Genomic DNA, 102,893 nt, shown 5'->3' with positions numbered 1-102,893 from the left:
ACACTAATTCAACTAAGGACCAACCAAACAATATTAACAACATATAAGCTTAATTAAGGGCAAACCGATCAACATATAGGCAATACAACATACTTTAGCTACGTACTTCAAGTGGGCGTTACAAAGAGAGATGATTTCTTGACCTTATCAGATTAAGTTTAATAGCTTAAATAAGATTTGGAATCTTAATAGGACACTAAGAATTATTTTGGGACATAATCCCTATTGTGAAAGAGATATGATTTCTTGACCTTATCAGATTAAGTTTGATAGTTTGAGTAAGATTTGGAATCTTAGTAGGACACTAAGTCTTATTTTGAGAAATAATTCCTATCATGAAAGAAATATGATTTCTTGACTTTATCAGATTAAGTTTGATAGTTTGAGTAAGATTTGGAATCTTAGTAGAAGAGGAAATAGCATGGGATTCTGATTTCCTATTTATAGACTGTTGTAGGCTAATGGGTTGAAACCCAATTTAGCTTAATTTATAAGATAGTCCAACTCATAGAGTGGGTAGTTTACAAGGTGATTTTAAGCGTCGGCCCAATCGGGATTGGGTTGAGGCCTTGGGCAGTGACATGTTTATTTTGTTATTGGGCCTTCTTAAGCCCAAAATGATTTTTGGCCCTAACAGTTAGCCCCCCACTCTTTAAGTTAAAAAGTATTTAGCTTAGAGAGTTGATTTAATCAAATGAGTGCAAAATGAGCGGATTAGTGATAGCAGCTCATTAGGTCGGATAGATCATTGTGTAGATTGGGTCGATGACTTGTCGATTTGAGATGCAAGTCCTTCAATTGGTCTGGGCCGATTGAATGTGTAAATCTATAACTCGGTTTAGGCTGATCGAAGGTGTCTACTTATGAATTGGTCTGGGCCGATCGAAGGTGTAAACTTGTGAATCAGTTTGGGATTGAAAGTGTAAACTTATGAATCTGTCTAGGCCAATCAAAAGTGTAAACTCATGAATCGGTCTGAGTTGATCGTAGGTGTAAACTCATCAATCGGTTCGGGTCGATTAAAGGTGTAAACTCATGAATCGGTTTGAGCCGATTGAAGGTGTAAACTTATGAATCGGTTTGGGCCGATTGAAGGTGTAAACTCATGAGCCGGTCTGGGCTAATCGAAGGTGTAAACTCATGAATTGGTCTACACCGATCGAAGGTGTAAACTCATGAATTGGTCTGTGTCGATCAAAGGTGTAAACTCATGAATCGATCTGGGCCGATCGAAGGTGTAAACTCATGAATCGATTTGAACCGATCGAAGGTGAAAACTCATGAATCAGTCCGGGCCGATCGAATGAATTGGTCTGAGCCAATCAAAGGTGTAAACTCATGAATCAGTCTGGGTTGATCGAAGGTGTAAACTTATGAATCGGTCTGAGCCGATTGAAGGTGTAAACTCATGAATTGGTCTGCGCCAATTGAAAGTGTAAGCTCATGAATTGGTCTGAGCCGATCGAAGGTGTAAACTCATGAATTGGTCTGGCCGATCGAAGGTGTAAACTCATGAATCGGTTTGAGCCGATCGAAGGTATATGCCAAGTGGATCTTGTATGGAGCTTACAGTCGAGTCGGCGTAACTGACTTTGTAGTTGAAAACATTTGATTGAAGCTGGAGCAGTGACATGCATGTTTTAAGCAAATAGCCGAATGGAGAGTCAATATGCATGATGTGCATGTGTTATGGACTGAATGAAGAGTGAGCTAAATGGAAAAATGGGCTGCATGTATTTAAGTAATGGGTCGAATAGAGAAAAATTTAACCAAATAGAGTGGTAGTTAAAAGGAGATAATGACACACACCTTTCTCCTTCAAGTACTGCCGCCCATGCTTATTGGACCGAGTGGAGAGAGGGGTGTTACTTTCTATGTCGGAGTTGAACCAGTTGAAGTTGAGTGGGCACATGATTCACTTTTGGGCTTAACCGAATGGGCACATTGATATTGTATGTGCAGACCCAAATATCATTGAGTGGACTATTCGTGTTGTTTAGTGGTGCTGAGTTGCAGTGGGGAGTGGAAAGTTTGCAAATAATAGGGAGCGTGAGGGCTTTTGTGATAGGTGTGCTGGAGATTGTGATGTGAAGGTGGTTTGAGTTGATATGTATTGGTTGGGAAGAGGTGATGGTTCGAGTTTGGAGTTTTGTAATACGGTGGGGTAAGGAGATTACGTGAGAGTGGGGTGGCGTCACTTAAGCAGGTTTTGTTTGGGGGGTTTCTCTTTGTGTTTAGTAGATGACTTTGGGTGTTTTGAGAGGATTACTGCTGTGTTTTTAGGATTTAACTGTGTGATTAGAGAAGTTGTTAGGGCGATTTTAGGAGAACAGGTGGACCGGTTTTGGGTTTCAAAGTGGTGGAAAATCTTCGTGAAGTTGAATTGGGATTGGATCAAGGTTGGTCGAGTTTGAGTTACCTTCTAATGGAGTGGAGGTCCTGGAGATGTTGGCGTATTGCGACATCTCTTGAATGAACAAATTGACTGGTTTTATGGCGGTTGATGCATTGCAAAGCTCTGATGACGATGGTGAACTACCTGGTGGTTTGATGATTGAAGTGAAAAGGCGCGTGTAGAGAGATTAGAGACAGAAGCTATTGCCTTATCTAAATAGAGTATTAGAGAAGAGAGATTGTTGAATCAAAGTCAATAAATCAAGTGGTTTAGGAACACCACTTTAAACTCTGACACATTATTATTCTATTATTAATTTAGAACAATAATATGAGCTTCAAGGTCTTATACTACTCGCTGAATGGATATAATATAAAATAACTTACGATATGTCGAATAGATATAATATGGCATGTGAATAGATAAAACAAACGAAGAAAAAAAAAGAAAAAAAAATTCTTATCGAGATGGGATTTTCTGATTAACATTGTCAGTCAAAAAGAGTCCCGTGTTGCCTCCAATGTTGTAAGTCATCGTTGGCAGATGATTGTCAGGGCCCCACGGTGGGCGCCGAACTGTAGATGCAAAAAATCTACCGTCATGAAAATAGGGTCTGATCCCGTGAGGTTGAGGCCACTAACAATCCACTAGACCTGCACACATGAAAGGATAGGCGTGAAGCTTCCAGAAAACACGGGGGTGGTGTTTGCTGTAGGCACTCCGACGCTCAAGTCAGCAAGGTTGAAAGAGATTATTTGATAAAAATTAAGGAGATGAAGAATTACCAAGAGTCTTGTTAGGAGCTAGGACTACGGTAGAGGCGTCGGGTTCTTGGGAACAAGAACTTTAAAGGCAAATAGATGGTTTTGAGTAGTGTAGATTGATTATGGGAGATTATATACTTAATGAGAGGGCAAATCTCTGTTTTTATAGTGAACTCAAGGGGTTGGAATCTTAGTAGGACATCGAGTCCTCTTTTTTAGGAGATAATCCATATCAAGAAAGAAATATGATTTCTTGACCTTATCAGATTAAGTTTAATAGTTTAAATAAGATTTGGAATCTTAGTAGGACACTAAGTCCTATTTTGAGAGATAATCCCTATCATGAAAGAGAGATGGTTTCTTGACCTTATCAGATTAAGTTTAATAGTTTAAATAAGATTTGGAATCTTAGTAGGATACTAAAAACTATTTTGGGAGATAATCCATATTATGAAAGAGATATGATTTCTTGACCTTATCAGATCAAGTTTGATAGTTTGAGTAAGATTTTGAATCTTAGTAGAAGAGGAAATATAATGAGATTCTGATTTCCTATTTATAGATTGTTGTAGGCTAATGGGCTGAAACACAGTTAGCTTAACTTATAGGATAGCCTATCTCATAGAGTGGGTAGTTCACAAGATGATTTTAAGCATAGGCCCAATCAGATTGGGTTGAAGCCTTGGGCCGTGACATGTTTCTTTCATTATTGGGTCTCGTCAAGTCCAAGACCATTTTTGGCCCTAACACAAGATACATAGGAAACAATAAATGAATAAATGAAAATGTGATAGAAATGACTCATGAAAAGCTATACACATACTATGTAATTGACTTTCGAGTCAATGAAGAGGAAACTATCAGAATTTTGTGGATGTAAGAATTGAGAGAACACCATTTAATTAGGAGTATAGCAAGGAACGTGGTAAAATTATTGTTAAGAAACATTGTAGGGATGTCTAAAGGGTACCTTTGAAATTATATGGTTAACTAAACTTTAGAAACTATTAAGTTGAACCATTCTCTTTAGTTTTTGCATAAAATTTGGAGTAACTGATTTATTTTTTTCTTTTGTAAAGTCTGAGAATTAATTAATTTTGACTACTATAATTATAAATCGAACCATAATTATATTTCATTTTTTAAAGACGTAACCAAGATTAAGTTACAATCGATAATATAGTTGTCAATGAAATTTAAACAGCAATATATTATATTGGGTTAAGAACGTTAAACATGGTTAAGAACCCCAATTCAAAATGGAAAATGAGAGATCGTTCGCAATTCAGGAGAAATGAAAACCCAAAACCCAAAAAAACATCAATTACGAAGAAAGCCTAAAAAATTCAATAAAAAATCAAAAGAATAAGAGAGAAAATGTGATGCAATTGGAAGAAGGGAATGATACCCAATTCCTGAAATTACAGAAAAAGATTAAAAAAGAATGAAACTTACCAACCAAAACAAAGGATCTTGATTGATTGATAGTTGACACAGACCCTTTAATTGAATAAGACAGAGTAGAGTAGGTTCCAAGGAATAAACCCAAATTGATCTTCCTGCAGATAAAGTTTTATCATTTTTTTAATGATAATAAGAACACGAAGTGAAAAAGGAGGTCATGGCACGTTGTTTTCAGGAAAGGATCCCAAAACCACTAAACTCAATACCACTTTTCGCGCTACAGCCTACAAGTACAAATATAACAAAGCGGTTTTCAGACGAGGCATAGAGACTTTAGAAAGTCAACAGAAGTACTTCGTCAGTCGGTGGACTGTTTTGCCCTCTACATTTTTGTTTATTGTAAATTAATATTATTAATAGGATTTCCTTTTTTTTTTCTTTTTTCTTTTTATGTCAATTTTAAAACGAAGTTTTTAAATTATTGGTAGTAGGGGTGAGCACGGGTAGCAGGTAGAACCGAAACCTGCGGGTAGAACCAGAACTGGAACCTATCTGAAACTGACACGTTGCGGGTAGGTTTCGGTCCCATTTTATTGGAACCGATACGGTGCAATTCCAGCTCCGGTTCCTACAGGTTTCGAAACCGAAACTGGAACTTGAGAAAAGAACCTAAAGCGGGCACTTGGCTTGGAACCTGCTTGAAACTTGTTTGCATTTTGGTTTTGATTGAGAAATTCTATGTGAATTGTGATGAATTGATTGAATTAAAGTGTTGCCTGGAGATTAGAGGATTTCTGAGTCACATTGGACACAAATGAATGAGTAATCAAAAGTTGAAAACTACTAAATGTAGGTTTTCTTAATTTGTTAGGGGTGTATTTGTAAAATTTTAAGGTATTTTTATCATTTTTTTAACTAATAGGGGGTAATCGATTTTTTACAAGGTACTTGGGTAAGGAACCAGAACCTGCATTTTAGGTTTTGATTCCTTTTTTTGGGAACCTACACTATGCGATTTCGATTTTAGTTTCCTCAAAAAATGCAGGATACCCAGAATCACTCACCCCTAATTGGTATTGGATAAAGATCAATTTATTTTTATCCAAATTTGTTTTTATATCTTTTATCAATAGCTAAGATATAATATAAGATTCTTTAAGATCTTTTTATATTTTATATTTTTGGGTATTTTATTTTTGTGCATTTATTATTATTAATATCATATTATATTTGGACCAACTTACACGCAACTAATTCTCGGGGGAGATGCAAAAGAAGTAGATAACTAGCACTTGTCTTACCACACTCGAACTATCCATCGCTAACATATATGTATACAACTAAATGAAAAATATAAAATGATAATTAAATATGTAATATACACTATCATAGTCTAACAATTTCACGACATAGGACAAATGTAAATTCTAATACCCCCTTGTCGTAACGTGAAGCGTAATGCGAGATAAATGCCAATTCTCTCTCATGTATAGCGCGCAGAAAATTAAACATGTCAATCATGTGTTACATATTGGGTTAAAGTCTAAACCTAATATGTCTTGCATCTAACATTATGCGTAAAATTCACTCTTAAAAACTAAAAAAAAAAAAAATCCCTGTATATTCAAATAAAAGATATACACCGTATATAAGACAAAAGCAAATTTCTACGATAGTTATATTTAATATGATTCATTCCTTCGAAGTTCATTTAACTCTTGTGTAGAGTTCAGTACCCAAGAAACATAATGTGCCTGCAAAAACTCTGATGAATGTACACTGTTTCACTAATACAGTTAAACTTCTCCGTAATCATAATGGTAAAACTAACTAATTTTATTACTACAAAAAAGTTATAACTTAATAGAGGTGTAGTTAAAAATATTTATTATTTCAAAATTCATGTTTTAGTGGTACAATATTAAGATTTTAATTCATGTTTGAATAATATTAGAGTTTCAATTCAACGCTTCAATTGCCTACTTTTGAAACGGATAGAAGATCGTATTTTGAAACCAACAAAGATAATTGTCTTTGATAGAATTGTAAATACAATTACTGTATGACAACTGATGTGAGTCATAAACAATTGTCAATTATTTTAAGCATTACAAAATTAAGACCCCCAATGTCGATGAATTGCAAGTTATAAATGAAGTGGATGAAGAAAATCAAAGAGTCATTGTAAAATTGAGTGATCAGATTCGATAACTTCACTACACTAATTGAATTAATAGTAATATCTTCCTTAATCATCCAAATGAGTAACAAATTACGTATGTTTTAACAAAAGAAAAAATCATTTCTATAATTAAACAAGAAGAGAAATGAAATAATTACGAGAATAATAGTACGAAAATACAAATAATTTCATATCAAGAAGCTCTAAACATGCTTAAGAAGTTAAGACATATTTTGGCTTTAACAAAAAAATGTTCATTCTAGATAATATACCCGCAAGTTAAAAGATGTAATAACAACTCTAAAATATAAATTATTGTCTCAAACAACTTCAGATAAATATTTTATTTCATCTTAAACTTTTAATGTAACATACTATATATTTTTTTATAATATACATATAATTATTACTATGTGGAGGTAATTTTCCTTAAGATGAAAATTAGAAAAATTATAACTTATTATAATATAGAGTTTATTCTTATTTATAATTATCTCAAATTAGGAATGTAATTTTTTATAAGTTTATTCCTATATAGAGTAAGGTTTTACTCCTTTGCAGCGTTTTAACGAGGTGGGATTATGGGAATGACATCACTCAAAAGGTCACTGCCTGATCCATAAGATGAAAAATATTGATCCCTCGTCATGAACGATGAAGAAGCTGATGCGGATGCTGATTTGCTGCTAGAATGCATGGAGGTGGATTCAGAAAATGTGGCATCAGTTTCTGGTATCATCTTCAGTATGGTTTCTAGCTCCCTCACTACATCTGACATGGATGGCCGTCGTTCTGTCTTGTCATGGCAACAATTGAGGGCCAAAGCTAAAAACCTCTGGATGCATTCAGATGGGCAAGACCCCATTCTATTGTCTATGATGGAGAGCATCAAGCCCGATTCACGAGCTACATTCACCTGGATATAGGTTTCGTTTTCTCGTAAGAAAGGTATGCAACAGGGAATAGATATTCAGGAAAGAGTTCTCTGTGTTAGAAAGTACCTCGCGAACTATGTTTTTTCCATCTGATATTGGTTGCATACCCGTCAAGANGTCAATGATAATTTGGCATTAACAGAACATTTACTTCCAACAAAAGAGTGAGCATTTGAACCCCAGAAGAACATTTGGCTGTAGGAAGCATGTTAAAGGGGAAGGTGAACAATCAACTCAAGTTTCCTATCAGAATGCTAAGTCTTATAGAATTACTTAGCTATCATTAATTGACTTTTCTTCTTCCTAAGTGCAAAATAAAGATCATTCTAGCCAAACATGAATCAACCTTGATGCTTGAAGCCAAAACTCAATCAACTGAAGCCAAGGGGTCCTTGGGTGTTAAAAGCTGAAAGCAAATTAACACAAACCGAGCCAAAAAAGTTTCTGATAAAATGTTGTTGTCATGTATATCATCATAGATTTTCGTGAACTGAGGAAAAAAATGGTTTCTGGAAGGCACAGTCGTCACGAATATGTTCTCTGTCGCATATTTTTTATGAAGAAAACAGAGAGTTTTTTTTTACTGCTACAATGGATGTGGACTTTTTATAAGTTTACCTGCTACACAAACCACAAGAACATAAATTATTATGAAAAGAGGAGAGTGACGTATGGCGCGTGCTCTGAACGTGAATCATGAGTGGATCGTACTTTCATTATTTCAGACATTGAATGTCGAAAGTACAAGTGTTGGGGCCACGTGGGGAGACAATTAACTTTTGTCTCAACGAGTCCAAATTACTGAATTGGCCTTCTTTTATATTGGAGGAATAAAGCAAGAATTTTCTAACTTTACTGTGATTTTTGCCATGTAATGGAGGAATAACAACTAATTCATTTTATAGCTAGAAAGATATGTTGTTACGACAACTGGCAATAATTAGACAATCGACCACAGTGGGATTGAGTAGTATGTGTGTATAATTATAAATATTCAGTTACGAAAGAATTGATGAATCTGTAATGCAAGAACACGAAAGATTTTTAAAATGGTTCGGTGGATTAGAACCAAAACTATGTCTACTATTATATTATTGCTTATGTTTGTTGTATACCCAAAGTGATTATAAGAAGGAAACATGTAATAACGAGCTAAGATTCTCTCTCGGTGATTTCCTATGCTTGTATGAATAATAATCGATCGATCCCCTAAAACGGAGGTGAGACTTCCCTTTATATATACTGTCTGATAATGGTTGGAGGTTGATATTATGGGGTGGATTACATGCATAATCCCCTATAATCAAGATTTGAATCAATTTCTGTTCATACTTAAGTCTGAACACATATACTTAGTATTGTTGAGCTTGTTGGAGAAGTCATCTGCTATAGGAGCGACACGCAGGATGATTCTGACCGCTAGATTTCGGTAGGGTTTATAAATAGTTGTCATGAATCTAGCTATTGGAAAATCTTGCACAACAAGATAAATGTTTGAAAATTGTAATTATTTTAGATGAAGATAAATAACATGATGAGATGAAGATAGTAACATGTTAGAGACCAATTCCAATACATATGAAGTATTGATATCGATACATGTGAAGTATTGATATCAAAATGATAACAACTTTCTTGAGAAAATATCACCTACCAATTTAGATTAAATCTAATAAACATATTTTAAGTGAAGAATGATTCCATGAAACTTAATAAATCAGTATGGGATCAGATTGTTTTGTTCGCAGCAAATTTTTTTCTTAGTCCATGATAGTAACCCTTCTATAATCACCATTGGATGACCTGATGATAAAAGAATAAAGAGGTCTAATATGAGTTTTTGAGTTTAAGTCTCTCTAGATACTAACAGGGATGACCATTGAAGGGATTTACCTGGTCATTCATTTCAAGGTTCCGAAGAATTAGTTAAGCCGTGCGTAAGCTGGTCTGAACACCCAGATCATTAAAAAAAAAAAAAAAAATCATTCTATGGTGGATACTGGTGCAAAGACTCCTTCCATATTGTTGGAAAAGCCACTAATTCACTTAATAACTGCATTGATAAACGTTTAGACCTTGTGATTATTTTAGATGAAGATTAACAAGACCGGCACCTATAAATTTAAGTTCTATTATTGAAAACTGAGGACTTTTACCAAACTGATGTCACAGTTTGATGAATTTATTTTTTAATGGGTGAAAATGAGAGATAACTAGGAACTGTCAATGAAGTGCCTTCTACGAATTCATATGCAGCTATTTAGATATAAATTGACAATTTCCTTTCATAATTTATGCATATCCATTAATTATACATGTACCCAGTTGGCCAGTTCTTAAAACCTCCTGTTCTTGGTGCACATAGAGTCAAGTCTACAGATTTTATGGCCACTCAAATGGTGGCCATTTATGGTGTAACCTTTCTGAAAAATGGTACTATAAAAATATTAATGTGCAATTAGCTTATTAATTTTTAATTACTTTTAGACCTCTTAAGTTTATTAATTTCATAAATACCTTAAAAAAATTTAAAAATTAACAAAAACACTCTCACCGACCCATACTTGTCAGATTCTGACAACCATCGTCGGTGGTAGTCGGAATCTGTCATAACGGCCTATACCACGGCCGAAACTGACCGGTAATTCACTGATCTGACCTTTTTCGGCCAAATCCACAGTAGATCTGGCCGGAAAATGCCAGATTTGGTCGTCAATGATGGCCATATCTTTGGCCATTGCTGACGGGCAAAGATAGGCTTTTACGGCTGTCGACGGCCACATCTAGTTGTAGATTTGGTCGGAAAAGGCCATATCGACGCCATACCTGCCAAATTCGACCAGTATGTGTCGTTACGCAATTTTTCGACTAGATTCCGACGGTGGTAGCCAGAATTTGGCATTGCGGGTGGTGGGATGTTTTTGTCATTTCACAAAATTTTTATATATTAAGGTGTTTAGATAAATTAGCAAATCTAGGAGTTTTTTTATTTTATAAATTTTTAAATTTTACCTCGTAATACTCCTCTATTCAACCACCCAATATTATTCCTAAAATCCTATCCAAAATAATAAAATAAACAGACCCTCAATATTTTATATCCTACGAATAAATTAATTCACAAGTATTTTTTTAATCATGACTTTATTCTTTTATTTTTTCAAAAATGGTGTGGATTGAGGATTTTTGTAGAGCACCTTTGCCATTTCAGTGTCATTCAAATTGTCAAGGGATACTGTTATCATTTCATGTACAAGATATATAGGAAACAATAAATGAAAATGTGATAGAAATTACTCATGATAAGTTGTACACATACTATGTAATTGACTTCGGAGTCAATGAAGAGGAAGCTGTAAGAATTATGTGGGTGTAAGAATTGAGAGAACACCATTTAATTAGGAGTAATGATATTATTTTTTATTATATTACTATATTCTTTGTAAATAATATGTTTATAATAATATTTAAGGAACGTAAAACATGGTTAAGATAGTTCACAAATAAACACTTTATTTAGCTAACACAAAAAGTAAAGTATTTTTTAAATTAGACCATAACATAAATCCAACGAAATAAATATCTCAATGTTTTGTACTCTACAAAATAAATTAGTTCACAAGTATTTTTTTTAATTACCTGTGTTTTTGTTTATTGAAGAATCTTCATTAATTTGTCCATGGTTGATGGTTATGTTGTTCGTGAGATGCGGTGATTTTCTTTTGATTATTTAAGCTTGGATTTTTTGTTATTGCATAGTTATGTTGGTTTACTGTTGGTATAGTGTCATTAAATTGATGAGAAATTGAGTTGTTTTCAATTACGAAGAAAGCCTAAAAAATTCAATAAAGAATCAAAAGAATACGAGAGAAAATGTGATGCGATTAGAAGGTGGGAATGATACCCCATTCCTGAAGTTACAGAAAAAGATTAAAAAAAAGAATGAAACCTACCAACCATAACAATTGATCTTGATTGATTGATATTTGACATAAGAGTAATGCTATGCGTACTCACGGATTGTACTAATCATCTTACTAACCTTTGTTAAAATTACTTATGGTATCTTTACTATGCGTATGATACCCGTACTATGCTTTAAGTTAGTACGCTGGTTAGTAAAATTCTTTAGTATGCAAAGTATTATCGTTGACACAAACCCTTTAATTGAATAAGACAGATTAGAGTAGGTTCCAAGGAATAAACCCAAATTGATCTTCTTGTTGGAGATAAGATTTTATAATTTTTTTAATGATAATAAGAACCCCAACTACCACGGACGGTAGTGATCAAAATCTGATAAGTATGGGTCGGTAGAAATATTTTTATTAATTTTTAAATTTTTTTTAAAAGTATTTATGAAATTAATAAACTCAAAGGATTTAAAAATAATTAAAAAAATATAATAATAGTTTTTAAATAATGTGTCAAATAATATTTGAGAAGTGAGTAGGAGAGGTGAATAAGGCTAGCATTACTCGGATAAATAATAGGACAGCAATGAATTTCATTTTGACAGAAGAAAAAGAAGAAGACAAACAACCTTTATAATTTCATTGACCGACCATGTTCCTTGCTGAATTAAAGAGACGATAGAATTCAGGAGCTGCCAAGAAACCAGTGTTGTCAATAATTTGAAGTGTTCAATGTGCAAAAGGGTCAAGGTCTTGAGATATTTTCTTTTTAATTATCAAAATTTTATGACTGTTGATAGCACGTTCAATGGATAAAAAGTTTACTTATTATATATTATTAAAATTCATAATAAATCCTACCAATAAATATCTCAGGATGCGCTTGGATCTATATCCTTACTCATATTCTCCATCCTACTCCCCAGATATTGTTTGGCACATTATTTGAGAAATATTATTATTTTTAGATCCCTTAAGTTTATTAATTTCATAAATACCACTAAAAAAAGTTTAAAAATTAACAAAAACACCCCCACCAACCCATACTTGCCAGATTCTGGCAACCACCGTTGGTGGTAGTCGGAATATGTCACAACGGCATATACCACGAACGAAATTGGCCATTAATTCACCGATCTGGTCTTTTCCGACTAGATCCACAGTGGATCTAGCAAAAAAAGGCCAGATATGGCTGTCGTTGACGGTCAACGACGGTCAAATCTTGGCCATTGTTAACTGACAACGACAGCCAAAGATGGACTTTTGTGGCTGTCGACGGCCACATCTAGCCAGAAAAGGCCATATCAACACCATACCTGCCAAATCCGACCGGTATGTCTCGTTATGCAATTTTTCGACCAGATTTCGGCAATGGTGGCCGAAATCTGGCACTACAGGTGGTTGGGGTGTTTTTGTCATTTTACAAAATTTTTATATAGTGGAGTGTTTAGTTAAATTAGCAAACCTAGATTATTTATTTATAAATTTATAAATTTTACCTCGTAATACTCTCCCATTCAACTACCTAATATTATTCCCAAAATCTTTTCCAAAATAATAAAACAAACGGACCCTCAATGTCTTATATCCTACGAATAAATTAATTCACAAATCTTTTTTTAATCATGACTTTAATCTTTTATTTATTTAAAAATGGTGTGGATTGAGGATTTTTGTAGAGCGCCTTTGCCATTTCAATGTCAATCAAATTGTCAAGGGATACTGTTGTCATTTCATATACAGGATGTAGATGCAAAAAAATCTATCGTCATGAAAATAGGGTCTGATCTCGTGAGGTTGAGGCCACTAACAATCTGCTAGAACTACACACATGAAAGGATAGACGTGAAGCTTCCGGAAAACATTGGGGTGGTGTTTGTCGTAGGCACTCCGACGCTCAAGTTAGCAAGGCTGAAAGAGATTATTTGATAAGAATTAAGGAAATAAAGAGTTACCAAGAGTCTTGTCAGGCGCGAGGATTACGGCAGAGGCATCAGGTTCTTGGGAGCAAGAACTTTAGGGGTAAATAGATGATTTTGAGTAGTGTAGATTAACTATGGGAGATTACATACTTAATGAGAGGGCAAGCCTTTGTTTTTATAGTGAACCCAAAGGGTTGGAATCCTAGTAGGACAATGAGTCCTCTTTTTTGGGAGATAATCCATATCAAGAAAGAAATATGATTTCTTGACCTTATCAGATTAAGTTTAATAGTTTAAATAAGATTTAGAATCTTAGTAGGATACTAAGTCCTATTTTGGGAGATAATCCTTAGCATGAAAGAGTGTAATAACTTCTTTCTACTCAAATGCTCATAAAAATACACTTAATAAAAATATATATATATTAACAAAAAGTAGTTGGGCCCAAATTTTTTTTTACAAATGGTATACATTCTTTACATAATACAAAATATCATGTACAAAACTATCAAAATGGTGGACAGTGTAACCATTTCTCTCTGCTTGCAGACGTCCATCTGACCACATCCTCACCTATTTCCTGCAAAAACATAGAAAACAACGGGATGAGCATAAACAATGCTCAGTAAGTAAATTATCTACTTCGCTATCCCTGTGCTTCATTTCTTAGTTCTTTCCTTACTTTACTCTTTTTCTCCTTTCTCTTTCTCTCTTTGTTCTTTCTATTTTCTTTCTCTTCTTATTCTTTCTATTTTCTTTCTCTGTCTCTCTTTTTTTCACAACTCTCTTCTACTAATTCTCTCTCTCTGTTCTTTCTTTCTTTCTTTCTAATTCTTTCTTTCTCTCTTCTACTAATTCTCATAACTCATGATACAAATCATGATAACATGCATAAATGCAATGCACATGCAAAGATGCATAGATATGCATTTTCTTTCTTTTCTTCTGTTTTCTTATTCTATTTTCTTATTCTGTTTTCTATGCTTGCTTTTTATGGATTTCTTTTCTTTCTATTCTCTTCTTTTTCTTTTCTTTCTCATGCTTTCTCTTTTTTCTCATTCTTTCTCATTCTTATTCTTTCTCTTTCTATGCCGATTGGACTCGGTTATGCATGAATTCGGAACCCTTGGCCATGTGAGTGTATTCTCTCTCTAGGATATAGCCCTTATCCGCAAGCACTCTTACAGGCTATACCAATTCTTCTTCTTACTCTCAGGCCACTCACTGAAGGCAGCGTGCATGCGGGGAGAATTCTGCTCATCACTTAGGGGTTCCCCATCGCACAACATATTCTTTTCTCTTCTTTAGCACTTTTCTTTCTTTTATTCTCTAGTGCTTATTCTTTCTTTCTCTTTACTCTTAGAGTGCTTTATTCTTTCTTTCTTTAATCTTTCTCAAGTTATTGCATATATGCAAATATATGCATGTGGATGGCTCATGCTTATAATTCTTTCTTAGATGCACTCATGAAATGCAAATATGCAATGTTGCATGAAATTAAAGTTCTCTACTCATACTCATGCTTCTTTTAGGCATTTCATCAAACAATAAATATGCATACATAAACTCTACTTCTCTCTTTAACCATCCAAAATGGGAGTAGAACTCCCTTGTATCATCAAAATCCCTGTCAAGGAAAACCACTCCCAAAAGTTTACTCAAACTCTTCCAACTCCAACCAAACTTCAATCCATCATCATACAATCAAAAGCACTTCTCATAACTCAAATATATCCAACATCAAGCATAAGGAAGCACCCATCTCATCTCAATTTCTCAACAATCATAACATATACATACATAAAGAAATCTCTACTCAATTGATTTCTTAAACCTTAACTTGGGTTGGATTTACTACCTTATGCTTGAATAGTCCTCACTAAGGCTCTCTACACTTGTTGGACTCAAACTTTCTCTTTATTTCCTAAGCATAAACTTAGTAAGCATTCAACTCTTACACAAATAAATTTCATATCTAGAGCAAGGATTCTTACCTCTCATTGCTTAGGATCAACTCCTTATTAATTTCCAACCAAAACCCTTAAAAAATCCTTGGAAGGTTGAGTGAAGAGTTGAGAGAAAATGAAGGATGGAAGAGGCGGTGGAAGAAGAGAAATGAAGGGGTTTATAAGACTAAACCCTTATTATCTTATATTATAAGCACTCTTTCCCATTTTACCCTTACACTTTCTTGGAAATTCCATCTTTGACCTTTAATTCTTTGCACTCACACCCTCAACTCCAATGTATTCTCCATGAAATTTTCTTACATTTCACTCCCCACTTTTCCTGCTAATTAGGGGTAGAATGGTCACTTTGCCCCTATGAAAAATTCTCTAGAAACTTCGCCAAACATTTTAGTCGGCTCTTCGAAAAATTCTAGAACCTGCGGCGCCACGGCGAAGATTCTTCTTCGCCTCGGCGAATTCTGTAACTCAAAATTTCGCCAACTTTTTACCAATTTCAGGGCAACCACTCAACCTAACCAAAACACTAATTCAACTAAGGACCAACCAAACAATATTAACAACATATAAGCTTAATTAAGGGCAAATCGATCAACATATAGGCAATACAACATACTTTAGCTACATACTTTAAGTGGGCGTTACAAAGAGAGATGATTTCTTGACCTTATCAGATTAAGTTTAATAGCTTAAATAAGATTTGGAATCTTAATAGCACACTAAGAATTATTTTGGGACATAATCCCTATTGTAAAAGAGATATGATTTCTTGACCTTATCAGATCAAGTTTGATAGTTTGAGTAAGATTTGGAATCTTAGTAGAAGAGGAAATAGCATGGGATTCTGATTTCCTATTTATAGACTGTTGTAGGCTAATGGGCTGAAACCCAATTTAGCTTAACTTATAGGATAGTCCAACTCATAGAGTGGGTAGTTTACAAGGTGATTTTAAGCGTCGGCCCAGTCGGGATTGGGTTGAGGCCTTGGGCAGTAACATGTTTATTTTGTTATTGGGCCTCCTTAAGCCCAAGACGATTTTTGGCCCTAACAGTTAGCCCCCAACTCTCTAAGTTAAAAAGTATTTAGCTTAGAGAGTTGATTTAATCGAATGAGTGCAGACTGAGCGGATTAGTGATAGCAGCTCATTAGGTCGGATGGATCATTGTGTGGATTGGGTTGATGACTTGTCGATTTGAGATGCAAGTCCTTCAATCGGTCTGGGCCGATTGAATGTGTAAATCTATAAATCGGTTTGGGTTGATCGAAGGTGTCTACTTATGAATCGGTCTGGGCCAATCGAAGGTGTAAACTTGTGAATCAGTTTGGGATCGAAAGTGTAAACTTATGAATCTGTCTAGGCCGATCGAAGGTGTAAACTCATGAATCGGTCTGAGTTGATCGTAGGTGTAAACTCATGAATCGGTCCGGGTCGATTGAAGGTGTAAACTCATGAATCGGTCCGGGTCGATTGAAGGTGTAAACTTATGAATGGGTCTGAGCCGATTGAAGGTGTAAACTTATGAATCGGTCTTGGCCGATTGAAGGTGTAAACTTATGAATCGGTCTTGGCCGATTGAAGGTGTAAACTCATGAGCCGGTCTGGGCCGATTGAAGGTGTAAACTCATGAATTGGTCTACACCGATCGAAGGTGTAAACTCATGAATTTGTCTGTGCCGATCAAAGGTGTAAACTCATGAATCGGTCTAGGCCGATCGGAGGTGTAAACTCATGAATCGGTTTGAACCGATCGAAGGTGAAAACTCATGAATCAGTCCGGGCCGATCGAATGAATCGGTTTGAGCCAATCAAAGGTATAAACTCATGAATCGGTCTGGGCTGCTCGTAGGTGTAAACTTATGAATCGGTCTGAGCCGATTGAAGGTGTAAACTCATGAATTGGTCTGCGCCAATTGAAGGTGTAAGCTCATGAATTGGTCTGAGCTGATCGAAGGTGTAAACTCATGAATTGGTCTGGCCGATCGAAGATGTAAACTCATGAATCGGTCTGAGCCGATCGAAGGTATATGCCAAGTGGAGCTTGTATGGAGTTACAGTCGAGCCGGCGAAACCGACTTTGTAGTTGAAAACATTTGATTGAAGCTGGAGCAGTGACATGCATGTTTTAAGCAAATAGCCGAATGGAGAGTTAATATGCATGATATGCATGTGTTATGGACTGAATGAAGAGTGAGCTAAATGAAAAAATGGGCTACATGTATTTAAGTAATGGGTCGAATAGAGAAAGATTTAACCAAATAGAGTGGTAGTTAAAAGGAGATAATGACACATACCTTTTCCCTTCAAGTGCTGCCGCCCATGCTTGTTGGACCGAGTGGAGAGAGGGGTGTTACTTTCTATGTCGGAGTTGAACCAGTTGAAGTTGAGTGGGCACATGATTCACTTTTGGGCTGAACCGAATGGGCACATTGATATTGTATGTGCAGACCCAAATATCATTGAGTTGACTATTCGTGTTGTTTAGTGGTGCTGAGTTGCAGTGGGGAGTGGAAAGTTTGCAAATAATAGGGAGCGTGAGGGCTTTTGTGATAAGTGTGCTAGAGATTGTGATGTGAAGGTGGTTTGAGTTGATATGTATTGGTTGGGAAGGGGTGATGGTTCGAGTTTGGAATTTTGTAATACGTTGGGATAAGGAGATTACGTGAGAGTGGGGTGGCGTCACTTAAGCAGGTTTTGTTTGGGGGGTTTCTCTTCGTGTTTAGTAGATGACTTTAGGTGTTTTGAGAGGATTACTGCTGTGTTTTTAGGATTTAACTGTGTGATTAGAGAAGTTGTTAGGGCGATTTTAGGAGAACAGGTGGACGGGTTTTGGGTTTCAAAGTGGTGGAAAATCTCTGTGAAGTTGAATTGGGATTGGATCAAGGTTGGTCGAGTTTGAGTTACCTTCTAATGGAGTGAAGGTCTTGGAGATGCTGGCGTATTGCGGCATCTCTTGAATGAAAAAATTGACTGGTTTTATGGCGGGTGATGCATTGCAAAGCTCTGATGACGATGGCGGACCACCTGGTGGTTTGATGATTGAAGTGAAAAGGCGCGTGTAGAGAGATTAGAGACATAAGCTATTGCCTTATCTAAACAGAGTATTAGAGAAGAGAGATTGTTGAATCAAAGTCAATAAATCAAGTGGTTTAGGAACACCACTTTAAACTCTGACACATTATTATTCTATTATTAATTTAGAACAATAATATGAGCTTCAAGGTCTTATACTACTCGCTGAATGGATATAATATAAAATAACTTACGATATGTCGAATAGATATAATATGACATGTGAATAGATAAAACAAACGAAGAAAAATAAAGAAAAAAAAAATTCTTATCGAGATGGGATTTTCTGATTAACATTGTCAGTCAAAAAGAGTCCCGTGTTGCCTCCCATGTTGTAAGTCGTCGTTGGCAGATGATTGTCAGGGCCCCATGGTGGGCGCCGAACTGTAGATGCAAAAAATCTACTGTCATGAAAATAGGGTCTGATCTCGTGAGGTTGAGGCCACTAACAATCCGCTAGACCTGCACACATGAAAGGATAGGCGTGAAGCTTCCAGAAAACACTGGGGTGGTGTTTGCTGTAGACACTCCGACGCTCAAGTCAGCAAGGCTGAAAGAGATTATTTGATAAAAATTAAGGAGATGAAAAATTACCAAGAGTCTTGTCAGGAGCTAGGACTACGGTAGAGGCATCGGGTTCTTGGGAACAAGAACTTTAAAGGCAAATAGATGGTTTTGAGTAGTGTAGATTGATTATGGGAGATTATATACTTAATGAGAGGGCAAATATCTGTTTTTATAGTGAACTCAAGGGATTTGAATCCTAGTAGGACATCGAGTCCTCTTTTTTAGGAGATAACCCATATCAAGAAAGAAATATGATTTATTGACCTTATCAGATTAAGTTTAATAGTTTAAATAAGATTTGGAATCTTAGTAGGACACTAAGTCCTATTTGAGAGATAATCCCTATCATGAAAGAGAGATGGTTTCTTGACCTTATCAGATTAAGTTTAATAGTTTAAATAAGATTTGGAATCTTAGTAGGATACTAAGAACTATTTTGGGAGATAATCCATAATATGAAAGAGATATGATTTCTTGACCTTATCAGATACAGTTTGATAGTTTGAGTAAGATTTTGAATCTTAGTAGAAGAGGAAATAGAATAGGATTCTGATTTCCTATTTATAGACTGTTGTAGGCTAATGGGCTGAAACCCAGTTACCTTAACTTATAGGATAGCCCATCTCATAGAGTGGGTAGTTCACAAGATGATTTTAAGCGTAGGCCCAATCAGATTGGGTTGAGGCCTTGGGCCGTGACATGTTTATTTCGTTATTGGGTCTCGTCAAGTCCAAGACCATTTTTGGCCCTAACACAAGATACATAGGAAACAATAAATGAAAATGTGATAGAAATGACTCATGAAGAGCTGTACACATACTGTGTAATTGACTTCCGAGTCAATGAAGAGGAAGCTGTCAGAATTATGTGGATGTAAGAATTGAGAGAACACCATTTAATTAGGAGTATAGCAAGGAACGTGGTAAAATTATTGTTCAGAAACATTGTAGGGATGTCTAAAGGGTACCTTTGAAATTATATGGTTAACTAAACTTTAGAAACTACTAAGTTGAACCATTCTCTTTAGTTTTGGCATAAAATTTGGAGTAACTGATTTATTTTTTTCTTTTGTAAAGTCTGAGAATTAATTAATTTTGACTACTATAATTATAAATCGAACCATAATTATATTTTATTTTTTAAAGACGTAGCCAAGATTAAGTTACAATCGATAATATAGTTGTCAATGAAATTTAAACAGCAATATATTATATTGGGTTAAGAACGTAAAACATGGTTAAGAACCCCAATTCAAAATCGAAAGTGAGAGATCGTTCGCAATTCAGGAGAAATGAAAACCCAAAAAAACATCAATTACGAAGAAAGCCTAAAAAATTCAATAAAAAATCAAAAGAATACGAGAGAAAATGTGATGCAATTGGAAGAGGGAATGATACCCAATTCCTGAAATTACAGAAAAAGATTAAAAAAGAATGAAACTTACCAACCAAAACAAAGGATCTTGATTGATTGATAGTTGACACAGACCCTTTAATTGAATAAGACAGAGTAGAGTAGGTTCCAAGGAATAAACGCAAATTGATCTCCCTGCAGATAAAGTTTTATCATTTTTTTAATGATAATAAGAATACGAAGTGAAAAAGGGAGTAGAATTAATTAAAAAAAAATTAATAATATGATAAATCATGGCACGTTGTTTTCAGGAAAGGATCCCAAAACCACTAAACTCAATACCACTTTTCGCGCTACAGCCTACAAGTACAAATATAACAAAGCGGTTTTCAGACGAGGCATAGAGACTTTAGAAAGTCAACAGAAGTACTTCGTCAGTCGGTGGACTGTTTTGCCCTCTACATTTTTGTTTATTGTAAATTAATATTATTAATAGGATTTCCTTTTTTTTTTCTTTTTTCTTTTTATGTCAATTTTAAAACGAAGTTTTTAAATTATTGGTAGTAGGGGTAAGCACGGGTAGCAGGTAGAACCGAAACCTGCAGGTAGAACCAGAACTGGAACCTGTCCGAAACCGACACGGTGCACGTAGGTTTCGATTCCATTTTATTGGAACCGATAAGGTGCAATTCCAGCTCCGGTTCCTACAGGTTTCGAAACCAAAATTGGAACTTGAGAAAAGAACCTAAAGCGGGCCCCTGGCTTGGAACCTGCTTGAAACTTGTTTGCATTTTGGTTTTGATTGAGAAATTCTATGTGAATTGTAATGAATTGATTGAATTAAAGTGTTGCCTGGAGATTAGAGAATTTATGAGTCATATTGGACACAAATGAATGAGTAATCAAAAGTTGAAAACTACTAAATGTAGGTTTTCTTAATTTGTTAGGGGTGTATTTGTAAAATTTTAAGGTATTTTTATCATTTTTTAAACTAATAGGGGGTAATCGATTTTTTACAAGGTACTTGGGTAAGGAACCAGAACCTGCATTTTAGGTTCTGATTCCTTTTTTTGGGAACCTACACTGTGCAATTTCGATTTTAGTTTCCTCGAAAAATGTAGGATACCCAGAATCACTCACCCCTAATTGGTATTGGATAAAGATCAATTTATTTTTATCCAAATTTGTTTTTATATCTTTTATCAATAGCTAAGATATAATATAAGATTCTTTAAGATCTTTTTATATTTTATATTTTTGTGCATTTATTATTATTAATATCATATTATATTTGGACCAACTTACACGCAACTAATTCTCGGGGGAGATGCAAAAGAAGTAGATAACTAGCACTTGTCCTACCACACTCGAACTATCCATCGCTAACATATATGTATACAACTAAATGAAAAATATAAAATGATAATTAAATATGTAATATACACTATCATAGTCTAACAATTTCACGACATAGGACAAATGTAAATTCTAATACCCCCTTGTCGTAACGTGAAGCATAATGAGAGATAAATGCCAATTCTCTCTCATGTATAGCATGCAGAAAATTAAACATGTCAATCACATGTTATATATTGGGTTAAAGTCTAAACCTAATATGTCTTGCATCTAATATTATGCGTAAAATTCACTCTTAAAAACTAAAAAAAAAAAAAAACCGAGTATTCAAATAAAAGATATACACCATATATAAGACAAAAACAAATTTCTACGATAGTTATATTTAATATGATTCATTCCTTCGAAGTTCATTTAACTCTTGTGTAGAGTTCGTACCCAAGAAACATAATGTGCCTGCAAAAATTCTGACAAATGTATACTATTTCACTAATACAGTCAAACTTCTCCATAATCATAACAAGGGACTAACTAATTTTATTACTATAAAAAGGTTATAACTTAATAGAGGTATAGCTAAATATATTTATTATTTCAAAATTCATGTTTTAGTAGTACAATATTAAGATTTCAATTCATGTTTTAATAATATTAGGGTTTCAATTCAGTATTTCAATTGCCTATTTTTGAAACGGATAGAAGATCATATTTTGAAACCAACAAAGATAATTGTCCTTAATAGAATTGTAAATACAGTTACTATATGACAACTAACGTGAGTCATAGACAATTGTTAATTGTTTTAAGCATTACAAAATTAGGACCTCCAATATCGATGAATTGCAAGTTACAAATGCAGTGCAAGTTACTATGTGCAGGTAATTTTCCTTAAGATAAAAATTAGAAAAATTATAACTTATTATAATGTAGAGTTTATTCTTATTTATAATTATCTCAAATTAGGAATGTAATTTTTTATAAGTTTATTCCTATATAGAGCAAGGTTTTACTCCTTTGCAGGGTTTTAACGAGGTGGGATTATGGGAATGACATCACTCAAAAGGTCACTGCCTGATCCATAAGATGAAAAATATTGATCCCTCGTCATGAACGATGAAGAAGCTGATGCTGATTTTGATTTGCTGCTAGAATGCATGGAGGTGGATTCAGAAAATGTGGCATCAGTTTCTGGTATCATCTTCAGTATGGTTTCTAGCTCCCTCACTACATCTGACATGGATGGCCGTCGTTCTGTCTTGTCATGGCAACAATTGAGGGCCAAAGCTANGAAAACTTACCTTGTATATATCTTCGATCGGATTTTAAAGTATTCTAACAAATGCGCGTGAAAACTACTTTTATCATTGGACAAAATTATGGTGGAGACAGCAATGAATAATTGATTGAAATAATAAAGCAGATAACGTGTTCAATGTGCAAAAGGGTCAAGGTCTTGAGATATTTTCTTTTTGATTATCAAATTTTATGAATGTTGATAGCGTGTTCAATGGATAAAAAGTTTTCTTATTATATATTATTAAAATTCATAATAAATCCTATGAATAAATATCTCAATGTTTTATATCCTACGAATAAATTAATTAGGGGTATAGCAAGGAACGTGGTAAAATTGATGGTGAAATGGATGAGCATGTTTGTTTTGGGTTAGATGGGTTTTTTGTGTTGGGTGGTATCAACAATTTATGATGCTGCTATAGAGGAAGGTGATAGATCTTCGAGTATGGGTTTAGTGGTTGATGAATTTGGAGATTGAAGAAAGTGTTATTAATATGAATATGAATTAGATTGAAGAAAGTGTTATTAATATGAATTAGATTGTTTGAATTGAATTAGTATGGGTTTACTGTTGGTATAGTGTTATTAAATTGATGAGAAATTGAGTTGTTGTCAACTTCTGTGGTGAATTTAATTAAATTTTGAGTAATTGATTTGATTGTGGGGGTGTAACTGTAAAATATTAAAACTTCAAAAATTGTGGGGGTGTCATTGGAAGAACTGAAAATTGGAATGAAAAGTACCGGTACACACGGGTCCATCCATACCCGCATAGGGGAGAGTGCAGGTCCAATATTTTGGGCTTGTTTAGATCAACCTGTTTTGGGCTCGTACCTGTTTGGACCAGACCCATACCCAGTCCACTCCCCATTTTGCCTAAATCATAAGTTGTCATACTATAATATAATGTTATAATTAATTACATTTTTAATCGGTTGATTTCACTTGGCAGAGAGACAATTTCATACACATGAATCCCTAAAAGAATGCCCTCATAAGCAAATTTTGATGCAGAATCACGAACCCCAAAAAACATGAATTATGCAACTGCACATGATCTACAAGAAACACACCATTTATCTTCTAAAACAAACTACCAGAAAAATCAGGCGAAATCCCAAAAATATAAAGAATTTCGTTAACCCACTAAAAATCAGTGTGTGATGATTTCTCGAAATTGACAAAACACATTACAGCCACAACCCCAATTCAAAATCGAAAATGAGAGATCGTTCGCAATTCAGGAGAAATGAAAACCCAAAACCCAAAAAACCATCAATTACGAAGAAAGCCTAAAAAATTCAATAAAAAATCAAAAGAATAAGAGAGAAAATGTGATGCAATTGGAAGAAGGGGATGATACCCAATTCCTGAAATTACAGAAAAAGATTAAAAAAGAATGAAACTTACCAACCAAAACAAAGGATCTTGATTGATTGACAGTTGACACAGACCCTTTAATTGAATAAGACAGAGTAGAGTAGGTTCGAAGGAATAAACCCAAATTGATCTTCCTGCAGATAAAGTTTTATCATTTTTTTAATGATAATAAGAAGACGAAGTTAAAAAGGGAGTGGAATTAATTAAAAAAAAATTAATAATATGATAAATCATGGCACGTTGTTTTCAGGAAAGGATCCCGAAACCACCAAACTCAATACCACTTTTCGCGCTACAGCCTACAAGCACAAATATAACAAAGCGGTTTTTAGACAAGGCATAGAGACTTTAGAAAGTCAACAGAAGTACTTCGTCAGTCGGTGGACCGTTTTGCCCTCTACATTTTTGTTTATTGTAAATTAATATTATTAATAGGATTTCCTTTTTTTTTTTTTTTTTTTTTACTCTCAATTTTAAAACGAAGTTTTTAAATTATTGGTATTAGGGGTGGGCACGGGTAGCGAGTAGAACTATAACTTGTGGGTAAAATCAGAATCGGAATTGACACCTACCCGAAACCGACCCGGTGCAGGTAGGTTTCGATTCCATTTTATTGGAATCGACATTATGCGGTTCCAATTCCTATAGGTTTTGGAATTGGAACCTGAGAAAAGAATCTGAAGCAGGGACCCGGCTTGGAACCTGCTTGGAACTTGTTTGCGTTTTGGTTTTGATTGAGAAATTTTATGTGAATTGTGATGAATTGATTAAATTAAAGTATTGCCTAAAGATTAGAGGATTTATGAGTTACATTGGACACAAATGAATGAGTCATCAAAAGTTGAAAACTATTAAATGTAGGTTTTCTTAATTTGTTAGGGGTGTATTTGTAAACTTTTAATGTATTTTTATCATTTTTTAAACTAATAGGGGGTAATTGATTTTTTACAAGGTACCTGGGTAGGAACAAAACCTGCATTTTAGGTTTCGGTTCCTTGAATTTAAAAACTGAAACCGACAGGTTCCGGTTTCAGTTCCTTTTTTTGGGAACATGTATTGTGCGGTTTTGGTTTCGGTTCCCTGAAAAATGCAAGATACATAGAACTGCTCACCCCTAATTGGTATTGGATAAAGATCAATTTATTTTTGTCCAAATTTGTTTTTATATCTTTTATCAATAGCTAAGATATAATATAAGATTCTTTAAGATCTTTTTATATTTTATATTTTTGGGTATTTTATTTTATTTTTGTGTATTTATTATTATTAATATCATATTATATTTGGACCAACTTACACGCGACTAATTCTCGGGGGAGATGCAAAAGGAGTAGATATCCAGCACTTGGCCTACCACATTTGAACTATCTATCACTAATATATATATATAACTAAATGTAAAATATAAAATGATAATTAAATATGTAATATACACTATCTTAGTCTAACAATTTCACGACATAGCACGAATGTAAATTCTAATACCCCCTTGTCGTAACGTGAAGCGTAATGCAAAAGAAATGCTAATTCTCTCTCATGTATAGTGTTCAGAAAATTAAACATGTCAATCACGTGTTATATATTGGGTTAAAGTCTAAACCTAATATATCTTGCATCCAATATTATGCGTAGAACTCACTCTTAAAAAAAAAAAAAAAAAAAAAAAAAAAAAAAAAAGGGAAAACCGAGTATTCAAATAAAAAATATACACCATATATAAGACAAAAGCAATTTTCTTCGATAGTTAAATTTAATATGATTCATTCCTTGGAAGTTCATTTAACTCGTGTAGAGTTCAGTACTCAAGAAACATAATGAGCCTGCAAAAACAATAATGAATGTACACTGTTTCACTAATATATATAACTATTTCTTTCACAGGGTGGAATTTTAATGAAGGACAATATCCATGTTACGTATTCCTCATACTATAACTACTACTGCACATGAAACCATATTAAAACTCCTTTGGAGGGTGTTAACGAGGTGGGATAATGGGAATGACATCACTCAAAAGGTCACTGCCTGATACATAAGATGGAAAATATTGATCCCTCGTCATGAACGATGAAGAAGCTGATGCCGATGTTGATTTGATGCCGGAATGCATGGAGGTGGATTCAGAAAATGTGGCATCAGTTTCTGGCATCATCTTCAGTATGGTTTCTAGCTCCCTCACTACATCTGACATGGATGGCCGTCGTTCTGTCTTGTCATGGCAACAATTGAGGGCCAAAGCTACAAACCTCTCGATGCATTCAGATGGGTAAGACCCCATTCTATTGTCTATGACGGAGAACATCAAGCCTGATTCACGAGCTACATTCACCTGGATATAGGGTTCGTTTCCTCGTAAGAAAGGTATGCAACAGGGAATAGATATTCAGCAAAGAGTTCTCTGTGTTAGAAAGTACCTCGCGAACTATGTTTTTTCCATGCGATATTGGTGGCATACCTGTCAAGAGCTCCAGGAGTACAACTCCGAGGCTATAAACATCACTTTTATCTGTCAACTTGTGAGTTAGAAAATATTCTGGATCGAGGTAGCCCTGCATGTATAAGATTATTAAATATCTAACTTGAGGCAGGAATAAAAAATTGGCCAAGACTTACAATGAAGTTGGATATTTGTTGAGAAAGATTAATTTCGAAAAGCTTTATGATCCTTGAACATGTGAATGAACAATGTTAACAGATTCAAACTTACTGGTGTTCCCTTGACAATTGTGGAAACATGAGTTGGCATGGTTCCTTCATCATCTAGGACCGGAGCAAGTCGTGAGAGTCCAAAATCAGCAACTTTAGCAATAAACTTGGAGTCAAGAAGTATGTTGCTGGCTTTGATATCTCGGTGGATCACAGGTGGGTTTGCTTCAGTATGGAGGTAAAGAATCCCCTTAGCTGAATCTAATGCAATGCGGACCCTCATACCAAAATTATGGAGTGCTTTATCTTTACCTGCATTTGATATTCAAAAATCAAATTTTGAGCCCGGAAAATAACAAGAGAAGGGGTTAATAACCATGGATTCTGAAATTTTTCATACCCGAAAGCCAGTCTCTCAATGTGCCATTAGGCATGAACTCATACACCAGCATCTGCAGAAGTACCAAGAACACAAGCAGGTAGTTCATATGTGTGATTTAACAAATTTTTATAGACCTAATTTTTTCTTGGGTAAAACATCCATAAATCAGATATGTCTTGGCATCTAGAGAACATACCTGCTCCTCGTCTTCATCACAGTAGCCCAACAAAGAAACCAGGTTCCGATGATGTAACCTTGACAATAATTTTATCTCAGTCAAGAATTCATTTTGGCCCTGTAAAGATCCTTCTTCTGCTCGTTTTATGGCGACTACTGTATTGTCAGATAAAATGCCTTTGTAAACCTTTCCATAACCTCCTTGACCAACTTGAGTTGAGCGGTTAAAGTTGTCAGTTGCCGATGCCAATTCTTTGAACTTGAAGCCCTTCACTCCATCAATTTTCATTGAAACCTTTGTGGCTGCAAAGCATAAGGAACTTCACACTTCTTTCCCAATAGTATGTTAATATTGAAGAAATTGCAGAAATCAATATAGGTAGTTGTATTAGAAAACTCACACATGCGCCTTCTTGACAGGGAGCGCTGATTTCTGGCATGTCTTCTTGTCATCAGAAATGTTACAGCTGCAGATATTACCACAGCACTGTCAATTGCTGCTACTACAATTGCTGCCAAATCACCTTTACTAATACCTGTCCTTTGAGTCTCAGGATTTACTGTAGCAGTGAAGAAATCATAAGTATAAATTAAGACAGCATTTATCATTGCAACATGCAGAAAGGCAATTAAATATAAACAGAACTACTAAATCTATCAATTCCAAGCTCAGTGTATCCATGGTGCAACTTTGCCAGACATAATCCGATAAAGTCTACTTAAGGCTAAATTTTTTTTAGAACAGATTAAAGAGCAATGGCAGGCTTAGATACATACTACTGGCATAAGGTCCCAGGAGAGTGAAGTTGAGCAGCTCATAAGGTCCAAATAGGTCATCACCAGGAAATCTCCAGGATGTAAATATTTCTCTAATTCGCAGCACCTCACTTGTATTAAACATAGTTGAGTTGGCATGAGGAAACAGCTTCAAATACATCCTTAGACGAGGTCCTTTCTCCCAAGCAATTGAATCAACTGATAGTTGATAAATGCTTAAGTTGAGAGAACGAGTCTCGTATGCTTCAAAAAGGTTGGCATATGGACCGAAATAAGAGAAACTAGGACTTTTCAGCCGGTATCCAATTCTCAGAGGTGCTGCACAGCTACATAAATCACCAGATGCTGGGACATATTCGTAGAAAATATCTGTAGGACATGCCTCAATAGGACATTTTGAATTGGTGGATTTTGTAATTGTCTCATCGTCTTCTGCTTCAGAATCACAGAATTGGTCTATGTTTGGTATGTTTGCACTTGTGCAGATAGGATTGCCGCTGAGCCTAAAAATAAACCGCTAATATGGTAAGAAATGAGTGGCAAAATTAAGGACCAATATGCAGTATAGCTTTTCCATTAATAAAGTATTTGTAGTTTTCATGATGACCAGAATAACTGGAAAAAAAGTAGAAGATTAAACAGTAAAAAGGACAAAAATCAAAAAACAAATACACTAATTTTCTCCATGCATTTGCATGCCGTTTCCAGGACATTGAATAAAAAGAAATTATACCGGACTTTGAAAAGGAATACTTGCATGGTTCATTATTTGCCAGGGGCAAGCAAAAGCTTACAGCTATTTCTTAGTCAAGCAATAGTTATCTTGTCGCTACATCATACAATACTCAAACATTAGAAAAGCTAGTTGTATCATTTCCATCTCCATCGAGATATGCTTGTTTGCCTGTCCTATAGCAGGTCATTATGAGCAACAAATCTAACCACTATACAGAGGCATAAGTTTATAAATTTATCTATTTAAGCAGATTTTATATTAGATTATTAGTAGACAAACTGAGTCCTTGATTGTCGCACATGCAATGCATCAAGATAAAATCACTCAAGCTCAGAATCTTGAAATTGCCATATCATTAGTCTGGTTTTTATGAAAATGTCATACCTGCAAAGTCCAAGATGTCCAACCATGCAAAATCCTCATTCATGCAGTGTAATTAACTAGCAGAACATATAATGATGTATATAATAAGAAAGCAGCATACCTTAGTGTGACATTGTTTGGAGGATCTAGATCTCCTAAAACGCTTGAGAAATTATTGTTCCTCAGATCACTGCATTTTGAATGTACAAAGATAAATGATTGGCATGAGATATGGTTTACAGAGCCAGACTTTTAAAACCGATGAAGCTCACTCCAAAAATTAACAAATAAGAAAACTTAATTCAATTTCAGAATAATGGGTTGTCAATGAGCCGTTGTAAATCAGCAGGGAAACAGTGAAGCATAACAGCAAATAATAACTCAAAGTTTCTTTTTCGAGATCTTACAGTGACAGTATAGCACTTGAACTCAAGGACATGTTCTGCCATATGCTAGCCGGGATAGAACCATCCAAAAAATTGTTATCAAGTGACCTGAAGTAGAACATAATTTGAAAATCATATTTAGATTAGATAACTCAATCATCATTAAGAAATGGTCTAAATAATAATTCATAACTGTAATTCCAAAACAGGAAATGACAAGGAATAATTAGAAGTAAATATATTCTCACAGTCTCTGAAGAGAAGGAAGATCTGAGAAACTTGCTGGGATGGATCCATTAAGACTGTTTTCTGAAAGATCACTGCAATGACAAAGGTAAAATTACTCTGACATCCTCTCCATTTTACTTATCTATTTTGAACAAAATGAGTGACAAGTTTACGATGCCATTACATACATGGTTGTCATATTATCAGAAAGCTTATTTGATGGTATGGGTCCAGTAAGCTGATTCCCGCTAAGATCCCTGTCACATGAGCCCCGTAACAATTAAATATAAGTTAAATTTGGTAGTTATCTAGAATGGAAATAAATAAATCAAAACTCAAGAGTTAATGCATCCTACTGAAAGTGAAATACAAAAAAATCTGCAACAAAATTTGAACAATACTCAAACTTACAGATAGTATAGCGTTGGAATCCTGCTAAGATCAGTAACGGCTCCCTGCAAGCTGCAATGTCTTAGACTTCTGCCAATTTTGGGAGAGAAAAGTGAAGCAGCATCAGCATAGCATATTTTTTATGTATGGCAGAAACAAATTATCATTTTGATGCTGACAACAATAGTGACCAAGCAGTGCTAATTGCAACCTCAAGCATCAAGGTTCTCAAATATCAACCAGGGCCAATATTTGAGCATTGCAGAGGTACTTCGGGTTTCAAACTCAGACTGAAGTTAACTTTTAGTAGATCCTGCTTTTATAATCAATTCATAGAATGTCTTCTTTTGGAGTCCTTACAGGTTACAGTTGCGACCTCTACCAAATCAAGTTGAATTATTGATTCCTGTAACATTTCTAGGTATACTAAAGATTACCAATTAAAGAGACAAAAAGGAATAGAATTTAAAGTAAATATGTGGACCTAACATTCTGATGTTTCATGAAAACATTCTTTAAAGAGAGTCTCTGAACAAATGGCCGTATTTCCACAAGCTAATTTTCATTATCCGATAGATAAATCAAACAACAACTAAAGCAAGGTGATTGTATGTGCATTCAAAATTAACAATCAAAAATTTTTAAAAAGTTGGTTTGGACATCTGATTTATTCAAAATCAAGTTCGTAACTGTCTACAATCCTTCATCAAATAGCCAAAGATATTGCAACCTCAACGAGGTGAGTGTATCTGTCTTTCCTTCCAAGACTAATTCCTAGTACTGTTTTCTTTCTAAATCCAAGTAAGAGGTCTTTTAAAAAACATTAAATCTAAAGGCCAAACAACATGCATAATTATCTGTATATTAATGTAAAAACAGTGCGAAAGGTGAACAGTATTCAGTAGCACTTACAATTTAACTAAGCTGGAAAAGTTTCCATAAGTGGCTGGAATTTCTGTCCCACTAAAGTTATTGTTATCAAGTTGACTGCAGAGAGAAAAAAAGAAGAATAATGTCGTAAATAAAATAATTTTCAATATGATAAACCATGTTGCCTGTACACCTAACCCCATTAAGCGTGCCCTTAATGGGGTTAAAAATTCCTTCCATCAACGAAGCAAATACAATCAAGCCGATATAGTTTTAATCAATCGACCAAGGTGAATGGGGGTGGGGTGAGATGGATTTTGGTCAGGCTGAGGAGAGTATTTTTGTGGTGATGGGGAGGGTTGTTGACGCCGGCGGTTGTGAGGTCTGGCTGAAATCGATCTACGCTGGCGTTGGTTAGATCTGGCCAAAATCAGTTGATTTCGGCCAGATCTTGGATAGATTTTCTAGGGCATGGCTCAAGGGATGATTGAGATTGCATTCAGTGTGTCGGCATCGCCAACCAGTCGACGATCAATTGGTATTTGGGGTGTGTTTGCTAAGTTTTAAACCTGTAGGGACATATCATATTGGCAGGGGTGTATTTGCTAAATTTTAAAATTTTTGACACTTGGTTTGATGGGCCAGTTAAACCGGTCAACCCGGACCTGACAACTTTTATGGGTTTCTCCCCATGTTGGTTATTAAAACATTGCCTATGATAATACCTCCCTGTGTATGATAAGTTTTGGGCCCTTACTACAAACCCAGTTAATTAAGACGACAAGACAGCCTACCAAATTGCAGTTATGAATAGCAGGGCAGAGGAACATACAGTATGCGCAATGTTGGCAACTCTGAGTATTCTGGTGGGAGAGATCCAGTCAAGTTATTATTATCCACAAGCCTGCAAGCATGTGTTAATCAACTACAAAAAGTCCGAACAAGAAAATGTTACAGCAGAGAATATATAATAAAAGCAAAATCTGTATGAACTCACAAGTGAATAAGTCTGGATAAATTGAAAAGCTCAGGTGGAAGTTGACCAACAATTGAATTGTTGTTCAAGTGACTGCAATATTCAGATATATCAGTAGAACAAATATAACTGCCTTGCCGAATGGAACTAGCCTATGGATTGATGATCCACTTACAAGTGTCTCATACTGGTCATGTTAGCGAATGATTTTGGTATAGTGCCCGAGATATTGTTCTCGTCTACTTGGAGTCTGTTCAAGTTTGAAAGCTTGCCTAGCTCTTCCGGTAAAGATCCTGATAATCTGTTTCCATTCAAGAGTCGGCACACACATGTACATCAGTAATATTAAACCAACACAAAGTATATTGTTTCAAATAGTATCATATTGGACGTAAATAATTTAATAAACACCTGCATCTATAACTTACAAGAGTAGTAAGATGATATATTCCCTATCTCCTTTGGTATGCTTCCTGTCAGATCATTCCACATGAATTCCTGCCAGCGGCACAAATCGAGAAAAGCATTGCAACATTGCATTGATTAACTTGGAAGATACAAGATATAATTCAGTTTTCTCAAGATATCAACTTATGTAATTTTTGCCTCACAATATTCGAAGACGAGATAGCTGGCCAAGCTCAGGCGCTAAACTTCCCGAAAGATTCATGTTCAGGAGATGCCTGTATCGAAAATAGTGTTCATTATCATTAATTGTCACATCTTAGAATTAAAGATTTGAAAAATCATTGAAAGCAAGATAGCAAGCATGAAAAATGGTGAAAAGAGGTATGGAAAGGACATACAGATCCTGAACATGCAAGTAACCATCAGTCTCATTAATTGTGTCAAAACATAAAACTCCGCCAATTTGATAGGCATGGATCTCCCTCTTCCAGTTTCCGAGATGGTTCATAGATCAATTAATCTGCTCATGACTGCCACCAATGCGCTGACTGCAAATGGACATGAGCAATATAAAAATCATGGGATAAGGCATCTTCTAAATTCATACAGCCCAACTCCTAAATTCAATTCTCTTTTCATAAATGATTATCCTTGAATAAGATGTCACACTCACATACACTACTTATAGCAGTATGCCATCTTCTCGGACAAAACATTGAACTTCAATAAGACACTTAACACTATTTTACATATTTTCAATAACATTGAACTTCTTTGATGAGAAAAACTAGACAAAACTTAGTAGTGGGAGACATTGAAGAAAACTGAAAAGAAAACTATAAACTTGCAGTAAGATCCACCTTCTGAAGGATCTGTAATCTGAGCAACTGCAAAAAGCACCAAGTAACCATACAACCCCGCATAAACAAGTCCCAAAATCTCTTCCCCATCATCTTGATAATCTACAAAAGCAAGTGACCCAAAAAGCAGAAATAGCAAATGGTCAATGATAATTTGGCATTAACAGAACATTTACTTCCAACAAAAGAGTGAGCATTTGAACCCCAGAAGAACATTTGGCTGTAGGAAGCATGTTAAAGGGGAAAGTGAACAATCAACTCAAGTTTCCTATCAGAATGCTAAGTCTTATAGAATTACTTAGCTATCAGTAGTTGACTTGTCTTCTTCCTGAGTGCAAGATAAAGATAATTCTGGCCAAACATGAATCAATCAACTGGAAGATAATATCTTACTTGAGAAAGAGTCAATTAAAATATGTGAATCCGAAACCTTGAAGCATGAAGCCAAAACTCAATCAACTGAAGTCAAGGGATCCCGTGGGTGTTAAATGCTGAAAGCAAATTAACACATACCGAGCCACAAAAGTTTCTGGTAAAAATTTTTCGTCATGTATATCATCATAGACTTTTCTAAACTGAGGAAAAAAATGGTTTCTGGAAGGCACAGTCGTCATGGTTAGTTCATCTAAAAACCCCAAAAGATATTAAAACTCTCTGTTTTCTTCATCAAAAATATGCGACAGAGAAATTGGTCCTTTTGTTTTCATATTCGTGTGAGAAACGAGAAGCTTTTGCTTCAGTTTTTTTTTTACTGCTACAATGGATATGGACTTTATAAGTTTACGTGCTACACAAACCACAAGAACATAAATTATTATGAAAGAGGAGAGGGACGTATGGCGCGTGCTCTGAACGTGAATCATGAGTGGATCGTACTTTCATTCTTTCAGACATTGGATGTTGAAAGTACAAGTGTTGGGGCCACGTGGGGAGACAATTAACTTTTGTCTCAACGAGACCAAATTACTGAATTGGCCTTCCTAGCGGCCATATGATACAACCATGAAACATGATTAGCCCTCAAGTGATCAAGGTTGTATTTTTTTATCAGGGTTTTCAATGGAGTAAGTTTACTGTGATTTTTTCCGTGTAATGGTGGATATGGGTGTAAAGACTTCTTTAATATTGGAGGAATAACAACTATTTCATTTTATAGCTAGAAAGATATGTTGTTACGGAAACTAGCAATAATTAGACAATCAACCACAGTGGAATTGGATAGTATATGTTCATAATTATAAATAATCAGTTAGGAAAAAATTGGTGAATCCGTAATGCAAGAACACAAAAGACTTTTAAAATGGTTCGGCTGATTAGAACCAAGACTACGTCCACTATTATGTTATTGCATATGTTTGTTGTATACCCAAAGTGATTATAAGGAGGAAACACATAATAACGAGTTAAGATTTTCTCTCGGTTATTTCCTATGCTTGTATGAATAATAATCGATTGATCCCCTAAAACAGAGGTGAGACCTCCCTTTTATATACACTGTCTGACAATAGTTGGAGGTTGGTATTATGGGGTGGATTACATGTATAATCCCCTATAATCAAGATCTGAATCAATTCCAGCTCATGCTTAAGTCTAAACACCTATACTTAGTACTGTTGAGCTTGTTGGAGACGTCATCTGCTATAGGAGTGACACGCGGGACGATTCTGACCGCTAGATCTCTGTAGGGTTTATAAATGTTGGCATGAATTTGGCTCTTGGAAAATCATGCACAACAAGATAAATGTTTGAAAATTGTAATTGTTTTATATGAAGATAAATAACATGATGAGATGAAGATTAGTAACATGATAGAGACCAATTCCAATGCATGTGAAGCATTGATATCGAAATGATAACGACTTTCTTGAGAAAATATCATGTACCAATCTAGATTAGATCTAATAAACGTATTTTAAGTGAAGAACGATTCCATGAAACTTAATAAATCTGTATGGGATCGGATTGTTTTGTTCACAACAAATTTTTTTCTTAGTCCATGATAGTAACCCTTCTATAATCACCATTGGATGACCTGATGATAAAAGAATAAAAAGGTCCAATATGAGTTTCTGAGTTTAAGTCTCTCTAAACACTAATAGGGATGACCATTGAAGGGATTTACCTGGTCGTTCATTTCAAGGCCTCGAGGAATTAGTTAAGCCGTGCGTAAGCTAGCCCGGACACTCAGATCACCAAAAAAAAAAAAAAAAAACATTCTATGGTGGATACTAGTGCAAAGACTCCTTCCATATTGTTGGAAAAGCAACTAATTCGGTTAATAACTGAATTGATAAACGTTTAGACCTTGTGATTATTTTAGATGAAGATTCCGTATTAATAGTAATTTAATTTTCCAAATTAATATATTTTTCCAACAAATGATCAATTAATGCATTTTGAAAGAACATGGTGAGCCTCCATACCCTTGATTTGTCTACGATGAGCTCTAGTTTTTTTCCAATATTTTGATGATCTCAGAGGATTCAAAACTAATTTACCGGAATACTAAATTGTTATTTTAGTTTATGTTGTATTTTCTTTTAATTTTAGTGTTTTTAAATTAATATTAATTTTTATTTTGAGTTATTGTAGTTTAATATTTGCATTGAATAAAGTTTTGTTTTAATTTTTCATCATTTTTTGAATTAACATAAATAATAATCAAATTAACATAAATATAAATTAAAAAAATAAAATATATTTTATAATAGATAAATAGTATTACACCAAATCGGTGTGAATGAAAAATAATTATATGAAAACTTACCTTGTATATATCTTCGATCGGATTTTAAAGTATTCTAACAAATGCGCGTGAAAACTACTTTTATCATTGGACAAAATTATGGTGGAGACAGCAATGAATAATTGATTGAAATAATAAAGCAGATAACGTGTTCAATGTGCAAAAGGGTCAAGGTCTTGAGATATTTTCTTTTTGATTATCAAATTTTATGAATGTTGATAGCGTGTTCAATGGATAAAAAGTTTTCTTATTATATATTATTAAAATTCATAATAAATCCTATGAATAAATATCTCAATGTTTTATATCCTACGAATAAATTAATTAGGGGTATAGCAAGGAACGTGGTAAAATTGATGGTGAAATGGATGAGCATGTTTGTTTTGGGTTAGATGGGTTTTTTGTGTTGGGTGGTATCAACAATTTATGATGCTGCTATAGAGGAAGGTGATAGATCTTCGAGTATGGGTTTAGTGGTTGATGAATTTGGAGATTGAAGAAAGTGTTATTAATATGAATATGAATTAGATTGAAGAAAGTGTTATTAATATGAATTAGATTGTTTGAATTGAATTAGTATGGGTTTACTGTTGGTATAGTGTTATTAAATTGATGAGAAATTGAGTTGTTGTCAACTTCTGTGGTGAATTTAATTAAATTTTGAGTAATTGATTTGATTGTGGGGGTGTAACTGTAAAATATTAAAACTTCAAAAATTGTGGGGGTGTCATTGGAAGAACTGAAAATTGGAATGAAAAGTACCGGTACACACGGGTCCATCCATACCCGCATAGGGGAGAGTGCAGGTCCAATATTTTGGGCTTGTTTAGATCAACCTGTTTTGGGCTCGTACCTGTTTGGACCAGACCCATACCCAGTCCACTCCCCATTTTGCCTAAATCATAAGTTGTCATACTATAATATAATGTTATAATTAATTACATTTTTAATCGGTTGATTTCACTTGGCAGAGAGACAATTTCATACACATGAATCCCTAAAAGAATGCCCTCATAAGCAAATTTTGATGCAGAATCACGAACCCCAAAAAACATGAATTATGCAACTGCACATGATCTACAAGAAACACACCATTTATCTTCTAAAACAAACTACCAGAAAAATCAGGCGAAATCCCAAAAATATAAAGAATTTCGTTAACCCAATAAAAATCAGTGCGTGATGATTTCTCGAAATTGACGAAAAACATTATAGCCACAACCCCAATTCAACATCGAAAATGAGAGATCGTTCGCAATTCAGGAGAAATGAAAACCCAAAAAAACATCAATTACGAAGAAAGCCTAAAAAATTCAATAAAAAATCAAAAGAATAAGAGAGAAAATGTCAATCACGTGTTACAAAAGTCTAAACCTAATATGTCTTGCATCCAATATTATCTCTTAAAAGCTTTAAAAAAAAAAAAAAAAAAAACCCGAGTATTCAAATAAAAAATATACTGCATATATAAGACAAAAGCAAATTTCTACTATAGTTAAATTTAATATGATTCATTCCTTCGAAGTTCTTTCAACTCTTGTGCAGAGTTCAGTACTCAAGAAACATAATGAGCCTGCAAGAACTCTAATGAATGTACACTGTTTCACTAATATATATAACTATTTCATTCACAGGATGGAATTTTAAACAAGGACAAGATCCGTATTACATATTCCTCATGGTACAACTACTACTGCACATGAAAAACCATATTAAAACTCCTTTTCAGGGTGTTAACGAGGTGAAATGGTGGGAATGACACCACTCACGAGGTCACTGCCCAGTACATTACATGAAAAATATTGATCCCTCGTCATGAACGATGAAGAAGCTGCTGCTGATGTTGATTTGCTGCCAGAATGCATGGAGGTGGATTCAGAAAATGTGGCATCGGTCTCTGGTATCATCTTCAGTATGGTTTCTAGCTCCCTCACTACATCTGACATGGATGGCCGTCGTTCTGTCTTGTCATGGCAACAATTGAGGGCCAAAGCCACAAACCTCTCGATGCATTCAGATGGGCAAGACTCCATTCTATTGTCTATGACGGAGAACATCAAGCTCGATTCACGAGCTACATTCACCTGGATATAGATTTCGTTTTCTCGTAAGAAAGGTATGTATTGGATTATTAGCATAATCAGTTAATTAGTTTAGTTAGCTAGTTAATCTGTTAATCTGTTAATTAGTTAGTAATCTGTTAGTTAGTTGTTAATTAGTTGTTATGGTTAATTAATTGTGGTTGACTAACTATGGTTACTTGTATATATAAGCTTCTCTGCTTGTAAACTAATCCCTTAAGCTAAATAAAAATTCTTGTCTCTCAAATGCGAGATTTGTTCATGGTATCATAGCAGTGTTTTTCAACTGCAAAATTAGTAGCCTCAATTAAAGATTCAAGTTAGAATCAACTCTAGAATCAACTCTGTTTTTCCCTTTTCTTCTTCATCTCTCTAAAATCAGAATAAGTTCATCCAGCTGTTAGCTAAAATCTGTTGATTAATTCAACTGAATTTCTGCACAAAACTAAAACAAATTCATCTCAAAATGTCAAATGTTATTGACTCAAGTGCACCTCTCTACATACATCCATCAGATACGCCTGGTTCAGTCCTTGTTTCAGAGCAACTTACGGGAATGGAAAATTATGGGATTTGGAGTCGTGCAATGATTGTTTCTTTAAGAGCAAAAAACAAATTAGGGTTTGTTGATGGATCTTGTGAGAAGGTAAATTTCAATCAATCTTTGCATGCATAGTGGGAACGTTGTAATTCCTTGGTGTTAGCTTGGATTTTCAACACTGTTTCAAAGGAAATATTCAACAGTATTGTATACTCTAGTAGTGCGCGACAGGTTTGGCAAGATCTTCAAGAACAATTCCACAAGGTCAATGGCACAAGAGTCTTTGGTATCCACAGAGAGATAGTTAACATGATGCAAGGAACTCACTCGGTTGCAATATATTACAACAAGCTGAAAACTCTATGGGATGAACTCAGCTCATTGGTGAGTTTGCCACCACCTGACAGTGAATCAGCTAAAGCATATTTGGCACATCTTAACCAACAAAAACTTCTACAATTCCTTATAGGACTTAATGACTCATATGCATTGGTGCGAAGTCAAATCCTGTTAATGGTTCCCCTACCTTCTGTCAAACAGGCTTATTCAATTGTAAGTCAAGATGAAAGCCAAAAGGTCTTGACTGGATTTAATCAGAACACTGAAGTTAATACGGCTCTTTACTCACAAGGGAATCAAAGAAACCAGACTTAGAGCTCAAAATATAAAGGAAAAAAACCCTATGTTAAATGTGATTACTGCCACATAGCAGGACACAAGAAGGATAATTGTTACAAATTGCATGGATATCCGACAGATTTTCAGTTTACCAAGAATAAGTCAGGATCAAAAGCTAAAGCCAATCAAGTTCACTCAAGTCAAGAATCAGATTCACAAATTGAATCAACAACTGACAACAACAAAGGAGTTAGCTTAGGCAATGTTTTAACTCCACAGTAGTATACTCAATTGATTCAGTTACTAGGCAAGGAGAACTTGAGAACACCATCAGCTAACCTGGCAGGTAATATTGTTTCCCTATTTTCAAATTGTGGTGTTATTGATGATTGGATTCTTGACTCGGGAGCCACTGATCATATGACTCATAGTTTACTTATTATATATTATTAAAATTCATAATAAATCCTACGAATAAATATCTCAATGTTTTATATCCTACGAATAAATTAATTAACAAGTATATTTTTTTTTAATCATGACTTTAATCTTTTATTTATTCAAAAATGGTGTGGATTGAGGATTTCTGTTGAACGCCTTTGCCATTTCAATGTCAATCAAATTGTCAAGGGATACTATTGTCATTTCATGTACAAAATATATAGGAAACACTAAATGAAAATGTGATAGAAATGACTCATAATGAGTTGTAATTGACTTGTACACATACTCTGTAATTGACTTCTAAGTCAATGAAGAGGAAGTTGTCAGAATTATGTGGATGTAAGAATTGAGGGAACACTGTTTAATTAGGAGTATAGCAAGGAATGTGGTAAAATTGATTGTGAAATGGATGAGCATGTTTGATTTCCTATGCTTGTATGAATAATAATTGATCAATCCCCTAGGTGAGACCTTCCTTTTATATACACTGTTTGACAATGGTTGGAGGTTGGTATAATGGAGTGGATTACATGCATAATCTCTTATAATTAAGATCTGAATCAATTCTCGCTCATGCTTAAGTTTGAACACCTATACTTAGTACTATTAAGCTTGTTAGAGAAGTCATCTACTATAATAACGACACGTAGGATGATTCTGATTTTTTGAAAGTTGTAATTATTTTAGATGAAGATAAATAACATGATGAGATGAAGATTAGTAACATGATAGAGACCAATTCCAATACATGTGAAGTATTGATATCGACTTTCTTGGGAAAATATCACGCAGCAATTTAGATAAATGTTTGATTGATTGATAGTTGACAGAGACCCTTTAATTGAATAAGACAGAGTAGAGTAGGTTCCAAGGAATAAACCCAAATTTATCTTCTTGTAGATAAAGTTTCATCATTTTTTTTTTAAGGAAAATCACCATGAAGATGAAGATTGTGTATCAAATTTGTGTACTGAATAATGTGATAAAATCAATTAATATTAATTGATAATAAATCAATGATTAAAATTTTGTCACATTATTTAATATACAAATTTGATACACAATCTTCGATACCTCCAACATTACTCTTTTTTGAATGATAATAAGAACACAAAGGGAAAAAGAGTGTAGAATTAATTAAAAAAAGTTAATAATATGATAAATCATGGCACGCTGTTTTCAGGAAAGGATCCCAAAACCACCAAACTCAATACCACTTCTCGTGCTACAGCCTACAAGTACAAATATAACAAAGCGGTTTTCAGACAAGGCATAGAGACTTTGGAATGTCAACAGAAGTACTTCGTCAGTCGGTGGACCGTTTTGCCCTCTACATTTTTGTTTATTGTAAATTAATATTATAAATAGGATTTCCTTTTTCCTTTTTTTCTTTTTATCTCAATTTTAAAAAGATGTTTTTAAATTATTGGTATTTAGGGGTGAGCACGGGTAGTGGGTATAACTAGAACCTGCAAGTAGAACCAGAATCGGAACCTACCCGAAACCGACTCAATGTGGGTAGGTTCTGATTCCATTTTATTGGAACCGATACTATACGATCCCGGTTCTTGTTCCTATAGGTTTCGAAACCAAAACTGGAACCTGAGAAAAGAACCTGAAGCAGACACCCGACTTAGAACATGCTTGGAACCTGTTTGCGTTTTGGTTTTGATTAAAAAAATTTATGTGAATTGTGATGAATTGATTGAATTAAAGTGTTGTCTAGAGATTAGAGGATTTAGGAGTCACATTGGACACAAATGAATGAGTAATCAAAAGTTGAAAAACCACTAAATGTAAGTTTTCTTAATTTGTTAGGGGTGTATTTGTAAACTTTTAAGGTATTTTTTTTATTTTTTAAACTAATAAGGGGTAATTAATTTTTTACAGGGTACCTGGGTAAGGAACCGGAACCTGTATTTTAGGTTCCGATTCCTTTTTTTTGGGAACCTGTACCATGCGGTTTTGATTTTGGTTCCCCCGAAAAATGTAGGATACCCAGACTCACTCACCCCTAATTGGTATTGGATAAAGATCAATTTATTTTTATCCAAATTTGTTTTTATATCTTTCATCAATAGCTAAGATATAATATAAGATTCTTTAAGATCTTTTTATATTTTATATTTTTGGGTATTTTATTTTATTTTTGTGTATTTATTATTATTAATATCATATTATATTTGGACCAACTTACACGCGACTAATTCTCAGGGGAGATGCGAAAGAAGTAGATAACTAGCACTTGTCCTACCACACTCGAACTATCCATCGCTAATATATATGTATACAACTAAATAAAAAATAAAAAATGATAATGTATATGTAATTACACATCATGTCTAACAATTCACGACATAGGACAAATGTAAATTCTATACCCCCTTGTCGTAACGTGAAGCATATGAGAGAGAAATGCCAATTCCTCTCATGATAGCATGCAGAAAATTAAACATGTAATCAATCACATGTTATATTGGTTAAAGTCTAAACCTAATATGTCTTGCATCTAATATTATGCGTAAAATTCACTCTTAAAAACTAAAAAAAAAAAAAAACCGAGTATTCAAATAAAAGATATACACCATATATAAGACAAAAACAAATTTCACGATAGTTATATTTAATATGATCATTCTTCGAAGTTCATTAACTCTTGTGTAGAGTTCGTACCCAAGAACATAATGTGCCTGCAAAAATCATTGACAAATGTATCACTATTTCACAATACAGTCAAACTTCTACCATAATCATAACAAGGGACTAACTAATTTTTTACTATAAAAGTTATAACTTAATAGAGGTAAGCTAATTATTTATTTCAAAATTCATGTTTTAGTAGTACAATATTAAGATTCATTCATGTTTATAATATTAGGGTTTCAATTCAGTATTTCAATTGCCTATTTTTGAAACGGATAGAAGATCATATTTTAAACCAACAAAGATAATTGTCCTTAATAGAATTGTAAATACAGTTACTATATGACAACTAACGTGAGTCATAGACAATTGTTAATTGTTTAAGCATTACAAAATTAGGACCTCCAATATCGATGAATTGCAAGTTACAAATTCATGCAAGTTACTATGTGCAGGTAATTTTCCTTAAGATAAAAATTAGAAAAATTATAACTTATTATAATGTAGAGTTATTCTTATTTATAATTATCTCAATTAGGAATGTATTTTTTATAAGTTTATTCCTATATAGAGCAAGGTTTTACAACTCCTTTGCAGGGTTTTAACGAGGTGGGATATGGGAATGACATCACTCAAAGGTCACTGCCTGACCATAAGATGAAAAATATTGATCCCGTCATGAACGATGAAGAAGCTGATGCGATGTGATTTGCTGCAGAATGCATGGAGGTGGATTCAGAAAATGTGGCATCAGTTTCTGGTATCATCTTCAGTATGGTTTCTAGCTCCCTCACTACATCTGACATGGATGGCCGTCGTTCTGTCTTGTCATGGCAACAATTGAGGGCCAAAGCTAAAACCTCTGGATCATTCAGATGGGCAAACCCCATTCTATTGTCTAGTGGAGAGCATCAAGCCCGATTCACGAGCTACATTCACCTGGATATAGTTTCGTTTTCTCGTAAGAAAGGTATGCAACAGGGAATAGATATTCAGGAAAGAGTTCTCTGTGTTAAAAGTACCTCGCGAACTATGTTTTTTCCATCTGATATTGGTGTGCATACCCGTCAAGAGCTCCAGGAGTACAACTCCGAGGCTATAACATCACTTTTATCTGTCAACTTGTGAGTTAGAAAATATTCGGATCGGGTACCCTGCATGTACAAGATCATAAATATGTACTTGAGGCGGAATAAAAATTGCCAGACTTACAATGAAGTTGGATATTTGTTGAGAAAGATTAATTTCGAAAAGCTTTTGATCCTTGAACATGGTGAATGAACAATTGAACAGATTCAACATACTGGTGTTCCCTTGACAATTGTGGAAACATGAGTTGGCATGGTTCCTTCATCACCTAGGACCGAGCAAGTCGTGAGAGTCCAAAATCAGCACTTATCAATAAACTGGAGTCAAGAAGTATGTTGCTGGTTTGATATCTCGGTGGAACAAGTGGGTTTGCTTCAGTATGGAGGAAAGAATCCCCTTAGCTGTCTATGCAATGCGGACCCTCATACCAAAATTTGGGTGCTTAGCTTTACCTGCATTTGATATTCAAAAATCAAATTTTGAGCCCGGAAAATAAAATAGAAGGGGTTAATAACCGGATTCTGAATTTTTCATACCCGAAAGCCAGTCTCTCAAGTGCCATTAGGCATGAACTCATCACCCAGCATCTGCAGAATACCAAGACACAAAGCAGTGTGATTTACAAATTTTTATAGACCTAATTTTTTCTTGGGTAAAACATCCATAAATCAGATATGTCTGGCATCTAGAGAACATACCTGCTCCTCTTCTTCATCACAGTGCCCAACAAAGAACCAGGTTCCGATGATGTAACCTTGACAATAATTTTATCTCAGTCAAGAATTCTTTTTGGCCCTGTAAAGACCTTCTTCTTCTGCTCGTTTTATGGCGACTACGTATTGTCAGATAAAATCCTTTATAAACCTTTCCATAACCTCCTTGACCAACTGAGTTGAGCGTTAAAGTTGTCAGTTGCCGATGCCAATTCTTTGAACTTGAAGCCCTTCACTCCATCATTTTCATTGAAACCTTTGTGGCTGCAAACATAAGGAACTTCACACTCTTTCCCAGTATGTTGTTATATTGAGGATTTGCAGAAATCAATATAGGTAGTTGTATTAGAAAACTCACACATCGCCGCCTTCTGGGCAGGAGTGCTGTTTTCTGGCATGTCTTCTTGTCATCAGAAATGTTACGGCTGCAGATATTACCACAGCACTGGCATGGCTGTACTACAATTGCTGCCAAACACCTTTACAATACCTGCCTTTGAGTCTCAGGATTTACTGTAGCAGTGAGAAATCATAAGTATAAATTAAGACAGCATTATCATTGCAACATGCAGAAAGGCATTAAATATAAACAGAACTACTATATCTATCAATTCCAAGCTCAGTGTATCCGTAGTGCTTTGCCGACATAATCCTAAGTCTACTTAAGGCTAAATTTTTTTTAGAACAGATTAAAGAGCAATGGCAGGCTTAGATACATCACTCGCATAAGGTCCCAGGAAGTGAAGTTGAGCAGCTCATAAGGTCCAAATAGGTCTCCCCAGGAAATCTCCAGGATGTATATTTCTCTAATTCGCAGCCCCTCACTTGTATTAAACACAGTTAGTGGCATGAAAGGACAGCTTCAAATACATCCTTAGACGAGTCCTTTTCCCCAGCAATTGATCAACTGATAGTTGATAAATGCTTAAGTTGAGAGAACGAGTCCGTATGCTTCAAAAAGGTTGGCATATGGACCGAAATAAGAAAAACTAGGATTTTCAGCCGGTATCCAATTCTCAGAGGTGCTGCACAGCTACATAAACACCAGATGCTGGGACATATTCGTAAAATCTGTAGACATGCCTCAATAGGACATTTTGAATTGGTGGAATTTGTAATTGTCTCATCGTCTTCTGTTTTAGAATAACAGAATTGGTCTATGTTTGGTATGTTTGCACTTGTGCAGACAGGATTGCCGCGAGCCTAAAAAAAACCGCTAATATGGTAGAAATGAGTGGCAAAATTAAGGACCAATATGCAGTTAGCTTTTCCATTAATAAATATTTGTAGTTTTCATGATGACCAGAATAACTGGAAAGAAAGTAGAAGATTACACAGTAAAAGGACAAAAATCAATAAAAAATACACTAAAATTTTCTCCATGCTTTGCATGCCGTTTCTAGGACATTGAATAAAAAGAAATTATACCGGACTTTGAAAGGAATACTTGCATGGTTCATTATTTGCCGGGGCAAGCAAAGCTTACAGCTATTTCTTAGTCAAGCAATAGTTATCTTGACGCTACATCATACAATACAACATTAGAAAAGCTAGTTGTATCATTTCCATCTCCATAGAATATGCTTGTTGGCCTGTCCTATAGCAGGACATTATGAGCAACAATCTAACCACTATACAGAGGCATAAGTTTATAAATTTATTATTTAAGCAGATTTTATATTAGATATAGTTGACAAACTGAGTCCTTGATTGTCGTACATGATGCATCAAGATAAATCACTCAAGTTCAGAATCTTGAAATTGCCATATCATCATTCTGGTTTTTATGAAAATGTCATACCTGCAAAGTCAAAGATGTCCAACCATGCAAAATCCTCATTCATGCAGTGTAATTACTAGCAAACAATAATGATGTATATAATAAGAAAGCAGCATACCTTAGTGTGACATTGTTTGGAGGATTTAGATCTCCTAAAACGCTTGAGAAATTATTGTTCTCAGATCACTGCATTTTGAATGTACAAAGATAAATGATTGGCATGAGATATGGTTTACAGAGCCAGACTTTTAAAACCGATGAAGCTCACTCCAAAAATTAACAAATAAGAAAACTAATTCAATTTCAGAATAATGGGTTGTCAATGAGCCGTGTAAATCAGCAGGGAATCAGTGAAGCATAAAGCAAATAATAACTCAAAGTTTCTTTTTCGGATCTTACAGTGACAGTATAGCACTTGAACTCCAGGACAGTGTCTGCCATATGCTAGCCGGGATAGAACCATCCAAAAAATTGTTATCAAGTGACTGAATAGAACATAATTTGAAAATCATATTAGATTAGATAATCAATCATCATTAAGAAATGGTCTAAATAATAATTCATAACTGTAATTCCAAAACAGGAAATGACAAGGAATAATTAGAAGTAAATATATTCTCACAGTCTCTGAAGAGAAGGAAGATCTGAGAACTTGCTGGGATGATCCATTAAGACTGTTTCTGAAAGTCACTGCAATGACAAGGTAAAATTACTCTGACATCCCTCCATTTTACTTATCTATTTGAACAAAATGAGTGACATTTACGATGCCATTATACATGGTTTCATATTATCAGAAAGCTTATTTGATGGTATGGGTCCAGTAAGCTGATTCCCGCTAAGATCCCTGTCACATGACCCCGTAACAATTAATATAAGTTAAATTTGGTAGTTATCTAGAATGGAAATAAATAAATCAAAACTCAAGAGTTAATGCATCCTACTGAAAGTGATAAAAAAAAATCTGCAACAAAATTTGAACAATACTCAAACTTACAGAAGTATAGCGTGGAATCCTGCTAAGATCAGAACGGCTCCCTGCAGCTGCAATGTCTTAGACTTCTGCCAATTTTGGAGAGAAAATGTAGCAGCATCAGCATAGCATATTTTTTATGTAGGCAGAAACAAATTATCATTTTGATGCTGACAACAATATGACCAGCAGTCTATTGCAACCTCAACATCAAGGTTCTCAATATCAACCAGGCCATATTTGAGCATTGCAGAGGTACTTCAGGTTTCAAACTCAGACTGAAGTTAACTTTTAGTAGATCCTGCTTTTATAATCAATCATAAATGTCTTCTTTTGGAGTCCTTAGAAGTTACAGTTGCGACCTCTACCAAATCATTGAATTATTGATTCCTGAAACATTTCTAGGAATACTAAAGATGACCAATTAAAGAGACAAAAAGGAATAGAATTTAAAGATATATGTGGACCTACATTCTGATGTTTCATAAAACATTCTTAAAAAGAGAGTCTCTGAACAACAACTAAAGCAAGGTGATTGTATGTGCATTCAAAATTAACAATCAAAATTTTTAAAAAGTTGGTTTCGACATCTGATTTATTCAAAATCAAGTTCGAACTAAGTATACTGATCTACAATCCTCATCAAATAGCCAAAGATATTGCAACCTCAACGAGGTGAGTGTATCTGTCTTTCCTTCCAAGACTAATTCCTAGTACTGTTTTCTTTCAAATGCAAGGAGGTCTTTTAAAAAATATTAATCTAAAGGCCAAACACATGCAAATTATCTGTATATTAATGAAAACAGTGCGAAAAGTGAACAGTTTCAGTAGCACTTACAATTTAACTAAGCTGGAAAAGTTTCCATAAGTGGCGGATTCTGTCCCACTAAAGTTATGTTATCAGTTACTGCAGAGAGAAAAAAGAAGAATTGTCGTAAATAAAATAATTTTCAATATGATAAACCATGTTGCCTGTACACCTAACCCCATTAGCGTGCCCTTAATGGGGTTTAAATTCCTTCCATCAACGAAGCAAATACAATCAAGCCATATAGTTTTAATCAATCGACCAAGGTGAAGGGGGTGGGGTGAGATGGATTTGGTCAGGCTGAGGAGAGTATTTTCGTGGTGATGGGGAGGGTTGTTGACGCCCGGGCTGAAATCGATCTACGCTGGCGTTGGTTAGATCTGGCCAAAATCAGTTGATTTCGGCCAGATCTTGGATAGATTTTCTAGGGCATGGCTCAAGGGAGGATTGAGATTGCATTCAGGGTGTCGGCATCGCCAACCAGTCGACGATCAATTGTATTTGGGGTGTGTTTGCTAAGTTTTAAACCTGTAGGGACATATCATATTGGCAGGGGTGTATTGCTAAATTTTAAAAGTTTTGACACTTGGTTTGATGGCCAGTTAAACCGGTCAACCCGGACCTGACAACTTTTATGGGTTTCTCCTCCATGTAGTTATCAAAACATTGCCTATGATAATACCTCCCTGTGTATGATAAGTTTTGGGCCCTGCTACAAACCCAGTTAATTAAGACGACAAGACAGCCTACCAAATTGCAGTTATGAATAGCAGGGCAGAGGAAAATACAGTATGCGCAATGTTGGCAACTCTGAGTATTCTGGTGGAGAGATCCAGTCAAGTTATTTACCACAAGCCTGCAAGCATGTGTTAATGAACTACAAATCTCTCTGATCAGATAACAGCTTTAACCAGAAAAATCGTCCAACAAGAAATGTTACAGCAGAGAATAACAATAAAAGCAAATCTGTATGAACTCACAAGTGATAAGTCTGGATAAATTGAAAAGCTCAGGTGGAAGTTGACCAACAATTGAATTGTTGTTCAAGTGACTGCAATATTCAGATATATCATAGAACAAAATAACTGCCTTGCCGAATGGAACTAGCCTATGGATTGATGATCCACTTACAATTGTCTCATACTGCATGTTAGCGAATGATTTTGGTATAGTGCCCGAGATATTGTTCTCGTCTACTTGGAGTCTGTTCAAGTTTGAAAGCTTGCCTAGCTCTTCCGGTAAAGATCCTGATAATCTGTTTCCATTCAAGAGTCTGCACACGCATGTACATCACGTAATATTAAACCAACACAAATATATTGTTTCAAATAGTATCATATTTGATGTAAATAATTAATAAACACCTGCATCTATAACTTACAAGAGTAGTAAAGATGATATATTCCCTATCTCCTTTGGTATGCTTCCTGCAGATCATTCCACATGAAATTCCTGCCAGCGGACAAAATCGAGAAAAGCATTAGCAACACTGCATTGATTAACTTGGAAGATACAATATAATTCAGTTTTCTCAAGATATCAACTTATGTAAATTTTGCCTCACAATATTCGAAGACGAGATAGCTGGCCAAGCTCAGGCGCTAAACTTCCCGAAAGATTCATGTCAGAGAATGCCTGTATCGAAAATGTTCAGTATCATTAATTGTCACATCTTTAGAATTTAAAGATTGAAAAATCATTGACAGCAAGATAGCAAGCATGAAATGGTGAAAAGGGTATGGAAAGGACATACAGATTCTGAACATGCAAGTAACCTCAGTCTCATCAATTGTGTCAACATAAAACTCCGGTCCAATTTGATAGGCATGGATCTCCCTCGTTCCAGTTTCCGAGATGGTTCATAGGATCAATTAATCTGCTCAGACTGCTCCCAATGCGCTGACTGCAAATGGACATGAGCAAATATAAATCATGGGATAAGGCAACTTCTAAATTCATACAGCCCAACTCCTAAATTCATTCTCTTTTCATAATTGATTATCCTTGAATAAGATGTCACACTCACATACACTAGTTAAGCAGTATGCCATCTTCTCGGAGCAAAACATTGAACTTCAATAAGACACTTAACACTATTACATATTTTCAATAACATTGAACTTCTTTAGATGAGAAAACTAGATATCAAAACTTAGTAGTGGGAGACATTGAAGAAAACTGAAAAGAAAAAACTATAAACTTGCAGTAAGATTCACCTTCGAAGGATCGTAATCTGAGCAACTGCAAAAAGCACCAAGTAACCATACACCACGCATAAACAAGTCCACAAAATCTCTTCCCCATCACTTGATAATCTACAAAAGTGACCAAGCAAAAAGCAAATGCAAGTGACAATATATTTGGATTACAGACATTTACTTCCAACAAAAGAGTGAGCATTTGAACCCCAGAAGTGTAGGAAGCCTGGAAAGGGGAAAGTGAACAATCAACTCAAGTTTCCTATCAGAATGCTAAGTCTTATAGAATTACTTAGCTATCATTAGTTGACTTGTCTCCTTCCTGAGTGCAAGATAAAGATAATTCTGGCCAAACATGAATCAGTCAACTGGAAGATAATATCTTACTTGAGAAAGAGTCAATTAAAATATGTGAATCCGAAACCTTGAAGCATGAAGCCAAAACTCAATCAACTGAAGTCAAAATGTTTCTTAATGTTATAAATAATATTTAATCATTTTAAAATGCATCAGTTTCTATTAAAAGAATTATTCATTTATATACTTTTAAAATGTTCGTTTCTTTTTTCTTTACTTTTTTAATTTCTAGTTAAAGTTCTTAATTATTATTTGGTACAAGTTTTAATTTTAATTCAATATTCTAAACATATTAAATATAAAACAATATGATTTTATGTAATAAACAAAAGACAATATTAGTTTATATTTAGTGCAGTATTATCTCATTATCTCGTTAAATTGTAAATTTATATTAACGTGTGATAAATCCTTCCAATGATGTGAGTTTATTTGAATGATAAAAGCAGATAATAAAGCAGATAACGTGTTCAATGTGCAAATGGGTCAAGGTCTTGAGATATTTTCTTTTTGATTATCAAATTTTATGAATGTTGATAGCGTGTTCAATGGATAAAAAGTTTTCTTATTATATATTATTAAAATTCATAATAAATCCTATGAATAAATATCTCAATGTTTTATATCCTACAAATAAATTAATTCACAAGTATTTTTTTTTTTAATCATGACTTTAATCTTTTATTTATTCAAAAATGGTGTGGATTGAGGATTTTCCTAGAACGCTTTTGTCATTTCAATGTCAATCAAATTGTCAAGGGATACTGTTGTCATTTCATGTACAAGATATATATGAAACACTAAATGAAAATGTGATAAAAATAACTCATAATGAGCTGTATGCATACTCTGTAATTGACTTCTAAGTCAATGAAGAACACTAAATGAAAATGTGATAAAAAAGACCTATAATGAGCTGTATATATACTCTGTAATTGACTTCTAAGTCAATAAAGAGGAAGCTGTTAGAATTATGTGGATGTAAGAATTAAGAGAACACCGTATAATTAGGAGTATAGCAAGGAACGTGGTAAAATTGATGGTGAAATGGACAAGCATGTGAAGATTAGTAACGTGATAGAGACCAATTCCAATACATGTGAAGCATTGATATCGACTTTCTTGAGAAAATATCACGTACCAATTTAGATAAATGTTTGATTGATTGACAGTTGACACAGACCTTTCAATTGAACGAGACAGAGTGGAGTAGGTTCCAAGGAATAAACCCAAATTGATCTTTCTGCAGATAAAGTTTTTATCATTTTTGTAAGGAAAATCATAAAGCCATCGAAAGGTTATGTACTAAATCTGTATATCGAATGACATAGTAAATAGATTAATATTAGTTGATAATAAATTAATAATCAGAATTTTATCATCTTATTTAATGTACAAATTCAATGTATAATCTTTGATAACTATAACATTACTCTTTTTTTAATAATAATAAGAACGTGAAGTGAAAAAGAGTGTAGAATTAATTAAAAAAAATTAATATTATGATAAATCATGGAATGCTGTTTTCAGGAAAGGATCCCAAAACCACCAAACTCAATACCACTTCTCGTGCTACAGTCTATAAGTACAAATGAGTAATGTTATGTACACTAACTAAATTGTACTAATCCAAGTACTAACAATTGAAATTTTGAAATTTTTTATTTTTATTTTTGGGGGGAACTGACGTGGCAATAAAGAGGTATGTCAAGTCAGTTAGTACTTGGGTTGTATGGTTTTTTGTTAGTGCACATAACATTATCCAGTACAAACATAACAAAGCGGTTTTCAGACAAGGCATAGAGACTTTAGAAAGTCAACAGAAGTACTTCGTCATTTGGTTAATCGGTGGACCGTTTTGCCCTCTACATTTTTGTTTATTGTAAATTAATATTATTAATAGGATTTCCTTTTTTTTTTTTTTTTTCTTTTTATGTCAATTTTAAAACGAAGTTTTTAAATTATTGGTAATAGGGGTGAGCACGGGTAGTGGGTATAACTGGAACCTGCGAGTAGAACCAGAATTGGAACCTACCCGAAACCGACTCAATGCGGGTAGGTTCCGATTCCATTTTATTAGAACCGATACTGTGCGATCCCGGTTCTGATTCCTATAGGTTTCGAAACCAAAACTGGAACCTGAGAAAAGAACCTGAAGCGGGCACCCGACTTGGAACCTGTTTGCGTTTTGGTTTTGATTAAGAAATTTTATGTGAATTGTGATGAATTGATTGAATTAAAGTATTATCTAGAGATTAGAGGATTTATGAGTCACATTGGACACAAATGAATGAGTAATCAAAAGTTGAAAAACTACTAAATGTAGGTTTTCTTAATTTGTTAGGGGTGTATTTGTAAACTTTTAAGGTGTTTTTTTTCATTTTTTAAACTAATAGGGGGTAATTAATTTTTTACAGGGTACTTGGGTAAGGATTCGAAACCTGTATTTTAGGTTCTGATTCATTTTTTTGGGGAACCTGTACTGTGCGGTTTCGATTTTGGTTCCCCTGAAAAATGTAAGATACCTAGACTCACTTACCCCTAATTGGTATTGTATAAGATCAATTTATTTTTATCCAAATTTGTTTTTCATCTTTTATCAATAGCTAAGATATAATATAAGATTCTTTAAGGTCTTTTTATATTTTATATTTTTTGGTATTTTATTTTATTTTTGTGTATTTATTATTATTAATATCATATTATATTTAGACCAACTTACACGCGACTAATTATCAAGATAAATGCCCCCTTGTCATAACGTAAAGTATAATGCGAGATAAATGCGACATATTAGGTTAAAGTCTAAACCTAATATGTCTTGCATCCAATATTATGGAGAGAACTCACTCTTAAAAGCTAAAAAAAAATCGAGTATTCAAATAAAAAATATACACCATATATAAGACAAAAGCAAATTTCTACGATAGTAAAATTTAATATGATTCATTCCTTCGAAGTTCATTTAACTCTTGTGTGGAGTTCAGTACTCAGGAAACATAATGAGCCTGCAAAAACTCTAATGAATATACACTGTTTCACTAATATATATAACTATTTCAGAATGGAATTTTAAACAAGGGCAAGATCCAAGTTACATATTCCTCATGCTAAAACTACTACTGCACATGAAAAACCATATTAAAACTCCTTTTCAGGGTGTTAACGAGGTGAAATGGTGGGAATGACACCACTCACAAGGTCACTGCCTAGTACATTAGATGAAAAATATTGATCCCTCGTCATGAACGATGAAGAAGCTGATGCTGATGTTGATTTGCTGCCAGAATGCATTGAGGTGGATTCAGAAAATGTGGCATCAGTTTCTGGTATCATCTTCAGTATGGTTTCTAGCTCCCTCACTACATCTGACATGGATGGCCGTCGTTCTGTCTTGTCATGGCAACAATTGAGGGCCAAAGCTAAAAACCTCTGGATGCATTCAGATGGGCAAGACCCCATTCTATTGTCTATGATGGAGAGCATCAAGCCCGATTCACGAGCTACATTCACCTGGATATAGGTTTCGTTTTCTCGTAAGAAAGGTATGCAACAGGGAATAGATATTCAGGAAAGAGTTCTCTGTGTTAGAAAGTACCTCGCGAACTATGTTTTTTCCATGTGATATTGGTTGCATACCCGTCAAGAGCTCCAGGAGTACAACTCCGAGGCTATAAACATCACTTTTATCTGTCAACTTGTGAGTTAGAAAATATTCTGGATCGAGGTAGCCCTGCATGTACAAGATCAATAAATATGTAACTTGAGGCAGGAATAAAAATTGGCCAAGACTTACAATGAAGTTGGATATTTGTTGAGAAAGATTAATTTCGAAAAGCTTTATGATCCTTGAACATGTGAATGAACAATGTTAACAGATTCAAACTTACTGGTGTTCCCTTGACAATTGTGGAAACATGAGTTGGCATGGTTCCTTCATCATCTAGGACCGGAGCAAGTCGTGAGAGTCCAAAATCAGCAACTTTAGCAATAAACTTGGAGTCAAGAAGTATGTTGCTGGCTTTGATATCTCGGTGGAACACAGGCGGGTTTGCTTCAGTATGGAGGTAAAGAATCCCCTTAGCTGAATCTAATGCAGTGCGGACCCTCATACCAAAATTAAGGCATGCTTTAGCTTTACCTGCATTTGATCTTCAACATCAAATTTTGAGCCCGGAAAATAAAAATAGAAGGGGTTAATAACCACAGATCCTGAAAATTTTCATACCAGAAAGCCAGTCTCTCAAGGTGCCATTAGGCATGAACTCATACACCAGCATCTGCAGAAGTACCAAGAACACAAGCAGGTAGTTCATATCTGTGATTTAACAAATTTTTATAGACCTAATTTTTTCTTGGGTAAAACATCCATAAATCAGATATGTCTTGGCATCTAGAAGAACATACCTGCTCCTCTTCTTCATCACAGTAGCCCAACAAAGAAACCAGGTTCCGATGATGTAACCTTGACAATAATTTTATCTCAGTCAAGAATTCTTTTTGGCCCTGTAAAGATCCTTCTTCTGCTCGTTTTATGGCGACTACTGTATTGTCAGATAAAATGCCTTTATAAACCTTTCCATAACCTCCTTGACCAACTTGAGTTGAGCGGTTAAAGTTGTCAGTTGCCGATGCCAATTCTTTGAACTTGAAGCCCTTCACTCCATCAATTTTCATTGAAACCTTTGTGGCTGCAAAGCATAAGGAACTTCACACTTCTTTCCCAATAGTATGTTAATATTGAAGGAGTTGCAGAAATCAATATAGGTAGTTGTATTAGAAAACTCACACATCCGCCTTCTTGACAGGGAGCGCTGATTTCTGGCATGTCTTCTTGTCATCAGAAATGTTACGGCTGCAGATATTACCACAGCACTGGCAATGGCTGCTACTACAATTGCTGCCAAAACACCTTTACTAATACCTGTCCTTTGAGTCTCAGGATTTACTGTAGCAGTGAAGAAATCATAAGTATAAATTAAGACAGCATTTATCATTGCAACATGCAGAAAGGCAATTAAATATAAACAGAACTACTAAATCTATCAATTCCAAGCTCAGTGTATCCATAGTAAAGTCTACTTAAGGCTAAAGTTTTTTTTAGAACAAATTAAAGAGCAATGGCAGGCTTAGATACATACTACTGGCATAAGGTCCCAGGAGAGTGAAGTTGAGCAGCTCATAAGGTCCAAATAGGTCATCACCAGGAAATTTCCAGGATGTAAATATGTCTCTAATTCGCTGCACCTCACTTGTATTAAACGTACTTGAGTTGGCATGAGGAAACAGCTTCAAATACATCCTTAGACGAGGTCCTTTCTCCCAAGCAATTGAATCAACTGATAGTTGATAAATGCTTAAGTTGAGAGAACTAGTCACGTATGCTTCAAAAAGGTTGGCATATGGATCGAAATAAGAGAAACTAGGACTTTTCAGCCGGTATTCAATTCTCAGAGGTGCTGCACAGGTACATAAATCACCAGATGCTGGGACATATTCGTAGAAAATATCTGTAGGACATGCCTCAATAGGACATTTTGAATTGGTGGAATTTGTAATTGTCTCATCGTCTTCTGCTTCAGAATCACAGAATTGGTCTATGTTTGGTATGTTTGCACTTGTGCAGATAGGATTGCCGCCGAGCCTAAAAATAAACCGCTAATATGGTGAGAAATGAGTGGCAAAATTAAGGACCAATATGCAGTATAGCTTTTCCATTAATAAAGTATTTGTAGTTTTCATGATGACCAGAATAACTGGAAAGAAAATAGAAGATTAAACAGTAAAAAGGACAAAAATCAATAAACAAATACACTATAAATTTTCTCCATGCATTTGCATGCCGTTTCTAGGACATTGAATAGAAAGAAATTATGCCGGACTTTGAAAAGGAATACTTGCATGGTTCATTATTTGCCAGGGGCAAGCAAAAGCTGATAGCTATTTCTTAGTCAAGCAATAGTTATCTTGTCGATACATCATACAATATTCAAACATTAGAAAAGCTAGTTGTATCATTTCCATCTCCATAGAGATATGCTTGTTGGCCTGTCCTATAGCAGGTCATTATGAGCAACAAATCTAACCACTATACAGAGGCATAAGTTTATAAATTTATCTATTTAAGCAGATTTTATATTAGATTGTTAGTAGACAAACTGAGTCCTTGATTGTCGCACATGCAATGCATCAAGATAAAATCACTCAAGTTCAGAATCTTGAAATTGCCATATCATTAGTCTGGTTTTTATGAAAATGTCATACCTGCAAAGTCCAAGATGTCCAACCATGCAAAATCCTCATTCATGCAGTGTAATTAACTAGCAGAACATATAATGATGTATATAATAAGAAAGCAGCATACCTTAGTGTGACATTGTTTGGAGGATTTAGATCTCCTAAAACGCTTGAGAAATTATTGTTCCTCAGATCACTGCATTTTGAATGTACAAAGATAAATGATTGGCATGAGATATGGTTTACAGAGCCAGACTTTTAAAACCGATGAAGCTCACTCCAAAAATTAACAAATAAGAAAACTTAATTCAATTTCAGAATAATGGGTTGTCAATGAGCCGTTGTAAATCAGCAGGGAATCAGTGAAGCATAACAGCAAATAATAACTCAAAGTTTCTTTTTGGAGATCTTACAGTGACAGTCTAGCACTTGAACTCACGGACATGTTCTGCCATATGCTAGCCGGGATAGAACCATCCAAAAAATTGTTATCAAGTGACCTGAAGTAGAAGATAATTTGAAAATCATATTTAGATTAGATAATTCAATCATCATTAAGAAATGGTCTAAATAATAATTCATAATTGTAATTCCAAAACAGGAAATGACAAGGAATAATTAGAAGTAAATATATTCTCACAGTCTCTGAAGAGAAGGAAGATCTGAGAAACTTGCTGGGATTGATCCATTAAGACTGTTTTCTGACAGATCACTGCAATGACAAAGGTAAAATTACTCTGACATCCTCTCCATTTTACTTATCTATTTTGAACAAAATGAGTGATAAATTTATGATGCCATTACATACATGGTTGTTATATCATCAGAAAGCTTATTTGATGGTATGGGTCCAGTAAGCTGATTCCTGCTAAGATCCCTGTCACATGAGCCCCGTAACAATTGAATATAAGTTAAATTTTGTAGTTATCTAGAATGGAAATAAATAAATCAAAACTCAAGAGTTAATGCATCCTACTGAAAGTGAAATACTCAAACTTACAGATAGTAAAGCCTTGGAATCCTGCTAAGATCAGGAACGGCTCCCTGCAAGCTGCAATTTCTTAGACTTCTGCCAATTTTGGGAGAGAAAAGTGAAGCAGCATCAGCATAGCATATTTTTTATGTATGGCAGAAACAAATTATCATTTTGATGCTGACAACAATAGTGACCAAGCAGTGCTAATTGCAACCTCAGGCGTCAAGGTTCTCAAATATTGTTGATACTTGATTTTGACACCGACTAAACGCACATGGGAAATGCTAAGTTGACTTAGAAAACACATGTGTATGGGAGATTGAAATGAGTAAAAGATGAAGAAACAATATTTAAAGTGGTTCGGATGCTTAAATAAGCGAATCCTATGTCCACTAGTATTGTATTAATATATGAGGTCAGGTCACGCTCGGTGAGCTGACTAACAAGTGATTACAAAAGAGAGAGAGAGAGAGAGAGAGAGAGAGAGAGAGAGAGAGAACATGTATGCTATTCCAGAGAGAAATTAGCTAATCCCACAAACGGGAGAGGAGCCCTCTATTTATAGTGGGATGAATCAAGGTGATGATTACTGGATCTGGGAGTGGGTTAGGCTGCTGTGCAAATCCTTTCTTGTGTCTCGTTGCTCACCTGTTCAAGTGATTTACTCAACATGTGCAAGGATTAGACACGTGGAGCACCTCCAGCCTTTCGTTATTCTGGCGCACACCCGCTGCACTGGTAGGAGCATGTTGCTCATGTCAGCACGCAATGTGACTGCGTTTGAATGGCTACAAGATTTACCTAAGCTCTGACTGCTTATGTTGACAGGGCTCTGTGTCAGCCCTACTTTTTCAAGCATAACAGAAGTCCTCCAGTTTTTAAGGTTTGAGAATCGAACCTTGGAAACTACGTAATTATGCCTTGATCTGATGTGTCGAAGAGATGCTGGTCGATCCGACCTGGTTGCAAAGAGATTGAGAAAACATTTTCATGCAGGTGACCTGGAATGATCTTTACTCAAGCGTCAACGACCTGCTTTTTAGACCTTATCCAGTGCCATAATGGTGATTTCGACCTAAGCCGAAGTTCAAGACCTGTTTACACTAGCAGGATTTTTATTGATGGCAAAGGATCACGTTGCTTTGCAATTGATATATGTCGAGTCACGTCACCTTGTGATTGATGCAAGACGAGATCGAAGAGTCACGTCGCCTCTCGACTGACATGAGACGAGATCGAAAAATCACGTTGCTTCGCGACTGACACGAGATGAGGTCGAAGAATCACGTCGCTTCACGACCGATACGAGATGAGTTCGAAGAATCACGTTGCTTCGCGACTGACATAAGGTGAAGAGTGTTTTATGTAACGACCTCTTCAGATATTATCCGTTGCACTTTTGTAACTGATGCATTGATGGAACACCTTTTGTTTTGACAGACGTGTCTTGTGCGCAATAAGTGCCAATCATGTGCATTAAATGCGAGCCATGCTGAAACGACATTCCCTATCAGCCCATTAAATGCGGTCATGGGCGCATTTAATGTGGAGGAGGGAAACGAGCCATCGCTTGAGTGTTTCAATGAAAGAGAATGACGATTTGGTTTTTCGAAGTGTGACGGTCACTCTTCTTTGCTTATTCGTGACACGTGGTCGCGATCAATGGTCAGATGCGTTTTCTACCCAAACGTCATCTGACTTCGGGAAACCAAAGCGCCACTTCCTTCACTATAAAACCCTAAGCTCACTTCAGGCAATGTCACAATACTCACCTTCTCAGAGAGAGCAAGAAACTTTCATGAGCCTTGGTTCTTTGTCTTTTAGAATGGTGCGCTTTTGATATTCGAAGCAGGAGGATTAATGTTCTCATTTCAAGAGGCAAGGATGGTCCCTTTGCCACTTTTACTATTATTTCGTGTTTTTAATAGTTGCCATGCGATGACAGGTTACCGGTAGTTGATCGTAGATGAAACATTCTCCTTGGGTTTGAGCCATTGATGGTGGCTCTAAAATATTCTGTTAGGGTTTTTTTTCTAGGGTTTAAAGGAGGAAGCTTTTATTTTTTCCTCCACGTCATCATACGAAAAAGTGTACGACGACTGAGTGATTCCTGCATGTCGCTTTTTTCAGACCATAGAGGAATGGACTCCCCAATGACCAGAACCGAGGAGGGAACCAGCTCGCCTATGCAAGATGCTCTAGCAGGCGCCCCTCAAGAGATTTTCTCAATGATTAATGCTGAGGAGATTCAAAAGGTGGTAGACCAATACGCTTTCAGCTTGGAGGTCTTCCATCATAGGTCATACACAGCTTGGAACCCGCCAAAAGGAATGGCGATGATCTCCGAGAATATCTTTAAGAGTGGAGGGTTGATCCATTTCTACCCTTTTGTCAAGTCAGTCTTTGATCATTTTGGGATCACACCGCTGTAGCTCACGCCAAACGCGTACATGATAGTCGTGGCTATGTACATCTCGTGTGGCAAAAACAGATTAGGCAAGCTAACCGCGTTGGAGCTTGGTTGCTCGTACACCTTGAAGAAAAGTAAGGACATAGACTCCTTTTACCTTTCCAAGCATCCTACGATGGAAGCCGGAATACATAGTTACCCGAGCAACGTAGGATCGTACGAGACGAAGTTCTTTTTCTTTTGATACGTGTCATTTCCCATTTTCGGGAGCCGAGTAGGTTGTCCTTCCTTTTTGAGTTTGCGAACTTACTTTTGTTCTTCGCTAACGAGCTCTTTGTTTCTTCGTAGTTAACAAGATGACTAGGTTATCGATCCTCGAGGATCTAGACAGAATCACTACCTTTGGTTTTTCTGCCCGAAGAGAGTCGCGATGCAAGGCTGCTCGTGACAACCGCAAATTTGTGGAAGTATAGTTTCTTCAAACCCAAAGTGACCTTAGAGACCACATCGAGTAAGCTTCTTAACCTTAGCCTGTTTTTTGATTCTTCACACAGTAAACTGTTTTGCTAACGATGTTCGCATGTAACAACCATGCCTCCCAAGATGCCCAGATCGCAGCAACCAAGGCAGTTCTCGTTCCCCCGACTAGCATCACCGGATTGGTTGGAGCAGCTCCCTGTGGTCCCCCCATTGGAGGGACACCGATGGGTTCTCCTATTTGACCTGCAGGCACTTCCCAGCTTTCGGTTGCTCGCTCGAAGTAGAAGACAACGACCCAAAGGCCCGAGAAGATGAGGCAACTTTAGATCGAGGAGTCGGAATTCGAAACCGAGGGTCTGGGCATCCAGCTCGAGAGGTCATAGCCTTACCAAGCGTTCCACTTGGGAGGGCCATCCAAGGGCACAACCGGCATCTCTATTGCCCCTAAGGGTCCGCGATCAAGGCAAAGGGAGGCCGTAGGTCCAGGAAGGAAGTCGGGCAAGGAGCCCGAGGGGGAGACTCTACCTGCTGCAGGCATGGGTACGCCCATGTTAGACTCGATGGGCTAACTTTCATAACACCTACAGCTGGTAGTTTTCACACTGCTGGAGTGTGGTGCAACACCCCACTTGAGGTACGTAGCTAAGTTATGGTGTATTTCTATGAGTATCCTAGTATGAAGCAGTTATTACATTATATAGAATATATATTATATATATATATATATATATATATATATATATAATATATATATATATAATATATATATATATTATATATATATATATAATATATATATATATATATATATATATATATATATATATATATTATATATATATAATATTATATAATATATATGTATGTATATATATACATATACATATGTATATATATATATGTATATATATATATATATGTATATATATGTTTATGATTTTGAGAATTTTTGATGAAATTGATGAATTATTGATGAGTTTGATGATTATTGATGAATAGAATTTAGCCATGAGAAGTGGTTTTGGTTGTATGATGATTAATTGAAGTTTGGTTAAAGTTATTTTGAGAAAAATGTAATAACTGCTTCATACTAGGATACTCATAGAAATACACCATAACTTAGCTACGTACCTCAAGTGGGGCGTTACATGTGGGCTCGCGGAGGCATTCGAGCAGTTCGTGGCCTCCAACCCCATAGACCTGATATCCACATCCTTCCAGCACCTAAGCCAGGTAAAACGAGCTGTCCTCAGCGAGGACTTATATTTGCTTTTTCAGTAGAAAATAAACTAACTCTTTATTCTTTTCGTTGTGCAGCCTACTCTCTATGCACTTGTCCTTGCAGAAAGTCCAGTTGGGGGGCTGCGGAGGGACTAATCGAGTTGCAGGAAGAGAATGTGCGGCTCACGTAGGAATTAGAAGCCGTATGAGCAGAGAGGGACTCGTCGACCGTTCAGGCGAACCAGTATTTTTCTGAAAAGAACGCTGCTCTTTGCACGGTAGACTTTCAAAAGGCCGGGCTGGAGAAGCACGTAAAGGAAGTGAAGGAGCTCCAGAGGATGATGGCCAGACTCATCAGGGAGGTTGGCAAGAGAAAGCAAGAGCTGCAAGCTAACTCCAAGCGGGCCTTATGAGCAGAGCGGGAAAGGGGCGAGTTGTGGGAGACCACTGAGAAGCAGCGATGAGCACTTGAGGCCGAGCTCCAATACACTTAGGGCCGTGTCACTTTGCTAATTGCGGAGATGCAACAGTAGGAGTCGAAGCTCGAGAGCAGGGTTACTGAATGGACGATTCAGTCCATCTTCACCCTTCGGTCAAAGAACCCATAGATCAATCTGTTTGACTTTCTCGATGAGTACTAGGATGCTCTTGCTACCATGGCGCGAGTCGAGGATGAGGAAGCAACTCAGTGACCTGACCCGGAAGAAGGGCATCCAGAATATGTCCCAAAGGAGCCCGCACCCGAACAGGTGGTCGGCGACTAGCCCGAGATGTTGAGGTCGCCCCTCCGGGACTTGGGGACGAGGACCAGTGATCCGCTCTTGTAGTCTTTTTCCTGGTTGCTTATGTATTTTCCCTTTTTAATAAATAAAGACATGGCTTTCTTAATCTGGAGCACTTACAATTTTCATAGCCTATATATATTACACATGAGATCGCATTCTAACTATTTACAATAACATTGGTAGAAGTCTATGCGAACAGAATTATATATGTAAAAATGATTACAAAAGAACTTGTCTTATTTACAAGGATTAAGAAAATTAAAATTTTTACAAGGAAAAATTGAGTTCGGAATTACTGATAATATGGTCGAAGGTGCTCAGCATTCCAAGCTCGCAATACTTCGGAACCATTTACCCTTTTAAGATGATAAATCCTCGATCTTATCACTTTGGCAATGCGGCATGGGCCTTCCTAGTTCGGCCCCAAAACTCCCGTACTTGGTTCTCTTATACCAAGAAGGGCTTCTTTTAGAACGAGGTCGCTGACCTGGAAGTCTTTTCTTCTGACCTTAGAGTCAAAGAACCTTTTCGCGCATTGCTGAGAGGCTACTATTTTTAGCTGAGCCTTGCTGCGATGTTCTTCAACTAAATCTAGACTTACGTGCATAAGCGCCTCGTTGTCTGTCTCATTGTACAGGTCTCTCCAAAGTGAACTGGTTCTTACCTCCACAGGGATCATTGCTTCGTAGCCATATGCTAGCGAAAAAAGGGGTTTCTAAGATAGAGGTTCTCAGAGTTGTCCTGTATGCCCATAGAACTTTAGGAAGGTCATCGGCTCAATTCCCCTTGGTTGTGCCAAGTTTGGCCTTCAGAGTGTGCTTGATGGTTTTGTTGACAGCTTCAACCTGACCATTTGCTTGCGGTCTTGTGACTGAGGCAAACTTTTTATAGATACCCAGTTCATCGCAAAACTGTTTGAATTCCTCGTTATCAAACTGTTTACCATTTTCTGAGATGAAGGTATGAGGAATCTCATATCGGCACACAATGTTCTTGAAGACGAAGTCCTTAAGCTTTTTGGTAGTGATCTCAGCTAATAGTTCTGCTTCAACTCACTTGGTGAAGTAATCTACCGCGACCACCACATATATGAATCCCCTTTTACCAACTGGCATGGGACCAATGAGATTGATTCCCTACATATAGAATGACCAGGGGCTTGTCATGGTTATTAGCTGGTGGGAAGGAGCTCGCAGTATGTTTGAGAACTGCTGGCACTTGTACACCTTTTGACAAAGTCTTCTTGGATCAGGGGCCAATAATACCCTTGACAAGCAACTTTTTTTGCAAGAGATCATGCAGCTATGTGATTACCGTAGATCCCTTCATGTATCTTCCTCATAATATAGCATGCTTCTTCATTGGTTACACATCAGATGAGAGGGGCGCTGAACCCTCGCTTATATAGTTGGTCTCCGATAAGTGTGTAACGAGCAGTTCTTGTTCGTAAGGTCCTTACTTCGACCTCGTCGTTGATACTGAATGATGGTGATCATCTACGAAACTGATTCTGCCATATTTATGGCCTGTTCGGTCGAGCTGACATTGGGGGCCTCTATGAATCGAACATGAATGCTTTTTGGCATATCTGAATCTAGCGATGAGACTATCCTTGCCAAGGTATCTGCCAAAGAATTGCTATCTCTAGGAATTTGTGTGATCGTGAAGTGCTTGAACGGCTCGAGTGTGGCCTTAGCTTTCTTCAGATAGCTGATTATATTTTCTTTCTTGGCTTGGTATTCTCCCAAAATCTGGTTGATGACCAACACGGAGTCGCTGTGGATGGTGATCGCAGTTGATCCCATTTCTCTGGCCAATCTCAACCTAGCTAGCAGAGCTCCATACTCAGCCTCATTGTTGGTCACTTTGAACCCAAATCGGAGGATGCCGTGAATACGAGTCCCTTCGGGACTTAAGAGGAGAAGACCTATCCCGAACCTTTTCTTGTTTGATGATCCATCGACGTACAGGCTCCAGGTCGACAGGTTCTGAACAATTTCCTGAGTGACTTCGCTAGCTTGTTGCTCAGATTCCTTGATCAGATGATATAAAACTTCTGAGATGAAATTGACAACAGCCTACCCTTTGATGGTTACTTTCGGTCTGTACTATAGATCAAATTAACTCAGTTCCATGGCCCACTTGAGTAATTTACCCGATGCCTCTAGCTTTTGGAGGACTTGCTTGAGCAGGTAGTTGGTCATTACATGAATTGTGTGGGCGTGGAAATAAGGTCGCAACTTTCTCGAAGCGATTAGCAGGGCATAAACTAATCGCTTCATTTTTAGATATCGCTTCTCGAGATCTAACAGACGTTTACTCGCGTAATACACTTGCCATTGAACCTTGTTCTCTTCTTGAACTAATGCTGCACTAACCGTGTACTGAGAGACAAACAGATATAGGAGGAAAATTTCTTAGAGAAGAGGTTTGGACAGAAGGGGTGGCTTTCCGAGGTACTCTTTAATGCTCTAGAATGCCTATTCGCACTTGGGAGTCCACTTAAACTTTTTATTGGCCTTGAGGATGTTGAAGAACGACAAGCAGCGATTTGTTACCCTTGATATAAAGCGACCAAGTACCGCTCTTCGCCCATTGAGGCTCTAAACTTGCTTTCAGTTGGTTGGGCTCTTCATCTCGAGGAGAGCTTAGATTTTCTCACGGTTAATCTCTATTCCCCTATTATTAACCATATAGCCTAGGAATTTCCCCGAAAAAACTCCGAAGGAACATTTAAGGGGTTTAGCTTCATTATGTACTTCCAGAGGATGTCGAATATCTCAACGAGATGTTCTATGTGATTTAAAGCGACATGTAACTTGACTAGCATGTCATCAACGTAGACTTCTATCGACTTCCCAATCTACTCGGAAAACATTCGGTTAACCAGCCACTGGTAAGTTGCGCCAGCATTCTTTAGGTCGAAGGGCATGGCTCTGTAGCAATATAGCCTCTGATCTATAACAAAGGAGGTATGCTCTTCGTCCGACGCATACATCAGAATTTGATTGTATCCCGAGTATGCGTACATAAAGCTCAGCAGCTTGTGCCCGGAGGTGGTATCCACGAGCTGGTTGATTCTTGGTAGGGGAAAACTATCTTTTGGGCATGCTTTGCTGAGGTCAGTGAAGTCAACACAGGTTCACCATTTGCCGTTGGACTTCTTGACTAGAACTGGGTTGGCAACCCAGCTCGGGTAGAGCGCCTCCTGGATAGATCTATTCTGAAGGAGATTATCTACCTCAATTTTCAAGGCAGCATATCGCTCCAGATCCATCGCGCTTCTCTTCTGACGGACCAGTCTGGCCTTACTATCAATATTCAGGGCATGGCAAATGACATCCAAGCTGATCCCAACCATGTCAGCATGCGTCCATGCGAACACATCGATGTTTTTTCTGAGAAAGTTGGTCAGGTCATTGGCGAGTTGGGGGTTGAGATTGCTTCCAATCCTTAAGACTCGACTTGGCTCACCCTGGTCGACCGACACTGCAGATAAATTCTCAACTAGCCCACTGGAAGGGCATTCCTGGATACGAGGATCCATATTATCCTTAGCTCGACCAGGCTGTGGCTTGATCCGACTAATTGTCATTGCCTGCTCGGGAATACCATATGGGATGCCTTTCCCTTTGCACGCCATCTGCACTGCCCTTACATAGCAGTTGCGAGATACGCGTTGAGATTCGCTTACTTCCCCTATCCCCATCGGGGTGGGAAACTTCATCTTAAGATGGTAGATCGAAGTGACCACCTTAAAGTTTCTTAGTAGAGGTCGCTCTAGGATGCCATTGAAAGCGGACGGGCAGTCTACTACTAAAAATTCAGTGATCTTGGTTACCTTGTTAGAGTCACCCAGCGTGACTGGAAGCGAGATCGTTCCCTTGGGGATTAGGTGATCTCTTGTAAAACCATACAAGGGGATAGAGGCGGGCTTTAGGTCGGCCTCATCCAACTTCATTCTCTCGAAAGCTTGTTAGAACAGGATGTTCACAACACTTCCATTGTCCACCAACATTCTATGGACGTCGCAACACCCTATTTGTGGTGTAATGACGAGGGCATCATCGTGGGGATGATGTAATCAAACTGCGTTTTTTTCAGAGAAGGTGATTTCCTTCTCTCTGCAAACCTTTAGTGGTCGTTGCGTTGTGTTCATCACACTGATGGGATCATGATGGGCCGTGCGAGCATATCTTTCCTGGGCACCTCGTGAATTCCCTGTGAGGTGTGGTCCCCTAAATATAACTCCTACGCTGTAAATACCCTTACGACCACGATGCTTCTTGCTCGGTTCCTTCTGATTTTTCTCTCTCGAGGGAGCAGAGTCATCAATATGCTCTTTGAAATGCCCCTGCTTGATAAGATCCTCGATTGCCTGTTTGAGAGCTTCGCACTCATCGGTGTGATGCCCATTATCCCGATGATAGCGATAATATTTTTTACTGTTTCTGGCTAAAGGGGGATTTTTCATGGGCTTAGGCTTTCCGAGCATGCCGGCCTCTTCTGATTTGTCAAGAATGGTTTCTTTTCTTTTCGCTGATCATCATTAGCCCATTTGCGATTGTGACGAGGAATTGGAGCATAAGATTTTTTGGGCTCAAACTTTGGTTTCTTTTCTTTTCGCTGATCGTCATTAGCCCATTTGCTATCAGCCCTCCTGTTTTCCCCCTGACTAGGTGCAGTACAGAAGTGCCGAGGTTGTGGCGGTGGAGTGCCGCCATAGAATTCTCAATATGGAGTATTTCTCCGCAAGACTGTAGAAGCAAGTGAGGGAAACATCATCCTCTGACTGTAGCTCTTTCCACAGATCCGTCTGCGGACGAACTCTCACGATGATGAGAGTCTGCACAGATTGCTTGAGAGTGTGTGCTACTTTATGGAGCTCTCTGTGGAATATGTCAATGTAAGACTAGAGGGATTCATCCCTCTCTTGCCTTATGTTGCTGAGGTAGCTCAAAGGCATTGAAAACTTTCTATTTGCTTGCAAGTGTCTCAGGAACGTCAGGCTCATCTAAGGCCATGAGCTGATCTATCCCGCTGGGAGTGACCTGAACCATTGCTTAGCATGTGCAATTAGAGTTACTACCAAGCAACGGTACTTTGCCAAGTCAGAAACTTGATGAAGTTCCATCAGGTCATTGAATTCATACAAATGATCCTGCGGATCAGAATTTCCATCGAGCGCCTACATATCAGGCATTTTGAACCTTGATGGGAGAGGGGCGGCTAATACTGCTGGAGAAAAGGGAGACACCTTTGGGACCTACCCTCGCTCATTTTGCTAAGCCTTTAGCTGATCTAGAGCTCGCTGCAGCTTCTCAATCTGAGGTAGCGGAGCTACCTATGGATCACTTTCCTTAACGTAGGTTCGACCCTTATGGTTATGGTTGACGAATGACCGTAGGTCGGATTCCTCCTTTCCTCTGTCGACAATTCTGGCCAATCTAGACACACACTGGTTAGAGCCGTGTGATGGCACTACATGATTCAGGGAGCTTTCTCGACCTCTACGGTGTTGCGAATTGACCCGCGGATTGTGGGAATTTCCTGCACGATGATCGGAATCATCATTTCGGCGATAATGAGAATCTCCCTGCCTTGCACTTTTCTGGGAGTGTTCGCGTGACATGGCACGTGATGACTCAGGTCACGATATGTCACCGAGCCTTAATGCCACAGGTTTTCTACCAGGGGCGCGGTCGGTGTTCACTGGCCCTTCGAAGCGTCTAGGCCTGTTGTTCGCCACTTGCTTTTCCTTTCTTTGACACGCTACAGTGCGCGTGGCATGGGCTATTGCCCTTTTCCACGCTTTCGTGCGACCTGCATGCGTTTTTTGCGGTAGCACCGCATCATTTGATTCGGGTGGTGTGACCCGATCCAACCGGTCTAACCTTTGGTTGACTGTTTGGAGAGTATTGTCGAACCTCTCCAGGAAACTCATGATGGTTGGGTCAAGTCGCGAGCTTGAAGGGATATCCCCCACTGTATTTTGTGGGACTGAGGGCAACTCGGGAGAGATGTCCTCTTATACCTGGGGGATCTCTTCGTTACCATGATTGGTTCGCTTAGACTCGAATCAGCAAGCCATTTGCTATTATGGGACCGATTAGTCAGCGATTCTCCTGATGAATGATGAATACTAAATCAGACTCTTCTTCTAACGCCAAATTGTTGATGCCTGATTTTGACACCAACTAAACGCATGTGGGAAATGGTGAGCTGGCTCAGAAGAAATACGTGTATGTGGGATTGAAATGAGTAAAAGATGGAGAAACAATGTTTAAAGTGGTTCGGATGCTTAAGTAAGCGAATCCTATGTCCATTGGTATTGTATTAATATATGAGGTCAGGTCGCGCTCAGTGAGTTGACTGACAAGTGATTACAAGAGAGAGAGACAGAGAGCATGTATGTTATTCCAGAGAGAAATTAGCTAATCCCATAAACGGGAGAGGAGCCCTCTATTCATAGTGGGATAAATTAAAGTAATGATTACTGGATCTGGGAGTGGGTTAGGCTGCCGTGCAAATCATTCCTTGTGTCCCGTTGCTCACTTGCTCAAGTGATTTACTAGACGTGTGCAGGGATTAGACACGTGGAGCACCTTCAGCCTTTCGTTATTCTAGCGCACACTCGCTGCACTGGCAGGAGCATGCTGCTCATGTCAGCACATGATGTGGCTGCATTTGAATGGCTACAGGATTTACCTAAGCTCTAACTGCTTATGCTGACAGGGCTTTGCGTCAGCCCTACTTTTTTAGGTATAACAAATATCAACCAGGGCCAATATTTGAGCATTGCAGAGGTACTTCAGGTTTCAAACTCAGACTGAAGTTAACTTTTAGTAGATCCTGCTTTTATAATCAATTCATAGAATGTCTTCTTTCGGAGTCCTTACAAGTTACACTTGCGACCTCTACCAAATCGAGTTGAATCATTGATTCCTGTAACATTTCTAGGTATACTAAAGATGACCAATTAAAGAGACAAAAAGGAATAGAATTTAAAGTAAATATGTGGACCTAACATTCTGATGTTTCATAAAAACATACTTTAAAGAGACTCTCTGAACAAATGGCCGTATTTCCACTAGCTAATTGTCATTATTCGATAGATAAATAAAACGACAACTAAAGCAAGGTCATTATATGTGCGTTCAAAATTAACAATCTAAATTTTTAAAAAAGTTGGTTTGGACATCTGATTTATTCAAAATCAAGTTCGTAACTAAAGTATACTGATCTACAATCCATCATCAAACAGCCAAAGATATTGCAACCTCAATGAGGTGAGTGTATCTCTCTTTCCTTCCAAGACTAATTCCCAGTACTGTCTTCTTTCTAAATCCAAGTAAGAGGTCATCTGACTAGATTTAAACAATCACAGGTCTTTTAAAAAAATATTAGATCTAAAGGCCAAACAACATGCATAATTATCAGTAGAACAATGTAAAAACAGTGCAAAAGGTGAACAGTATTCAGTAGCACTTACAATTTATATAAGCTGGAAAAGTTTTCGTAAGTGGCTGGAATTTCTGTCCCACTAAAGTTATTGTTATCAAGTTGACTGCAGAGAGAAAAAAAGAATTTTCAATATGATAAACCATGTTGCCTGTACACCTAACTCCATTAATGGGGTTTAAAATTCCTTCCATCAAAGAAGCAAATACAATCAAGCCGATATATGGGAATGAAGATGAAGTAAAAATAAAAATTACGACTATGTGGGGCAGAGGAACATACAATATGTGCAATGTCGGCAACTCTGAGTATTCTGGTGGGAGAGATCCAGTCAAGTTATTATTATCCACAAGCCTGCAAGCATATGTTAATGAACTACAAATCATCCGAACAAGAAGCAGAGAATATATAATAAAAGCAAAATCTGTATGAACTCACAAATGAAGAAGTCTGGATAAATTGGAAAGCTCAGGTGGAAGTTGACCAACAATTGAATTGTTGTTCAAGTGACTGCAATATTCAGATATATCAGTAGAAAAAATGAGTGGAACAAATATAACTGCCTTGCCGAATGGAACTAGCCTATGGATTGATGATCTACTTGGAGTCTATTCAAGTTTGAAAGCTTGCCTAGCTCTTCCGGTAAAGATCCTGATAATCTGTTTCCATTCAAGAGTCTGCACACACATGTACATCACGTAATATTAAACCAACACAAAGTATATTGTTTCAAATAGTATCATATTTGGATGTAAATAATTTAATAAACACCTGCATCTATAACTTACAAGAGTAGTAAAGATGATATATTCCCTATCTCCTTTGGTATGCTTCCTGTCAGATCATTCCACATGAAATCCCTGCAAGCAGACAAAATCGAGAAAAGCATTGATTAACTTGGAAGATAAAAGATATAATTCAGTTTTCTCAAGATGCCAACTTATGTAAATTTTGCCTCACAATATTCGAAGACGAGATAGCTGGCCAAGCTCAGGCGCTAAACTTCCCGAAAGATTCATGTTCAGGAGATGCCTGTATCGAAAATAAGTGTTCAGTATCATTAATTGTCACATCTTTAGAATTTAAAGATTTGAAAAATCATTGACAGCAAGATAGCAAGCATCAAAATGGTGAAAAGGGGTATGGAAAGGACATACAGATTCTGAACATGCAAGTAACCATCAGTCTCATCAATTGTGTCAAAACATAAAACTCCGGTCCAATTTGATAGGCATGGATCTCCCTCGTTCCAGTTTCCGAGATGGTTCATAGGATCAATTAATCTGTTCTTGACTGCCACCAATGCGCTGACTGCAAATGGACATGAGCAAATATAAATATAAAAATCATGGGATAAGGCAACTTCTAAATTCACACAGCCCAACTCCTAAATTCAATTCTCTTTTCATAAATGATTATCCTTGAAATAAGATGTCACACTCACATACACTACTTATAGCAGTATGCCATCTTCTCGGAGCAAAACATTGAACTTCAATAAGACACTTAATACTATTTTACATATTTTCAACCTAAAACAAATGGAATAAACATAAATTAGTAGATTAATTTTTCACTGTTGCACTTTTTCTCACGGAAATTTAATGTAGTGCTGTTATATATTTTCAAAATTTGATCTCATCTATCATCTGCTGTAGAATTTGGTCAAGATTTATGGAAGTTAAATTAGAATATTTTAGAAACAAGATATTCCAAGAATAGACAGAACATAATGAAGCAACATATTTATTGGTATGCCTTCAAACATTTGACTGAATAGTGCAGCAAAATTGGCGGCTGCCATTTTCATCTGGTATTCAAGATAAAAAGTGGAATAGTGCAGCAAAATCAAAAAGAAAATTAATACATATCTGGGAAAAGAAATTGCGTATTATAAATGCATTAAGAACTTCTTTAGATGAGAAAAACTAGATATCAAAACTTAGTACTGGGAGACATTGAAGAAAACTGAAAAGGAAAAACTCTAAACTTGCAGTAAGATTCACCTTCTGAAGGATCTGTAATCTGAGCAACTGCAAAAAGCACCAAGTAACCGTACAACCCCGCATAAACAAGTCCACAAAATCTCATCCCCGTCATCTTGATAATCTACAAAAGCAATTGACCAGAAAGCAGAAATAGCAAATGGTCAATGATAATTTGGCATTAACAGAACATTTACTTCCAACAAAAGAGTGAGCATTTGAACCCCAGAAGAACATTTGGCTGTAGGAAGCATGTTAAAGGGGAAGGTGAACAATCAACTCAAGTTTCCTATCAGAATGCTAAGTCTTATAGAATTACTTAGCTATCATTAATTGACTTTTCTTCTTCCTAAGTGCAAAATAAAGATCATTCTAGCCAAACATGAATCAACCTTGATGCTTGAATCCAAAACTCAATCAACTGAGGCCAAGGGGTCCTTGGGTGTTAAAGCTGAAAGCAAATTAGCACAAACCGAGCCAAAAAAGTTTCTGATAAAATGTTGTTGTCATGTATATCATCATAGATTTTCGTGAACTGAGGAAAAAAATGGTTTCTGGAAGGCACAGTCGTCATGGATAGTTCATTTAAAAACCCCAAAAGATATTAAAACTCTCTGTTTTCTTCATAAAAAATATGCGACAGAGAAATTACAATAAAATAAGCAACAGTTGGCCCTTTTGTTTTCATATTCGTGTGAGAAATGAGAAGCTTTTGCTTCAGTGTTTTTTTTACTGCTACAATGGATGTGGACTTTTTATAAGTTTACCTGCTACACAAACCACAAGAACATAAATTATTATGAAAAGAGCAGAGGGACGTATGGCGCGTGCTCTGAACGTGAATCATGAGTGGATCGTACTTTCATTATTTCAGACATTGAATGTTGAAAGTACAAGTGTTGGGGCCACGTGGGGAGACAGTTAACTTTTGTCTCAAATTACTGAATTGGCCTTCCTGGCGGCCATATGATACAACCACGATTAGCCCTCAAGTGATCAAGGTTGTATTTTTTTTATCAGGGTTTTCAATGGAGCAAGTTTCAAGTACTCTGTTAATTACGTTGAAAAAGGAAGAAATTGTCAAAGACCAATCCTTCAGATTTGGTTCCCAGTAAACATGATTTGAGTGAACCGCGATTATGTAAAGTTCAAAAGTAAATCTGTGCAACGAGACTCAAGTCTATTCAATTGGACTCCCATTGTAACAATCGCTACACATAAAGCGAGAATTTTCTAACTTTACTGTGACTTTTGCCATGTAATGGTGGATATGGGTGTAAAGACTTCTTTTATATTGGAGGAATAACAACTAATTCATTTTATAGCTAGAAAGATATGTTGTTACGACAACGGGCAATAATTAGACAATCGACCACATTGAGATTGAGTAGTATGTGTGCATAATTATAAATATTCAGTTATGAAAGAATTGGTGAATCTGTAATGCAAGAACACGAAAAATTTTTAAAATGGTTCGGCGGATTAGAACCAAAACTATGTCCACTATTATATTATTGCTTATGTTTGTTGTATACCCAAAGTGATTATAAGAAGGAAACACGTAATAACGAGCTAAGATTCTCTCTCGGTGATTTCCTATGCTTGTATGAATAATAATCGATCGATCCCCTAAAACGGAGGTGAGACCTCCCTTTTATATATACTGTCTGATAATGGTTGGAGGTTGATATTATGGGGTGGATTACATGCATAATCCCCTATAATCAAGATTTGAATGAATTTCCGCTTATACTTAAGTCTGAACACCTATACTTAGTACTATTGAGCTTGTTGGAGAAGTCATCTGCTATAGGAGCGACACGCAGGATGATTCTGACGCTAGATCTCGGTAGGGTTTATAAACAGTTGGCATGAATCTAGCTATTGGAAAATCATGCACAACAAGATAAATGTTTGAAAATTGTAATTATTTTAGATGAAGATAAATAACATGATGAGATGAAGATAGTAACATGATAGAGACCAATTCCAATACATGTGAAGTATTGATATCGAAATGATAACAACTTTCTTAAGAAAATATCACGTATCAATTTAGATTAAATCTAATAAACATATTTTAAGTGAAGAATGATTCCATGAAACTTAATAAATCAGTATGGGATCGGATTGTTTTGTTCATAGCAAATTTTTTTCTTAGTCCATGATAATAACCCTTCTATAGCACAATTAGATGACCTGATGATAAAAGAATAAAGAGATCCAATATGAGTTTCTGAGTTTAAGTCTCTCCAGAAACTAATAGGGATGACCATTGAAGGGATTTATCTGGTCGTTCATTTCAAGGTCCCGAGAAATTAGTTAAGCCGTACGTAAGCTGATCTGAACATCCAGATCATAAAAAAAAAAAAAAAAAGAAAAAAAAAGACCATTCTATGGTGGATACTGGTGCAAAGACTCTTTCCATATTGTTGGAAAAGCCACTAATTCACTTAATAACTGCATATCCATTAATTATACATGTACCCAGTTGGCCATTTCTTAAAAGCTCCTGTTCTTGGTGCACATAAAGTCAAGTCTACAGATTTTATAGCCACTCAAATGGTGGCCATTTATGGTGTGACCTTTCTGAAAAATGGTGGCATAAAAATATTAATGTGTAATTAGTTTATTAATTTTTAATTATTTTTATATCCTTTAAATTTATTAATTTTATAAATACCTTAAAAAAATTTAAAAATTAATAAAAACACCCTTATCAATCCATACTTGTCAGATTTTGGCAACCGTCATCGGTGGTAGTCAGAATCTATCATAACGGCATATACCACAGTTGAAACTGATCGATAATTCATCGATCTGGTATTTTCTGACCAAATCCATAGTGGATCCGGTAGGAAAAGGCCAGATCTGGTCGTTAATGACGGTCATATCTTTGGCCATTGCTAATGGGCAAAGATGGGCTTTTACGGCTGTCGACAGCCACATCTAGTCGTAGATCTGGCTGGAAAATGTCATATCGACGTCATACCTGCCAAATTCGACCAGTATGTGTCGTTATACAATTTTTCGGCTAGATTCCGACGGTGGTGGCCGAAATCTAGCACTATGGGTGGTGGGATGTTTTTGTCATTTTATAAAATTTTTATATATTAGGGTGTTTAGTTAAATTAGCAAACCTAGGGGGTACTGTTATCATTTCATATACAAGATATATAGGAAACAACAAATGAAAATGTGATAGAAATGACTCATGATAAGTTGTACACATACTATGTAATTGACTTCGGAGTCAATGAAGAGGAAGCTGTCATAATTATGTGGTTGTAAGAATTGAGAGAACACCATTTAATTAGGAGTAATGATATTATTATTTATTATATTATTATATTCTTTGTAAATAATATTTAAGGAACCTAAAACATGGTTAAGATAGTTCACAAATGAACATTTTATTTAGCTAACACAAAAAGTAAAGTATTTTTTAAATTAGACCATAACATAAGTATTTTTTAAATTAGACTATAACATAAATCCAACGAAATAAATATCTCAATGTTTTGTACTCTACAAAATAAATTAGTTCACAAGTATTTTTTTTAATTACCTGTGTTTTTGTTTATTGAAGAATCTTCATTAATTTGTCCATGGTTGATGGTTATGTTGCTCGTGAGATGGGGTGATTTTCTTTTGATTATTTAAGCTGGGATTTTTTGGATTTTTTGTTATTGCATAGTTATGTTGGTTTACTGTTGGTATAGTGTTATTAAATTGATGAGAAATTGAGTTGTTGTCAATTACGAATAAAGCCTAAAAAATTCAATAAAGAATCAAAAGAATACGAGAGAAAATGTGATGCGATTAGTGTTAGTAAACGGTCCCGTATATGTAGCGGAACAAAAATAATATAACAAGATCGTTTACATGAGCCAAAATCAAGGGTATAATTTTACAATTCATATTAAATAAAATCTGCAGGAAAAATACAGATGAGTTTAAAGAAAACAAACGCACGTTGGAGGCTCCTCCAAATTTGTCGACGAATGTTTTGCTACCGATCCAAGTGTAGGATCAAACCTGTGTAGTCCACATGAAGACAATCTCAAAAAGAATCAAAGAGAGATTTGCTAGATCCTCTTTGGCTTTAAGATTAAGAAGAAAACAAATCAATTGAATTGATTTTTGATAAAAAATGTTTCTGCCGTGGGAGTGTTTTGGAGTGGCTGCTGTGTGTTTTTAATTTCAAAAAGAAATCAATTAAATTATTAATTAACACACACACTTTTCTTTTTATAGTTAATCAATTTGCCTTAATCCCATACAAAATAGGCTTGGGGTCCAACCCAAACGTCCTATGTTGTCAAACACTCCCAATTAGTATTTTATTTTTCTATCATTATCTCAATTAAAATCAATTAATATATATTTAAATATATATATTAACATTTAACAATAATGATAATATATTTAAATATGTACGAACACATATTTAAACGTAATTTCACTTATTTATTTTTTTTTAACAAATTAAATAAAGGCTACGACCTTAGCAAATTTAATTGCACTGTAAAATTACCAAAATACCCCTTCGCCTTAAAAGACGAAAACGCAATTCTTTCTTCTTGGATCTTAAATTGTCTTCTATGTGTGTGACCCATAGGCTCCTCATCATATCGGCAGTGTATAGTATCGTGATTAACACCAATCAATCATATCACTAATACATAGACCAAGATTGGCCCCTAGCAAGGCATCATGACCACTCGATAGATTCGGATTCAGCAAAGTAGCTACCTGTCAACGATATGGTTACCGTATAATTCGATCATTTCATCATACGTTATCTCGACGAGACGAAGGCATAGAAATAGTGTCAACCTTCGGTTACTCTCGATATTATTTATTCAGTTTCTGGACCAATGACCCGTATTATAAACTGGATAGAGCAACAACTCAATCCCACTGTGGCCACAGTTTTAATGTCATTGCCATATACTGAATTGCGCCGTGAGATAACTTTCTCCCTTACCCGGGAGTGATGAATCCTTTGTCAATCCACCATAGTCTTGATACACTCCTTGATGCAGCCAATCACCACCGTATTGACAGCTCTGAAAAGAACTGCCTTAGGCTAGTGTCAAACTACACCAATCGGTGCACAAGACACTTCGGTGATCTCAAGTGTAAGGATCACATGCACCATCATTCGTTAGAGGATTTGTTCCCTAGACATTAGGGTTACCATCCATATGAAATACTTTGGTGGGTCAGTCTAGTGAACTTGCTGCGGTGTAATCGTCTACAGCAAGTACCCATGTGTTGCACCAGGTTGTCACCAAACAACCTTAACAAGGGAGATCAGTCACTGTATTTTGATAGGATCGTTCAATACTATGATACCTTTACCGTATTATCTGTGCCCTTATTTCAGAATAATATTAGGGCTACGGACGTTTTTAGAATGGCCATCATATGTGCTCATAGGGTTCTCATTATCAAGATTTGAAATACGTGATATCTTCGTTACGGTTCTATTATTTTAAGGATATATATTAATACATATTGCAATAATAATGATTTTTAGAATAAAATATCGTTTATTGATTAATAAATATTATTATAAAAAATCAATTGACGGTATCTCCTCTGACAATCAGAAGATGTGGATGATGCCCATTCCTGAAGTTACAGAAAAAGATTAAAAAAAAGAAGAGTAAACGACATATTGCCATCCAAGGTTTGATGAAATCTCAAGTGAGTACCACAAGTTCTATTTATTCCAGATCCCCACCCTTAAAGTGACGGAAAAACGTTTGATATAACGATAAAGGGGCAAATTGGTCATTTTACATGGGCGGTGCACGTTAGCAGACCACTGCCGATAAATTTTTTCGCTCTTTTTCCGCCGATTTTTCCACCCAAAATCACCCTTGTCACCACCATTTGACTCCTCCAATCCTCCCCTACAAAACCCCTAACCTTTTCAGCCACGGCAGCTCACCGTTTGCCGTCCACCGCTTCATCGAAAAACGGCCGAAGAACACGAACTCTCGGTCGGCGAATGACGATGAGACGGCTGCTGGGGACATGGGGATTTTATAGATCTAGATACGGTGGTTTCATTGGTGGTGTCCAATTGGATTTTCACCGCCGGAATCGACCGGAATCTGGTGAAGAACATCAAAACCCTAAGTCTAACGGTGCTGGCGATTGGAGGGGCAAATGAGTCGGGAATTAGAGGGGTTTTGGACGATGGAATACGGGGAAGGTGATGGAGTGACCAGGACGTTCGACGTCGTCGGAAACAGCCCAGATCGGGCTGTTTCCGATGAGGGTGTGTAATGACTGAGGGTGTTTTGGATATAATTTGAAAATAAAATGGTAAGTTTTATAATTCTAATAAATTAGGGGTTAAAACATAATTTATTAATTTAGGATTAGGGGCATTATGGTAATTACACGTCTTAAACCCTAAAAGTTTATAACACTGTTACTTTAAGGGTGAGAATCTGAAATAAATAGAACCTGTGGTACTCACCTGGGATTTCGTCAAACCTTGGGTGGGAATATGTCGTTTACTCTAATGAAACCTACCGACCATAACAATTGATCTTGATTGATTGATATTTGACAGAAACCCTTTAATTGAATAAGACAGATTAGAGTAGGTTCCAAGGAATAAACCCAAATTGATCTTCTTGTTGGAGATAAGATTTTATAATATTTTTAATGATAATAAGAACCCCAAGTTTTGACTACGGACGGTAGTTATCGAAATCTGATATGGGTCGGTGGAAATATTTTTATTAATTTTTAAATTTTTTTTAAAAGTATTTATAAAATTAATAAATTTAAAAGTTTTAAAAATAATTAAAAAAATATAATAATATTTTTTAAATAATATGTCGAATAATATTTGAAAAGTGAGTAAAAAGAGTAAATAAGGATAGCATTACCGAAGAAATAATAGGACAGCAATGAATTTCATTTTGACAGAAGAAAAAAGAAGAAGACAAAGTACAAACAACCTTTATAATTTCAATGACCCACCATGTTCCTTGCCGAATTAAAGAGACGATGGAATTCAGGAGCTGCCAAGAAACCAGTGCTCTCAATAATTTGAAGTGTTCAATGTGCAAAAGGGTCAAGGTCTTGAGATATTTTCTTTTTAATTATCAAATTTTATGAATGTTGATAGCGCGTTCAATGGATAAAAAGTTTACTTATTATATATTATTAAAATTCATAATAAATCCTACCAATAAATATCTGAAGGTGCGCTTGGATCTATATTCTTACTCATATTCCCCATCATACTCTCCGAATATTGTTTGACACATTATTTGAGAAATATTATTATTTTTTAATTATTTTAGACTCTTTAAGTTTGTTAATTTCATAAATACCCCTAGAAAAAAGTTTAAAAATTAACAAAAACACCCCCACCAATCCATACTTGAAAGATTCCGGCAATCACCGTCGGTGATAGTCAGAATATGTCACAACAGCATATACCACGAACGAAACTGGCCAATAATTCGCTGATCTGGCCTTTTTTGACCAGATCCATAGTGGATCTGGCCAAAAAAGGCCAGATATGGCTGTCGTTGACGGTCAACGACGGTCAAATCTTGGCCATCGTTAACTGACAACGACGGCCAAAGATGGACTTTTGCGGTTGTCGACAGCCACATCTGGCCATATCGACACCATACCTGCCATCGACCGGTATGTGTCGTTATGCAATTTTTCGGCCAGATTTCGACAATGGTGGCCGAAATCTGGCACTACAGGTGGTGGGGGTGTTTTTGTCATTTTACAAATTTTTTATAAATTAGAGTGTTTAGTTAAATTAGAAACCCTAGAGAGTTTGTTTATAAATTTTTAAATTTTACCTTGTAATACTCTCCTATTCAACTACCCAATATTATTCCCAAAATAATAAAACAAACGGACCCTCAATGTCTTATATCCTATGAATAAATTAATTCACAAATATTTTTTTTTAATCATGACTTTAATCTTTTATTTATTTAAAAATGGTGTGGATTGAGGATTTCTGTAGAGTGCCTTTGCCATTTCAATGTCAATCAAATTGTCAAGGGATACTGTTGTCATTGCATATACAAGATGTAGATGCAAAAAAATCTATCGTCATGAAAATAGGGTATGATCTCGAGAGATTGAGGCCACTGACAATCCGCTAGACCTGCACACATGAAAGTACAAACGTGAAGCTTTCGGAAAACATTGGGGTGGTGTTTGTCGTAGGCACTCCGACGCTCAAGTTAGCAAGGCTGAAAGAGATTATTTGATAAGAATTAAGGAGATAAAGAGTTACCAAGAGTCTTGTCGGGCGCGAGGACTAAGATGGAGGCATCGGGTTCTTAGGAGCAAGAACTTTAGGGGTAAATAGATGGTTTTGAGTAGTGTAGATTAACTATGGGAGATTACATACTTAATGAGAGGGCAAACCTTTGTTTTTATAGTGAACCCAAAGGGTTGGAATCCTAGTAGGACAGTGAGTCCTCTTTTTTGGGAGATAATCCATATCAAGAAAGAAATATGATTTCTTGACCTTATCAGATTAAGTTTAATAGTTTAAATAAAATTTGGAATTTAAGTAAGACACTAAGTCCTATTTTGGGAGATAATCCCTAGCATGAAAGACTGTAATAACTTCTTTCTACTCAAATGCTCATAAAAATACACTTAATAAAAATACATGTATATTAACAAAAAGTAGTTGGGCCCAAATTTTTCTTTACAAATGGTATACATTCTTTACATAATGCAAAATATCATGTACAAAACTATCAAAATGGTGGACAGTGTAACAATTTCTCTCCGCTTGCAGATGTCCATCTGACCGCATCCTCACCTATTTCTTGCAAAAACATAGAAAACAACGGGATGGGCATAAACAATGCTCAGTAAGTAAATCCTCTACTTCGCTATCCCTATGCTTCATTTCCTAGTTCTTTCCTTACTTTACTATTTTTCTCCTTTCTCTTTCTCTCTTTGTTCTTTCTATTTTCTTTCTCTTCTTATTCTTTCTATATTCTTTCTCTGTCTCTTTTTTTTTTTTTTCACAACTCTCTTCTACTAATTCTCTCTCTCTGTTCTTTCTTTCTTTCTGTTTCTTTCTTTCTTTCTAATTCTTTCTTTCTCTCTTCTACTAATTCTCATAACTCATGATAGAAATCATGATAACATGCATCAATGCAATGCACATGCAAAGATGCATAGATATGCATTTTCTTTCTTTTCTTCTGTTTTCTTATTTTGTTTTCTATGCTTGCTTTTTATGCATTTCTTTTCTTTCTATTCTCTTCTTTTTCTTTTCTTTCTCATTTTTATTCTTTCTCTTTCTATGCCGATTGGACTCGGTTATGCATGGATTCGGAACCCTTGGTCATGTGAGTGTATTCTCTCTCTAAGGTATAGCCCTCATCCGCATGCACTCTCATGGGCTATACCAATTCTTCTTCTCATTCTCAGGCCGCTCACTGAAGGCGGCATGCATGCGGGGAAAATTCTGCTCATCACTCACGGGTTCCCCATCACACAACATATTCTTTTCTCTTCTTTAGCACTTTTCTTTCTTTTATTCTCTAGTGCTTATTCTTTCTTTCTCTTTACTCTTAGAGTGCTTTATTCTTTCTTTCTTTAATCTTTCTCAAGTTATTGCATATATGCAAATATATGCATGTGGATGGCTTATGCTTATAATTCTTTCTTAGATGCACTCATGAAATGCAAATATGCAATGTTGCATGAAATTAAAGTTCTCTACTCATACTCATGCTTCTCTCAGGCATTTCATCAAACAATAAATGTGCATACATAAACTCTACTTCTCTCTTTAACCATCCAAAATGGGAGTAGAACTCCCTTGTATTATCAAAATCCCTGTCAAGGAAAAACACTCCCAAAAGTTTACTCAAACTCTTCCAACTCCAACCAAACTTCAATCCATCATCATACAATAAAAAACACTTCTCATAACTCAAATATATCCAACATCAAGCATAAGTAAGCACCCATCTCATCTCAATTTCTCAACAATCATAACATATACATACATAAAGAAATCTCTACTCAGTTGATTTCTTAAACCTTAACTTGGGTTGGATTTACTTACCTTATGCTTGAATAGTCCTCACTAAGGCTCTCTACACTTGTTGGACTCAAACTTTCTCTTTATTTCTTAAGCATAAACTTAGTAAGCATTCAACTCTTACACAAATAAATTTCATATCTAGAGCAAGGATTCTTACCTCTTATTGCTTAGGATCAACTCCTTATCAATTTCCAACCAAAAGCCTTAAAAAATCCTTGAAAGGTTGAGTGAAGAGTTGAGAGAAAATGAAGGATGGAAGAGGCGGTGTAAGAAGAGAAATGAAGGGGTTTATAAGACTAAACCCTTATTATATCATATTATAAGCACTCTTTCCCATTTTGCCCTTACACTTTCTTAAAAATTCCATCTTTGACCTTTAATTCTTTGCACTCACACCCTCAACTCCAATGTATTCTCCATGAAATTTTCTTACATTTCACTCCCCACTTTTCTTGCTAATTAGGGGTAGAATGGTCACTTTGCCCCTACAAAAAATTCTCTAGCAACTTTGCCAAACATTTCAGTCGGTTCTTCGCCGTGGCGAAGGCTTTTTCTTCGCCCCGGCAAAAATTTCTAGAACCTGCGGTGCCACGGCGAAGATTCTTCTTCGCCCCGACGAACTTTGTAACTCAAATTTTTGCCAACTTGTTACTAATTTCAGGACAACCACTCAATCGAACCAAAATACTAATTCAACTAAGGATCAACCAAACAATATTAACAATATACAAGCTTAATTAAGGGCAAACCGATCAACATATAGGCAATACAACATACTTTAGCTACGTACCTCAAGTGGGCGTTACAAAGAGAGATGATTTCTTGACCTTATCAGATTAAGTTTAATAGCTTAAATAAGATTTGGAATCTTAGTAGGACACTAAGAATTATTTTGGGATATAATCCCTATTGTGAAAGAGATATGATTTCTTGACCTTATCAAATCAAGTTTGATAGTTTGAGTAAGATTTGGAATCTTAATAGAAGAGGAAATAGCATAGGATTCTGATTTCCTATTTATAGACTATTGTAGGCTAATGGGTTGAAACCCAGTTTAGCTTAACTTATAAGATAGTCCAACTTATAAAGTGGGTAGTTCACAAGGTGATTTTAAGCGTCGGCCCAATCGGGATTGGGTTGAGGCCTTGGGCAGTGACATGTTTATTTTGTTATTGGGCCTTCTGAAGCCCAAGATGATTTTTGGCCCTAACAGTTAGCCCCCAACTCTTTAAGTTAAAAAGTATTTAGCTTAGAGAGTTGATTTAATCGAATGAGTGCAGACTGAGCGGATTAGTGATAGTAGCTCGTTAGGTCGGATGGATCGTTGTGTGGATTGGGTCGATGACTTGTCGATTTGATATGCAAGTCCTTCAATCGGTCTGGGCCGATTGAATGTGTAAATCTATAAATTGGTTTAGGCCGATCGAAGGTGTCTACTTATGAATCGGTCTGGGCCGATCGAAGGTGTAAACTTGTGAATCAGTTTGGCCCGATCGAAGGTGTAAACTTATGAATCTATCTAGGCCGATTGAAGGTGTAAACTCATGAATCGGTCTGAGTTGATCGTAGGTGTAAACTCATGAATTGGTCCAGGTTGATTGAAGGTGTAAACTCATGAATCAGTCTGAGCCGATTGAAAGTGTAAACTCATGAATCGATTTGGGCCGATTGAAGGTGTAAACTCATGAGCTGGTCTGGGCCGATCGAAGGTGTAAACTCATGAATCGGTCTGGGCCAATCGAAGGTGTAAACTTATGAATTGGTCTGTGCCGATCAAAGGTGTAAACTCATGAATCGGTCTGGGCCAATCGAAGGTGTAAACTCATGAATCGGTTTGAACCGATCGAAGGTGAAAACTCATGAATTGGTCTGGGCCGATCGAACGTGTAAACTCATGAATCGGTTTGAACCGATCGAAGGTGTAAACTCATGAATTGGTCCGGGCCGATCGAATGAATCGGTCTGAGCCAATCAAAGGTGTAAACTCATGAATCGGTCTGGGCTGATCGAAGGTGTAAACTTATGATTCAATCTGAGCCGATTGAAGGTATAAACTCATGAATCAGTCTGCGCCAATTGAAGGTGTAAGCTCATGAATCAATCTGAGCCGATCGAAGATGTAAACTCATGAATTGGTCTAGTCAATCGAAGGTATAAACTCATGAATTGGTCTAAGCCGATCGAAGGTGAATGCCAAGTGGATAGCCTAAAAAATTCAATAAAAAATCAAAAGAATAACAGAGAAAATGTGATGCAATTGGAAGAAGGGAATGATACCCAATTCCTGAAATTACAGAAAAAGATTAAAAAAGAATGAAACTTACCAATCGAAAAAAGGATCTTGATTGATTGATAGTTGACACAGACCCTTTAATTGAATAAGACAAGAGTATAGTAGGTTCCAAGGAATAAGCCCAAATTAGATAAAGTTTTATCATTTTTTTAATGATAATAAGAACACGAAGTGAAAAAGTGGGTAGAATTAATTTAAAAAAAATTAATAATATGATAAATTATGGCACATTGTTTTCAGGAAAGGATCCCAAAACCACCAAACTCAATACCACTTTTCGCGCTATAGCCTACAAGTACAAATATAACAAAGCGGTTTTCAGACAGGACATAAAAGACTTTAAAAGTCAACAGAAGTGCTTCGTCAATCGGTGGACCGTTTTGCCCTCTACATTTTTGTTTATTGTAAATTAATATTATTAATAGGATTTCCTCTTTTTTTTATTTTTTTTTATTTTTTTTTATCTCAATTTGAAAACAAAGTTAATAAATTATTGGTAATTTAGGGGTGAGCATGGATAGTGGGTAGAACCAGAACCGGAATCAGAACCTACTTAGAATCGACATGATGCGGGTATGTTCTAGTTCCATTTTGTTAGAACCGACATTGTGCGGTTTCGGTTCCTACATATTTCAGAATTGGAATTGGAACTTGGGAAAAAAACTTGAAGCGGGCACCTTGCTTAGAACATGTTTGTGTTTTGGTTTTGATTAATAAATTTTATGTGAATTGTGATGAATTGATTGAATTAAAGTGTTGCCTAGAGATTAGAGGATTTATGAGTCACATTGTACACAAATGAATGAGTAATCAAAAGTTGAAAACTACTAAATGTAGGTTTTCTTAATTTGTTAGTGGTGTATTTGTAAACTTTTAAGGTATTTTTGTCATTTTTTAAACTAATAGGGGGTAATTAATTTTTTACATGATACTTTGGGTAAGGAATCGGAGTCTGCATTTTAGGTTCTGATTCCTTGAATTTAAGAACCGGAACCTATTGGTTCCAATTTTGATTTCTTTTTTTGGGAACCTACACTGTGTAGTTTTGGTTCCGGCTCCCTTGAAAAATGCACTGGACCCAGAACTGCTTACCCCTAATTGATATTGGATAAAGATCAATTTATTTTTATCCAATTTTTTTATTTTTTTATCAATAGCTAAGATATAGTATAAGATTCTTTAAGATCTTTTTTATATTTTATATTTTTGGTTATTTTATTTTATTTTATTTTTGTGTATTCATTATTATTATTATCATATTATATTTGGGCCAACTTACATGCGACTAATTCTCGGGAGAGATGCAAAAGAAGTAGGTAACTAGCACTGGTCCTACCACACTCGAACTATCCATCGCTAACATATATGTATACAACTAAATGAAAAACATAAAATGATAATTAAATATGTAATATACACTATCGTCGTCTAACAATTTCATGACGTAGGACAAATGTAAATTCTAATACCCCCTTGTCGTAACGTGTAGAGTAATGCGAGATAATTGCTAATTCTCTCTCATGTATAGTGTGTAGAAAATTAAATAGGTCAATCACGTGTTACATATTGGGTTAAAGTCTAAAGCTAAGGGTCCGTTTGTTTTATTATTTTGGATAGGATTTTAGAAATAATATTGGGTAGTTGAATAGGGTGAGTATTACGAGATAAGATTCAAAATTCACAAAAAAACCCCTTAGGTTTGCTAATTTAACTAAACACCCTAATATATAAAAATTTTGTAAAATGACAAAAACACCCCCACCTACCCACAGTGCCAGATTCTGGCCATCACCGTTAGAATCCGACCAAAAAATAGCGTTATGATATAGACCGGTCGGATCTGGCCGGTCGTGCGTTGATATGACATTTTTCAACCAAATCCACCGCTGATCTAGCTAGAAAAGGCTAGATTTGACATTTGATGGCCGCAAAAGATTAGATTTGATTGTTAGCAATGACCAAAGATATGGCCGTTGTTGTCGGTCAACAATGGCCATTTATTTGGCCGTCAGATCTGACCTTTTTTCGGCCAAAGAAAAACAATACTGAATGTACACTGTTTCACTAATATATATAACTATTTCTTTCACAGGGTGGAATTTTAATGGACAATATCCATGTTACGTATTCCTCATACTATAACTACTACTACTGCACATGAAACCATATTAAAACTCCCTTGGAGGGTGTTAACGAGGTGGGATGATGGGAATGACATCACTCACAAGGTCACTGCCTGATACATAAGAATATAAGATGAAAAATGTTGATCCCTCATCATGAACGATGAAGAAGCTGATGCTGATGTTGATTTGCTGCCAGAATGCATGGAGGTGGATTCAGAAAATGTGGCATCAGTTTCTGGTATCATCTTCAGTATGGTTTCTAGCTCCCTCACTACATCTGACATGGATGGCCGTCGTTCTGTCCTGTCATGGCAACAATTGAGGGCCAAAGCTACAAATCTTTCGATGCATTCAGATGGATAAGACCCCATTCTATTGTCTATGACGGAGAACATCAAGCCCGATTCACGAGCTATATTCACCTGGATATAGGTTTCGTTTTCTCGTAAGAAAGGTATGCAACAGGGAATAGATATTCAGGAAAGAGTTGTGTGTGTTAGAAAGTACCTCGCGAACTATGTTTTTTCCATGTGATATTGGTTGCATACCCGTCAAGAGCTCCAGGAGTACAACTCCGAGGCTATAAACATCACTTTTATCTGTCAAATTGTGAGTTAGAAAATATTCTGGATCGAGGTAGCCCTGCATGTATAAGATCAATAAATATGTAACTTGAGGCAGGAATAAAAAATTGGCCAAGACTTACAATGAAGTTGGATATTTGTTGAGAAAGATTAATTTTGAAAAGCTTTATGATCCTTGAACATGTGGATGAACAATGTTAACAGATTCAAACTTACTGGTGTTCCCTTGACAATTGTGGAAACATGAGTTGGCATGGTTCCTTCATCATCTAGGACCGGAGCAAGTCGTGAGAGTCCAAAATCAGCAACTTTAGCAATAAACTTGGAGTCAAGAAGTATGTTGCTGGCTTTGATATCTCGGTGGAACACAGGTGGGTTTGCTTCAGTATGGAGGTAAAGAATCCCCTTAGCTGAATCTAATGCAATGCGGACCCTCATACCAAAATTATGGAGTGCTTTAGCTTTACCTGCATTTGATATTCAAAAATCAAATTTTGAGCCCGGAAAATAAGAATAGAAGGGGTTAATAACCACGGATTCTGAAATTTTTCATACCCGAAAGCCAGTCTCTCAAGGTGCCATTAGGCATGAACTCATACACCAGCATCTGCAGAAGTACCAAGAACACAAGCAGTGTGATTTAACAAATTTTTATAGACCTAATTTTTTCTTGGGTAAAACATCCATAAATCAGATATGTCTTGGCATCTAGCAGAACATACCTGCTCCTCTTCTTCATCACAGTAGCCCAACAAAGAAACCAGGTTCCGATGATGTAACCTTGACAATAATTTTATCTCAGTCAAGAATTCTTTTTGGCCCTGTAAAGATCCTTCTTCTGCTCGTTTTATGGCGACTACTGTATTGTCAGATAAAATGCCTTTATAAACCTTTCCATAACCTCCTTGACCAACTTGAGTTGAGCGGTTAAAGTTGTCAGTTGCCGATGCCAATTCTTTGAACTTGAAGCCCTTCACTCCATCAATTTTCATTGAAACCTTTGTGGCTGCAAAGCATAAGGAACTTCACACTTCTTTCCCAATAGTATGTTAATATTGAAGGAGTTGCAGAAATCAATATAGGTAGTTGTATTAGAAAACTCACACATCCGCCTTCTTGACAGGGAGTGCTGATTTCTGGCATGTCTTCTTGTCATCAGAAATGTTACGGCTGCAGATATTACCACAGCACTGGCAGTGGCTGCTACTACAATTGCTGCCAAAGCACCTTTACGAATACCTGTCCTTTGAGTCTCAGGATTTACTGTAGCAGTGAAGAAATCATAAGTATAAATTAAGACAGCATTTATCATTGCAACATGCAGAAAGGCAATTAAATATAAACAGAACTACTAAATCTATCAATTCCAAGCTCAGTGTATCCATAGAAAAGTCTACTTAAGGCTAAAGTTTTTTTTAGAACAAATTAAAGAGCAATGGCAGGCTTAGATACATACGGAGAGTGAAGTTGAGCAGCTCATAAGGTCCAAATAGGTCATCACCAGGAAATTTCCAGGATGTAAATATGTCTCTAATTCGCTGCACCTCACTTGTATTAAACGTACTTGAGTTGGCATGAGGAAACAGCTTCAAATACATCCTTATACGAGGTCCTTTCTCCCAAGCAATTGAATCAACTGATAGTTGATAAATGCTTAAGTTGAGAGAACTAGTCACGTATGCTTCAAAAAGGTTGGCATATGGACCGAAATAAGAGAAACTAGGACTTTTCAGCCCGTATCCAATTCTCAGAGGTGCTGCACAGGTACATAAATCACCAGATGCTGGGACATATTCGTAGAAATTATCTGTAGGACATGCGTGAATAGGACATTTTGAATTGGTGGATTTTGTAATTGTCTCATCGTCTTCTGCTTCAGAATCACAGAATTGGTCTATGTTTGGTATGTTTGCAGTTGTGCAGATAGGATTGCCGGCGAGCCTAAAAATAAACCGCTAATATGGTAAGAAATGAGTGGCAAAATTAAGGACCAATATGCAGTATAGCTTTTCCATTAATAAAGTATTTGTAGTTTTCATGATGACCAGAATAACTGGAAAGAAAGTAGAAGATTAAACAGTAAAGAGAACAAAAATCAATAAACAAATACACTAGAAATTTTCATTTGCATGCCGTTTCTAGGACATCATACATCAATTTACATCATCTTTATTCTGCTTATCAGTTTTCATGTGACTTAGAAAAGGAATACCTGCATGGTTCATTATTTGCCAGGGGCAAGCAAAAGCTTACAGCTATTTCTAGTCAAGCAATAGTTATCTTGTCGCTACATCATAAAATATTCAAACATTAGAAAAGCTAGTTGTATCATTTCCATCTCCATAGAGATATGCTTGTTGGCCTTTCCTATAGCAGGTCATTATGAGCAACAAATCTAACCACTATACAGAGGCATAAGTTCATAAATTTATCTATTTAAGCAGATTTTATATTAGATTATTAGTAGACAAACTGCGTCCTTGATTGTCGTACATGCTATGCATCAAGATAAATCCACTCAAGTTCAGAATCTTGAAATTGCCATATCATTAGTCTGGTTTTTATGAAAATGTTATACCTGCAAAGTCCAAGATGTCCAACCATGCAAAATCCTCATTCATGCAGTGTAATTAACTAGCAGAACATATAATGATGTATATAATAAGAAAGCAGCATACCTTAGTGTGACATTGTTTGGAGGATCTAGATCTCCTAAAACGCTTGAGAAATTATTGTTCCTCAGATCACTGCATTTTGAATGTACAAAGATAAATGATTGGCATGAGATATGGTTTACAGAGCCAGACTTTTAAAACCGATGAAGCTCACTCCAAAAATTAACAAATAAGAAAACTTAATTCAATTTCAGAATAATGGGTTGTCAATGAGCCGTTGTAAATCAGCAGGGAAACAGTGAAGCATAACAGCAAATAATAACTCAAAGTTTCTTTTTCGGGATCTTACAGTGACAGTATAGCACTTGAACTCAAGGACATGTTCTGCCATATGCTAGCCGGGATAGAACCATCCAAAAAATTGTTATCAAGTGACCTGAAGTAGAACATAATTTGAAAATCATATTTAGATTAGATAACTCAATCATCATTAAGAAATGGTCTAAATAATAATTCATAACTGTAATTCCAAAACAGGAAATGACAAGGAATAATTAGAAGTAAATATATTCTCACAGTCTCTGAAGAGAAGGAAGATCTGAGAAACTTGCTGGGATGGATCCATTAAGACTGTTTTCTGACAGATCACTGCAATGACAAAGGTAAAATTACTCTGACATCCTCTCCATTTTACTTATCTATTTTGAACAAAATGAGTGACAAGTTTACGATGCCATTACATACATGGTTGTTATATTATCAGAAAGCTTATTTGATGGTATGGGTCCAGTAAGCTGATTCCCGCTAAGATCCCTGTCACATGAGCCCCGTAACAATTAAATATAAGTTAAATTCGGTAGTTATCTAGAATGGAAATAAATAAATCAAAACTCAAGAGTTAATGCATCCTACTGAAAGTGAAATACAAAAAAATCTGCAACAAAATTTGAACAATACTCAAACTTACAGATAGTAAAGCGTTGGAATCCTGCTAAGATCAGGAACGGCTCCCTGCAAGCTGCAATGTCTTAGACTTCTGCCAATTTTGGGAGAGAAAAGTGAAGCAGCATCAGCATAGCATATCATATTTTTTATGTATGGCAGACAACAATAGTGACCAAGCCAATATTTGAGCATTGCAGAGGTACTTCAGGTTTCAAACTCAGACTGAAGTTAACTTTTAGTAGATCCTGCTTTTATAATCAATTCATAGAATGTCTTCTTTTGGAGTCCTTACAAGTTACAGTTGCGACCCCTACCAAATCAAGTTGAATTATTGATTCCTGTAACATTTGTAGGTATACTAAAGATGACCAATTAAAGAGACAAAAAGGAATAGAATTTAAAGTAAATATGTGGACCTAACATTCTGATGTTTCATAAAAACATTCTTTAAAGAGAGTCTCTGAACAACAACTAAAGCAAGGTGATTGTATGTGCATTCAAAATTAACAATCAAAATTTTTTAAAAAGTTGGTTTGGACATCTGATTTATTCAAAATCAAGTTCGTAACTAAAGTATACTGATCTACAATCCATCATCAAATAGCCAAAGATATTGCAACCTCAACGAGGTGAGTGTATCTGTCTTTCCTTCCAAGACTAATTCCCAGTACTGTTTTCTTTCTAAATCCAAGTAAGAGGTCTTTAAAAAAATATTAAATCTAAAGGCCAAACAACATGCATAATTATCTGTATAATAATGTAAAAACAGTGCGAAAGGGGAACAGTATTCAGTAGCACTTACAATTTAACTAAGCTTGAAAAGTTTCCGTAAGTGGCTGGAATTTCTGTCCCACTAAAGTTATTGTTATCAAGTTGACTGCAGAGAGAAAAAAAGAAGAATAAAATAATTTTCAATATGATAAACCATGTTGCCTGTACACATAACCCCATTAAGCGTGCCCTTAATGGGGTTTAAAATTCCTTCCATCAACGAAGCAAATACAATCAAGCCGATATATAGTATGCGGGGCAGAGGAACATACAGTATGCGCAATGTTGGCAACTCTGAGTATTCTGGTGGGAGAGATCCAGTCAAGTTATTATTATCCACTAGCCTGCAAGCATGTGTTAATGAACTACAAATCTCTCTTGATCAGATAACAGCTTTTAACACAGAAAAATCGTCCGAACAAGAAAATGTTACAGCAGAGAATATATAATAAAAGCAAAATCTGTATGAACTCACAAGTGAATAAGTCTGGATAAATTGAAAAGCTCAGGTGGAAGTTGACCAACAATTGAATTGTTGTTCAAGTGACTGCAATATTCAGATATATCAGTAGAACAAATATAACTGCCTTGCCGAATGGAACTAGCCTATGGATTGATGATCCACTTACAAGTGTCTCATACTGGTCATGTTAGCGAATGATTTTGGTATAGTGCCCGAGATATTGTTCTCGTCTACTTGGAGTCTGTTCAAGTTTGAAAGCTTGCCTAGCTCTTCCGGTAAAGATCCTGATAATCTGTTTCCATTCAAGAGTCTGCACACACATGTACATCACGTAATATTAAACCAACACAAAGTATATTGTTTCAAATAGTATCATATTTGGATGTAAATAATTTAATAAACACCTGCATCTATAACTTACAAGAGTACTAAAGATGATATATTCCCTATCTCCTTTGGTATGCTTCCTGTCAGATCATTCCACATGAAATCCCTGCCAGCAGACAAAATCGAGAAAAGCATTCAGCAATACTGCATTGATTAACTTGGAAGATACAAGATAAAATTCAGTTTTCTCAAGATATCAACTTATGTAAATTTTGCCTCACAATATTCGAAGACGAGATAGTTGGCCAAGCTCAGGCGCTAAACTTCCCGAAAGATTCATGTTCAGCAGAAGCCTGTATCGAAAATAAGTGTTCAGTATCATTAATTATCACATCTTTAGAGTTTAAAGATTTGAAAAATCATTGAAAGTAGGATAGCAAGCATGAAAATGGTGAAAAGAGGTATGGAAAGGACATACAGATTCTGAATATGCAAGTAACCATCAGTCTCATCAGTTGTGTCAAAACATAAAACTCCGGTCCATTTTGATTGGCATGGATCTCCCTCGTTCCAGTTTCCGAGATGGTTCATAGGATCAATTAATCTTCCCATGACTGCCACCAATGCGCTGACTGCAAATGGATATGAGCAAATATAAAAATCATGGGATAAGGCATCTTCTAAATTCATACAGCCCAACTCCTAAATTCAATTCTCTTTTCATAAATGATTATCCTTGAAATAAGATGTCACACTCACATACACTACTTATAGCAGTATGCCATCTTCTCGGAGCAAAACATTGAACTTCAATAAGACACTTACACTATTTTACATATTGTCAACCTAAAACAAATGGAATAAACATAAATTAGTAGATTAATTTTTCACTGTTGTACTTTTTCTCACGGAAATTTAATGTAGTGCTGTTATATATTTTCAAAATTTGATCTCATCTATCATCTGCTGTAGAATTTGGTCAAGATTTATGGAAGTTAAATTAGAATATTTTAGAAACAAGATATTCCAAGAATAGACAGGACATAATGAAGCAACATATTTATTGGTACGCCTTCAAATATTTGACTGAATAGTGCAGCAAAATTGGCGGCTGCCATTTTCATCTGGTACTCAAGATAAAAAGTGGAATACTGCAGCAAAATCAAAAAGAAAATTAATACATATCTGGGAAAAGAAATTGCGTATTATAAATGCATTAAGAACTTCTTTAGATGAGAAAAACTAGATATCAAAACTTAGTACTGGGAGACATTGAAGAAAACTGAAAAGGAAAAACTCTAAACTTGCATTAAGATTCACCTTCTGAAGGATCTGTAATCTGAGCAACTGCAAAAAGCACCAAGTAACCATACAACCCCGCATAAACAAGTCCACAAAATCTCATCCCCGTCATCTTGATAATCTACAAAAGCAATTGACCAGAAAGCAGAAATAGCAAATGGTCAATGATAATTTGGCATTAACAGAACATTTACTTCCAACAAAAGAGTGAGCATTTGAACCCCAGAAGAACATTTGGCTGTAGGAAGCATGTTAAAGGGGAAAGTGAACAATCAACTCAAGTTTCCTATCAGAATGCTAAGTCTTATAGAATTACTTAGCTATCAGTAGTTGACTTGTCTTCTTCCTGAGTGCAAGATAAAGATAATTCTGGCCAAACATGAATCAATCAACTGGAAGATAATATCTTACTTGAGAAAGAGTCAATTAAAATATGTGAATCCGAAACCTTGAAGCATGAAGCCAAAACTCAATCAACTGAAGTCAAGGGATCCCGTGGGTGTTAAATGCTGAGAGCAAATTAACACAAACCGAGCCACAAAAGTTTCTGATAAAATGTTGTCGTCATGTATATGATCATAGACTTTTCTGAACTGAGGAAAAAAATTGTTTCTGAGATGGCACAGTCGTCATGGTTGGTTCATCTAAAAACCCCAAAAGATATTAAAACTCTCTGCTTTCTTCATAAAAAATATGCGACAGAGAAATTACAATAAAATAAGCTTTTGCTTCAGTTTTTTTCACTGCTACAATGGATATGGACATTTTATAAGTTTGCCTGCTACACAAACCACAAGAACATGAATTATTATGAAAAGGGCAGAGGGACGTATGGCGCGTGCTCTGAACGTGAATCATGAGTGGATCGTACTTTCATTATTTCAGACATTGGATGTCGAAAGTACAAGTGTTGGGGCGACGGGGGAGACAATTAACTTTTGTCTCAACGAGGCCAAATTACTGAATTGGGCTTCCTGGCGGCCATATAATACAACCATGATTAGCCCTCAAGTGATCAAGGTTGTATTTTTTTATCAGGGTTTTCAATGGAGTAAGTTTCAAGTACTCTATTAATTACGTTGAAAAAGGAAGAAATTGTCAAAGACCAATCCTTCAGATTTGGTTCCCAGCAAACATGATTTGAGTGAACCGCGATTATGTAAAGTTCAAAAGTAAATCTGTGCAACGAGACTCAAGTCTATTCAATTAGACTCCCATTGTAACAATCGCTACACATAAAGCAAGAATTTTCTTACTTCACTGTGATTTTTGCCATGTAATGGTGGATATGGGTGTAAAGACTTCTTTCATATTGGAGGAATAACAACTAATTCATTTTATAGCTAGAAAGATATGTTGTTACGAAAACGGGCAATAATTAGACAATCGACCACGGTGGGATTGGGTAGTATGTGTGCATAATTATAAATAATCAATTAGGAAAGAATTGGTGAATATGTAATGCAAGAACACAGAAGACTTTTAAAATGGTTCGGCGGGTTAGAACCAAGACTACGTCCACTATTATATTATTGCTTATGTTTGTTGTATACCCAAAGTGATTATAAGGAGGAAACATGTAATAACGAGCTAAGATTCTCTCTTGGTGATTTCCTATGCTTGTATGAATAATAATTGATCAATCCCCTAAAATAGAGGTGAGACCTCCCTTTTATATACACTGTCTAACAATGGTTGGAGGTTGGTATTATGGGGTGGATTACATGCATAATCCCTTATAATCAAGATCTGAATCAATTCTCGCTCATGCTTAAGTCTGAACACCTATACTTAGTATTGTTGAGCTTGTTGGAGAAGTCATATGCTATAGGAGCGACATGTGGGATGATTCTGACCGCTAGATCTCGGTAGGGTTTATAAACAGTTGGCATGAATCTGGCTATTGGAAAATCATGCACAACAAGATAAATGTTTGAAAATTGTAATTATTTTAGATGAAGACAAATAACATGATGAGATGAAGATTAGTAATAAGATAGAGACCAATTCCAATACATGTGAAGTATTGATATCGAAATGATAATAACTTTCTTTAGAAAATATCACGTACCAATTTAGGTTAGATCTAATAAACGTATTTTAAGAGAAGAACAATTCCATGAAACTTAATAAATCTGTATGGGATCGGATTGTTTTGTTCACAACACATTTTTTTCTTAGTCCAAGATAGTAACCCTTCTATAATCACCATTGGATGACCTAATAATAAAAGAATAAAGAGGTCCAATATGAGTTTCTGAGTTTAAGTATCTCCAAACACTAATAGGGATGGTCATTGAAGGGATTTACCTGGTCGTTCATTTCAGGGCCCCGAGGAATTAGTGATAATCCGTGGATTATACAGTTTTCATTAGACTTTTTATTCGGATTTCAGATACTTTCTGGTGCATTTTGACCTGAATTGTTGCTTAATTCTTTACAATTCGTGTTTCAGGTTAGAATGGGCATTTTTGAGCAAATGAGGACACAATTGGTTATTTGTGACTCAGAAGTTAGCGGATCTCAGAAGTTAAGTGAGTTCTGAAGCAGGATAAAGCACGATGAGGCTTGTTCCAAAGGGAGANAGTCGTCATGGATAGTTCATTTAAAAACCCCAAAAGATATTAAAACTCTCTGTTTTCTTCATAAAAAATATGCGACAGAGAAATTACAATAAAATAAGCAACAGTTGGCCCTTTTGTTTTCATATTCGTGTGAGAAATGAGAAGCTTTTGCTTCAGTTTTTTTTAACTGCTACAATGGATGTGGACTTTTTATAAGTTTACCTGCTACACAAACCACAAGAACATAAATTATTATGAAAAGAGGAGAGGGACGTATGGCGCGTGCTATGAACGTGAATCATGAGTGGATCGTACTTTCATTATTTCAGACATTGAATGTTGAAAGTACAAGTGTTGGGGCCAAGTGGGGAGACAATCAACTTTTGTCTCAACGAGACCAAATTACTGAATTGGCCTTCCTGGCGGTCATATGATACAACCACGATTAGCCCTCAAGTGATCAAGGTTGTATCTTTTTATCAGGGTTTTCAATGGAGTAAGTTTCAAGTACTCTATTAATTACGTTGAAAAAGGAAGAAATTGTCAAAGACCAATCCTTCATATTTGGTTCCCAGTAAACATGATTTGAGTGAACCGCGATTATGTAAAGTTCAAAAGTAAATTGTTGCAATGTAATGGTGGATATGGGTGTAAAGACTTCTTTTATATTGGAGGAATAACAACTAATTCATTTTATAGCTAGAAAGATATGTTGTTACGACAATGGGCAATAATTAGACAATCGACCACATTGAGATTGAATAGTATGTGTGTATAATTATAAATATTCAGTTATGAAAGAATTGGTGAATCTGTAATGCAAGAACACGAAGGATTTTTAAAATGGTTCAGCGGATTAGAACCAAAACTATGTCCACTATTACATTATTGCTTATGTTTGTTGTATACCCAAAGTGATTATAAGAAGGAAACACGTAATAACGAGCTAAGATTCTCTCTCGGTGATTTCCTATGCTTGTATGAATAATAATCGATCGATCGCCTAAAACGAAGGTGAGACCTCCCTTTTATATATACTGTCTGATAATGGTTAGAGGTTGATATTATGGGGTGGATTACATGCATAATCCCCTATAATCAAGATTTGAATGAATTTCCGCTCATACTTAATTCTGAACACCTATACTTAGTACTATTGAGCTTGTTGGAGAAGTCATCTGCTATAGGAGCGACACGCAGGATGATTCTAACCGCTAGATCTCGGTAGGGTTTATAAACAGTTGGCATGAATCTAGCTATTGGAAAATCATGCACAACAAGATAAATGTTTGAAAATTGTAATTATTTTAGATGAAGATAAATAACATGATGAGATGAAGATAGTAACATGGTAGAGACCAATTCCAATACATGTGAAGTATTGATATCGAAATGATAACAACTTTCTTGTGAAAATATCACGTACCAATTTAGATTAAGTCTAATAAACATTTTTTAAGTGAAGAATGATTCCATGAAACTTAATAAATCAGTATGGGATCGGATTGTTTTGTTCACAGCAACATTTTTTCTTAGTCCATGATAGTAACCCTTCTATAATCACCATTGGATGACCTAATGATAAAAGAATAAAGAGGTTCAATATAAATTTCTAAGTTTAAGTCTCTCTAGACACTAACATGGATGACCATTGAAGGGATTTACCTGGTCGTTCATTTCAAGGTCCCGAAGAATTAGTTAAACTGTACGTAAACTGGTCCGAACACTTAGATCATAAAATTAAAAATTAAAAATTAAAAAAATTAAAAAATTAAAAAAACCATTCTATGGTGGATACTGGTGCAAAGACTCCTTCCATATTGTTGGAAAAGCCACTAATTCACTTAATAACTGCATTGATAAACGTTTAGACCTTGTGATTATTTTAGATGAAGATTAACAAGACCGACACCTATAAATTTAAGTTTTGTTATTGAAAACTGAGGACTTTTATCAAACTGATGTCACAGTTTGATGAATTTATTTTTTAATGGGTGAAAATGAGAGATAACTAGGAGCTGTCAATGAAGTGCCTTCTACGAATTCATATGCAGCTATTTAGATATAAATTGACAATTTCCTTTCATAATTTATGCATATCCATTAATTATACATGTACCCAGTTGGCCAGTTTTTAAAACCTCCTGTTCTTGGTGCACATAAAGTCAACTCTACAGATTTTATAGCCACTCAAATGGTGGCCATTTATGGTGTGACTTTTCTGAAAAATGGTGTCATATAAATATTAATGTGCAATTATTTTTATATATTTTAAGTTTATTAATTTCATAAAAATTTTAAAAAAATTAAAAAATTAAAAAAAACACTCTCATCGACCTATACTTGTCAGATTCCAACAACCGTCACCGGTGGTAGTCAGAATCTATCACAACGGCTTATACCACAACCAAAACTGACCGGTAATTTATCGATCTGGCCTTTTCTGACCAAATCCACAGTGGATCTGGCCGAAAAAAGCCAGATCTGGTCGTCAATGATGGCCATAGCTTTGGCCATTGCTGCCGGGCAAAGATGGGCTTTTACGGCTGTCGACAGCCACATCTAGTCATAGATCTGGCTGGAAAAGGTCATATCGACGCCATACCTGCCAAATTCGACCAGTATGTGTCATTACGTAATTTTTCTGCTAGATTCCAACGGTGGTGGCCGGAATCTAGCACTGCGGGTGGTGAGATGTTTTTGTCATTTTACAAAATTTTTATATATTAGGGTGTTTAGTTAAATTAGCAAACCTAGGGGGTTTTTTTAATAAATTTTTAAATTTTACCTCGTAATACTCCCCTATTCAACTACTCAATATTATTCCTAAAATCCTATCTAAAATAATAAAATAAACGGACCCTCAATATTTTATATCCTACGAATAAATTAATTCACAAGTATTTTTTTAATCATGACTTTATTCTTTTATTTTTTTTTTAAAAATGGTGTGGATTGAGGATTTCTGTAGAGCACCTTTGCCATTTCAGTGTCATTCAAATTGTCAAGGGATACTTTTATCATTTCATATACAAGATATATAGGAAACAATAAATGAAAATGTGATAGAAATGACTCATGATAAGTTGTACACATACTATGTAATTGACTTCGGAGTCAATGAAGAGGAAGCTGTAAGAATTATGTGGATGTAAGAATTGAGAGAACACCATTTAATTAGGAGTAATGATATTATTTTTTATTATATTACTATATTCTTTGTAAATAATATGTTTATAATAATATTTAAGGAACGTAAAATATGGTTAAGATAGTTCACAAATGAACACTTTATTTAGCTAACACAAAAAGTAAAGTATTTTTTAAATTAGACCATAACATAAATCCAACGAAATAATTATCTCAATGTTTTGTAGTCTACAAAATAAATTAGTTCACAAGTATTTTTTTTAATTACCTGTGTTTTTGTTTATTGAAGAATCTTCATTAATTTGTCCATGGTTGATGGTTATGTTGTTCGTGAGATGGGGTGATTTTCTTTTGATTATTTAAGCTGGGATTTTTTGGATTTTTTGTTGTTGCATAGTTATGTTGGTTTACTGTTGGTATAGTGTTATTAAATTGATGAGAAATTGAGCTGTTGTCAATTACGAAGAAAGCCTAAAAAATTCAATAAAGAACCAAAAGAATACGAGAGAAATGTGATGCGATTAGAAGATGGGAATGATACCCCATTCCTGAAGACTGAAGTTACAGAAAAAAGATTAAAAAAAAGAATGAAACCTACCAACCATAACAATTGATCTTGATTGATTGATATTTGACACAAACCCTTCAATTGAATAAGACAGATTAGAGTAGGTTCCAAGGAATAAACCCAAATTGATCTTCTTATTGGAGATAAGATTTTATAATTTTTTTAATGATAATAAGAACCCCAGTTTTCGACTACCACAGTAAGTATGGGTTGGTAGAAATATTTTTATTAATTTTTAAATTTTTTTAAAAAGTATTTATAAAATTAATAAATTTAAAAGGTCTAAAAATAATTAAAAAATATAATAATATTTTTTAAATAATGTATCAAATAATATTTGAGAAGTGAGTAGGAGAGTAAGTAAGACTAGTATTACTCGAATAAATAATAGGACAGCAGTGAATTTCAACAACCTTTATAATTTCAATGACCCACCATGTTCCTTGCCGAATTAAAGAGACAAACAACCTATATAATTTGAAGTGTTCAATGTACAAAAGGGTCAAGGTCTTGAGATATTTTCTTTTTAATTATCAAATTTTATGAATGTTGACAGCGCGTTCAATGGATAAAAAATTTACTTATTATATATTATTAAAATTCATAATAAATCCTATCAATAAATATCTCAGGGTGTGCTTGGATCTATATTCTTACTCATATTCCCCATCCTACTCCCCAAATATTGTTTGGCATATTATTTAAGAAATATTATTATTTTTTAATTATTTTTAGACCCTTTAAGTTTATTAATTTCATAAATACCTCTAAGAAAAAGGTTAAAAATTAACAAAAACACCTCTACCAACCCATACTTACCAGATTCCGATAACCACCGTTGGTGGTAGTTAGAATATGTCACAACGGTATATACCACGAATGAAATTGGCCAGTAATTCACTGATCTGGCCTTTTCCGACCCGATCCACAGTGGATCTGGCTAAAAAAGGCCAGATATGGCTGTCGTTGACTAACAACGACGGCCATATCTTTGGCTGTCACTGACGGCCAAAGATGGACTTTTACGGCTGTCGACGGCCACATCTGGCCATAGATCTGGCCAGAAAAGGCCATATCGACACTATACATGCCAAATCCGATCGGTATGTGTCGTTATGCAATTTTTCGGTTAGATTTCGGTACCATTGCCGAAATCTGGCACTACAGGTGGTGGGGGTGTTTTTGTCATTTTACAAAATTTTTATATATTGGAGTGTTTAGTTAAATTAGCAAACTTAAAGGGTTTGTTTATAAATTTTTAAATTTTACCTCGTAATACTCTTCTATTCAACTACCTAATATTATTCCCAAAATCTTTTCCAAAATAATAAAACAAACGGACCCTCAATGTCTTATATCCTACGAATAAATTAATTCACAAATATTTTTTTTAATCATGACTTTAATCTTTTATTTATTTAAAAATGGTGTGGATTGAGGATTTTTGTAGAGCGCCTTTGCCATTTCAATGTCAATCAAATTGTCAAGGGATACTGTTGTCATTTCATATACAAGATGTAGATGCAAAAAAATCTACCATCATGAAAATAAGGTTTGATCTCGTGAGGTTGAGGCTACTGACAATCCGCTAGACCTGCACACATGAAAGGACAGGCGTGAAGCTTCCGGAAAACATTGGGGTGGTGTTTGTTGTAGGCACTCCGACACTCAAGTTAGCAAGACTGAAAGAGATTATTTGATAAGAATTAAGGAGATAAAGAGTTACCAAGAGTCTTGTCGGGTGCGAGGACTACGTCGGAGGCATCGGGTTCTTGGGAGCAAGAACTTTAAGGGTAAATAGATTGTTTTGAGTATTGTAGATTAACTATGGGAGATTACATACTTAATGAGAGGGCAAGCCTTTATTTTTATAGTGAACCCAAAGGGTTGGAATCCTAGTAGGACAGTGAGTCCTCTTTTTTGGAAGATAATCCATATCAAGAAAAAAATATGATTTCTTGACCTTATCAGATTAAGTTTAATAGTTTAAATAACATTTGGAATCTTAGTGGGACACTAAATCTTATTTTGGGAGATAATCCCTAGCATGAAAGAGTGTAATAACTTCTTTCTACTCAAATGCTCATAAAAATACATTTAATAAAAATACATGTATATTAACAAAAAATAGTTGGGCCCAAATTTTTCTTTACAAATGGCATACATCATTTACATAATACAAAATATCATGTACAAAACTATCAAAATGGTGGACACTGTAACCATTTCTCTCCACTTACAGACGTCCATCTGACTGCATCCTCACCTATTTCCTGCAAAAATATAAAAAACAACGGGATGAGTATAAACAATGTTCAATAAGTAAATCCTTTACTTCGCCATCCCTGTGCTTCATTTCTTAGTTCTTTCCTTACTTTACTCTTTTTCTCCTTTCTCTCTCTCTTTGTTCTTTCTATTTTCTTTTTCTTCTTATTCTTTCTATTTTCTTTCTCTGTCTCTTTTTTTTTTCACAACTCTCTTCTACTAATTCTCTCTCTCTGTTCTTTCTTTCTTTCCGTTCTTTCTTTCTCTCTCTCTTCTACTAATTCTCATAACTCATGATAGAAATCATGATAACATGCATAAATGCAATGCACATGCAAAGATGCATAGATATGCATTTTCTTTCTTTTCTTCTGTTTTCTTATTCTGTTTTCTATGCTTGCTTTTTATGCATTTCTTTTCTTTCTATTCTCTTCTTTTTCTTTTCTTTCTCATGCTTTCTTATTTTTTCTCATTCTTATTCTTTCTCTTTCTATGCCGATTGGACTCGGTTATGCATGGATTCGGAACCCTTGGCCATGTGAGTGTATTCTATCTCTAGGATATAACTCTCATCTGCATGCACTC

General features: G+C 35.9%; 3 protein-coding genes and 1 pseudogene across 3 annotated transcripts; all 4 read right to left on the bottom strand.

Annotated features, from left to right (window-relative positions):
- Positions 1-7,310: 7,310 nt before the first annotated feature.
- On the bottom strand, positions 7,311-28,757 carry LOC116129973 (probable LRR receptor-like serine/threonine-protein kinase At1g06840). Its single transcript, XM_031415713.1, has 8 exons — positions 28,489-28,757; positions 28,113-28,271; positions 27,731-28,014; positions 27,553-27,604; positions 27,214-27,464; positions 26,971-27,055; positions 7,747-7,796; positions 7,311-7,661 (listed from the first exon to the last, which is right to left on the bottom strand). Exons 1-8 carry the CDS (start codon positions 28,646-28,648, stop codon positions 7,311-7,313), a joined length of 1,392 nt encoding a protein of 463 aa, XP_031271573.1. The 5' UTR covers positions 28,649-28,757.
- Positions 20,422-94,044, bottom strand: LOC116129992 (probable LRR receptor-like serine/threonine-protein kinase At1g06840). Its single transcript, XM_031415739.1, is given in 22 exon segments — positions 20,422-20,514; positions 86,818-86,880; positions 86,883-87,176; positions 87,262-87,396; positions 87,555-87,805; positions 87,894-87,945; positions 88,061-88,344; positions 88,443-88,601; positions 88,795-89,279; positions 90,017-90,085; positions 90,303-90,389; positions 90,530-90,601; positions 90,698-90,766; positions 90,921-90,989; positions 91,701-91,775; positions 91,942-92,013; positions 92,145-92,216; positions 92,299-92,442; positions 92,554-92,625; positions 92,741-92,812; positions 92,938-93,091; positions 93,780-94,044. Coding segments are annotated over 21 exon segments (2,844 nt in total). The 5' UTR covers positions 93,874-94,044; the 3' UTR covers positions 20,422-20,514.
- On the bottom strand, positions 38,185-52,533 carry LOC116129972 (annotated as a pseudogene).
- Positions 53,763-72,366, bottom strand: LOC116129971 (probable LRR receptor-like serine/threonine-protein kinase At1g06840). Its single transcript, XM_031415712.1, has 19 exons — positions 72,273-72,366; positions 71,424-71,577; positions 71,227-71,298; positions 71,055-71,126; positions 70,705-70,848; positions 70,549-70,620; positions 70,298-70,372; positions 57,934-58,002; positions 57,742-57,810; positions 57,574-57,645; positions 57,347-57,433; positions 57,061-57,129; positions 55,838-56,340; positions 55,486-55,644; positions 55,104-55,387; positions 54,925-54,976; positions 54,587-54,837; positions 54,295-54,429; positions 53,763-54,209 (listed from the first exon to the last, which is right to left on the bottom strand). Exons 1-19 carry the CDS (start codon positions 72,364-72,366, stop codon positions 53,859-53,861), a joined length of 2,784 nt encoding a protein of 927 aa, XP_031271572.1. The 3' UTR covers positions 53,763-53,858.
- Positions 94,045-102,893: the final 8,849 nt, after the last annotated feature.

The sequence above is a fragment of the Pistacia vera genome, unplaced genomic scaffold, assembly GCF_008641045.1.
Source record: "Pistacia vera cultivar Batoury unplaced genomic scaffold, PisVer_v2 Contig216, whole genome shotgun sequence".
Classification (NCBI taxonomy): Eukaryota; Viridiplantae; Streptophyta; class Magnoliopsida; order Sapindales; family Anacardiaceae; genus Pistacia; species Pistacia vera.
This window is presented reverse-complemented; position numbering and strand designations above follow the sequence as displayed.

Coding starts and splice junctions, on each gene's coding strand:
- LOC116129971 (XM_031415712.1), bottom strand. CDS start 72,366: ATGACGGGGATGAGATTTTGTGGACTTGTTTATGCGGGGTTGTACGGT. Junction 57,130..57,346: donor TCAAGTGCTAGACTGTCACT/GTAAGATCTCCA, acceptor TTCAAAATGCAG/TGATCTGAGGAACAATAATT. Junction 54,210..54,294: donor GAAAAAACATAGTTCGCGAG/GTACTTTCTAAC, acceptor ACCTATATCCAG/GTGAATGTAGCTCGTGAATC.
- LOC116129973 (XM_031415713.1), bottom strand. CDS start 28,648: ATGTATTTGAAGCTGTTTCCTCATGCCAACTCAACTATGTTTAATACA. Junction 27,465..27,552: donor ATTGAGAGACTGGCTTTCGG/GTATGAAAAATT, acceptor TATCAAATGCAG/GTAAAGATAAAGCACTCCAT. Junction 27,056..27,213: donor CAATTGTCAAGGGAACACCA/GTAAGTTTGAAT, acceptor TTATACATGCAG/GGCTACCTCGATCCAGAATA.